The sequence below is a fragment of the Thalia democratica genome, chromosome 6, assembly GCF_965202585.1.
Source record: "Thalia democratica chromosome 6, ktThaDemo2.hap1.1, whole genome shotgun sequence".
In the NCBI taxonomy this organism is placed as follows: Eukaryota; Metazoa; Chordata; class Thaliacea; order Salpida; family Salpidae; genus Thalia; species Thalia democratica.
The window spans coordinates 26,904,089-27,048,267 of NC_139170.1; the positions used below are offsets into that span (position 1 = coordinate 26,904,089).

General features: G+C 24.5%; 5 protein-coding genes across 6 annotated transcripts; 3 read left to right on the plus strand and 2 right to left on the minus strand.

Annotated features, from left to right (window-relative positions):
- Positions 1–16,362: 16,362 nt before the first annotated feature.
- LOC145837909 (spastin-like) lies at positions 16,363–39,615 on the minus strand. 2 transcript variants are annotated; one of them, XM_082945398.1, is made up of 11 exons: positions 39,503–39,615; positions 34,447–34,623; positions 29,278–29,411; positions 29,109–29,209; positions 28,931–29,034; positions 25,329–25,465; positions 25,114–25,189; positions 21,823–22,000; positions 20,354–20,547; positions 19,644–19,684; positions 16,363–16,966 (listed from the first exon to the last, which is right to left on the minus strand). In XM_082945398.1, exons 2-11 carry the CDS (start codon positions 34,496–34,498, stop codon positions 16,841–16,843), a joined length of 1,143 nt encoding a protein of 380 aa, XP_082801524.1. In that variant the 5' UTR covers positions 34,499–34,623; positions 39,503–39,615; the 3' UTR covers positions 16,363–16,840. The 2 variants fall into 2 exon arrangements, with proteins under 2 accessions (XP_082801524.1, XP_082801523.1); XM_082945397.1 differs by having other exon boundaries at positions 39,499–39,615.
- Positions 39,616–45,746: 6,131 nt separating this feature from the next.
- Positions 45,747–54,667, plus strand: LOC145838608 (uncharacterized). Its single transcript, XM_082946227.1, has 4 exons — positions 45,747–45,765; positions 47,834–48,052; positions 50,470–50,619; positions 54,357–54,667. Exons 2-4 carry the CDS (start codon positions 47,863–47,865, stop codon positions 54,455–54,457), a joined length of 441 nt encoding a protein of 146 aa, XP_082802353.1. The 5' UTR covers positions 45,747–45,765; positions 47,834–47,862; the 3' UTR covers positions 54,458–54,667.
- Positions 54,668–74,031: 19,364 nt separating this feature from the next.
- On the plus strand, positions 74,032–95,216 carry LOC145837806 (amyloid-beta A4 protein-like). Its single transcript, XM_082945257.1, has 16 exons — positions 74,032–74,119; positions 74,986–75,141; positions 76,196–76,328; positions 78,821–78,966; positions 79,375–79,489; positions 81,760–81,942; positions 84,443–84,601; positions 88,469–88,689; positions 89,270–89,428; positions 91,323–91,502; positions 91,952–92,018; positions 92,911–92,991; positions 93,056–93,075; positions 93,623–93,679; positions 93,922–94,092; positions 94,745–95,216. The coding sequence occupies exons 1-16, from the start codon at positions 74,069–74,071 to the stop codon at positions 94,847–94,849; spliced, it is 2,004 nt and encodes a 667-aa protein (XP_082801383.1). The 5' UTR covers positions 74,032–74,068; the 3' UTR covers positions 94,850–95,216.
- Positions 95,217–99,073: 3,857 nt separating this feature from the next.
- On the minus strand, positions 99,074–106,829 carry LOC145838520 (uncharacterized). The gene is made up of 4 exons (XM_082946129.1): positions 106,702–106,829; positions 106,119–106,205; positions 105,504–105,734; positions 99,074–99,651 (listed from the first exon to the last, which is right to left on the minus strand). The coding sequence occupies exons 1-4, from the start codon at positions 106,727–106,729 to the stop codon at positions 99,419–99,421; spliced, it is 579 nt and encodes a 192-aa protein (XP_082802255.1). The 5' UTR covers positions 106,730–106,829; the 3' UTR covers positions 99,074–99,418.
- A 21,314-nt stretch (positions 106,830–128,143) lies between these two features.
- On the plus strand, positions 128,144–133,475 carry LOC145838338 (endonuclease/exonuclease/phosphatase family domain-containing protein 1-like). Its single transcript, XM_082945911.1, has 3 exons — positions 128,144–128,341; positions 131,300–132,258; positions 132,979–133,475. Exons 1-3 carry the CDS (start codon positions 128,164–128,166, stop codon positions 133,354–133,356), a joined length of 1,515 nt encoding a protein of 504 aa, XP_082802037.1. The 5' UTR covers positions 128,144–128,163; the 3' UTR covers positions 133,357–133,475.
- The last annotated feature ends 10,704 nt before the right edge of the window (positions 133,476–144,179 follow it).

Sequence of the window (144,179 nt, forward strand, 5' to 3'; positions counted from 1 at the left end):
TATATACATAGCCTTTAACTACATGCTTGTGTTTAATTCTCTCAGAAGTAGTAGAAATGTGTTGTTAAAATGTTTGGATTTATCTCTGAGTAGTTCAATTTTTTCTATATAATTGCTGGATGTTTGAGAATGTTGAATTTAATTCATGACACATACGTTTAGGCCTGAGATCTGTTACATGACACGAAAAATTAATTTTTATATTGTTAACATTTTTATACTTTTAAAAGTTTGAAGTATACTGAACAAGTAAAATGATATAAACCTTTTGTTTTGTACTTGCTAAGGTGAAAAAAACCATAGCTAAGTTAAATAGATAAAGTTATTGAAGTATTTTTTAGAAGGTTGAAATAATTCAGGAAGCCGAAAGGTTTTGATCTATGTTATATTTAATGTGAAATTTTTGAAAGTAAGCGTAAAAAGTAAAGTTAAAGATCTAAAAACTTTAGTACCAAACTAATTTTGGCTTTTAAATTATAACTAACTAAGGTAATAAAACATAATAAGTACTAAAAAATATTTAATTTTTATAAACAATAACAACGATTTAATTAGTGTTTATATATATATATTTTTTAACAACAAATTTTTTTTTATTAAAAAAAATATATCATAAAATGGTCACAACTATGTTAATTTAAGCGAACAACTTACAATGTAAAAACTTACAATTAAAGAATATATTAGTTTAGAAATTTTCATTTTATACAAACGAAAAACGATTAACTACAACTGCATAAAACATTTAAAGTGATGATGCAAAAAATCAGAAAACTTCAAGTCTGGATCTTATTCATAACATTTTTAGTGTTTTTTCCAAAGAAGTTGTCGGTGAAATATTTTTTTTAATGTTGGTGTAGTATAAAAGCTCTTTTTTAGAACTTTTGTTTAAAACTTAATTTAGAACTTACAATGACCGGTTAGCTACTAGATTATAAAAAGTCTCTTAATACTACAAACTCTCAGAGACTTAGTTAGACCGGCTTTTCTTGACAGGTAGACTTCCCATCAATTCAAAAACGTTCACATACTATCAGATTGTTTTAAGAAACAAAAGTATACAACGTATTTCCAATTACTAATTTATATACTTATGTTTTACTGTCGACATTATTTTTTAGATTTGTATAAAGTATAATATTTATATTACTTTTAGACTAAAATTATTTAATGATATGAAATTATAAGTTACTTTGTAGCTGTTTGTAAACAATACTATAGGTATTAAGGCAGACATTTCAAATTCCGACAATTCTAAGTCTGATTGATTTTTGAAAAAAATTAAATACCTTTTTAACGACCAAAGTCTTTATTAGTTCCACCTCCAGGAAAACTTTTTTGTTAATATAAATTTCAATTTCAAATTGATATTTTTATTTGAAATGTATAAGTTTAAAAAACTAATAATTTTAATTTTTTAGCTTATATCAACTATTCATTATATAATTATTTTCTGTTTTTTTTTTCACCATATTCTTTATTACAAAGATTCTCAGTATATTGTATTTGCAACTATTTTTTTTAACATCAACCCTTGAAATTTTTGAATTTGTGTTGTCATATATGTATTGTTTATTGAACAACAAAAAACGCTCAAAAAATTTGGTTCAAGGATCTGGTGCACAAAAAAACCTTTCGGTTATCGAGTCATACACCAGAACAATTTAACGTCATGTCCAGGACAAAACTATATATTAGTACTTAAATAAATAAATAAATAAATATAGGTTTTCACACTAGAAACTTAATCTTTTATTAACTATATACTTTGTTTAGCTGTTACATTGAAAATATCAACAATAGTATGTTAATTATAAAAGTTTATGAAACTTTAAAAACTTGAAAAAGTGACGTTTTTGCAAAATCAAAACTGATATTATTCTGGTTTTAAAATTATAAGCAAATATCTTGTTTTTGTTGGTTAGTCGTGAGCTATTAAAAATAAAAAACATAATTTAATTACCTAAAAAAAGTTATAAATACAAATATCTGAGAAAAAACATTTTAAAACTTTTCCAAAGCAATATCTAAATATGATTTATTGTTAATAACCATATAAAAGTTCAGATATTAGTTTTAACTTCACAATTTTTCTAAAGTAGCGAAATAATTTTTGATTTTTAAAAATATTATGAAGAATTGAACCAAGTTTTTTTGTAGTTTTAAAACTTAACTTTGAGTTGACTAAAATATTAAAAGAAAAACTAATTATTCATTAAAATATTATTTAGATAAATGTTTTAAACTCGAAAAATGTTTGTTATTACTGTTTTGAAAACTTGGTTTTTTTGATCTTTTTTAAGTCATGAAAGTTAAAAACATAAAAAAACTTGTATCTTTTAAATTATTATACATTACTTTCACAAAACAAACTTCAAAAAATGCCAACTATATGTAACTTTTCTTGTGAACATGATAGATTATTGTTGACTGTCAACTGATGCTTATCATTTTCTTTACGCATTTTCATAGTAAAACAACTTTAGCCTAAAATTACACTTTTAAGCTATTAGTAGTGTTACATAAATTTTACTTTAATATTTATTTTAAGGTAAAAGGTCACAGATAAAGATCAGCATATTGTTATTTATTAGACCTAGATAAAGTCTATTGTGCAAACAATTCTTCTATAGGTATACTTTAAAATTTAAAATTTTAATTTTCACTCAGTTTTATTCAAGTTGAAACTTATTTTTAAACTGAAAACTTTTTTTTCTTGAAAAATACTACTCTGTAACAAACAATAAGCTAGTTTAAAATTTAAAATTATTTAATAAAGTTTCAAATATGCTCTAAAAAAGTTCAAAATTACATGAAAAATCTCTGTATAAAATAAGGTTATTTTGTCTTTTGGACATCTAAAAATTGTTAGTAATAAAAATGTATATTTTGAAAAGTTTGAAGTGTTTTAATTTTTTATTAACTAGATTGTTTTATTTTTCATCTAGAATACACATTTTTAAAACCTCAAAAGCAAATATCATTTTTACTGATTGTCTAAATAAAATCTCCAAATTACCAAATTAAACCAAAAAGTGATAAAAATGCTAAAAGTTATATTTTGATTTACAGTATTAATTCTGCGATGACATTTGGCGACACTGTGTCTGATTAATTTATGTAAACAATAATTTGGTGCAGTCTCAAATGAAGTTTTAACACGTGGAAGATGGTCGTCTTTGGAAGGTACTAACTGATTTACAACCGGCTATGCTTTTCATATCTGTGATTGTGCTTTAAAACTCGAACAAGCAGCTACTACGCTTTTTTACAATGTTTTTCCGACATACGGCGGCTGCTTATGCTAACAAACGACTACGAATTTAGTTCAAGGTTTGTATTCATTTTCAAAGCACGTATGTAAATAGACTAAATTGCTTATTTTAGCAATAATTTTTACGATTTGATTGTTAAATTCATTAGATATTTTTACTAGAAAGTTATATCAGTCTGGTTTTTGATTAGTCTTAAAACGTTTTTGTTCTCTATAAATCTAACGAAAACGTTTTTTTCTGATTCTCTGTTTGATTAATCCTTTTATTTTAGTCTTTTCTTATACTGACTAAAAAAATAAATTACAGTTTCAAAAGTACCAAAATAAATCGTACTTATCAGTACATTTGATATTTCTATAATTCAAAGTTATGCTCAACTTATATTTGTTTAGTATGTAATTAAGGTCGCCCTAAGTAAACATCAGTCCCTAACAATATTTATAGTTAAACATTTATTGATTTCAACTTATACCTCTGCTAATTTTTTATTAAGATATCATTATAACTTCGATTTTCGTGATATTTACTTTCTATAATTCAAAGAGCTTGTAAATATTATTCAAGTATATAAAATATTAATTGGATTACAACTATTTCAAAAATAATGAACAAAAAACAGACAGATGATTTAAATGTAAAGGCATTTTCGTTTAAAGACTTTAAAAGTTACATGTAATCATAATGATCAATTTAAAACTAGAGCCGGATGGAATACAAATGTTAAACTTATAATCCTTCGCCTTAAAGGCCAATGCGGACTGAGACGGATGGCAAATGCTTTTGTGAAAAGCACAGGTGCATTGTGGAGATGGTGTTTGCACAGCAATTACAAATAAGATAATTTGTCTTTAGCTTCAAATAGCCTGATCACTGTAATTAAGTTGAAAGCTATTTTTATTCACTACATAACTATACATGTTATGTTATTAGTAAAATATTAGACTAAAAGGAAAGAAAAAGTTTAGTTTTCAATACAATTATTGTTTGAAAAATCTTTAAAAGGTTTTTAAGTTCGTATTTAAACATTTGGTAGATTGTAATTAGCTAGTGGTTTTTGTGTTTATATCTGTTTAAAAAAAAATTACTTGTATTTTATAAGCAAATTACTAAAAAACTTATTTCTAATCTGCTGCACTTTCAGATTGTTTAATGATTTTTATTTTGATATATCTACCTAAAAAATGCTATTAACCTACTTATATCTACTACAACTTATCTGAAATTTTTATTGTATTAAGTAACTTTCGTTAACTTTGAAAAGATTCACAAGTTTTTATGAGCTAGTTTTTTTCTGCTTAAAACAATAAACTTATTACAAGTATTATAATTATTAAAAATTTGCAACATAAGCTTAGAAAGGTAATTTTATGGAGGAAAAAAAATTATTGTTTTTTTGATTAAAAAAAAACTAGCTCGAAAGTTTTTATTTAAGATTTAATTTAATAAAAATTTATATCTACTGAGTGCTACTTTCTTTACAAAGTTGTTCTAAAATTAACTGAAGATTACAAATTAAAACTCTAGGAACAAAATTGCTTATATAAAAAAATACTTTTTTTAAACATCAATTATGTTTAGATGCACTTAATTATTTAAAATACCTAGATTTTTTATTACAGTAAATACTTTTTTAACTTAAATTCAAAAATGTTATATGCATGAATACTGAAAAACAGCTGTATTAGTATAGCTTTAAAATATCTTGGAATAACACAATTTTTACAACAGTGTTCAAACTTTAGAGTGTTTAATTAATAAAAAATCATTTTTTAATAAATACAAGATGCTAAAAAAATATGTTCCATGGACTTAGTTTAATTTAAACAGATAATGTAAGCAAACTAAAAATTTAAATGTTAAGCTTATACCATACTTAGACATTTAGTTAAGACACATCAGTTTATAATCCTTCTTATGTAAAATTTAAATAATATGTATATATAGGTAACTACTAAATTACTATATTTACGAAAATTATAAAACTGGATGATAAATATTTTTTCCAATAAAAAATGAAAATAAATTAACACTAAAAAAAATTAACTAATTTTGTTTCTGACTGTTGTTATTTATTGAAATTATAAATATTATTTTAAACTTAAAAATAATCTAACAGTGTATTCTAAATAAAACATAGATGATGTAGTATTTTAATTTGCTTTCTTAAGCTATCCTTAGAACAATTTTTAATCGGTATCGTTTAAAACTTGTCATATTTGACTGTTTTCTAAAAGTTATATTTAATTAGTACTAAAAACCACATAAACAAAAATATAAAATTCCTACTTATAAGTTTCAATTACTATTGACTAATTTTTAAGAGGTTATTTTAGACAATTAGTCAGTTTGATATACAACTTATCAAATCTTAATCAACTCTGTATTTTACCAATAAAAATATTTTTAAATAGGTTTTTTTGATTTTTCTATAAATGCAAATGATGTTTAAGTATCTTTTTCTATCAAGTTTGTGTTTACTAATTTTTTAGTTCAAAAAACAATAACTTTAAAACATTTTCTTAACTATTAGAACTAAAATAGATCTTAAAGTCTAGAAATTTTTTAGCTTGTTTTATAGCAAAAGATATAATACAGTGTACCTCGCTAATCAGTTCATGTGAAAAAGTTTTTTTTTTTGTAGTTATGCCGGATAAGGACAGAAATTTTTTTTTTATTCTACCTCTTGTATTTTATGCAATGTATGTAATAAAACGCATGCTAAATTTTTTGTTGATCTACTTAACTTTATTTTTTTACAACGAACCAAACAACTAAAACGAAAAAAAAATAAACGAAATAAAACTATGATTAAAATTTGAATAAATTTTGGATAAAAAAATCAATTCATATTTACAGATAGCACAATGTTTGCTTACGGGATTTTTAAGTGAATTTATTGATTTTAGCTGAATTAATTAAACCTACTTCTTGACTTGAAACTAGATTACAGTAACCTCTCGGATCTTTACGCACTCGTGACGTTACGCACTCTCGTTTAATTACGCATTTCAAAATTCTATAAAATTCAGAAAATAAAAATTTTATTTTTTTTAATATTGCACAAATTAGGTTTAATGTATATTTTTAATTTAAATATGTTTTTGAATGCTAACACACCTTTCTATATCTTTAGACTTTGTAAATTTATGTTCCTAGACTAATTGATAAACATTTGGTTATACCTCAGTATATCAGAAATTTTGTAAACAATAAGAGATTAAATCAAAATTCTGAAATAAGCATGACTGTTTTTAATAATGAAAGTATAATGAAATAATGAGTTTAAAACACAAGAAGTAAAACAGCAGTCTTGCATTATATATTAATAAACACCATTTTATAATTGTAAAGAAATTCTTAATTATAAATTGAATTTTCTAAGTAGAATTAGAATATAAAAGTCACATATAAATAAAGATAATTTCTACTTATTATTAAAATAGTAAAATTATTTCTACTCGTATCATTATTTTTATAGAAATTCAAATTCTTTTTTTTAATATATGTATAGTTATATCTGTTGTTTTCATATTTATAAATAAAGTAAACAAATTGTTAAAAGTGGGAAAGTGCCCAGTCTGCTTTTAACTAGAAGCAATATTATAAAACAGCCATTTTAGTGAGTATATTTGATACCTCTCGTTTCTTTACGATCTCTCATATATTTACGCACTTTTTCTGTGGACACAATGTGCGTAAATAAGCGAGAGGTTACTGTAGTTGGGACCGCATAAGCAAGGATGCAGTGTATATATATTTTTTATATTTCAAAGTATAATAAACATAGATTCAAAAGTTCTCGTGAGAAAATACTTTCCTGTTCATTAAAAAACAAACAGCACATCACAAATTTACCAAAAAGCTCTTTTCAGGTATCAGCAAAGTGCGGCCCACCAAGCAAATTACTTTGTTACGCTACGTATTTTAGCAAAAAAAAACAAGTAATGCAGAAAAATTAAGTTTAAGTTTATTTTTATTTTTCGATAATTGTACAAATAAGTACTTTTTGCTTGTGTTTAAATTGTGCTGCCTATTTTATGTTTATTTTATTACATCTGACCGTTCATAATACAAAGCAGCCAACCTTTACTCTAGATCAGTGGTCTCCATTCTAATCAAAATCTGTGCACCCTAAAATACAAAATTAAGTTCTGTGTACCTCAATGTGCGAATATCTAGTATAAGTTTCAAATTTTCCTTAACATCTAATGAAGGCTTTGCAAAACATTTTTTCACCCTCCAACAAAATTTCTCAAAAAACTGCATAGAATTTTATTCTGCTCTTCAATATCAACTCCGGAATATCTGGTGTAAGTTTCAAATTATGGCCTTGTGGCTCCCCCTTTAACAGCTTGTGGCCCCCTAAATTTCCTTTTTTTTTCATTATATCTGGTATAAGTTTCAGACCTACCATTAATAACACTTAAGACATTTTTTTATTTTTGCTCTTTATCATCAACTCCAGAATATGTATAAGTTTCAAAGTTTAGGATAATTATTCAAGTTACAATTCATGCACCCCAAAATAAATTTCGTGCACTGAAAAAGTTTCGTGCAACCCAAAATAAATTTTTTGTACGCTAGTGTACACTCGTGCACACTTTGAAGACCACTGCTCTAGATTACAAAACACTATGCATTTTAATTTTTGGTAGATTTATTACACTTGTTGTACATATTATGTCACACAAAAAAAGCAATATTTTATAACTAAACTTAATATAACAATTAATTTTGCGAGCCTTATTTAATTTCCGTTTCTTGCACTTTTTGTTTTATTATACATTTTTTTTGTTTATCATTTTAAAGCACTGCTTACAGATTAAATTATTATTTTTTCCAAGGAACGATTATCATAAAAGTTTTCTCCAGAGTTCAAAAAATCAGCCAGTTTATTAGCAGATACTATGCAATTTTTCTCGTTTTTATAGCTGTAAAAATCTTTTTTAATAAGCTTAATACACGTTAAAAGTTTTAAAAACCAACTAAAAAGAATTTAATTAATTTTACAAGTTAAAAAATCAGAACTATATGTTAATGCTTTCAATTCAGTCGGTAAAAAAACATAAAGGTGAACCTAAAGTTAAAAACAAAGCAAATAATAAATACAGCCAGTTCAAACTGTTTTTAAAAGTCCAAACTTGTATGTTTAAAATAAAAAGATCTACTATATTATTATCTTTTAAAATATTTGTATTTACATTTTCTTGAAGACTTTCAATAATACTAAGTTGCATTTCATAAAAAAAGAAACAATACCCTTGCTTTTTAAACAGCATAGTCATAAAACATTAAATTTTATCAAAATAGCTACTTAAAAGTTTAATCTATTATATATACAGGAACTTACTGAAATCTTTGAAAAGGTATCAGAATAGAGGTTTAACATTGGAAAGCTGCGCTTGTTAGAGAAAAAACTAGATCTTAAAATTATACCTATTTTTGATTAGTTTACTTAAAAGGATTAAAAACGGTTGATACTTCATATAAAAATTTGTCGCTTTTGCAGTCTGTAGATTCTTGTTTTATCTAAAAATAAAAAATGATTTTTTCACACTTAAAGCTAAAACTTAAATAAATATTTTTATATATCTTAAAACTATCACATGTTTGTTATAACTTTCTAAGTTACAAATAATTTGATAACTTTAATTTTTTTAATGCAAAACTAAACATTTAGAAACTTTTAGTTAGAAAGTGAATGATTAAAATAAATTATTATTAATTTATTTAGACACATATAGTATTTTAAAACTATTTTTTGTTTTAAACTCAAAACAGCTGTTGATAAAAATAATTAAAATAAAATCAATTTGCAATTTTTTTTTAACTTCGTGCACATTAGGATAAGAAAATAAATTGAAAAATAACCCTTATGGTACTATTATAGGAAGGTTTTCAAACGTAGTTATATACCATTTGCAACTTGGTGTATAGAGATTACTCATTTTTTTATTTTGTTTTACAAAGCTTTTCAAAACTATACGAGTTTCATTGTCAAGTGGTAAATGTTAAATGAATTTGAAAAAATTTTGATTAGTAGAACAGTTTAAAAAATATGTTTAAATCATGAATTTTGAATAAATAAAAACTTTAGAGTTTAGCAAGTAAAACTAAAGTAAAGATATGTTTATTAATATATTGTCAAAAACAGCGTTTGTTATATAGTGTTAAATAGATATATTACGTCTAAATTAAGTCTTTTTGTAGTTGTAATTAGATTAATCATACAAAAGAGTAAAGAAGTAGCAAATAATTTATATGAATAGTATTATGCACTTGTATGGTTTATAAATTAGATTTTAAAACATTCTGTTTTTTATGTATACAAGTAAAAAAGTAAAGTTACTTCCTTCTTAACTTATTACAAAAATATAATCAAGTAGTAAAATAAAAACTTGTTCGAAACTTTTCTTTCTCACTGATGTGATTTTTAAAATAAAAGAAAAACTATACATATTCTAACCTCTTTTCAAATTTTTTATTTAAAACTTCATTAAACATCCTAATATCCTACAGTAAATTATTTTAGAACTTCGATGCAGTTTAAAAAAGATAAACATAATCAAACTATATTTTGTATCTAAATTATAATGAAAAACTACCAACAACCAGTTTATTAAACAAAATTTATATCAATGAATATTAAACTTATAGATTTTTTCATAAAAATAACTTGTCAAACCACTTAAAATTAAACAAGTGGTTTTTAATTAAAATCGACGTGACTTTAGTCTAAGATTAAGTAACTCCATAATCTTTTGAAAATTATTACAGACTTATTAGGTTTATTTGTTTATAGTTCATTTTGTTTATAAAGACTTCGTAAATAAGCTGTTAGTCATAATTTTCTTACTTAGAACTTTAAAATTAAAAAAAAATACTTTAAGCTTGCCAGAAAATCTTTATATAAACGTATTTTAAATTAAAAACTTTTTTTAAATATATCTGATAAATAAGTAAACACCTTGTTTTAAATCAAATAGTGTAAACAATAATCAAAAAATAATGATTAATAACAAACTGTTAAACTGTTATTTTAGTGTTTTAAATAGTTTCTTATGTTAAAAATATTTTAGCTAACCAGTAAAAAAATTGAGTATTTAGATATATACCATAAACTATAATATTATAAAGTTATTGGAATTTCGAATAGTAAAATTAGATTTAATGTTGTAATTGTAAATACTATTACTTGTTAAGCTATGAAACTTAAAAAGAAAATTGAAGGTAGACAATGATAGTAAGAATCAAAGTAGCTATAACAGTTTGAAGAATAAGTTTATTGTAAAGTAAAAAATTTAGTATGATGTGTAGCATTCTTTCAATTTATTAAAACTTTTTAAAATAGTTCTAAATGCCTCAAATAAATATGTAAACTTCTAGCTTAGTTTGTGTTTAATTCTTAAAAAAAAAATATATTTTACAATATTTAACTTTGTTAAAAATAAAAGCTTTTCTAATAAATACAACGCAACAAACAAAACTCTTATCGGAACTTAACTCTGATCTAACTTAGCTGATATAAAAAAAAGTTCTAAATTAAAACACTTTATTTCTATTTTATTTGTTTTTTGTGTTTTTATGCTTGTAAGCTACAAATTTTAAAAAACAATTTTATTTCATAGGAAATGCTACTTTACTTTCTATGCATGCTGAAATACTTAACAACTAATTTTAATGCGACTTGATTAAACCGTTTTACACAACCAAACTAGATGCAATACTTTTGTTTGAAATTGTTTTGAAAATTAAAGGCTATAACAGGAACTGGCAGCCTGTAAAAGGAAAATAAAAAATTTATTAAAATCCATTGCAGGCTACAACAAAAAGAAAAAAATCCATTGCAGGTCATAGAATCTTTGAAAGCTTTATTTTCTAGAGTATATATTACAGAGAAAATATCTGATAGCATATACTTATTAACATAAGAACAACATAGGCAGCACAGTTAACATAGCAAACTGAACATACTTATATACTTTTACTATAAAATCTCAAAGTTGTTTCATCTACATTACTCATTTTTTTAGCTAAAATATTAAGTTGTGGGCTGCATTTTGTCGACCCTTTTTAACTATAGTTTAAGATAAAAAAGTATTGTGTTTGGTCACGTTTTATTTACCTCTGAGTAATTAAAAAATGTAATCAGTAAAAAAACAAGTAAGTAAATCAATAAAATAGATTTTTTTCATAATGTGTTATAAAATGCATTAAAAAAGTATTAGTTTAGTAGTACTGCATTCTTGTACTAATTAACAACCACATATTCATATACATTTGCGTTTATTTTATTTGAAGTATCTACTTGTTGTTTTTTGAGATGTAGCTCCTTAAAAAAAATTAATAACTTTAATTATCATGCAACCAGTTAAAAAAATAAAAATTACTAATTAAAACACAAATTTAGACCGAAATAAACCTCCACGACCTATGTTTTTTTTTTGAGAATTTAGAAGCATAGAACTACTAATGTTAAAAGTGTTTTATTATCTAAATAATTTAATTAGTAAAAATAAAGATATATAGTAATTTGTGTGCTTTCTTTCGTGAATCAGTTTTATATGAAAACTATTTTTTTTTCTCTAAAAATACTTAGTGTACATTCGGTTTTACAATCTAGTATCTAAAGTTAGTTACTAACCTAAAAAGTTTTTCTAATTTAAAATACAATAATAAAATAATACTCGATAACCGAAAGGTTTCTTTGTACACCAGGTCCTTAGACCAAACTTTTTGAGCGCTTTTTTTATCGTTCAATAAACAATAATAATAACTAGTATGATTGTGTACATTTAAGAAGCTTTAAATAATGAATGAGAGTTTTACATGTATAACAAGAAACTATAACTCAAAACAATAAGTATAAAGTACACATACTTTTCTACTCTTATCTTAAATATCAAAAGTCTACGTTAAACATTTTCGTTTGTTCTTTTAGTTTTGTCCGTTTGAAAGCTTGGTTTTTTTATACTAAAGTGACAGTTTGCTTTGTATGCATGGTAAAAACTTTCAAATTGTTTATTAAAATAAATAATTTTACTTACTTAATTAAAACTTATAGTGTCCGCATACATGTACTCTTTTAATTTTGAACGCAAATCAAACAATTTTTAATAAAAATTTAGCTCGATTATTAATACTAGCTTGATGCTTAACCTTATATTTATTTTTTATATAGGAAACTTTTTCATTTATGTATAAACAGTAGATTAGTATTCATTTTTCATCTGAGTAGGTATTTATATTTTTTGAGTATATTAATTAAGTTTCAATAGCATTGGTCCAGTCTAGTTTGTAGAAAGTTGTAAATTGTTTTTTTTTTCTGTTTGTAGTTTGTTTATTTAATAGTCTACATTTTATCTGTGTAAATAAAATTATTAATCTCTAAATATATTTTTGCAAAAAATCAAAGAAAGTTAAATATTTAAATCATAAGCTGAAATTACTGATAAAATTTGAAACTAGTAATAGGCTGACTTATTTTATGATTACTACTGTTTTTTATCTTAATTATTTTTATTTCTTTCAAAGAAATAAACTTATTTACTATTTTAAGTGTTTTTTGTGGTTGTGTACATTATTATTTTAGTTTAGTTAAACTCCTATATTTAGACATTTATTCAAGTTTGTAAAAACTGGTTGTTTTATTAAAAGGATATATTATTTTATACTTTTTGTTTAGTTTAAGCATTTTTTTCTTTTGTTTTTATTGGATACAGTTTTCTTTTACTTTTTTTTTGAATATTGCAGCTTTATTTTATTTATTATAACTTTTATTTTTTAATGTTATAGCTTTATTATTTTGTAACTTATCTTTTAAAGGTTAAAATAAGTTGATAGTAGAATCTAAATTCTTAAACATACTTTTTTTTTTAAACTTCTAATTAATTTAATCTTTTTTATTTAAATCATATAAAAGGTTGAATTATTTGCTAAAATTATTGATAAATTTTGTAATTTAAATTATTTCAGATTGAAACTTTACCTTTTAACGTAGAGTTCAATATATATTTTAGATGTGTATAATGTTAGATACTATTATATAAAAAATCTTTTTAGTATTTTGGTAATTTTTTTTGGAAAAATATTTAATGTTGTAAAGTTGAATAATCTCATTTATCATAGAGTTTTTCGTTTTATAGTTTAAATTTTGACTGTAAACTTTTTAGCTCATTATAATCAACTCGATGACCGAGAGGTCTTTTTGTGTATCCAGGTCCTTGAACCAAAAAAATTTTAAGCAATTTTTCGTTTTTGTTCAAAAAACCACTTTCTATATGATAAGATTTCTTTTGTAGAAATAAAAAAAATAAGCATATCAATTTTTTATATATTTCTAAATGTAATACTAGTTAGTGCCAGATATAACGTTTCAAGGTGTTAAATCCAAGAGATCCATACGAGCAAAACTAGTCAGAAAATCAAAAAAAAAGTTTTTCTACAAAAATACTTATTATACTAGCCTTTTGTCTATGAAATACCGTACATTATAAAAGCCCGCAAAAGCTGTTTAATATATGTTTTATATTCAAATAAATGATTAATAATGTTTTTATGTATTAAAACTATTTTCTTATCTTTTAAGTAACTTAAATTAAATTCTTTAACGTATATACTATTAGTTAGTAATAATTTTTTTTTTATCTCTAATAAATGTTAATTTAAGCAGTGAATTTGTGCGGACTAAGGTATTTATTAGTAAACAATAAAAGACAAATATGAATATCAGTTTGAATCGAAGTATACTAAATAAACTTTTAAATTAATTTTTTAAAATTATCTCGGACAAAAAGTTATAAGGTATCATTTGTGTGCGTCTCGATAACCTAAAGGTTCTTCGTGCACCAGATCCAAGGACATTTTGAACGTCTTTTTTTTTCGTTCAATAAACTAGAATGATAATTAAGAGACTAAACTTGTATGGCTATACTGAACAAGTATTATACAAATTCAGTAAAAACATGTAAAATCAATATTTTATTGTAAATATTCTTTACCATTTCTCCTTGTTTTTTTTTAAGCATTAATTCTATAACAGTAAATTTCATTTCATTTTTGACAAGCCAAAATATTGTTGGCTGCATAACTTTACTTTAGGGTTCGGCAGTCTCTTATAATTTTGCAGGACAATTTTTCTAGAAATAGTTACTCGAGGGCCGCACTGTATAAAAAAGTCTTTGCGGATCAAAGTAGTTAAATAAATTGTAGTAATCAACTTTAAAGTACTATTTCAAACTAAAAATGTGATAAAAATAGAAATAGTAAAACATTAGCAATAAGTAATTGTTATATTTGTTTATTGAACGACAAAGAGCTCAAAGCATCTGGTCCTCGGACGTAGTTCACGAAAAACTTTAGGTTATCGAGTCGCACACCACAGATACCTTTTAAAGTCTTGTCTAGGACCAGGATCTTTGTCCAGGAAAAATTATAAAAAACTTATTACAATTTTTTTTACAGCAAAAACTTTTGTTTTAATTACTTTAGGAAAGTATGATTTTAGCTGAAAAGTACATCGCAGACGACAGATTTTTGCTTTGCGGGCAGCATTTTGACAACACCTGATCTATATAGAACCGAACTAGAAAGTGTTTAGAAATAAATAAAAAAAACACAGTTAAAAAACATAATTAAAGACAACCTTAAAATTTTAAAAAGACCAAAAACTAGACATAAAGTTTTACCAACTTTATTACGTCAACACTTTATGAAATACGCTTGTATGTTGTTATATATAATTTTGTTTTACCAAACATAGACAAATATCACTTCATCTGTTTTGAGACTAATAAAGTGCAGATGACAGACTCAGGAAGACTAAAAAAAAAGTATGCAAAAAAATCTTTAAATCAAACTTTTGTGTAATATTTGTCTCATTTGCGCAAATTAAACAAAATTTTTAGAATAAAAGTTATTTGAAATATTAGGTTTGTAATTTTTAGACGGTTCAAGTCCGTAAGGTCCTGCCAAATTAAGAAAAAAATAGCTCTTTAAACATGAACTTTGAGTCAGTTCTTTTTAGGAACGACGATCCACGCGATCTTGCCAACCAGATTTTTGTAGGCCAAGTCGGAGGTACCATGGGGTGTTTCCTGAGTTACTTGAATATGCTTAGGTGATACCTATTTATAAATCTGGTAAAAAAATATTAATAACTTAAGACCTATTTCTCTTATATCCCCATTTTATAAAATTTTTGAGTCTTTATTGTGTGAGCGATTGAATAAATTATTTTTGTCAAAGTATCAATCTTTCCGATCATAAATGGTAACTTCCGAATTCCTTTTCCGAATGGTAACTGTATTTTTTTTTTTAACTTAATAATATTTCATTTCGGTATATTTTTTTTATTTAAGGAACATTATTGTTTAAAATAAAACTCAGTAAAAGAAAACAAAAATGATATTTTATTTTATCTTCAATAAATGTCTTGTCTATTCTGATTACGTTTTTCAGTGTTTTTTAAGTGTGCTTAGAAACTACATTACTGCGCACAGAAATAAGGATTAGTGACGATTTTTTTTCTAAAACGTGTGTTTATTCTAAAATATTTTGTTTTAAAACTTAAATAAATACTTTTTAAGAAGTTCAAACAAAGTATAGACGAAAGTTTTACAGAGCTTAAGCCTGGACTTACATATATGTTGAGACAAGCTTAAGATACCCTGTTTTTAGATTAATAACTAAATCTTTTTAATAACTTAATTAATACTATAAAAAAACTCTACAAAATTGCTAGAAATTATGAAAAATTAAAAACGATAAACTTTAAAAGTTTTAATATTAAAAGTAAATTTTATTAGAATAAAAAATAAACAACTTTTAATTTTAATGAAGATATTTCTTAGACATCTTAAACTAATTTAAAAATAGAAAATTTATATTTTTGAACTAGAAAATAAAAACTAACATTAGATGAAAACTAGAAAATTTAAAAACTTATTAGTTATTATTTCGTTAGAAAATAATTTAACATTTTATGTTTTAAGAATTTAACAACTAACAAAAATAAAAATACGAATATTTCAATGATAACACAAATAGTAAGCTCACTTTGATTTATTTTTAAGTATTGAGATATTAAAAGGGGTTTAGTTTAGATTTTTAAAAATAATGCATTAAATTGTTTTTACATTATGTAGAAAAAAAAATGCAGCTAAAATATTTCAATTATATGCCTCTTTATACGACTAAGACATATAACAATTTAAAAGACAGGAAAACCTGAGATTAGATACACTAAATAAAACATATTTTTATCGGAATCTATTATATAATCATTAATTTATAATTGATAAAAAATGTACTTAATATACATAGCAAACAATCAACAATTTAAGACCTTAAGAAAAAATTGTTTCTTGTTTAACATCTTACAATAAAAATTTGAAATTTTTTTTTGCTGTCATATATGTAAAAACCCATTTTGAACCTACTATTTCAATCGGTATACACGATAATTTCAATAAATTCAAAAAATTAACTATAACCTCTAAATAAATTGAAATTATTTATTTTAGTTATAAAATAAAATATTTAACCAGTACATTTTCTGTCTAATTCTATATTCTTGTAGTGTCTCCGTACTGACGATTCCAATCTTCATATAACAAAAGTGATTCTTTCGGTACACTTGGTCTAACTTGTTTTAACGAATTTTTAAAATCCAAATAACTTATTTTTCTTATCTGTGTCATTATTAATTTGTGTCATTGTTTTTCAGTTTCGTATTATTGGAGAAACTAAATCAACTTAAATCAATTTTATACTACACTATAGCAGGGCGTGTTTTGACTGGTTTCCTGTTTCCTGTGAACCCCCTGGAAAAAAGAAAAGAAAAAAGAAAAAATATTCTTTAAGTATCACTAAAAACGTTGTTTATTGACTTTGTTTTGGTTATTTTATAAACTTTGATTAATAAATGCTGAATTTATAACACTGAAAGATTAAAAGTTTCCGTAACAAATAATGCTAGTTTTTGCCCAGCCGAAATAGATTTTAAATAAAATTTTAATTGTGATGTGAAGTAAAAGTTTTAAAGTAGCATTTTTTTTTCCGGGAAACTTTTTTGAATAATTTTATCAAGATTTTACATTCTTTTTTACTGGTATTTTTAGATTGTTTAAAGTTCAAAAGTTTTTATTTACCTTAGAAAATTTTATTCCAGCTGTGCTTTTTATTAATTCTGTTCCAAACAAAAAATGTAAATTAATGATAATGCTCGTAAAATTATGTTCTCAATTGTTTTATTTAACTAAATTGCAATTTTTTTTTCGACAACCTCTAAAGATTTTTTTTCTGAGTTTTGTATTATACAAAAGATTTATTAAGTTTTTTTTTCAAAGTTTAAACCAATGGTTATAATATACTAAGACTACCTGCAAGTTTTTGTCTTTAATTACCTATATTAGTCATAATACAATGTTCGTTATTTTCGTTATTTAAATAAACTGTATGTTATATATTCGTTTTAAAAAACGGATTTGAATTTTGATATACAATTTGTAAATTCATAATTTTTTCTGGTTCTTTTAGTTTTAATTTATCTAGACTTAGTACAGTATAATAAAAAAAGATTTTTTTTTTCTATTTTTACTTATACGTTTTTTTATTATTTCTAAAAAGAAAAAAGCATTTTAAACACAGAGTTTTTCGGCTAAACATTGAGTACTTAAGCGGCAAATTAAGAACAAAAAAAATTGTGAACCACCTTTGAAAAATGTCTAGACACGCCCCTGCACTAAAGTCACTTTATACTACAATTTTTTAATTACAGACGTGTATTTTTAACTTTTAAAACAGTAATTTAATTTTACTTGATATAGCAAAACTAGTTACGTGTCAAACTAATTAAACTAAGCATAATTAAAAAAAAAAAAGAACAAACTGTAATTTAGCTTTTAAAATTATAAAAATTGATTAAAAAATTAAAATAATTTGTGTAAATAGTATGAACTTATACCATTCCACACGCTTTAATTCTATTAAGGGCATAAGAGTTTTAAACACTTTTTTTCAAATTTAGTCTTATTTTTTACATAATTAGATAAGCTACTTGTTACTTTTTACCGCTTATTAAAATTCGAAGTAACTTTTGATACATAAACAATCAAAGTTAGAGCCTTCAATAGGTTCTTTATTGGATGCGCAAACTAAAAGGGTAAAAAAAGACTATTTCACTAAAAAATCTATCTCATCCTTCAGTTTTTGAGCAATTGTTTTTAAAGTTTTTCAGAGTATTCTTTAACAAACTTTAAAAAATTTCTAGTAGTCAGATTTTGAAATTTTTGTAAAAAAAATTTTTTATAAAATTTAAACAAATAGAAAGATTTTTTTAGTTTTGATCAAAAAAAATTTTTGTGCTTTTTTTTTTAATCGCTTCCTACAAGTTGTTTTTAATATTGTAAAGTACACTTCCTAAAAATAATTTGAAATGAATTGCTTATAAAATGAAGGGGGAGATAGATTTTTAGTTAATTTTTCAAAATTCAAAGAGACCCGGCCTTGAAAATTTATGATTCCATACGGTTGTATCGGAACTATTTTTACAAAACTTGTTATGCCTAAAAAAATAATTGAAATTTTTCTGTTCTATAAAAAGTATCTTATAGTATATACTTTAAGCTTTGAAATAAGTACCAATGTTAATTTTTGTATAAAAAAATGTTGGACACCCCCACCCCCCCTATGCCCTTAAACACTATAAAATTATTAATCAAAACATTTTTGTTTAAACAACTGAACATCTTTATATGAATAATAATTTAGTATAACAAAAGAATGTGCTTTGGGCTTTAGATTTTGAAATTATTGGATACTCAGTTGATTCCTAAGCTAGATTTGTGAATTGTTGCTGCCACATTTTTGAAGTGATTTTTGACTGAATTTGCCGTGGTGAAACTTTGAAAACATGACGAATGGCAAAGAGTAGCTGAGATCAATGTTCTGCAAGATGAAGACAGGTTCTGAAGAATTTTGAGAGGAGATGCTTGTTACAGGGATTTGTTGCTTTGGAATGTATAATTGGAGATTGGTGACTTTGGAGTCGTTGAATATTTTGGTTGTGAAAGTTTTAATTTATTCAGTTTGTGCCTTGTATAAGTTTTATGTTTATGTTTATTTAATCACTGTATTTTGTTTTTTTTTTCTTTTTATGTTAGTGTCTTTCAGTTTAAGTGGCTTAGGTTTTAATGCCTAGGTCCTTCGTTGGACAATAAACTTAATAATAATAATAATAATAATAATAATAATAATAAAAGCAACAAAATTTCTAAACTAAAAAACTAATAAATTGATGCAAAATAAAAAGTTAATATTTTGATAAGTAAAAAAAAACTATAGACAAAGTTAAGACTTTAAACTTACTTTATTTTTGTTTATGGTTTTCAGCTGTTCTCCAGTGAATTCTAAAAAATTAAATGTTGCTAAATACAAAAAAAAATGAAGTGGTAATTAATAAACTTTTTCTAACTGCAATCTTGAAAAACCATTGCATTAATTAGTAACGTTTTTGTCTAGTCCATAAGTATTTAATTTAATCAAACACACTTGTTATTTTAACAATAATAATCAATTTTTTTACTGTTAACCGTTTTCTAAAGTTTTTTTTACATACACTCCAAATAATTTAAAACTAAAAACACTTACACGCAGGGTTGTAATAATTTAAGTGTTTTTATATATCTAGTGGTTGTAGTTGTTTTGTTTTCTTATATTTAGAAAAGTGTGCAATTAATACTAACCAACTAAAAACAAAAAAGTGCTAAAACGAGCTTTATACAACCGACTGGACAAAAAACTTTTGGATATTTTAAAGCTTATCAAAAAATTTAATATATTAATTGTGTTTTAAAAAAACCTAAAATAAAACAATTCAAAACAAAAAATGAACTGGCAAATGTGTTTTAATATAGTTAAAAAATAATGTTTAATTAATTTTGTCAAGCATGAAAATTTCTAGTAAAGCTATTTAACCTTTATCTGACTAGCTCGAAATTAACTATATCAAAATGTAAACCTAATATTATTTTTCTAAAAAATAAGAAAGTCATAAATACCATAAAAAAGTACGATACCTCGTATAGGACCAAATGCAGCATCTTTAGTAAGATTAGTAAGATCGCTAAATGAGTAGTCAGCACATTCTTTTGCTAAGTTATGGATTTCAGAAGACTTTAAATTAAACTGCTGTTTGGAGAGAAGCTTTTTTATCAATGCTACACGAGCTTCTACATCGGGTAGCCTGATGTAAAGCCTTTTTGGAAACCGTCTAGGTAAAGAAAAAGTTTATTCAATACTAGTTATTTTGTTTTAAGAGTAACAAGTAAGTTCTCAACTTTAATCCAAGGTCAAAATTAAAAAATATATTTATTCTTGAATTTATTCATAAAACAATGTTTAACTCAGATGATAAATGATTTTTTAAGTCAGATCCTTGACTTAATAGCTAATAATTGTTTGTCAATTTTAACTATAAAAATAAACATATATCTTATTAAGTAAGTTTAGTTAATCATTTAGCAACATATTTATTTTATATAACATTTTTAAAGTAGATTTAAACTTTTTTTTAAAGTTTTTTATTAGATTTTGCTATTAAAATAAAAAACTAAAAATTAATTTAAGTTGTCGTTTTCTTTAGATACAAAATTAGCATTTAAAATTTTATTTAGTAAGTGAAATCTTTTATTAGTTTTTATCAACAAGCTTTACTTTCCTTTGTAAAGTTTGCTAACAAATTTATTTCTGATTTTTATTCACAGTAGCCTTAGTTATTTTTATCGGTATTCATTATTTTTTTTGTTATGTGTTTAAATATGATTTATAAGCTTAAGCTAAGCCTTTAGTGTCTTCACAAATATTTGTTTTGACTTTTATATATTCTTTATCATTTATGATCTTATTGATACTAACTGTCAATTGAGTGAAACATTGTTTTAAAAGTATTCACGAATCTACAAATTTTTAATTCTTACACTTGATTATAAGTTAAGAGCTTTGATTATTACTTATAACAGGGTTGCCAAGGGGTTTTTGAACATTTACTCCAGGTTTTCTGAATTTATTTTAGGTTTTTGAGAGTAGAAGTTTTTTCGTTTATTTTTAAAATAAAATTAAAGGTAAAAAACTGTGTTAAATAGTATAAAAATATTTAATAGATACTAAATTCCAGATTTTTTTGTGATTTTTATTCAAAATTTCAAGTTTATTGGAAACCCTGTTTTAAAATATTAAAATATATAGAACATTCAACTATGAAAACCATGATTTTTTTTTTGATATAAACTAATTTTATGAAAATTTTAATTAGTTAAATAAGTAAACTTATAATTTATTTGTTGTTATTTGGTAGGATGAAGTGTGGTAGTATAAATATTTAATATACTTACGCACTAATATTTCTGTTCACTTTTCACACAAAATTTTTTTCATTTATCTAAATTATCAAATGATGCACTAATCATTAATTTTTATACAAAATTTAGACACTAACTGTTTAATTTAAACAAAGTATTTAATAAAATAAAAAAACAACAGCAATAACCGTATTGAAGCAGGATCTAGTTCGTGAGGACGGTTAGTGGCACCCATGACAAGAAGCCTGCTATCAGAGGAAGAAGAAGTTGAAACGCCGTCGAACTGAAGAAGAAATTCGTTGAGGAGCCTCCTCGATGCATCATTCTCGCCTTCACGACGCGAACGTAATAAAGAGTCTACTTCATCTGTTTTTTTATAACAAAAAACTCAAATTCTAACTATGTTAACTGTTTTCCTATATACATACAAATGACAAAATGTAACAATTTTAAATTCAAATATAAAGTGTTTTTTGTAAAGTAATTTAAAACAAAAAGCTAGTTAAAAAGTGACATCAAAAGTATTTGAAGTATTTTTTACGGAAATTAATTCAAAAAGTGTAATATAATGAACTCGTTAAATGTATTCAATTACTTAAGCTTGAAAATTGGTAGAAAAAGTAGACTTACTCTTAGTAACTTAAATTTAATAATAATTGATTAAATTTAATTTTCTGTTATGCAGTTACTGCCAATAATAAGCATGTTTTTTTTTGCTGACTTAAAATGTAAGATACAGTAGTACTGAAATTTCAACTAAGATAGTTCAAATTGCAAATATTAAAATTTACAGAAAAGAATTGTTACCTTACCTCTATTTAAATATCTAGTTTTACTATTTTTAAGCTTATTTTTTAAAAGGTATTTACCATTTTTCGACTGATTTTAAACTGGGATATTGTTAATTGGTGTGTTATTAGCTTTTTTTGAAAAACTTTTCAAATGTCCACTTAAGGCTAATTAAGTAGATTTTTAAAGTTTTTAGGAATTTAAATAAATTACTAGATTAGCAAAAAATACGAAGCTGTTCTGATTTATGATTACATGAAAACTCAAATTATGCCAATTCAAACTCCACCAACTAAAATGCTTTAAAAAAAATTAAAGCCACATATTAAAAAGTAACTTGAAGTTAAAATAAATAAAAATCCAACAATTTATAGGATTATGATAGAAAAAACAAGTTTAGAAAAGAACACTTATAAAAAGAGATCATTCAAAATTATTAGAATTATATTATATCTGAATCGTCAGAATCTGAACTGTCGTGCACTACTGAATTTTATATCTAACTATTTTTATTTTTTACTATCACTTTTAATCCAAAATAATTCCTATCCGAATAATCTTTCATCAAAACAATTCTACTCAGCATTATTACTTACCTGATTAATTACAACCCAAAAGCTTTCAAATTATATTAAGGCACAGGCAGTTTTTTTAATTAGTACAAATCAGATTACCACAACTTAATATCGTCTATAAATGATTGGTATTGCATTTAGAACATAAAAATTTTGATCTAGATAATACTTTATATCATCAGAGTGATGTTAAAGAGCTACAAAGCAATCTAAGATCTGATCAAATCTGTGATATTTTTATTAAAAAAAAGCATTATTTTAGGAGCATTGAATCTTTCAAAGTGGCTTGATTTATTTGACAAAGAAAATTCGGAACGAAATAACTTGTTGAAAACTAGTTAGGATAAGAACTAAAAAGACTGAAACTTATCAGGATAGGAAATATCTAACGGTAATTTACCTATAAAATACGTTAAAATGAGAATTGATCGAATGGGAAACTATTTAGATGGAAATTAATAGGATAGAAATTGTTTTGAATCACTTAAATTCCATTACAACATCTTAATACAACTTTTATTGAAATTTAAATATTAGTAAAGCAGAACTACTTTTTTAAAAACTGTTGTTGAAAAATTTCAACTAATATAAAATTACCTTTAATGCTTATTCAACAAATAAAAGTATATTTTTAAACAAAACTAAAACCCTAAATTATATCAGCAACACAATCAACACAGCATTTACAACTAAACTTTAAAAATATCTTTACGATACTAACTATAAAAGTTAAAACCACAATTTTAAATCTAATAAAGATATCACTATATAAGTTCTGATAGTCATAGTTCAAAAATTCATAATATTCTATAACCTAATAACTTTGTAGATTTTCTTTTCTAAATGTGTTTAATAGTATAGAGCAGTGGTCTTCAAGCTAATCAAAATCTCTGCACCCTCAATTGCAATTTCAAATTCTTTTTACCCCAATGTGCAATATCTAGTATAAGTTTAAAACTTCCTGTTATATCTAGTGCAGGGCTTCCCAAACTTTTTTTCACCCTCCAAAAATATTTCACAAAAAACTGCCTAAGAATTTTTTCTTTTTTTTTCTTTGCTCGTTATTATCAACTCAAAAACATCTGGTGTAAGTTTCAATTTATGGCTTTGTGGCCCACTAAATTACCTTTTTTTTTCTTCATAATATCTAGTATATATTTCAAACCTACCATTAAAAACACCTAAGACCTTTTTATTTTTTATTTTTTGCTCTTCATCATCAAATAATATATGTAAGTTTCAAAATTTAGGATAGTTATTGAAGTTACGATTCATGCACCCCAAAATAAATTTCGTGCACCAAAAAAGTTTCGTTCAACCAAAAATAAATTTCTTGTACACAAGTGTGCCCTAGTGCAGTGGTCGTAAAGCTAATCAAATTATGTGTACACTAAGCTGCAAAAAATAAAACTGGTGCACCCAGAGATCTAATTTTAATAAACACCGCTAGTGGTGGGACTACGTAAACACTTTTATTAGTGAATTATTTCTCTTTAAAAGTATGTATTTACATGCAAACCATTTAACAACTAAAGCTGAAATTTTTTATTTGATCCACTTTTTAATTGACCTCTTTATTTGTTTTACCTTATTTTCACAATGATATTTTTGTTATTAGCTTTGTCTTATATACTTATTAATTGAACACTTTTTCGCAACTACTACAAAATCACCTGTTCAGTATTCTTTAAATACTTTATTTAACATTAACTACATACTTAATCTAACTCTAAGTATTTTTTGTGTAATCGCAAAATTTCGTGCACCCCTAAATGAGTTTCTATTACCCTAAAAATTTTGTGCACCCTAAAAAACGTTTCGTGTACATTAGTGTGCACCAGTGTACACCTTGACGACCACTGCCCTAGTGCACACTTTGAAGATCACTGGTATAGAGTATAGACGCTAGTTTAAAACGAGGATAAAATATAAATTTATCAACCCTTAAAGAAGTTACAACTAATATTTTACTAAATTTATCTACAACAAATATTGAAAAATATAATCATAAACTTAAAACTAGTTTGACGATTTAAGCAGATTGTAAAAATGTAAATTGCTTTCACGATAGTCGAAAATAATTAGAAAATTTTAGACGCAATAAAAAATTTGTACCTATGAAAATTATACTAGGCTGTAAACTTCTTGCGACTTGAAAAAGAGCTTTGACCATTTTTTCACTTTCACCAACCTGTCAAATAAAAAAAAACTTTTATAAAACATTTGATGTTTAAAAAATTAATAATAATGTAAAATTCATATAAATGAAACTTTGTTTGAAATATTTGAATGAAGTTTTGGATCAGTAAAAATTAGAAAGACAAGCAAACCCATTTAGAAGTAAGCACTGCAGCGCTTATATTGAAAAATGTTGCTTTCGCCTCATTTGCCACGGCTTTTGCTAGTAAAGTCTTGCCATTGCCAGGAGGTCCAAAAAGTAAAAGACCTTTAGTTGGCTCTCTCAAACCTGAAATTGTTTATATTATTTATTTATAAAAACCAAAAAAAAAACATTTATTTAGTGTAAATGTGTTATACAAGATTTCCATAAAGGGTTCGTGCGCGAAATTTTTTTCATTTAGCCTGACTGAGATCAATTTAGCCTGACTGAGATCAATTTAGCCTGACATTTTTTCAAAGTAAGGAAAATCCCCTTTAGAAGTCGTTTTAGATATTGGGGGGGGGGGGGGGGTCTTGATTAGTACTATTGTAGTCTCGGACTTCAACCAGCTTTATATTAAAAATACTTTTAGCTTTAAAAATCTGTAAAAAGCAACTCATAGCTTAATTACAACTCAATAAAATAAGACTAAATTGTGAAAAAGGTGATTGACACCCTATGCCCTTAACATAACAAATTCAGTGATAAGTTTTAAAATAAGTGTTATATCTAATCTATTACTAGTGTAAAAATTTAATATACATTACTAAACACAATTGTTCAACTTAATTAAGCACTATGTAAAAACATTTTAACCAGAAGATTATAATAAAACGACGTGCATTGTCGTGTTTTATTAAAAATTAAAATGAAACGCTTACACGAGTACTAAAATAAGTAAAAATTGTTTATTATAGTATTTTGACTAATACTTAAAATTGATACATAATTATAAATCCTAAACTCTAAATAAATACAGTGATTGTTGATGTCATATCATATTTAAAAAGCTTACATTTTAATTTAAGGGCATAGAGGGGATAAACATCCCTTTTTTAGTTTTTGATCTTATTTTATATAGTTTTTACTAAGCTACAAGATGCTTTTTACAGATTTAAAAATTCAAAATAATTTTTGAGATATAGCCGGTCAAAGTCGAAGGCAACAATAGGATCCTTATGGGAGGCGCAAATTAAAGAATTATTTGATATAAATTTAGACTATTTCACTAAAAATCTATCTTCTCCTACGTTTTTTGAGAAAAGTACCTCAAATTTTAAGGAAATGTTCCTTAATATATTTAGAAAATACTGTCCAAAGAACAGTTATTTTTAGTTTTTTATTATAAAATTTTTATTTTTTAGTTTTTTTAAATTCTGTTCCAACAGAATTTTTTAAATATTGTTCCTTAATATATTTAGAAAATACTGTCCAAAGAACATTTATTTTTGGTTTTTTTATTATAAAATTTTCAATTTTTAGTTGTTTTAAATTCTGTTCAAACAGAATTTTTTAAATATTGCAAGGAACAGTTCCTAAAAATTTGAGGTAGTTATCTCAAAAAACGTAGGAGGAGATAGATTTATCGTGATTTCTAGTTATTTGCCGTTTTAGTTTGTGCCACCCATAAGGATCCTATTGTTGCCTCCGACTTTGACCGGCTATATCTCAAAAATTAAATTGAACTTTTTAAATCTGTAAAAAGTATCGTGTAGCTTGGTAAAAACTATATAAAATAAGATCAAAAACCAAAAAAGGGGGTGTTTATCCCCTCTATGCCCTTAAAAAAAACACTTAATATTTTGTTCTTGTAAAGAAAAATGAATTGTACCTAAAATTTGTACTCCACAAAGCTTAGTATACTTATATCTTAAAGCTAAGTTTTAGTGTTGTGAATATCTCTAATAAATTTAAACACACAGTAAAATATATGAATAAACTGCTAAGAGTTTAATCTAAAAAGTATTTGGTATAAAGCCATTAAATTAGAAATTAAAACAGTTTAACCAACTAAGCTCTGAAAAACATAGCTGATGTAAACAAATTCAAAAAAACAGCTAAGTTGTTGAACTAAACTATAATGTTTAAACTGTTTTTTTTTTCATAATTATGACGTATATAATCTACTCAAAACAAAATAATGAAGACTGTTAAAAATTTTCTAGAGATTCAACAAAAGGTTTTAAGAATTTATTTTTACAAATATTGACTTATTTTGTCTTTAATAACTACATCTTTATTTAGAAATAAATTCACATCCCAATTGATCTTAAAAAGATTTCTCAATTTTTTTTATCAAAATTGTTCAAGCATTTGAACTGAGAAAAACTGAGATTTTCACTTTTTTAAATAAAAAACTGATTTAGCCTGACATTTTTCTCCATTAAAAAAAAAAAAACTGATTTAGCCTGACTTAGCCTGATTTAGCTTGACGCACACGAACCTGATAAACTTCAATATACCCAAAAGTTATCTTTTAATTTTCGTAAATAGTTTTACTTTGGTAATGCTATCAAATGTAATAAACAAAAATTTATAAAGATTGTAATTTAAATATTTTTAAGTTGTTTTAAAAATATTACAAAAAATTTAAAAATAAAAAAGTTCTACTGTTAAAGGTTAAATAGAAAAAAAAATAAATAAACTATTAAAAGTAATAGCTTACAATCACTTATAATTCTCAGAATTATAAATATATAAATTTCAACTGTCAGAACTTTAAACTTTGTTCACCCTAGGGATGATAACAGATCGACATAAAGTCTTTTATGATAATAAAGCCAACCTTAAACTAACTAAATAAAAATACATGAAGATGTTATATACTCAAAAGTTATATAGTAATCATATGACTTTAAAAATATATACATAGATATAGTCAGAAATTTTTTTATTGTTCCACCATATCTTGGTTTTCAACACTTTTTTTTGCATTCACCTGATATCACACTATACAAAGCACATTTTTTAAAATTCAGTGAATACTTTTTAGGTCAAAATATTTCCCATCTTATTTAATACTTTTATTAAAAAACCAAAAGTATAAAAAATTAGAGGGTTGTGTCGAAACTATACAGGAGTTTTTATAAACTGAGATTGAATAATTGTTTTGATTTTGCCAGTTTTTTTTTGGGTTTATTTTACTACGCCTTGATAGTACTTCTAAAATTCTTAATAAATAACAAACCTCAAGCAAAAATAAAAGTAATTTTATGTCAAAATAATACTTCTTGAAATCTAAAATTAATACTAAATATTTATTATGTCTATAATTTTAGACAAATAATTAAAACATTTATTTGTTTCAAACATATACATTAATAAATGAAATAAAAGCATAAAGATCTACAAATTTTTTAATAAACATTTAAACAAAAATAACAAAAGATTACATTTTATAATTGAATTTATTTTAAAGCTATATGTAGGGATGTAAAGATACTTTTATAAATAGATTAAGATTGGCTTTTATAAAAAAGTTAAAAGAATGAATTACAAGCCACATTTTATTTAAAAAAATGTTTTATTAAAGTTATGAGTGTCAGTATGTCCTATAAAAAGTTTCTGTTGTAAACGAAAGCACTACAATTTGTTCTTTTTATAACAACAGTGTAACAAGGCTAACTAATAAGACATATTACTAATTTAACATACATTTTTAATTAAAAAGATTGACAAAAATTGATAAATGTAAACGTTGTACTTAAAATCTAAGTATTTAAACATATTTAATGTTTATTAAGCTTTTAGCAATACTTTAAATAATTCAACCTGTAAAAACGTCTGGTCTCAAGGCTGGCAGAATAACAGTTTCATTTAGAGCATTTTTAGCTGCTTCTAGTCCAACTATGTCATCAAATGATGTTTGGTTTGCACTGAGAGTTAATCAATTTAATTAATTATATTAATTGTATAATTCAAAACTTAGATACACCAGCAATAAACTTACCTTGGTTCTACAACAGTTTCTAAAATTTTATTCAACAAATCCTTAGAAATATTTTTCAATAAAGCCTTGTTTTGTGAACTTTGAAATTCTGTTGAAGTATTCTGTAAAATTAAATAACAACTTTTATACGACTTGCACATATTGAGCTATTTCATTTCAACAAACATACTCTTGTTCTACTAATTGGTAGTAAAGAAGGTGTTTTTTTATTTGCAGTACTTGTTCCTGAGTTCCAAGGTTTTTTAATGCTGGGAGAAACATGGTGTTTCAGCTTTGGTTTGTTGACTGTTTTCTTAGGTTTTTCTATAAAATATGAAAAAGTAAATAAACCTATTGAATCCATAATAACATACATGACAATAAAATTTAAATTATTTTTTTTTTTTTTTTTGCGATTTTTGTGTTGTAGCAGATTATATACTTATAGATTTAAAGATTTTTTGAAACCAAGTTTATGAGAAAGATTATATAAAAACTAATATAGTAGTGTAACGTATATAATAGTATTATACATACATAACATAAACTATTATTACAATATAGACAGTTTCATTAAAGAGTTTAAACACAAAACACTTATTTTTAAAAAGTTCGGAAGTTTATTAATTATTTTCATTTAGCACATTGACAGAACAAGGTTGCTGAGAACTGATAAGAGTATGGTAAAAAATTAGTTAAACATAATGATTTTTCACAATCTAGCAAAAATAGTAACGTCATAAAGAGTTAAAAGCAAAAATCTGTCTAAAGGTTTAAATTAGAATTAAGTTATACTTTACTGATTTAAAGTTATTTTTAAGATAAAATTGTTAAAATGAAAACATTTAAGACTTTAGAAATTTTACTTGAAACTAAATTAAAAAGAAGATTAAAAGGTACTTATAAAAAACAACAATAATAATACTAAAAACATGCTATTTATATAGTTTTAAGTTGTAAAAATCTTGTTGTTTACAAATTTTTGGCTCGCGAGTTCTAATGAACAATGTTTCTAGAAATGAGAGATGATAAGTGTTTCTCACTCTGCATATAATTTCGAATCTACTATCCAGGTAGTTCTAAGTACAACTAGGATTATTGAGGAGGTGTTAATTTTTGGCTTATCATTGTCATTAAAAGTAAACCAATTTATCTTTTTCGTGACATGCTGCTCTCGCCTGACGTGTATTGTTGAGATGCTTGTTAAGCGGGCTGTCGGTGTTGTACACAACATGTAGAGAAATGCTATTAAAGGTGGATTTTATAGCTTGCTTAGTCATCTGAACTGAGTTTTAACCCATATAAGGAAGGTGGAGGTAACAGCGCGAGGATGTGGGCCGAATGAGGGTAAGCAGTTCATTTTGAAATGAGTTGCCTTAATTGCCTTCTTGATGATTGTTTTGGGGTAACCTAAATATATAAAAAATTGTAAATATTGTCCAATTCTAAATCAAAGCAGTCGGCTGTGAAAATTTTAATAGCCCATTGGCTATGCATGTTTAATCTTCAATTTTTGTTTAAATTGATTGGCTAAGCAAGCTTCATTAGCTATAAAATCCACCTTTAATAACATTACTTTACATGTTGTGTACAACACCGACAGCCCACTTAACAGAGTTGTGAAAGATGCCACACTTACCCATTATTTAACTAATGTAGTATACATATTTAAATGTCATTGCTGAAATGATTACGTAGGTCAAACATCTCAACGTTTTCACGTCAGGCGAGAGCAGCATGTCACAAAATTTTTTTTTTACTTTTAATGACAACGTTAAGCCAAAAGTTTAACAATCATCCATTAACACCTCCTCAATAATCTTAGTTGTACTGAGAACTACCTGGATAGTAGATTCGAAAATATATTCTAAGCAAGAAACTCTTATCATCTCTCATTTCTATAATCATTGTTCATTAGAATTCGCAAGCCAAAAATTTGTAAACAACGAGATTTCTACAACTTAAAACTTGTAAATAGCGTATTTTAGTGTTATTATTGTTGTTTTTTGTATTTTACTTTTTAATTTAATTACAAGTAAAATTTTTACAGTCTTAAATGTTTTCATTCTAACAATTTTATCTTAAAAATAACTTTAAACCAGTTAAGTATAACTTAATTTGAATTTAAATCTTAAACAGATTTTTGTATTTACATATTTTTACTTTAAACTCTTTATGACGTACTATCTTTAGCTAGATATTTAAAAATAATTATATATAAATAAATTTTGACCATACTCTTATCAGTTTTTCGCTAAATGAAATTAATCAAAAAACTTCTGAACTTTTTTAAAATGAGTGACTTGTGTTTAAACTTTTTTATAAAAACCACTACCAAAAAAAATAATTATAAACAATTTCAGTTTGTGCATATTTAGTGTGAATAAAGAATAAAAACTAATGATACACACGATCACAAATTATGATATGGGTATTTTAAAGTTGTGAAAACAATTATTACTATATTATAATTAGGCTAGAAGACCACCGATGCAAGCTTTAAAATTATTTAAGTAACTCAATCACAGTCAATTTTTGAAAGTAGTTTTAGGTTGTTTGTTTGTAACGCTCTTAAATTTTTGCATTAACACGTCTCATACTTGCTATAATATTATATCATAATGTTTTTGTTACTTTTTGGTTAGTTGGTTAAGCTGTACAAGAAACTTTTTTTTGCTTTTAATTAACTATTTAAGAGTTGGAAAAGAAAATTCGAGTATAGTCGATTGTATTTGCATTTTTTTAAACAACTTAAACATAAATAAAAAGTTAAAATATAACACTACGTTTTATCTGAAACAATTAATTTACTGGTCTTAGAAAGTAGACAAGATCCTTAGTCAGTTTCTTAACAAACAAGACTTACACTTTTTAAATAAAAGCTTGCAGGCATTAAATCAACATTTATTTAAACAATACATCATCAACTTGTTTCGTTATAAAAAACACTATAGCTAAAACGTTAAAATTTACTTAAAATAAGGATTAGAAAAATGCTGACAATTATCATAAATTTATGAAATAATAGAGCTTAAAACTAAAGCATGAAACAGTTGTAGCTTTAAAACTTTGAAACTGTAAATTTCATTTGTTGTTTTATATAAAAACTTCTTAATTTTTTTTTTTTTTTTTCGTTTTTTATTGATTTAAATCGATTATGGCTCATATAAATAACTTAAAAGCATATAAAACTTTTGAAAAAAATAGTTGTCCGCACGGGGGGCCTGGCAGCCCCGACAGAACAGATACTGCCTTTGAGTCACTTGAGATCATCTCTCTTACTTACAAGATAACAATATTAGAATATCAGAATATCAAATATTAGAATATGAATATAGGGAATATGAATATCACTAATGGAAATTAAAAACAATAACAAATACTAATAATATTATGAATATGGAAATAATTTTATCATTCTAAATAATTATATATAAATACAGAAAACTTAAACTATCACTAATATACTAACTAAATCACTAATACATTATATACAACTATTTTTTACTAAATTTTATTATTAAACAAATTAGAAATGTAAACTTGCAATTAAAGTAAATTAAGAGAGAATAACAGAATTTACAAGATAGCAGTTCAACATTAGATTACCAAGTTCTCTGAAGCCTTATCATGTTACTCTGAAGACATATCATGTTACTCTGAAGACATATCTTGTCTTCAAAAACAACAAAACTTCTCTGTTTTTACGTCATATGTTTTTAAGCGTTTATAGATTCATTAAAACTATTTCGTACTTTTTTGGAAAAATAGCCTAACATTACTTAGTAAAATAAATTGTTATCATTGTATATGAGTGAATCGAAATCTATGCGTTTTAATCGATAAAAGTCTTACTGAAACTTTTTCAAGATTAGGACTTAGAAAATTTTAAAATTTGATAATATACTACAAAAAAGTAAAAAACGTTATGAAATTAAAGATTTTAATAACAACAGAGAAATTTTATCCTGGGCAAAAACAATTTAAATTAAAACACGGCTGAACTCTTCGTAGTATGGAAAAATATGATATTTCAAAACTAAATCAAATTCAAAATCTAGCTTATAAAACAAATAAAGAAATAGAAATTTTTAGTAATTGCAAACATTTTTCTAGCTGCTATTTTAAAAAATTTTGAACTTTATACAACTTTAGCATGTCTATTTTTGAACTGATCAATTTTATGACGCAACAATGCTTAAAGTTTTAGCTTAATTTTATGTGAATTCGGATTATATTTAATTTTAATATCTATTTACAAAACTGACTAATGAACTTGTCTGAAAGTAAACAACTTGACTAGGGAGACAAATGTATCAGAAAAACATAATGTCTTATTAATAATACGTACTGGCACCTACAATACCTTATAGTTTGCTTCTCTATTTTCACATTTACTCAGTTTAGAAGTACAGTGCTTATTAACTTATCAAGACACGTTGGGCAAGATTTTACTGTAAACATGCCCGGTTAACCAAAGTTCCGGATAAGTACAAAAAATCAATTTTTTCATATAATAAATAACCGCTGCATATAATGCAATGAAAAATAAAAGTATTATGGTAAAAACAAATACAGTGCTTATTCACTTATCCGGACTTCACTTATACGGACGCTCACTTATCCGGACAGTTTCGGTCAGAAAAAAATTGAAAAATTTTGAATATTTAATATTAACATTTTTGTATGATACAAATATTCAAGCTTTCATTACAAACTATATATTCTATAATTTTGTTCATTATTATGACATAGAAATACTACTAAAGATTACATTCTATCTTTAATAAAAACTACCTTAGTTATCAAAAACCTTTGTATGTAAATTAAGTCAGTTTAGAAATTTTTAAAACAATGTTATTGAAAACTTAACTTTTAGTTTTTTATTTAAACTTTCAAAGTTTTTTCTATAGGTTATTAAATTCTGAGTTTTTTAGAAAATGAATGCTTTATTTTTAAATTTTCTTCTGATGGAAACTGTCTAGATAAGTGAGTGTCCGGATAAGTGAAGTCCGGATAAGTGAATAAGCACTGTATAAATATATATATTTATATAGTTCTCATTAGCTAAGATGTTTAACAATTTTACAAGCACATTTACTTTTTTAATAGATATTAATTATAAGTTTTTAAATCCATTGTAGTAGAAGATTAATTTTAGTAAAATATGAAAAAAGTTACAAAATTTCATTAGGTTTCAAATTGGTCAACTCAGAAAAATTCTATTTATCAAAAAAATTAAAATATCTTGATTTTTCAATGAATTTTAGGTATTAAAAAGATTTAAAGAACTTATGTCATAATTATTATCAATAAAAAAATTATCTAGAAATATTTTCATATCTGAATAAAATAAAACCTGATTTTAGATCATCTAATCTAGACTGTGTGTTTTGAAGAAGCTTTTTCATTCTTTCCTGATATTCTAGAGCTTTTACTCTTTCTTCTGGAATAGCTCCAGAAAGATTAACTTGAATACCATTAATCAATTCTACTACTCCTTTTTCATAATATTTCTTTGCTGTTTCTTTATTAGCTGCAAATGAAATTAAATTGATACTAGACAAACTACAATCATATTTGTACATATTTGAAACATTTACATCAAAAAAATCAATATATGAGAACAAATAGTATATAGTAGGAAGCTCAACAAAAACTGAATTATCAGTAGACCAATTAAAGTTTTTTATATTTTTATAAAACTAGTTTAACTAAAAACAGTTACACTTTTATAGTTTTATAACAATACAACTATTTTTAACTTTTTAGTATGTTTTTGAAAGAATTGCTATTTATTGTTTTTTCAATTTCATAATTGAATAAGATTTTCTTATTTATATAAAACATTATGAAAAGCTTTAAAAATAAATGGTAATTCAAAAATGAATCAAGAGGAAACTTTTAAGCATAAGTTTGTTAACAATTTATAGAAAAAATTTTCAAGTTGTTTAAATAACTTCTTATCAAAAAAGTAAGAGAAAGACTATCAAATTATTTAAGACTTTAGTTGCAGCAAACTATAATAAATAATATTATTGCAGAAATAACTTAATATTGACTACTTTGGTAAAGACTAAAATAAAGTTTAATAAGACAACTAACCTAACTTCAACAATACTAATAAAAAAGGCTTTGAAGGAAAAAATAAAACTGTGACTGACTTAGCCTGAGTTGCAAGAAAATACAAAAAACAAGAACCAAAATTTGAACAAATTCACTCTTAATTAAATTTAAATACTTAAAAAATCATCAGAATAACAGAACAACTTAATATTTAATATAACATATTCCGATAAGCTTAGCTTATCAGGATCTACAGGATTTAACGCCTTTTAACGTTACATCTTATAATTTTCCCTGGTACTTTTGTATTGGAGGACCTCTGAGAAATGCTGAATCCTAAGAAAAAAAGCAATATTTGAAATACTTCAGTTCGATGGTTCCCTTAAAAACATTCCTTTGGCGAACAAGCACACGTATCAGGTTAGATTGTTTCATTACACAAACGCCCTCATCCAAAAGATGAGATGGTGTGCATTTTATTACAAACAAAAGTTATGTGAAAAAACAAACTATGTTACCGATAATTCTGATGCTCATTTGAAGACAAATAAATTAAGTACAATAAGTAAATCTTTGCCTGTCCCGACTAAAAAGTCGGCACCAATCTGTGTAAAATTAATACCATTTGAATCTGAATTAATTGATTTAATCAATAAAATTGAACTTAAACCCGGTAAAACTAATAACTTTCAATATAATATACGTAACAAGATTAATTCTATAAAAAAGTCTTATAAGCTTGTTATTTTTGCAGAGAAAACTAATAATTTATATAAAATCAGTCCAAAGAATTATGATAAGTTACTTTTAGACAATATCACAAAAAACTATAAAAATGTACCAATAATCCGGCTGATACGATTGACTCCCGTGCACAAGAACTTTTAAATGAAAATAATATTACTGGTAAACGTATATCTAAGTTAGAAAGATTGCAAGCGTATATAACAGTAAAAGATCTTAAAGATAATTTTCCTGCAACAGTCAAGTGCAGACTAATAAGTAAAAGTAAAACGCATATTGGTAAAATATCTAAACAAATTTTAAGTAGTATAACTAAAGACGTAAGAACAGCCACTAGTCTGATCCAATGGAAAAATACTGGTGAACTATTACAATGGTTTAATAATATTAAAAGTAAAATTAGTAAGTGTTTTATTAGCTTTTATATCGTCAAAATTTATCCGTCTAGTACAAAAGCGCACTTAATTAATGCACTAGATTATGCATCCCAATTTTCAAATTTTAATAAATCAGAACAGACATTATATTCCATTCATGTGACTCTTTACTTTTTTCGGGTGTTGATGTATGGAAGAAAAATGATACCGATATTTTTTTGATATACCAATGGGTAGTTTTCATGGAGCAGAGGTATGCGATCTTGTAGGGTTATACATTGTGGATAAACTCAAAAGTATTTCTGACAATTGTGGATTGTATAGAGATGATGGACTTGGTGTCATTGATCTTTCAAAACCTCTTGTTTACAAAAAGATTAAGAAGTCAACGTTTAGATTGATGTCTGATATCGGTTTTAAAATAACTTTAGAAATAGGAGAGAGACTAACCAATTTTTTAGATGTTACTTTAAAATTATCTAATAATACTTACTGTCCGTACCGTAAACCAAATTCTTTATTAAACTTTATTAATATTAATTCTGACCAGCCTTATCATGTAAAAAAAAATGCCTCTCTGTAATGACACAAAAACGTTTAAGTACCCTCTCTTCGAATGAAAAGATATTTAACAAAATATAAGCACCGTACAAAACTGAATTAAAGAATTGAAGTTTTAAATGTAAATTAAATTATGAAAAATTAGATGTAGATAAAAAACGCAAAAAACCGCGTAACCGACATATAATGTGGTGTAATCCTCCATATTGCTTCTCAGTTAATACAAACTTAGGTAAAGAATTTTTAAAGCTAGTCGATAAATACTTCCCCGATAGCCACTTTTATAACAAAATTTTTAATAGAAAGACAGTTAAAATTTCTTATAGTTGCATGAGTAATCTTAAAACTTTAATACAGTTGCACAACAAAACAGTAATTTCAAACTTTAAAAATAGACATATCAAAGCTAATACAAATAATAATTCTAAAAATAAAGTTAGTAAAAACCTAGATATGTATAATATTTCTAATTATACTAATAATATTAAAAACAACAGTAACAATAAAAATAATAAATTTAATAGTAGTGATAATAACAGTAGTAATGATGATAACCCTAATAGTAATAATATTAATAATGGTAACAATAATGTAAAACATATTAAAAATTTAAACATTAAAGATATAAGCTGTAATGATAACTTTAATATTAACCATAATGAAAATATTCATATCAATAGTACTAATAATAGTATAGATTATAATAATCAACGTATAACTAGAAGTATTTCTAAAATGATAAAAGATAACTTAGAACAAGTAAGTTATAATAGTGCTAAATGTATAGGCAAAATGCATAACAATAAAACTATAAATAAATATTTAAAACCAACTAACCCTAATAGTAATAAGTTAAGTAATATGCCTAAAACATGTAATTGCCGTAAAATAAAAAAAGATAACTGCCCATTAAAAGGTAATTGTTTAATTAAAAATGTAATTTATAAAGTTAAAGTTGAAAGTAAGGACCCAGATAAAATTTATATCGGAAGTACAACAGGTAGTTTCAAGGATAGATATGCTAACCATAAACATACTTTTAAAAATATAAATAAAAAGCAAAGCACACGTTTATAGGATTATGTCTGGAGCTTTTTTCACAGGTACGGTAAAAGGACAAACATGGAGTGGAGTATTGTTTCAAAGATCAAACATGCATCCAAAGGAGTAAGTAGAACTTGCCCAACTTGCAATTCAGAAAGAGCAGTAATTGCAGCAGAAGATAAAGACCTACTTCTGAATAAGCGGCAAGATTTATCGAATATTTGTCCCCACAACTGACAATTCTACTTTAAATAACTCTGTCTACTTATGTACTAATTTATTTCACAACACTCACAATCACAAACTTTTGCAAATTTAATACTTCATGTTTTTAAGCTGCATAAATTATTGACCAATTTGTTAAATTTATTATGACGTAACATTTCTGCACAACTCAATTTAATTTTAATTTTAAAAACTTGCCTATTCTTAGAGCTTTTTGAGGTTAGTGCTTACTTTTACTAAATTTGTATTTTTTATAGACAATTTTATAATTTTATGTTTTCATCCCAAACTTTGTTTTTAAACCATAAAGTTTGTTTATAGTTACTACCTACATAAACACTATACATAAATATACATGCTTTTTCTTTTTTTTCTAATGTGTGTTAATATTTTATAGACTTCGTAGATCTGTTCTTAAATTTATTTGAGAGCAGTGAAACACCGTTAGTCGGAATAAAGTTTTTACACAATAACCTCTGTGGTATTTAAAATAACATAAATTCTAAAGAAAAAAACTAGCTTGAGATTACTAAATGAAACCAAAACTAGCTTAAGTTTTTCAATAAAAAACAAACAATACTGAGTCAGACTGAACATTTAAAACTATCTGAAAAAGTTTGAAGCTAACCTGAGTGGAGCTGAGTTATCATAAGTTTTTTCTAAAACATTAAACTAGCCTCAGCCGCTTGAATAGCTAAAGTATGTGGAAACCCATAAAAAAACTTTGATGGTTTAGGACAAGAATTTCTTCAAAAAAAAAAAAAGTTTGTATAAACTGTTTTTTTTTTTTTTCTGGTATTTAATAGCATTTTATAGATTAAATTTTCATAAAAGAGTTAATTTAGCAGCTAAACTAAAAACTTAAGCTTGCAACAAGATTCCTATTCTTTGATGGAAATTAAGCCCTCCTGAAAAACCAAAAACTAGTCTGAGTTATATTAAGCTAACCTGAGTTGGTCTGAGTTTATTAGAAAACTGAAAAAAAAATCTAACTTGAAACATAAACTTAAACAATTTACTGTTAGCCAAAACAAATACCTAAAATAATAACAAAATAAATTCTTAAAAAATAAATCTTTAATATGCCAAAAAGGCCTAAGACTTAGAAAAAACTCTAACTAGTCTGAGTTTTGCTAAAAAATTAAATAAACAATCCCTAGTTGGAAAAAGTAGGACCTATAATAAATTATAACTTTACATTAAATAACATTAACACTAAACATTTTGAATGATATTTTAAGGTATATTACGAACAATAATTAATAAAATTCTCTATTTTAAATTTTTGCAAAGTTAAAGTCTTTAACTTACTATGAACTTTCATCTTATAAATCTAGATAGCAACTTATGTTTTACTCAAATTTTTAAAACAAATTTATACTTTATTAAGTTACCTACGTCTGGAGATTCATCTTTATCAAGAGCAATTTTCATACAGTCATATGCCTTTCGGTGGTAGTTTTTCACTTTTTGTAATGAAGACAAGTTAGACATGTTTTAAAATATAAGCTAAAATTTTATAAACAAATACTAAAGTAAACCCAGTAAATGTTTATAATGAAACAGATAACAAATACAGGTAATATTTAAGTCATACTACATTTTTGAAAAAGACTTTTATTAAAAAAAAAAAAATCTAATAAACATGTATTCTTCAAATAATTAATTTGATATAACTACCTGTCTATAGAGGAGTTCTTTAGGAATTGTTTAACTTTATTAGTAGAAAAAATGCTTATGTCTTGTATACATTTTAAAGTTTAATAAACAAAAAATACATTATTACTAATAGTATAGATAAAACAGCTGATCTTTTATAAAGGACACAAATTTAGCTAAATTGATAAACTTAATAAATATATGGTTGTCTAAAGCAGTTCAATATTTTATAATCAAAATTTCATTTCATTTATTACTTATTACCAATAGCTATACTACTACAAATTTTTACTCTCACGGTAGGTGATTTTATAAACTAATTTGGATTTATTTAAAGTATTACTTTAACAAAATAAGACATTGTTCTTATAGTATTTAAACGATAAATAGTAAGTCTCTCAAACAGTTAAACTAGACTTCTTTAAAATAATCTTTTGATAAACGTTAATTACACTGTATAAAAAACATACAATACACTTTTATAATACTTAAATAAAAAAATTAGTTTATCTCAGGTTTGTTAGCTTTTATTAAAGGCTAAAGTTTAAAAAAATCGCATCACATCAAACAAAAATTTATTTAATAATTTAAATAATTACGACAATTACCAAAAAAAATTTAATTACAATTAAGTAGATTTTTAAAGTAATTTAAATACGACTCAATTAAGAAAACTTTGTTTTTTAATTTTTTTAATTTTAAAGCAACTATTAACATTATACTACTTTCTTTCCTGTATTGCAAGTTTTTTTGTAACTTTACAATTTATCATACAACAGAGTCTGTTGAACAAAGTCTGTTGGACAGAACAGACTACTGTAGTGTTTTCTAAATTCTTAAAAAAAATTTTCGTAATATTTATCTTTAAAATAAAAGATTATTTAAAAATGCTTTTTAAGTTTAAAAAAACACGTTTTTTAGTTTGTTTATCTCGGTTTAAAACAAAAATAAAACAGAAAAAAAACTTGTCAATATGATTTAATTTTCAAAACTATTCAGAGTAAGCATTTAGTATTTTTAAAAGGCTTATATAAAATAGTAGAGCATTTTATTTATAACTTTGTTAATCTAAACAAACGATATTTTACTACGAGCTTTTTTTTTATTTTAATATTTTAATAAGCTTTCTTTTTTTGTATAAAAATACGTTTGAATTAAATTTATCATATTTTCACTTATACTAAAATTATATTTAATTACAAAGATAATGTTCAAAATAACTATTGCTAAATGTTATTTTATAACATTCAGTTAAAGATTTGGTAAACAATTTAGACTGTACTTTAAATTTTTATTAATTTTGCAGGTAGATAATTTTAAGGATATGTAAAACATATTTTTATTGTAAGAGAAAAAAAAATATATCGATTTTATCTAGTGAACTTGTTTTGAAATCAAATCTTGTTTTTGTTAAAGTTTTATCTGAAAATCAGAAATACCTGATTTTTTATGTTTCTTAGCAATTAATCATTAATTATATATGTTTAAATTTAATTTGTTTTTTGTAGTTGTCTAATTTATTTTCTGATTTTATTACTAATCTGTATTAGAGAACAAGTTTTCTTAGTTCTTCGTCTACTATTTTGTTATTGTTTTTAAATAGAAACAAAGATCTTTAGTTTTTCAATTGTCAAGTAATTTTTGTTTTAAACTTCTTAAAGTTGTCATATTTTCTTTTAATTAAGTGATTTACTAAAAAGACTGCATTACTGGTACATAAAATAATAATTACTAAGAAAATTATTCATATGTTTAATTTAAAATTATTAGTATACATATGCGAATAATTATCTACTTTCACCGGTCTTTAAATGTCGTATAATTTATAATTTAGACTGCTTACAATTGTAAACATTTTCTTTATCAATTAACTTTTTAAAATCACAACATTATTGCTCTATAAAATAATAATTAGTTAAAATTATGTTTATCCATATGTTATGTATTTCTTAAAAACTTATAAGTGAATAATTACCTTTTTTGAACTCAGTTATATATTTCAGCTTAAAATTATACTTTTTTTGATATTATATGTTTTTATTTTCAGAAAACAAAAAGAAAACTACACTTCAAAACTTAAATATTAAGTTGTTTGTAATATAAGTTTTATGCATGCTCTTAAAAATTTGTTATGTAGCTACTACTTTCTTAAAACTAAAAGTTTTAGATATATGTAATGCAAGGATTATTTCAGCGCAAAAGGTCTCGACTCGACAAAACTAGTTACGGAGATAAAATTAAAATAACATTTATTTATTTACACAAGCATATCAATAATTGTAAGTATAGATGCTATTTACAATTTGTTACTTTTACTTTTGTTTTTTGTTCTTTATTTTTAATTTAATTATTTAGTAATAATGCTATACTGACGTAATGATTTTTAATTTTTAATTTGAATTTGACTATACTGTTTTGCACAATTATATATATTTTTTAGTTATCCATCGTCTTACTTTTATTTTGTTTTGCAGGCTGAAGATCCCTTAGGGGTGAAACGTCCTTGCCTTTGTGTAAATAAATAAATTTAATATAAACTAAAAGATTTCATAAAAAGCAATCAAGCAAAATTTCAAATTTTCATAATTATTACAAGCATATAATCATTTAAATTTTTGATAGTTAAGTCACAATTAAAATTAGCTACATTAAAATGTATCTTAACTTAAAGCTTTTTTACTACTAATAACTAAATTTTTATTTAAGCAATGTTTATTCTGAATATTCACTAGAAGAAAAAAAAGAAGCCTACATATAGGTTCTTATTGTCATTTTTATTATTATATTGATTTCGAAACTTAACTAAAATTTAAACTTTACCTTAAATTCAACTTTAAGATTAAAATAGATTAAAATCTAATTTGTTTTGTTTTTAAGGAAAAACTTTGTTTATATTTTATTGTTAAAATACTATTTTCCATAAGTCATGACTGTTACACATCTTTTTAGATTTATATTAAAGCACTGACGAGGTCTTTGACCGAAACTTAGTTTGCATAATAAAGTCTTGTAAGAATGTATATATCTGTTATGTGTGTAATATTAAACTTGGTTGTACATTCTAGCTGAGCGTTTCGGGAGGATTTTTAACTAAAAGAAAGAAGAGGTCAAAGCTGATAACAGTACGTGTGATGAGATGATAGCTTTGCTGCTTGCTGTACTTGTCGATTTCATGTTTAGGCCTAGGATAGTAGCTGCTGTATTTACAACCTAGATGTAGCCTAGCAATTGATTGTTTGTGAAATTAGGCCTGGACAAGATATTAAAAAGTATCCGTGGTTTGCGACTTGATAATCGTAAGATTCTTCGTGCACCATTTTTAGAAAGAAATATTTTGAGCGTTATTTTTATCGTTTAATAAATAAGAGTGTATGTAAATTGTAGTCCACTGCAACAAATTGCAAAATAAATTACTGTAAAACGACTAAAACTAAAACTATTCTGAATTTTGAATACTGAACTAACCTTCAAGTTTTATCTCATAAATCTGAATGAATATATTTACTAAAATGGGGAAAAAAAAACTTTGTAGCATGTGCATCAAAATAATATCAAACATAGATAAATTGCATCAACTAATGACACAGTCTCTGTCTTTGACATAATTCTTTAAAAATTTTCACTTAATTATATAAAAAAAACTTTTCTTTCATTTATAATTTTAGGGTTTAATTTAGGGTCAAATAGTGTATGGGCAGCTTTGATAGTTTTCAAAAGTTCTATCTAAGTTAAACATAGATATATTGAAACCCATGGTCAACATGTGAAAAAAGTAGGGTAGAGTGACTGATGTTTTTTACCATAAGAAAACACAAGATTTTCTTTTAGAGTTTGTTGTTTTGTAGCTATTGTTTTTAAATTACACTGCTTAATGGTATATTGCTGCTTAAATTTTCAACGGCTAATTGTGGAATCACTTGGTGGCAGTAATATCATAATTGGATTGTTGCTATTGCTGTTTTGTTCAGAACATTGGCAGCACTTGCTTGGGATTTGAGCTTCAGGATTTTCCCACACTTTGTGGTTTTTAGTGTTGAGATTTTAACCTTGTGAGTGTTTGACAAATGACGTGTCACCAGGGTTTTTTCAATAAAGGGTTAGGATTAGTTTTTTTTTACTTTTATTTTGGTTAGTTAAAAGTTCTACTTTTTTTGTTTACAGATTTAGTTTTATTTTTTAATTAAATGGTAAAATTTTTTCCTAGTAAATTTAAAGATAGGGCAGGTGAAATAACACGTAATGAGCTCAAACTCACTTGCATGACCTTCAGAAAACATTTATCGTTGTAGAGTGGAGAGTGAGTTAATTCTGATGTTTTCTACCTTATAAAAAACAAAAAAAAAAACAGATTGTTATTAATTTATTAAATAAATTTATTTAAAAAATTTCAATTGAAACATGTATACAAAACTCTTAACACACATAAAAATTGTAAGATGAAAGGTTCAAGTCCTAGTGGAATAATTTTTTTTTTGTAAAAACTTTATTGCCTATAAGAAACCAAAGGAAATTAAGCCTTTTAAGTTAAGAGAAATAAAAATAGATTAGAAGGTACCTATTAGGTTGCTAAAAAACCTGGAATCCTTGTAAAACCTGAAATTTGAGAAATTTAAAAAAAGATCTGGAATTTTGAAAAAATTCACTAAAAACCTGGAATTTTAAACAACATTTACATCTTAAGTAGTAACATTTTGACTTGACACTGAATATCTATCTACAGATAAAATTTTTTGTCATCATCCAAAACAATTTTTATTAAGAAACACATCTAAAGAACTAGTAATGTTAGTTTCATTTAACATTTATCACTTGAAAATGAAACTAGTATAATTTTAGTATAATTTTGAAAAGCTTTGTGAAATAAAATATTAAATAAAATGAAAAATAACCTTTTTCACAATTTGGTCTTATTTTATTTACTTTTAACTAAGCTACTAGATGCTTTTTACAGCTTTTAAAAGTTCAAAACAATTTTTGAGATACAACCAGTTGAAGTTGGAATCTTGTTTTTTGAGATAACTACCTTAAATTTTCAGGAAATATTCCTTGCAATATTAAAAAAATTCTATTGGAACAAAATCTAAAAATAAAAATTTTGTTCCCACACAATTTTCTAAATATTGCAAGGAACATTTCTGAAAGTTTTAGGGAGTTATCTCAAAAAACGTAAGAGGAAATAGATTTTTAGTGATTTCTACTTATTTGCAGTTTTAGTTTGTGCCCCCCATAAGGAACCTATTTTAGTCTCAGACTACGTCTGGTTGTATCTCAAAAATTGTTTTGATCTTTTTAAATCTGTTAAAAGCATCTAGTAGCTTAGTTAAAACTCTTTAAAATAAAATCAAATTGTAAAAAAAGTGATTTACCCTTCTAGGCCCTTTAAATTTTTGAAGCAGAAAAAGAGTAGTTAAGCTATTATGCATTGCATAATATACAGCAGTTATATTATCTTATGAAAAAAATGATCTTTAATACTTATCCAGAATCATTCTTATTCAGATGTTTTTAGAGAAAATCTTACCCAACATGTTTGGATAAGTGGATAAGCAATGTACTAAATATTTCTAGACAATATTTAAAATAAAATTGTGCTTATAAAGTTTTACAAAAGACATCTTATTGTTAGTAACATTACATTTTTTTTCCATTCTCACTTATATCAAGTTTTTTGTTGCATTTTTTGTAATTGCTCTTGTAGAAGAGCAACAAGAAAGATTTGAAGGTAAATGATCAAAAAAATTTTAACTTAAGGGAAGAGATGATTTAGTCCCAATAATAGACTTTGGTCTCTATTTTCAATACTGGCAGTAATGGTTTCAATAAAAGAGTGCTTACCATTTTTAACTTATATTTATAACTTTGTCAATTAATAAAGAATAAGTACTCATTTTCTGTTTTTTTTTTGTTATTATAAAATTAGCTCAAAACAGTGTTTACATTACAATCAAATGGTGTGCAGCTTTTGATGACCAAAAGGTCTTTATCTACACTTGACCATAAATGTTAGTGTTCAAATTTTGCTTTCTTTCTATAGTTTTTCTATAAAACAAAATGTTTCGTAAAAAATCTAATCAATAATCTTTTTAGGATTGCAAAAATATCTGTTATTTTCAGAGAAAACTTCATCGCTTGCATTTTTACAACAACACAACTGTTTTGTTTGCTATTTAATAATTATACCAGATGAGTATTTGAGCAATTAAAAAAAAACTCAGACACTAATTTCAGTAATTTCTGTATAATTTATTAGCTTTTTTTAGTTTTGCTTCTTTTATTGAAACTTAATTGAGTTTTTTAACTTGTGATAACTCAACATAGTTTGAAATAAATAAAAAAACTCAGGTTGACCCAAGCAAGTTTTATTGTTAACTATAAAAACTCAGGATAGTTAAAAAGTTTTCAAAAATCTAATTCAGGTTATTTTTATAGATCTTAAATGAAATTTAGTTGATCAAGTTTCCATATATGACATTTTTGCAGGGTAGCCACACACCCAGGTTGTTCAGGTTAAACCTTTCACATAGCAACATAAGCATTCTGGCAACTCTGCTTCAAAGCGTTACATTACAATTTTTAATATTTTGAGAATTAGCTATAAAAAATACTTTTTTTATACTTTTTTGTTTGAAAAATTACATAATGGTAAATATATCTCAAAATATTTAATAATTTTCTATTTTTACAAAATGTATTGTTGGTTTCTACTTTAGGCTTTAAAAAAGGTTTAAAGTTAGTTTTAGAAAATAATGTTGGACCTCCTATGGATTTAACTATATTCAATTAATTTGTAATAATTAAAGCTAGTTTGTCATAGATTTGTTTATATCATAGTATCTCCTGGGCATGACGTTAAACTGTTCTGGTGTATGACTTGATAACCAAAAGGTTTTTTTTACACCAGGTCCGTGGACCAAACTTTTGAGTGTATTTTTTTGTTGTTAAATAAAAAAAAAATATATATATATATAATAGATTTTAAAATTGAACAACTAATTTTGTTATATCCAGCTTAAAAAGTTTTAAAAATTGCTTTGTAAAGTTATTTGTAAGCAATTATAGTCAAAGAAGGTATAGCAATTTTTTACATTTTGATCTTATTTTAAAAATCTTTAATTTAGCTAAAGTTGCATTTTACTGTTTTGTAAAGTTCAAATTAGTTTTTGAGATATGAGGGTACAAAGTAGTAAAGCTCAATAGTTTCATTATAGAAGGACAAAGTAAAAAGGCAATAGAAATCTCTTTCATTGAAAATATTTCTTCTCCCACAGTTTTTAAGCAATCAATCTAAAACTTTTACATTTTTTTCTTAATTAAATTGAAAACAATTTTATTGTAAGAATTAATTTATTTTTAGTAATGTTTATGCAATTTTTTTGATCATAAAATTTTTCAATTTCTACTTTTAAAAAATTCTAACAACAAGATTTTTTCTTCTAATTCAATGACATCCATACATCAATTTCCTTAAAATTTGAGGTAAATTGATCGAAAAATGAAGGAGAGATAAATTGGGAAAAATTGGCAATGAATTTTTTTTCTCCATCCATACATCTTTTTTTTTTTGAAAATATCTTATAGTATATAACTAAAGCTTTTATATAAGGTTTAATGTTAATTTTTGTAAAAAAGGATGCCTCCCTATGCCTTTAATGTTGTTATATATAAATGAAACAACATATATTCTTATTTACACACACACTGAGCAAATTAAAACTATTTTGTTAATGATTTTGACCTAGTTTATTTAGCAATAAAGCATTCTTTACCTATACTTTTGCAAATGATTCATAAAATTGTACAGAAATGTATAACTACCAGTCTTGTAAAGTTAAAATGTTACTAATTGTTACTTAAAGAAAGTTTATTAAATCTTAATATACTTGAAAGCTATAACAATAAACTCAGGCTGGTTTAGTTTGTATTATAGGAAGTACTTAAGCTTTTTAAACTTATAATATATGTTTTAAGTAAATTCATTAAAACCTAAATTTTAGGTATTTTAATTTAAAGATTAACTCTGTAAGTGTTAATTTAGAAATAAATTAAAATAAATAGTTTGTGCATTTTTAGGTTAGCAACAGTTTTTGTAAGAGACTAATATGTCTGACTGTGATAAACCTAAAGTCCCATGGTTTTCTACAAGTGTTGGGACGGTGATTAGTACAGATGAATATATGAAAACTGCTATGCCTCCAAGTTTAGTTTCTAAATGGCCTGCTTTCATAAGTAGTTTTTCGGCTGGATTGTGGGGAATACAAAACATGTACATGAACAGACCAGCATTTGCAGGTAAAATATATAAAATAAGAGCTTAAGGTATTTAAAAAAACTATTATTAAAGTTACTTATGTGAACTTTACTAAAAATTTATGACAAAAAAGTTTAATTTTAAAATAAAAAGAGCGTTATAAATTTGATTGTAATGTGCTTAATTTTATTTTTATTCATATATATATTTTGTTTTCAACTCCTAATTCAGATTTCTTTTTCTAAAAAATGCAAATAAGCAAAATATACTTAAAGTTTTGAATCACAGAAATAAATGTTTAGAAAATAGTCTACTATTCTTAGAGCTTTTTTGAGACTCCGTAGATCTGTTCTTAAATTTATTTGAGAGCAGTGAAACGCTGTTAATCAGAAAACACGAAAACTTTGTGGTATATAATATATTCCAATAAGCTTAGCTTATCAGGATCTCTAGGATTTAACACCTTTTAGTGTTACATTTTATAAATATTTCTTAAATCTTATGTCTTACATCTTATAAATACGTCTACTGTAAACTTTTTTTAAACCTTTGTTTTATGCTGGAGGTAAGCAACATAAGGATTACACACAATAGTTAAAATTTAACTTAATGATTATCTTCTTTGGAGTAGAACAATTTAATTTGTTTATTTTTGTTTTTGATTTGTACATTAGTTTGATAAAGTTAGTTCAAACATACTAAGTATTTCCTTCATACTTGTTATTAGATACATAAAAAAATCTTATGTCGAATATATGACTATTCAAAATACAATATAAAATTAAGTGTTTGTTAATAAAGATCCTAGTGAAACAATTTCACTGAAATATATAATAATAACAAATTATTGAGTTCTTTTTTTATTATATCTTTTATAAATAAGATCATACATCAAATATATGTAAATCTTAGCATATTATTAGTTTATGTAAAGCTTTACATTTTACCACTTTTAATTTTTTATAATACATGTGAAATAATTAAGAATAAAAATGGATTAAGATAAAAAAAATTAAGTTTCAATTTCTGTGTTTTATTAGTAAGATTTTCTTATTCATAGCAAATGTTTAAAAAAATATATTTTTCACAAGCATTTTAATTGTGTAAGAGTATTTTTCACAAAATTGTTTATAGATGATATACAAAATTTAAAGTACTAATACAATTAACTTTTGTAATATGGTCAACTAAAAGATGTTTCTTTAAAATCTTTTAGATGGAAAATTTTTAAGAAAATATACAAAATTAAGTAACATATATTCTAACACAACATTATAAGTTTAATACTTACAAGAGTATGTAAAGTTTATGTGGTCCAGCTGGTTTACTATCAAGTTGGTCTTATTTTAAAATATTTATCTTAGCTATCATCATACACCTTTTATCTCTTAACTAAACTATTTTAGTTAAAATAAAATATTAAAGGTGCAAACCAAAATCACAAAAAAAAAGATTATTTAACAAAAATATATCTCCCCTGCATTTTTTAACCTATTTTTTTCATTTTTCCAAGTTATTTGTTAATAGTTTCAAGTGTTATAGTACCTAAGTAATTTGTCTGGATTTTTTAATTAAAAAATATTCTTTGTTGTTTCTTAATTAAAAAAAAAGTTAAGTTGTCCTTTCTTTAAAAATTTTTACGGATTACTTTTTTGAAATTTGAGGTCTCTAACTGTAAAAATAAACTTAAATTTTTAAAAAACTACAAAATAAAAAGTTGCATTCAATTTGTTTGCATTGGAAATCTTATATAAAAGCTATATCTTATAAGTAAATAAAAATTTCATATTCTATAACAGGGGTTGGCAAACTGCGGCCCGTGAGCCTTCTTTTCAGCTACAAATATAAATTTTTATAACAATAAAAATTAAAGATTTTGTAATAAAAACTTACATTTAGACTTTAATTCAATTAATACTTATTACTAGTGCTCAACTATTGCTTATCTTATCATATTTTCGATCTAAAATAATATTATTCTACTGATTACTAGAAATTATATAAATAAATGCGGCCCATGAAGATTTTTTTAAATAGTGAAGCACGCAAGCATTTTTTATAGGAAAATTGGCCCGCAAACTTCAAAAGACTGCTGACATCTGCTCTATAAGAACTTACTTATAATTTTTATTTCAAACTTCACATATTAGCCAATGTTTGTTTTAGTAGAAAAAAAACTTATACCTTACGTATGCGCTTAATTCACAAGTTTTATATTTTAACAGTAAAAAGTATTTTTACACGTAATATTGTATTTTTAAAGAAATTGTATTCTTATTTACAAGGGTATCAGAGTTTGGAGTACTTTACTCTAAAATTTATTATTTAAAATATTCTAAAATGTTGATTAAGCAGAAAAAAATTGATTAAAATTTAATAATAGTTTAAGTCTGCTATAGCTGTTGTTTAAAAAATACAAATTTAACATATAACGTTTTATTTTTAAAATCAATTCCAGGTGCTCATAAATGCTTCTTCTACGTAACACTTACTTATTGGACTCTTTACAAACTTGAGCAGTACAATAGCAGATATTTCCTTGGAAAGTATAAAAATGCATTAGATTACATGGCAAGCACTGAAATTAGTAGCAAGCAGCTATCAGCTGGTTAGTCTATGTTTAATAACTCAAAATATGATATGACATTAAAGTTAGGCTAGAACAGTCTCTATAAGTTTTTTTCTGTCCAATTGATAGTCCAGAATTAATGAATATAAATAGTTTTTGATAGGTTGTTAGATAATTGAAATTATTTAGGCTTTTACTAGAAACTATGTTTTTTAAGTTTTAAAACCTATAACAAGGTTGTATAACAGATATTATAAAAGTTCGCTAAAGTGTGTTTTTGTAAAATTTTTCAAATCTTGTTGAATTAATAGATAAATTGTAGACGAAGACATTATAACTTAAAGGCCTAAATGTTATTGAAAATTGAAAAAAAAGTAACATCTAGAATATATATGTATTCATTAATAATACAAAAAAAAGACTAGTTTTCGAATTGTTTACTATAGTTTCTACACTTTAAGCGTGTCATCAGAACAAAAATATAGTTAACAGCAAAAATTTTCAAGAATAATAAAAATACATACCATGACGTGTCAAATAAATTTGAATAATTTTAGGTAGCTAATTTAAAAAATAACTTCTGTACAAGTTAACTTTTGTTTTGTTTGTTCTTGTTTTTAGTTTAGTTTTGTTGCTACTTATGTTAATTTTTTTTTGTTCTTAAGATACATATTTTGGTTGTGAATACAGAGTTGCTGTCTTTATTTTCTTTTGTTAAGCGATGATTCTTTTTTAATCTTTTAAATTTCGTACTTTTCCAAACTATATAAATTACATGTTTTGTTGTTTTTTGGTTTTGTTTTAGTTCTGTAGAGTGTTTTCCATTTTAATTTTTTTTCTTTGTTTGCCTCTTTTAGTTCCCATGTGTAGTTTGATAACACAGTTCTGTGTCTTTTTTATTTATTATTAAAGCTTGCCTTATGATTACTGTATCTGTTTTTCAGCGATGGGCTTGCTGAACCCACGTAAAATTTTGTTATGTTATTTGTTTTTGTTGTAGCTCTGTAAATCATGTTGTTTGCTAGGCATGTTATTGTCTATAGAGCATATTTCTTTCCTGTTAGAGGTTTAGGTTATTTAATATTTTATTAATGTGTTAAAAAATTTAGGTCTAAAAAGTCTGATTGAATTAGGCCTGTGTATATCGTTATTTTGAAACCCTATTTATTAAAGATCTTGTGTAGCACTTTTGCTGTATTTTCTGCGGCTCTTGGCGGTTTGATAGTGTGACCGCGAGGCCATCGTCTCTATAGATTCCAAGTTCTTTGTTGTTAGATATGTTAAATTTTAAAATTTAGCTTAGCATAAAGAATCCTACCATGTCGCACACTTCGGCTCTATTATAGGATCCCATGGTAACGTTAAAAAGGTCAGTTGTGTTATTTTTTCCGTATGTTTTATTTTGCTGTTAACGTTTTTTGTTCTGATTACACGCTTAAAGCGTAGAAACTATAGTAAACAAATCAAGAATTAGTTGTTAATTTGTATCATTGATATTATCCTCTGCTTTCGCATCGAAAACTTTGACTTTTGTCAATTTAAAAAACAGTTCCAAAGAATATGTATATATATAATATCAAATGTTAAATGAATTTGAATTATTGATACGATTTCAAACAAAATTTTTATTTTTGTTTCAAATGCCTAGAGCTTTGACACACACATGTCTATTATATTATATATATAATTATAAAGTCTAATTATATATAGTTTATTGGAAATGTACGATTTTAAAAATACTGGTACATATGTTTCATAAATCTTTAATTTTTCATGAAGCTCTAATTATCAGCCAGTTAAATTCAAAATAAAAAGCACTGTACTAAACAAGTAATTTGTTTAACTGGCTGATGGTTAGAGCTTTATGAAAAATTAAAGCTTTATGAAACATATGTACCAGTATTTTAAAAATCGTAAATTTCCAATAAATTATTTAAAAGCCCTTTAAGTGGGCTCTGTAGAAGGTGTTAAAGTTTGAACAATAACCTTATTATATATATAAATAGATGGCTGTTTGCACAATAGCTGTAAACTTGTAAACCACACAATTGATATACTTGTTAAATATTTTTTAGTTTCATCATAGAATTAGAATAGGATATAAAGTAAAAAATTATAACCTGGATTTATTATTATTGCAAATTTATTGTCCATATGATGGACCTAGGCATCAAAACCTAGGTCACTTAAACAGAAAGACACTTAATGAAAAAATAAAAAATAAAATAACTCCAAAAGTTCAATTTGTTTAAAACAAAGATAAAAACATATTTTAACATAAAGTTTCTAGATTAACAGAAAAAGCAAAATATTTAACCACAAACTTATTCTTATTTACGCTTTGATGTATAACGATCAACATGAAATATTTAAATGCATTGACTTTCAACAAAAATGAAAATAATAAAGTCCTTTAATTGCAAGCTTGAATTTTTTCATTAGTTTTTCTATATTTTTTATTTTGATCTGATTAAAAGCACACTAAATTAATAGCACTTGACACTATTCAGGCTCAAAGCATAACTTGTTTTTGTAATTGTGTATTCTGTTTTCATCACTCTTTAAATTAAAGAGCTAGGATACCTATTCTACAAAAATAACTTCTTTTTTTACATTAATTACAACTAAAAGATTTCTAAAGAGCTGATTTTTGAACTCTGTGATTCAGTATTTTGATTTAGCTAACTTTTCTTTTTTATTACAAAAGCTATAAAACTGAAAGATCAAATATTGCACAGTAAGTGTAGGCTTTTTTAAAACTGAATGATAAATTTATTGTTTAAATATTAATCATAACATCTTATGAAAAAAGACCCTTCACTATGGTTAATTTCAGGGTTTTTCAAAGCGGTTGTATCATTAAATTATAGGCGATCTTAGCAAGTCAGAGGCAATGACTAGTAAAGGGGTGAAAATTAGGGGGAGTTTGATGTTTTGGTTAGTCATAGAATTTTTAATTTTCAGCTGGTTTTTTTTTACTAATTTTAGCTTACTTTTCTAATTTTTAGCCTGAGGTAAAATTTAAAACGTTTCCAAAAAAATCAATATACAAAAAAAAATAATACTTTCAACTATAGAAGAACTTCAGTAAGTTGGAAGTTCAGTAAACCTAAAAAAACTATGGCAATCTTGTGTTTAAAATGTTGCATATGTACTATTGAAATTGTATACTCAAGATCAGGGTTTCCCAAAATCACTTTAAAAATTCCCCATTGGCAGAAATTCAAAAAAAAATCACCTTAAATTTATAAGATATTGCCCCTTTAATAACTAATTGACTATCTACTTTTTCACCGAATTACTAATTAACGCCTCCTGATAGCCAAAAACGACTCTAAAGGGGCATAATTGCCCATAGGAAATTCTGCTCTAAATTATAGTGCAAGTTTTTATTCGATTTAGCTTTAACTTTTTCTCCAGCTTAATAGTATTAATACTTCGTGTTTTATAGGATACTTTAAAAAATAATACAATTAATTTTTGAAACTAAGAAGTATTTTAAGTTCTGAAAAGTGTTTCTAAGCATACTAGTGTGCTAATATGCGCACTAAAAAATACTGGTTTTAAATTTTCGCAGAAAAAACGATCTTATGAATTCGAAATTTTTATAACAAAAACAAAAAAGTTCTGCAAAAACATTTAAGTACATAGTTTTGTTTTTTTAAGTTTAATGTAGACTTCATTGTATTTAAGTAAACCCATACTTTCAGGTTCAATATGTTTTTATATACTAAAACCTTTTATTAATTTAATCTATAAATTAAAAATTATTTTAGCACCTCGAAAATTCTCTGATGCTGACTATTTAAAACACTGGACACCATTTTCAAGACAAGGTGGTAACGCTACAAGACCAGTCACAGAAATTAAACTGTAATGTAACTTATTTTCTTAAATTTAAATTTAAAGCTATTATTATGTTAAACAATAGAAAAAGTGCTTTGAACAACAAATCATTGATTTTGTACTTTATAAACTACATTACATTTTAAGAATTTTGAAAGAATAATAAACTATGAAATCAAATAAAATATTGAACTACACTACATTTTCACTTATTGATTTTCAAAATAAACGTGCGCTTTTATTTCTAATACTTTAAATAATATTTTTTTAATGGTGATGTATAATTTTAATTTTTTCCAAGTAGGTAATTAGTCAAATTATCATTATTTCAAAAAAACCTGAAATTTATTTCTAAACCATGTAGTTGAGTAAAGTTATCAAAGAAATTAAGCTTTTTGAGGTAACACTTTAATAAAAAAAAAGATTTATATTTTGTACTTAATACAGTTATCAACAATCTTGATTATTATAGTTTATTGAACAATAAAACACCCTCAAAATATTTAGTCTTACGACCTAGTGCACGAAGAACCTTTCGGTTATCGAGTGCACAACACGGATACCTTTTAACGTCTTTTCCAGGACAGGTCATGGATTAGAAGTCATTAATAGCTCTAAATTTGTGGCCTACTATAATTTTTAACTTATACGTGCATAACTTAAAAACTTATCATTTAAACTTGAATCTATTTTTGTACTTGGTACATATATAACTTTTACAAATGTAAACTAGTATGTTTTCAGCTTGAATATTATCATTTTTTATTTTATAGTTCTATAATAACTTTGTAACTTTTATTGTAAAAACAAAAAAGTAAAACAAACTTAATTATAACTAGCCAAATTCAGAGTTATAATTGACAATCATACCAAATAAAAATTTTCCATTTAGAATTTAACTTACCTAGACTTCGAGTTTAAAAATAAATAAGTTGTTAGAATGTAACAGCTTCCGAAATTAGGCCAATAAACATAAAAATATATAAACTTTTATATTTAAAAGTACTGTTTGTAATTTTTGATTTTTCTGTGGTCCATTTTGTTATCATTTATTTCATTTGAACTTCTAAAACTTTTGCTTTGTGACGAGCAAAAAAAGTTTTATAAAAAAGCTATATTTTATAATCATTTTACTAGGCACTTAAATGCTGTAAATCCGTAGCAATGTATGTATTTTTACTAAACCATTGTGTTTGTTGTAATTTATAATATAAAAATATTTTGTTTCCTTAGCTTTAGTATTCATTTAAACTTTGTAAAGTAATGCAGAGAGATAAATATAAAAATATTTGATAACTCTTTGAAATTTCCAACTTAAGTGGTTATTACCAATTAAGTTATGAAAAAAAAAAACTTTTTATTCAAATTAAATGAATATTTATTAAGTACTACATATATGAATTCAAAACGAAAAAAGATCATTTTATAATTTAAAAAAAGGAAGTATAATAAAAAAGAAGATTCATTCGAAGGGATGCTTTTGCACATGTTTGTCTTAAACCTAACCTTGTGCAAAAAAGAACGCTCGTGCAAAACATTCCCGTCCTTGTAATACAGCGTATTATTTCAAAGAAGTTTTTATTTCAAAGAAATTAATTTCATTAAAAGTATTTTTTATTAAAAAACACAATTAAAGTAACTTTATAGTATCGTTTCAATGTTGTAATACTATTGAATACAGTTTTTTTTTTTTACTTTTAACTGAACTTTAAACCGTAAATAAACCTAAAAACGTGTACAATCAAAAACCTGAAAGAAATTTGTAAAAAGCCAGTAGCCACCCTGGTATATATATATTTATGAAAATGGTAACTTAATGAGACCAACCATATAATTTCTTTTATCAGTCAACTATTTAGTTTAAATAATTATAAGTCAGTAAGTTCTTCAAAAAGATCAATTTCGAACTCTAAATAGTACTTTAGAACTCAACTGAAATTAAAATATAACTTCTTTTTTTATAATACCTTACCCCATATCATATTTATATTAAATAAACACTTTTCCAGGCCACCAATGAAAACTAAAAAGGCGGGTAAGTGAACACTACACTAATATAGATTACTCATTAAGAACCAAAAACTTTGAAGTTTTTGTTTATTTTAGCTAAAACTCAAGCAAAACGATTCTTTGCGCTCTGTAGATAAAGAGTTGTTAAAATTTCTAAACAATTTTGATGTAAATGTTTTGTTTTAATTTTTACTGTTTAGTAGTTTTTTTATCATCTCACGTGTCCACTCCACACTGGACCGGAATTGCGAAGAACTATACAACCTAAAAAATTAATGTAGACTTATACTAATCTTATATGTTTAGTAACATATTTAAGCATTGAAAAGTTTTTCCTGACTTAAAACCAAAAATTTTAAGATTTTATTGCTATCAAAGCTATAAAAATGGTAAATAATGAAAAAGGATTTTTTTAGTTAATGATACAAAGGATTACTAAGTTTACTAACGTATCAACACAACGTTTTTCCGGTTAAATATATGTGTGTCATTTGAAAACGGTTTCTAACAGGATCTAATTAATTGATTACAAAAAGTATAGGTCAATATAATATTTTAAAACTATCTAAGATATTTAAGTACTTATTTAAAACTGTAAAACTCGTGATTTAAGCAATCAATTTTTAATATCTACTAAAAATTCAAAAGTAGTAAACAAGTTTTCAATAATGGAATTGATTTAAAACAACCCGTAAAACATATAACGTACTATCCTCATAACCTAATTTATTTAAATTGAATGTACTAAAACCTAAACTATACATATTAATAATGTTAGATCCTAGGACTTAAAATATTTTAAGCATCTTTATTTTGATGTTCAAAAAACTGTAAACTAGTCATATCCAGCCATTCAGGATAATACATCAATTATTAAATTTCTACTGCATTAACGACACAAAACAGTAAAATAATACGTTTTTAATAATTTTAAAAATCTAGTTTTTTATAGTTAATCTTATTAACTATAACTTTGAAATACCTTTGCTAAAGTATGAAAACCAAAACTTAATTTTAACTGAATTTTTAAGTTTTTTCATTGAACAAGTGTTTTCAAGTTTTAAAGAAATGAAAACTAGACTTGTGCATAATTTGTTATGCGCCAACTGCTCTAACTTCTGTTTGAAAACGGTACTTTGAAAATTAGCTTTAAATGCGCTAGGTTCTGGTTTATCTATACACAGGATTGCCAAAAAACCTATAATTTGGCAATTAGTCAAAAAAAACCTGTAATAATAAAAACTTTGAATAAAAATCATCAAAAAACCTTGAATTTTTAAACAACTGTTACATCTATAAAAAAAAAATGATTAGATAATAAAAATCTATCATATCCAACAAAAAATCTTATTTTTAGATTTATTATTACTTATATTTAAGTTAGCATTACTTTATAAAGTTAGCTAAGTTTCTTTTAAATACTTATATACCATTTTAAATTTAGCTTTCTACTAAAAATAGACTAAAAAACTTGTACCTTCGTAGAACTGGAAAATATTTTCAAAAAAATTTTGGCAATCCTGTATCTACTAATTTCAAAAACTTTTTTTACCTCTATATCGAGCTGCTGGTGTATTGTGTGGTATACGACTTTACTATGTGGTGTACGACTCGATAACTGGAAGTTTTTTTTTTGTACACTATGTCCTTAGACCAGGGGTCGGCAAACTGCGGCCCGCGAGCATGTTATTTTTTTGAATGGAATGCGGCCCGCGAAAGAAAATTTTGTGGCCCGCGAGCATGTTATTTTTTTGAATGGAATGCGGCCCGCGAAAGAAAATTTTGTGGCCCGCGAGCATGTAAATGTGGCCCGCTGAGCAAAATTATATTTCTAGTTAAAATTTTTTCGGTAATTCGACTTAATTCGATTAGTTTGATTTTAAGTCTCTCGATAACATTTTAAAATAATTTCAAGTAATTACTGCTTTAGTTTAATAATGTGAAAAAGACAGATTAGCGTTCTAACAGGATATGTTTCTCAGTTTCATAATTACTTCTTTTTTACAACAGTAAGTAATTATCTGAAAAAAGATTGTCAAGAGTGCTTGGATTTAATAAGTTGGTTATATAATACTTGTTTATTAAATAAACTAAATGCAAATATTTTCCATTTTTTACAAAAGTAATGCACAGTAATTAACTAAAGTGTCATTTCTTTATAGCTTAGATATTCTTTTTCAATATTTTTTATACCTCAGTTTCTTTTATAATCTTTTTATTTGTAAATGTCATATTTTAGTGTGAATACACTTAAAATAACATAGTAATAAGAAATAAGGTTCATTTGATTTTTGTTTTGACACATTTTAATTTTTTATAAGTTTTCTATGCACACTAACTTAAAAAAATGCTCATGTTTTAAACCACTTTTTATTTAATACTTTAGTTAGTTTAAGTTTAGTTTATGCATACTTTTCTAACATTGTTATTTATACATGTCATATCTAAATTTGTACAGACACATTTAAAACAATATATATGACATAAGTTAATATAGTTTTTGTTAGGTATACATTCCATATTTCAAACATTGTTTTTTTCAAGCTAAGTTAATTCTTATGCCTTGCATATCAATACACACAATTGCTGTTTTTTCGAGCTACCTATTTAATATAAACTAGATATAGGGATGGTAAACTTATAATTTTTGTACATTGTTAATCAAAATAGTTCAAATTCAAGCAAATAAACAACTAAACATTGCCACACACTTATACTATCATTATTTGAAGACTTCAAATCTCAGGCCATTTTTTAAGTTTTTGGCTAGAATTGCTTTTTGTATACAAAAATACCAGGAATGTTTTTGTTGACTCTGGCTGGCTTTTTTGCTTGAAAGAGTGGCAAATTAAACTTATGATGTATGTTTTGCTTGATCCACAGTGTTAGTTTGAGTTTTAATATATGTTAAATTTTAAGTCTTGCTGCTGATATTATTCAAAATATTATTTATATTATTGTGTACATCAAAGAATGAACAATCAGTGTTGCCAAAAAATTTGAATCCCGGAAAAGCTTTAAATTTGTGAATTTACAGTTAAAAATTCTAGAAAAAAAAACTTGAATTTGAGAATTTTTGAAAAAACCTGGAATTTCAAACAGTTTTTAAATTTAAAGTAATTAAATTTCGATTTGACTCAAAAAAATTACCAAATAAATGTTTTTTTATTAAAAAATATATTATAGTAGCTTAACAGTATTTCTTAATATTGATAAATGTTTTAAGACATTTTTTAAAACTTAAATTAAACTTTATATTAAAAATAAAAGAAGGAATTGTACTTCCAAAAACTCCGTATTGGTACATTGCACCTTTACTTGAACAATTTCACCGATTGTTGTGCTTCGCGTTGGAACTAAACCAAGAATTTATACTAAAATGTCTAAGTTAGTAAAAACATTACTAATAAAAATTCTCAGATGAGCAATAGTTTTTCTATCAGTGCTCTCATGTTAACAGTTTGATTAAAGTCCTAATTTGATTTATGCGACTTTATAACCTTAATGCATTTCCTAAACACGACTTTATGTTGTCATTGAAGGTATAAAGAAAAGTTTTTCATTACCGCCAACATAAATTCTTCATAAAAGTTTTCAATTATAAACGATAACTCATTTTAGGTAATAAATTTTGCTACTTTATTACTTGCCTTAACAATTTTTTCTGATTATTCTGTAGTTACTGAAGATAATAATGTGCTTTGTCGGAAATGACTTTGGTGATTTTTTTTTTTATTGTTTCTCGCAATAACTCCTAACTAACGCTTTTTTTATTCTTGTAGCTCGTCTTATATTTTACAATTAATATTTTTAAATACAATATTCTTACTGCAAATAAAGAATTGCTATCATGGTTAATTAAAAATTAATTTCTACTTCGCTAATGACTCAATAAAATTTTATACTTTAGTTAAACTTGTTTAAGAAACTCAATTGTCCATTCCAGCTGACTTATATATTTTTGGCATGTAATTTGTTTACTGTTAATAACCTTTGTTATTTCTTTATGTAGTGAACATTATATTAACTGGATTGCTACACAAACAGGCTATTTTAAAAGCTTGAAAACTCAGGTGTGTGTGAAGCTTTTATTTTAAACACTTTAAAGAAATCTTCCAATTCTCAGAATAGTTTTTATGACTGTTGTGTAGTTTACTAATTGCATTTTTTTTCTTGTTTTCTTACACTTTGTGTACTTTTTGATAATGATGATATTTTAACTAGGTATTTAAGCTTGATTAACAACTATTTATTAGCTTTTTCAAATTTTAATAAACTTAAGCTGGTTTGATACATATCAGACATTTTTGCTTTTTAGTGGCAACCATGTAAAAGTCTAATTACTAATAAAATACTTTATCAAAGTATTTGAGAATTAATTATGTTAAATCATTTGTTTTAGCTTTCTGGAATACAAACAGGTATTAATTTTATTATGTTAACTAATTACTAAATTTCTTAATGAGTGTAAATTATTTCGCTCGCAAAAACTTTTTTCGAAGTAAATATTCTTAGAAATATGAAAAAGTGTTGATGATATAACAAATGTATAAAAGTAACCCAAAAGTTGTCTTTCAAGTAAGGTTTTTATAGAGAGTTGGGTTGTAAGTATAATTAAAAAAGTATTAAGTTTAACTTATTAAGTGCTTATGAAAGTACATATTTTATTAACAATAACAGTACATATTTATTAAAGTATATTAGTCAATGTAAATCGTAATCTAATGAATATTAATTTGAATAGGCATTCTATGTATAGCTAAAAGTCATTTTAAATAATAAGGTGAATTAAAGTAAAACTTTTCTCTAGTGTGACTAAAACTAAAACCATAAGATTATTCAAATGTCACTTAAACTAAAACTGCGGCCCGCGAAGACTTTGGAAACTTGAAATTTGGCCCGCGACCACCAACTGCCTGCCGACCCCTGCCTTAGACCAAGCTTTATTAACGGCTTTTTTATCGTTCAATAAACAAAAATACCATTATAGAAAGCTACACTATTTAAAAAACGATGAAAAAATATAAATATTACATATATATAGATATATATAAGATGTAACGTTAAAAGGCGTTAAATCCTGGAGATCCTGATAAGCTAAGCTTATCGGAATATATACCACAGATGTTATTGTGTTAAAACTTTATTCCGACTAAAAATACTAGATTACTTAATGTTACTAATTTTTAAACCTACTTATTTATCTTCAGCATCTGGTGTTTATTAACCAATAACATATTGATTATTCTATTTGGGTTTTTCAGTAAAAATTGTGAAAATCTTATAGTATATAAAATAATGTTAAATAGATCTGTTGACTTTTAACAAAATAAAAGTAAAGTATTATTTGTTTAAATTTTTCGGGTTTTTGTGGATATGGATATTCTAATATCAAGATACGAATATCTAATACTAATATCAAGAATGTATATTTTGTTGTATTATAATTTAATCAAATCATTTTTTTAGAGGAGTAAACATGTTAAAGAATTTTCGAAATGTTTCGGTTACAAAAGCAAACCTGAAATTATTATAAGTTTCTTAATAAACTTTTTTTTAATTTAAGTTATTTATATTTTTGTTCGTAAAAGTTTCTTAAAATTATATTTATTTAATATCAGTAGTATTTCTTTTAGTATAAATAAAACGAAGGAACTATTACTAGTTTAAAAGTTATGGTACATAAAACTTCGTTTTGCTTTGAATTTAAAGTTATTGTTGAATAAATGACTGTTTTTTAGTTAAAGAATTAAAATTGTTTTCAAAATAATATTTTTTTAACATAGTAAGTGTTAGTACTGTATAAAATTATTAAATTTTTTTTTGATATTACTAAACGTATTTTTTTTTACGCTTTAGAATTCAATGATTTCTTATACTGTACAACTAATCAGTTTAAACGTACTGTTTTCTTTTTTAGTTTAAAAATCAATTTAGAATCGAATTAATAGTTTTTGATAAAAAATTATTTCAAAAAAGTTTTATACTAAAATAGTAGTAGTATGACATCTAATTATTTTGAGCAAGCTTGTATTATACTTAAATTTTAAGCAACTTAAATCTTAAGGATCCAACCGGATCCTATATTGAAAATAAGTTTTGGCTCCAGCAATCAATGTTTTTTTTAATCAAAGTACTACAGGTTTTTTTTGTATTCATTTTTTTTATTTTAAGAAAAAAACTTTAAACATACCATGGCCTTCAAAGAATTTTTTTTATATAGTTTGACTAGCAAGCAGCTTTTTTCAGTAATTTAAGCTTGCACTTATTAAAAAGCTGTCGGCGTAAGATTTATAATGTATAAACAAAAAAACTACAGACAGCAAGCTGAACCCGTCAAGCATTAATTTTCGGCATACTTTGTTTGGAATATCAGAAAATGTAAAATTTTATAGATTAAAAACTATTTGATAACTACAAATATGCTGATGGTTAAATTACTAAGTGTCAACTATTTTTATTAGTTAGTCCTATAAGTTTTTTGCAATTTAGTTAAAACTAATTTGTAACTTCTTTGTTAACTTACTATTATGAGTTATTATGACATATCATAGGAATACAAAGTGAAACAGACTGCAAGGTACTTATCTATACAAAAAATGTTCGTATGTAGAAAAAAGCTACCGAGTTTTGCCCTAAATAAAAAGTAGAAATAAAGTGCGTTTAAGGCAATACTTACTGGCGTGAGTGAAAGTAAGCTTAGTTACAATAAACCGAACGATGATATAGATTCATCTAATATACATGTAACAATTAAAATCAGTTTCATTTAATTTTATAACATTTTTAAATTTCAAAAAGTATGTAAGTTTATAAAATTAATATATTTATAAAAACAGTATGTTTAGTTGCAGTACTATAACTCTTTTTTTAGCAGATAACTAACTTTTTTTTTAAACTTATGATATACAACTTTAAGTAATATCTGTGAAATAATTTAGGTAGTAAAGATATATTTATACTACTAAATTCTAATTATATTAACTAAATTTAACTAGCAGTAATATTTTAGGTGAAAATAATGTGGTGATTGGAGAAAAGAAATTAAAAATTCCAATAACATTACGTTTATTATCATTTAAGTTTTACTACTATTTTAAGCGTACACTTCACATTTAATATATTAGTTTATTGAACGCTGAAAATATTTGGTCCTAGGACCTGGTGCACGAAGAACCTTTCGGTGATCTACTTGCACACTTCTTGGATACCTTATAACGTCTTGTCAAAGACAGTTATTAAAGGATTAAAGAGTTTTTGGTATTTTTCTGAATTAAGACTTTTTAATGACAGTCTTCAGTTAAACAGTAACTTAATATTTTGACTAAACTGTTGAGTAACAAACCAAAACTTATATTTTTAAGGTTTACAACTTTCAATTAAAGAAACGTACTGAATTTTTAAAAGAAAACTAGATATTAGTAATCATAGTAACAAAAAGTAAACAAACTTTTCTTTTAGTAATAATTTTAGTAGATAGTATAGTAGGTATAGTATTAAAAATGCTTTTCTTTTACTTACCACTTAAGTTTTAAAAGCTTTAAATAATTTTAGCGGCATGGTAATACTTTAAAAAATCTGAACATCGAATTTTTTTTTTAAACAATGTTTAGAGTCAAACGTAATTGTTTTTCAAAGTTACCGATTAAGTTTTAAAGTTGACGATACTCAAATTTCGCGTTAATAAATTATCTTTAAAAGACATATTAATAAAAGACAGCTCTTTCCTGACAACAAATGTTTAAGCACCTTTACATTAAATTTTTTATTTAAAAGTTATTTTCAACAATAAAGCATAAAGAATTGTTTCAGTTATTATCTTAGTATTCAAATAAATATTTTTTGGAAATAAAGGAAGACAATCAATGTGATTATATTTTAAAGCATTACAGAATTTATTTGCTTTAAATGTTCTAATAAACTTTATAAATATGAATGATTTATAATGTTTATCTCTATATATATAACTGTCAACTGTTGTTTATCGAAAGTAAAAAAATCGCTAGGTTTTCACTTTTTCGCGTAGGATATTTCATTAATTTTTGTATACATTTTTTTTAATATACTTTTTTATATTAAAAGTTTATATAAAAATTTCAAATGCATATAAGGATACGAAGTATAAAAAAGGTTTTAGAAATATTTTAAGGATTAAGAAAAGTCTGCTATAGAAAAACGAAAAATTAGACAATAATGTTTTCAGGTGTACTTAGTTCCAAGTAAATTTAATTTTTACTTTTTGTTAACTTTTCTATCCAACTCAAACTTTATATGGCTGTTTAACATAAGTTTTGACAACATAAGATATTTAATAGTATTTTATATGTTTCAATAATGTATTGATATTACACAACCATGGGTTTCTTAATATATTTGAATATTAAGTATTATTATTTTTTTTGTTACTATTATTGGAGTTTATTGTGCGAAGATGGACTCAGGCATTAAAACCTGAGCCGCTTAAACACGAAAAAAAAAACAAACAAATTACATTCAATAAAAATAAAAAAAACTAAACATAACATAGTAAAAAATTACAAACAAATAGTCCTGTATGATCAATTATAATTTAGTATGCACAAAAAACAAAACCAAATAAATTATCATATAAAAACTTATGCATTGACTATAAAAGATTACACAAATTTAAAAATTATATATAACAACTTATAATCAGTAGGGGGAAGGAGTAGGGAAGTAAAGTTATTCTTAGTGATACTAATACTTTAGAATAAGTAAATAAAAATTATTTCAAACCATCATCATTATAATGAATTTTTAATCGATAACCAATGTATTTTACTTGTGTTTATGTTATTTAAATATATTTTTTTAGTTTTAATTGAAAATATTCTACATTCCCACACGAAACCACATCCTACGGTAACTTACTCCACATATTTATTGTTCTGTAGAAAAAAGAATTTTGCCACTGACTGTTATTAGAATTATATTTACATTTCATTTTTTTATCACTTCCTCTCAAGTTATAATAGGTTTGAGAAAAAACAAAAAACTGATTGAAAAATTCTTTATATTTACCATTAATAATTTCAAAAAGTGTTATCAAATCAAACTGCCATGTTTTATATTCTAGAGACTATAATCTGAGCTTCACCAATCTATTTTTTTATCATATATTTAAAATTTTGCATCTATTAAAAACAAAACGGGTAAAATTTCTCTGCACAGACTCAATCTTAATAATGTCTTTTTTCAAATAGGGGGACCATATTAGGGTATTGTATTCGAGTTTAGGGCGAATGTAGATTTTAAATAATTTAGTATGAATACTAGCAGAAATTGTCTTAAAACTTTTAAGTATTTGATAAGATGAATTCTGAGCAATTTATATAAATAATTTACATCTTCGTTCCATTTTGGATTTAAATATATATATTCCTGGGTCTTTTTAAAATTTTACTGCTGATGTTTTAGTTTTATTAATTAAAAGGTTAATAGGGAAGGGTTCATTTTTATTGATGGTTAGAACTTATCATTTTTGGATTTAAATCAAGTTTTCTTGTTTTTAGCCATTCGTGAATATTATCTAATGTAAATTGTAAAGAAGTTTCTGACTTGCTAAATACTTTTGCGTCATCTGCGAATAGATTTATTTCGCTTTGAAAGTAAGTATTAAAATTAATATCGTTGATGTAAATTAAGAAAAGAAGAGGACCAATGACTCCACCTTGTGGTGCTCCACTGTGAATTTTTAGAGGATCTGATAATGTGTTGTAAATAAGTACACTTTGTGACCTATTATTTTAAAATTCGTTTAACCAATTCACTAAGTTATCATCAAAACCATATTGAGTCAAAATTTTTAATAATCTATTGTGTGACACAGAGTTAAAGACTTTTTTGATGTCAGTATAGACCACTTTGACTGATTCATTGTTTAAGTAAGTTATTAACCAATTATGTAAACATGTCAATAGTTGAATTCCTGATGATCGGTGGGGAACAAAGCCAAATTGTTTTGGTGTTAATAAATTAAAGTCGAAAAGGTTATTAAATATTTTTGGAAAAATAATGAGTTCGAAAATTCAGAAAAACGTACTGGTTAGGGATATTGGACTATAGTTTAATGGGCCGTGTTTGTTACCTTTTTATAAACTGGAATTACATAAGATGTTTTTCATTGTTTTTGTATTTCTGATAATGCTAGGGAGCAATTAAAAACTAATAATAAAGGAAAAACTAATGATGAAATAGCATGCTTAATAAAATAAGGTGGAGTTTTATTTGGCGTTGTGATGATTTTATTTTTAAGCTGCTTAGTCGATGTGTTAATGTCTTTAAAACTTAAATTTTTTTTTATTTTACTGCATTTTTATGTTTTTTTTTTTTTAATTTTCAATGGTTGCGCGTTGATTTAACTATTGTCAATTTGATTTTTAATAGTACTGAATTTTTATGAAATATGGTCTTATAAATAATATTTTTAAAGATATAGTCTAACTATTACAACTAATTAAACAATTTAAAAATTTTCAAAGTTAAAATAATTTATGAGATACGGCCCTTAAAGTTTTTTATATGAATTTTAACGCTCACAACTTGAATTTTCCGAATTCGAATATTGACATGTAAACAACACTATCGTATAAGTACGTTAAAATGGTTTACTATCATTTATAACTCGCTATCATTTCTAACCTGATCACTTCTAACCCGATCATTTCTAACCCGATCACTTCTAACCCGATCATTTCTAACCCAATCACTTCTAACCCAATCACTTCTAACCCGATCATTTCTAACCCAATCACTTCTAACCCGATAACTTCTAAACCGATCACTTCTAACCCAATCATTTCTAACACGATCATTTCTAACTCGATCACTTCTATCACGATCACTTCTAACCCGATATATTCTAACCCGATCATTTCTAACTCGATCACTTCTAACTCGATCACTTCTAACCCGATCATTTCTAATCCGATCACTTCTAACCCGATCATTTCTAACCCGATCATTTCTAACCCAATTATATCTAACCCGATCATTTCTAACCCGATCACTTCTAACCCGATCATTTCTAAACCGATATATTCTAACCCGATCATTTCTAACTCGATAGTTTCTAACCCGACAATTATTAATCCGATCTGTATCAATATGTTTATGTATTATTGTTTTAAAGTAAGGATTTGTTTCAAAAAATAAACAATCTCAACAAAGTTGTTTTTTTTATCGAAATTTAGTTTATTTTGTTTAAAGTAAAACTTAATGTTTAGATAGCTTTAATAAAATTTAATTTTTGATATTTATTGCTATTGGAAGTTTTTTTTTTCTACGCTAGACCCACACATAAAAATCTGGGCCGCTTAAACTAAATAGCACTTAACGAAGAGACAAAAATTTATATATCTTAAAGTCAAAAACTACAGTTTTATCTAATTTCTATAGATTAACTGCAAAAAATCTCAACACTTAGAATAAGACTAATTAACTTATTTATGATTCGAAGGAGAAACTTTTTAACAAATTTGGTTTTAATTTTATAATAACCAACTTAAATATCAATTTTTTTAACGATCAGTAAGTTCCAATAAAACAAAACACAGCTGCACAATCTTTCCTTTTATAATTAAATTCCAGTTTCTTTTCAACAAACAACCTTCTCTGCAAAATTCAGCAATACATATTGAGATTCTGTGAATTTTTTCTATGATTTTAGTTCAGCAATCAGCAAAATAGTCTAAAACACGCACTTCTTCATTATTAAAAGGTTCAGGAATTCAGGATTACTTTTATAAAGTTCATTTAGAATATACTACAATGTCAAAATTCAAACAAACTACAAAAATTTATGAATAAAACTTCTTCTTGTTAATACATCTACCAGATATACACATTCTAACTTTGAGTGTTAGGTTCTGCACATTTGTGCAACCGTTTGGTAATTCATTGTTTTTTTATCATTTTTTTTTGTATCTTTGCCAAAGTATAATCTATAAAATTAAAATAAACATTATTAGAATTAAAGTACAGACAATAGAAAAAAATCAAAAATTCAAATGCATTGACTAACCACTAAGTTTAAAACCTTAAGTCCAAAGCACATTAAAAATACAGGTCAGATAAACATTTATCGGAAACAATAAAAAATGGTTTATTATTAACATAGGAAAGACAACTATAATAAAATCAAACTATAGAATGAACAAAATCCTACATATTAAATCAATGGTTGATAAGTTTGAAATTTGTTAACTTACTGATAGTTTCTAATATAAAGTGTCTTATTTTAATCAAGTGAGCTTTAATCAAATTTGTTCAACCTTATGCAAAGATTAGTTTTGTTTAAAAGCTAGCTCAACATTTAAACTGAAAGATACTTATGACTGCATGCATTTTTCGATTTAATTGCGTAGTAATTAATTATTTATATTAGTAGTTATTATAATAAGGTTTAAAAGTTGATTATAAATTAATTGTAGTATTTAATTCAAAAAGCATTAGGAAAAGTATAAGTCTTCTGTATTCTATAAATTAAATATTAAGTTTTGATAGTCGTCAATGTAAAAAATATAATGAGCATTGCAGCGGTAAAAGACTGTTCTTTACTTTTTCTTGAAGAGATTCTATATGGTTAGTATAGTTATTAAATATTGAGACCAGATTGGCAAGTTGCATTCAAATTTAGGGAAAATTTATATGAAATACCATTTTTAAAGAGTATTAGTATGAGTATATATGAGACTTGAAGTAATACAGTTAATAAAATTTAGTAGTCGTAATTAGTATGGTAATTTTATTTAAAACTATCATTATTAAATTTTAAGTTCTTAAAACGAAAATGTATACTGTTTAATACATAGTAAAAAGTAGAGGTAAACGTTTATTTTTTTTTCATAAGTAGAGCCTGTCATTTACTAGAACTTAAATTAGATTTACTTTCTTTTAGCCAATGTTAAATTATATCTAAAGATTAAGTAAGAAAAATTATATGATAAACTTAAATATAAAATTTAAGTGTCGAAAACTTATTATTTTGATTTTTTCATATTTCTTTTAAAATATCTTGTACATAGAGCAAAACAAATTTACATTTTTAATAAAAGTTAAAAGTTTCAAAAGTTTAAAATTGCAAAAATAATTTTACACGATTAATAGTAAAAACTTCTTTAATATTTTTCTTGATATCTTTTAAAAGTTATTATTTCACAGATTTACAAAAACACAAAAACTTTAGATTATTTAGCGATCATTATATATGAATTATAAGTAGAAGTTATTAGATTAGTTTATACAACTCAAAAAATGAGGTAAAAAAAGTAAATTAATATTATTTTAAGTTAAAACTAAAATAAAAATTATACAAAAAATATTTTTGAATCATAAATAAGTCATTATGTTTTTAAAAAATTAAAAACTGAAATTTTTGTAACTATTTTGATAACTTTTTTAAGATTTGTTTGTTTTTGCATAAAATCCTCAAAAAAAATAAACTTAAATAAACAAGTAAAATAGGTTAGAAACGATCGGGCTAAAAACGATCGGGCTAGAAACGATCAGGTTAGAAGTAATCAGGTTAGAAGTGATCGGGTTAGAAGTGATCGGGTTAGAAATGACCGGGTTAGAAATGATCGAGTTAGATATAATCGGGTTAGAAGCGATCGGGTTAGATATAATCGGGTTAGAAGTGATCGTGTTAGAAGTGATCGGGTTAGAAATGATCGGGTTAGAAATGATCGGGTTAGAAGTGATCGTGTTAGAAATGATCAGGTTAGAAATGATCGTGTTAGAAGTGATCGGGTTAGAATATATCGGTTTAGAAATGATCGGGTTAGAAGTGATCGGATTAGAAGTGATCGGATTAGAAGTGATCGGGTTAGAAGTGACCGGGTTAGAAATGATCGAGTTAGAAGTGATCGGGTTAGAAATGATCGGGTTAGTAATGATCGGGTTAGAAATGATCGGGTTAGAAATAATAGGGTTAGAAGTGATTGGGTTGGAAATGATAGCGGGTTAGAAATGATCGGATCTCCGTTAAAATCTATAATTGTGGTTAAAATATTAAATTTTTGAAATTTTAATTTAGATAAAAAATTTTAAGGTACATTCTAAAAGTATTTTTATGGACAAAAAAAAATCAAGAAAAACTTTTAAGCAAACTTGTAACTAATACAACAGTTTGCTTTTTGTAGAACATTTTTTGTGTAAATACTTACAAATACAAATAGAGTGCTATAGTTTATTTTGTTTAACAACAGCTGTTTCGAAAGACAGATAGTCAATCTCTTCAGGCTTCAACAAAACAAGAATAAGCACGTTTTAGGCAACTATTAATAAATACAAAATAACTATTCATGCGTAAAAAGAAATACTTAATAAAAATTATAATAAAAAGTTATAGTTATGAAAAAAGTATCATACTCCCACATAGCGAGTTAGAGTAGTTTTAATTCTGTTGATGTAATTTTTATAAACCTAAAAAATTTTTCAAACAAAATTTTTTTATAAAACAAATCTCCAGAAACTACAACTTTTTTATGAATGAGTAAAAAGTAGAGAAAATAAACGAGAGCGAAGTCGTTATACTATTTGCTCATTTATATATTAGCCACACGTTTATTTATTTATATACTTAAAAACTTTAAAAAAAAGTTGAATTACAAGACGTTTTTAATAACTTTTAAGTTTAACAAAAAGTTTCGGATCATACTTAACGTTTTAAAATTAAAAAACGTTTTTATTTTTTAAAGTTTAATTGATTCCATAAAGCTTAAAAAAAAAAAGTACAAGACGTTGGTTGTCTGCTAATAAGTTTCATACATAGTTTTGAGTCGTACAAGACGTTTTGAAAGTTCAAACAGATTTTAGTATATTAGACCCTATGAAACTTTGATGTATCATGCATTGTCCTTAGTGTATTCTTTTTGTATCTTCGTGACTATTTGTTTCTCTCTAAGCCTCTGCCACCTCTTTTGAAAATGCTAGATTACGTTGATAACAAAAGAAAGTTTACATTACCTCAAAGGCGACATTCAAAAGTATACATAACTATATAACGGTTTTAATGAATATTAAGCAAACAACTACTTTAAGGACAAATATAATTTATTTAATAGTTACTTTTTAATTTAGATTAATATGGTATCTCTGTAGAATTTTATTTAGCTAAGTACTTATTTAAAACTAATGTACTTTTAATGTAAAGCAGTATATTTATACTTTATGTTTATAAAAAACAAGTTCAAACTATTTAATATATAAATTTGAAAAAAAAAAACACAAACTGTTGATTAAAAAAACTGTATGACGTTAATAAGCGTACTAAAAAAATTTTCAATTTTTTTTTTCTTTTTTACGATATAATTAAAAAAAATTAAGTGAAAAATGTTGTAGTTTTGGTCATTTAGAATAAAATAATTGTTAAAAAGTTTTTTTTTTGTTTTTCTTGATTGCTTAAAAGTTTGTAAATTAAGTTTAAAGCCTAGCGATTAATAAAAACAAACCTTGGGCGAGAAATGAGTTTTTGTAAATTAAGGTCGTATAGTTTTTGTTTAAACCTTAAGTTAAAAAAAAATAAAAGAATAAATAAATTTAAATTAATTTGTCAAGATTTTCTTTTTACACTTATAAAATTAGGTAAGTCGAGTAACACGTTAATTTAGAATTTAATATATTAAAGTATGACATAAAACATTTATTTACTTATTGATGCTTGATTAATCTATTTAATTATAACTATAATTTTTACTTTATCAGAAATACCAACTTTGTAGATCTTCTGTCAAGTGTTTGCAGTATATTACATTTTTAAATCCATTTAATTAAACACTTATTATGAACTTTTTTTTTCTTTTGGTTATATGCATTTAAAAAGAAAAAAATAAAATGAATTGATTTGTTAAATATGCGTTTGCTGCGAGGTTATAATATACAACTTACAACTTCTTAAATTTAATTAACATGAGAAATTAAAATAGATTATTTACAGGCATCTGAAGAGAAACTACTTCAGTGACTTAAAAAAAGTAGCTTTATCTAATATGTCTTTATATAAAACATATCTTAATCAAGAGATTTTTAAATGAAAATAATTTATATGGTAAAAAATGATATAGTCAATTTTTGTTAAAGAAAAGTATAAAAGTTTGGTATACTTTTCATTTAAAGTTGTTTTTTTTATATGAAAAATCTAGTCATTGATTATAAGCCTTTTTAGGAAGTTTTTTCAACAATTTTTTTTTTTTTGAGATAAGACGCTGTGAAAACCTGTTTTACCTTAAAAAAGGTAAACAACAACATTATAAAAGTGTATTTAAACAAAGTCAAAACAAAAAGACAGATATTAAAAAGTTTTTATGAATGAATTTGAAAATTATTTATCTGTTAAAACTTTGCAAACTAATCATCGTTAAAAAGCTGACATTCTTTTATTTTTCAAAGTTTTTATCTATCGAAAATCAATATTAAACAATTACTTTTAATAATTAGTATTTGATTTTAAATTAATAAAACAAAAGAACATATAAAAATCTTTAGATCTTTAAAATACATTAGATCACTAAATTGGTTTCACAAAATGTTTTTTCTCTATGCTTGGTTTAATATTTATTATAAGTTCATAGTTCATACAGTCTTTTTTAAAAAAGTGTTTTCCCAGATGTGAATACCCTTTGAAATCATGTGACTAACATAACAATTTGTAATTGTAAATTCCCATTGACTAAATAATGATAAATTTCAATTGAATACTGATAAATACAAAATTTAAGTATACAAAAATGTAAGACAAAAATATTGAAATTTGTGATTTAAAGTATTTTAGAACTTCCTTTCTCAATGTTTTGTTATAGCATTATTTAAATAGTTATATAGTTGTGTATTTAGATTTTACTTTTGGAAAACACACCATAATTTTAAATTTGGTATTTTATTTATTTATTTATTTTTATTTTTTAAATTTTGTTAAAAAATTCTTATTAATTGAAAATATATAAGTCTAAAGGTTCTACTTAGTGAGGTTGTATTGATACATTTTTAATTCTTAGATAAAAAATCATACTTAAGTGATTGTTTAATACAACTACTGTTAAATTTAACTTCCCAAAAGTATTTATTTGGGTGGCCTTTCTTTTTTTTTTGTATATTTGTCAACCACTAGGTTTAGATCTTGAAATGAATGTTCGAATAAAGAGTTTTTAAAGCTGTTTTTAGGACCCCTTCGCCATCAGGCCACACTATTTGATAACAAAAAGGTTTTTTTCATGCACCAGGTCCTAGAACTAAATATTTTGAGCGCTTTATTTTGTTGTTCAGTAAACTATACTACTGGTGTAAAAAAAAACTATTTAAATTTTTTGTGAAAAAGTACAAAAACAATTTTAGATAAATTATTACAATTTTACTAATGAGAGATTTTTAATGAGAAATATTTTTCCTTTTTTTCTAATAAGCTTTACCTTATCAAAAAGATTATAGAAATTTGAAATAGTTAAGTATAATGTAAGTTTTATTATTAAAAGTGTTTAAGTAGTTTATTTGTGTTGAAGTGATCTTTTTAGATATATCAACTCGATCTCAATTCTTTGAATTCGTTTATTTATTTGTTTTTCTTATTTTTACAGACGTTAACACTAAAAAAACTATTGTTTGTAAACCTTCCACAATGTGGAAATTTAATGTCCTAGTTTCATTGCTTCTTTTTTACATCACTACGGTAAGTTTTATGTCATAAACAAGTGTGTCATTATAAAAGGCTGAATTATTATTAAAATTAAGTATTTTTTTTATAGTATAATTATAATGAAAAAAAAAGTTAAGCCACTAACTTTTTAAACAAGAATATTAAGTAATTTTGAAAGTTTTTTATAAGTTTGAGAGACTATATCTTGTATCAAGTATAGTACTAACACTTTATTTTTAAGTTCATAAATTGACATATTTACATTTTTTTTTTTATTTGCCTTAATAATTAGGCTAATTTTTTCTTTGCAACCTTATGTGAAAATTAAAAATGTTTTATAAATTTTTCACCTTTTTTTTCAACAGCTTAAGTTAAAGGTAGACAACATGTTTTAAGTTTGATAACAACTTTTAAAAAGCAAAAAAAAAGTTTAATTTTTACAAATTATTTTGAACGTGCTTTTAATTTTGATTTTACTTAACCTTAACTAAATTAGTTCCACAGTAGTACTTATTAAAATAATAATTTTTCACATATTTAATTTTAATTTAAACTTTTTTATAATAAATTTTTATTGAGTTACCAAAATATTACTAAAAGAATTACAGGTTAAATTTATGGATGTTCTTGATAGATTTTAAATTGTTTAAATAATAATTTATTGTTCTGCAAGTAATTAAGTAAGTTTAATAATTTTTCATTGTAAAATAGTATAAAAATCTAAGTTAAATAATTTAATCTTTAAGCTGCTTAGATATAAAATTGATAACTTATGTTAATTAAATATGACCACAATAAGTGAATGTATTTTTAAACAAAATGAATAGGTCCTAAAAGTGTTTTTTTTTATACTGTAGTATGAACAAAGTACCTTTTTAAAAATTTTACATAATTCCTAGGTCAACTGTGATTATGTCTTTCCTCCAGCAATTGCATTATATCCGAAGAAAACACTTATGGCTTCAGATTCCAACATGACTGAGTGGAAACCCTTAAACTTTAAAGTTGATGTTGCTAGTTTAAAACATCATAATATTCTAGAGTATTGCAAAAAAGTTAGTTTATTTAACTAATTTTGTAAATAGTATAAGTAATATTGATATAAAACAAATACATTAAAAAATATTGATTTTATTCTTTATATGTTACTTAATACATTTATATGTTCTTTTTGTGATGTCTTTAAACTAAATTTTTTTTAGATGAAAAAATTTAAAGTTAAGTCACGTTGAAATTATCCTTAAAATTTGAGAAAATTTTTTCGATTATATTGTTAAATTTAATTGTGTTACCTCTTTTACAAACTAGAAATTCAAGATTTAAATTTTTTAAATAAAAAAATTTACATAATTTAGTCAGTATTTTTTACAACAAAAAAAATCTTAGTGAAAATAAAACTTTTTTATTCAAAGTATCAACATTATACTTATAATAGTTTTAAATTAAAAAAACACAACTTGTATTTACGTCTAAACTTCCAAAATTTTAAATTTATATTTTCCAAATATATTTTTTTTAACAAAATTATCTATTGAACATATTGTAAGAGTTAAATAAGTCCTTTTGAAAGAAAGTATTACTATTATAATTTTCATTAAACAAATAAATCTGTAATAAGTTACAGCGTAATCTCCTATTTTGTTATATATTAAATAAATATTTTAACCTTATCAATTACTATTTTAAGTGTGAAGTTCGATATGTATAGAAATTAATATAACTAGATGTACTCTTTTATTTAATTTTAATTCAAGACATTATTTTGATTGAACTAATTATTAATTTTACTAAAAGTAAGCCATAAAGAGTCAGACATTTCAATTTATGAAGCAGAATTAAAAATTAAACAAAAGTATTAAAAACTTTTCCTTGTTTTTTAAAATTTAATTTTTTTTTACTGACAAGATTTTTTATTCTGGTAATGTATGATTCTACAAGATTATACTTTTTTTTATAAAACAAGCAAGTTTAGGCTTTATGATTTAGTTTTTATACTGATAAATTAACAACTTTTTATAAAGTTTAAGTATTTATTAAAGTTTTATTTGGAATAAAAGTAACTAAATTAAAATATAAATAATGAATAATAATATATCATTATTTTTGTAGTCCTTTCCGGATTTAGAAATCAAAAATTATTTCCAATCGAAAGATCAAGTAATTATAAAAAATTGGTGTGTCCAAGGAAAAAATGTTAATTGTAAAGGACATCAGCACAAAGTATTTCCTTACTTCTGCGTAGGTAAATAAATAGTTCTACAACAAACATATGTTTCAATAGAGTTTAGTCTAGTTTTATTTTTTTAGTTAATTTTTTATTTGTACAGTCAGTTTATATTTACTTAGTTTTAAAACTGGAAGTACTATATTAACGATTTTATGTTTTTAGAATTTATGCTTTTTAATAGTATTTTCAGATAAACTGAACACTAATGTTTCACAAAAATTTAGTAAAAATATTAATACAATCCAATTACTACCATAACTTTCTTTAGGAGATTGATATAATTACTTAAAATCTATAGAACTTGAACTGTACATAATGTGTTGTGTATACTTGTGATGAACTATTTTAATTAGTACAGTTGAGAAAAACTTTAAATAGAGTTCTAATGGATCCGAATGATAAATGTGGGCGGATTTGGCTATAGTTTGCCAAGACCTATATCCAACTAGATACTAGCTTGTATAATAGATTTAATTCTCGTCCAGAATTTTTTTTTCATTCTTTTAGTTGAACTGTGAGTAAGTTATGTTACTGGGCGCTTTTTATAAGATTCTGTCTAACATTGTAATGTATGATACTATATATTTAAACTTAACTTAAAACAATATTTAGCCACATGAACTCAGTGTGTGAGCCTTAGTGAATTTATTGATGAAAATGGTTGACATTTACCTTCTTTTCGTTTATGAACCTTATTTTCGTTTATGTTTAGAAATCAGTTAAAATAAAATATAACTTAATGTAAACAACTTATCTTTCTTTTTTTATTTATGTCTCATGTTGAGAAAATTAGAAATAGAATAAACTATCATTTTTATTTCAAGTTAAAGAACAGATGAAAAAAATGAATTGACTAAGCTATGTATTTCAATCACGATTTCCTTAAGTGGCCAATATAGTTCCTTTACGGCTTTTGAGGTGATTTTGGCTATCAGGGGGCGTTAGTTAGTAAAGTTGAGTAAAAATTAATGGGTAACTAGTTAAAGGGAGATATCTTATAAATTATGGTGATTATTTTGTAAGTTTTTGCCAAGGTGGTGTTTATGAAAACCGGTTTAGGAAACCCCAGTCTAATTAGAAAAGTTGATACGTTAAAAAATCAGTAAAGTAAACAACTTTTTTTAAGCAAATACTTTATTAGACTAACAACAATTCACTGCCCTTAAAATATGAACACCTCAACGAACTCAGTAAATATCAATATAATAAAAGGCTAGCTATCAGCAAAAATCAGCTATGTGTGCTGTACTCAAAAGTACTACAAAACACTAAAATACAAACACAGTAAGGCAGCAAACAATTAATGAATAATAAAAATAACAGAATTAATTTTAGTTAAGTTTCTTAAGTTTAACTTTTTTCTCTCTTTCTTCCAATATTTTGAGAGAGAACATCACTAATTTTGGTAGTCATTAGCTGACTCTTACTCATCGGTTCTGACATTCAATCTCTTTAGGTTATTCTTTTAAACTTTATTAAAATGTAGTGTTGTGTTTGTAAAAAACAAACTTGCAGTACAACAGAACTTTGAGGTTTGTTCATTGCGAAGCCTTAGAATACAACAAAGACAACACTGCTGGTTTAGGTAAACAGTAGTCAGACCTGTATGTTTGAACACTATCTTGGTGGTGATTTTTGTTGCCATCAAATTCCATGGAAACAACATAGAGGCTTTGTGGGTTTAATTTTTTGCTGCACTCTCTACAGTCTACAGGTTCCACTTTTATTTACCATAAAGCAGAGTATGTTAGATTTTGTGCAAAGACTTTTTTTAGTTATTATACCATACAAAATTGTGTTAGAAGAAAATTGCAAAAATTATCAAGGTTGCCACTTACCTGGAAACCTGTAATTTGATAAATTTTGAAAAAACCTGGAAAAACCTGGAATTTTGAACAAAAATAACTAAAAGAACCTGAAAAAACTTGGAATTTTAACAATTTTCACACGTTCAGTAGTAAAATTTCGATTTGACTCAAAAAATCTATCATATAAAAAAAAATAAATTTTTTATTAAAAAAACATATTTAAAGTAGCCTTACAGTATCCTTTCAATGCTTTTACACTATTTAACACAGTTTCTTACCTTAAAATTAACTTTAAACTAAAAATAGACCCAAAAATGTGTACTTTTAAATACCTTGAAGAAATTTGAAAAACCTGGAAAATTTTTTGAGCAAACAAGTGACTAGCATGATTAATGTATATTGTATGAGTTATATTTACTACAAAAATGTACTTATAATTTCAAACAAAATATTAAAACTATCCAAAAGATTTAGTCTAAGTTAGTTATAAACTAAATTTAAAGAGTTTTTAAACAATAACAAACTAAATAAAAGTCCAAACTTACTTAAGGTTTACACAATTACCAATGTAAGTATTAAGAATTAAGTTATTAATTTGCAAGTCATAATATTATACATTGCTAAAAAAAGTTACAAAAATTAACAAACGTATAATTTTCAGTTTAGAAAGAGATAATTTGATTCAATGTTAATTTCCAGATAAAAACTTTGAAGGACTGAAAATAACAGCACAAAAAGGTTGCTCAATGCATATTAAGGGAAAAAAGTCTAAAGATAACCATAAAGAAAAGTGTTATGATCAGAAAGATTGGTATTCTGTTGGTCTTGCAGCTTGTAAAGAAACAGTAAGTTGAAAATTATTATTTGTTTTTTGTCTGCTATAAATAAATTTTCCGTATATTTATAATATATATATATATATATATATGAAATAAGATATCTGATAAAAATACAATAACCAAGTTAATCCTAACTAACTAGAAACTGTTCAATAATTGCAAAACATCTACTCTACATTACTTAAAGTAAATGTATAGTTTTACTTTACACCTTTTGATAACTTAAATTAGATAAAATACACTTTTTAAAACTCAACAGATAAACATGTTTTATAGTATACTAGCAACTTATTATTAACATATTGTTACAGATTTACATAATTTTCAACACTTTTATTTACTTTTGATTCTCTTTTCTATTTTTAAATTTTTTTAGTGTTTCTGCATTCAAATTATTTTTATTATTTTTTATAGAATTCAAAGCTTGAAGACCATACTGTGATGAAGCCTTGTAAAAAACCTGGCTACTTTGAAACATTTAAGTTTGTTTGCTGTCCGAACGCTATTGAAAAAGTTGTCACAAAGCCCGGTTAGTTTCATTATTTAATTTTTTTATTATATAAATATAGAATAAATACTACTTGTTGTATTTGTTAAACGTAAAATTAATTTGTTATCTAACGTTATCTATAACTTTGTTAGTTTTAATTATAAGCGATTTTTCATTTCTATCGTAAACAGTTTAATGTTCTGTATAAAATGCATTTGGGAATAAAATAGAGCTAACATAGTTAAGATGTTTAAGCCTTAAATTTACAGAAGTTTAAAAAATTACCATTATTCAAGATATCTATTTGAGACTGGCTTAAACCGTTCACATACATTTTCACAGTTATAAAATTTTTATTTTAGTTTTTAGACTTCTATTTGATTATGAATTTTTATAACTGTGATAACTGTTCAAAAATATAGGTTTAATCGTTTGCTAATAAAAGATCCTAGTGAAGTAACTTCACTGGAATATAAATAAAAACAAATTGTACAGTAATCTTCCTATATTGTACCAACATATGTTTCTGTGTGTTGATTCGTTAACACACAGAAACATATGTTGGTACGATAAAGGATGATTACTGTACAATTTGTTTTTATAACTGTGATATGGATAAAACCAAGTATATTTTATTAAGATGCAAAAAATCTCGCATATCATCACATTGAATTTGTTTAATGTTATAAATTTTATTGTTTTGGTTTAAAATCAAGAGCTTAAGGCCATAGGGGGGAGTAGAAGCCACTTTTTGACCAAAAATAACATATAGACTTATATTATAGTAAATTTCATAATCTTTCAGATGCTTTTTTTAGATTTTAAAAATATTAACTAAATATATAAAGGGTTGTCTTTATAAAGGGTAACTTTAAAGCCGTTTTTCTCGAGTTTTTAAAAACGGGCTTTAAAATCTATCTTCTCCTTCATTTTTCAAGCAATCTTCTTCAAATTTTCAGGAAATGTTCCTTACATTATGAGAAAAAAACGTTATTTTTGAATTTTAATAATTAAAAAAAATTAAAATTTTAAGACAAAAATTTAAAAAAAAAAGTGATTTTTTATCAAAAATTTTATTTTTTTTTTCAAAAAAAAAAGTATTTTTACTTGAAATTTTTTAAAGTCACAAATAACGTTTTTTTGTTATTGTATAAAGAATAGACTGTGAAAGTTTGAAGAAGATTGCTTAAAAAATGAAGGAGGAGATAGATTTTGAATGCATTAGTCTTTTTTCGCCGTCTTAGTTTTTCCTTCAACATAAGGAACCTGTTATGCGGCCCGACTTTGGCCGGTCATATCTCAAAAACTAATTCGAATTTTTAAAAACGGTAAAAAGCAACTTAAAGCTTAGTAAAAACTCTATAAAATAAGATCAACTTGTAAAAAACATGGCCTACCCCCCTATGGCCTTAACAGTAAACTTTTATATAAATTATGTATTGTTAAAAAAGTATCTATGTGACTCAAGGTTTTATCAAATTACCGACTATTTCATTGTAAACATTTTAAAGATATAAAATTCATTTATCAATACACAACAGTATAACAAGTGTATTGTCAAGTTTGTGTATAACATTTTATAAATTGTATAATGAAATTTATAAGTTTACTGTAAAAATATATATTATAAGTCACTTTTATTTAGTACTTTAAGTCTTAAAAAGTAAATAGATTAAAAAAAAAATGTTAAATAAACATAAATTATAAGTTTATGCTGTTAAAAAAGTAGCAGTTGTTGTAATAAAAAAAAAATATAGTATAAGGTATAAGGTATTAAACAAAATAATTATTATTAGATAATAATAAAAACTTGACAACAATGCAACAATACGCTGGCTTTGAAATGTTAATTTTTCATTATATTATGTGTATATATATTTTTGAAAACTATTGCAATATTATAAAAAAATCAATATATTTTATGCTGATGGATTAAAACTGCTGACACATATATAAAAAATTTTGTTTAAAATAATCTATATTTATAAATTTTATGTATGTGTAAGTTGTTTTAATTACTAAAGGTTTAGGCATGTTGATTTACAAAAGTTTTTAAACTTTAATCGGTTACAAAAGTACAAACAAAACTTAAATCAATTTTGGTGTTTATTTTTGATCAATCACATACTCAATTGAAAGTTAACCCTAATTATTACTAAAAAAATCTGTTTAAAGATTTACAAATATTGTATTGAGATGATTTACTGTTTTCAAAAACTTTTATTTCAGAAAATGTTTAAAAAAATCAATATTTAAATGCATAATAACTTTCAATTAAATTTGATATGAAAATATATTTCGTAAAATAGAACAAGTAGACGATGAAAATGCAGAAAAGTGCACTTTGCCACCAGTAGTTGGTTTGTGCCGTGCTTCCATATACCGCTGGCACTTCGATGACAAGGAAAAAAGATGCAAAGTTTTTCTCTATGGTGGATGCGGCGGCAACAAAAACAACTTTGCCACTGAAGAAGAATGTAAAAGCCAATGCAGTTAGTTTATTCAGAGTTTTAATGAAAAAATAAAATTAAAAATATTCTAAGCACTCTAGGTATTAAGAATGCTGTAATATTTATTTAAACTTTTTTTTATAGAAGCAATGTAGTAAAATTGTCAAAATTACAACAAAACACATGAACAAACTAACTTCAAAAGTTTAACTATTTGTATATAACATTGTTAAACTAAGAATAAAGTTATTGAAATTAAGTTTTAGGTATACGCTTGGAAGATGTAAAAAAAGACTTTTATATATTGATGTCATATCAATATATATTTTCAATTAGTTTAATGTTTGTTTTATGTTGAAACTATAAAAAAAAAACGATTTTGATGTATTGTCTAAACCAGGGTTTCTCAAATTGGGCTATGACAGATACTCAGTGGGCATGAGCAGCAAAGGGGTCAAAGGGGGGCCATGCGCAGTTAAGGAGCCACAGGGGGCTATGAGGTCATAATTAGAAACTTACGCTAGATATTCTAGAGTTGTTGATCAAGAACAATAAAAAAAGGTTTCAAATGCTTTTAATGGTAGTTTTTGAGTAGTCTTGTTGAAGGGGGCCATAGCTTTTTTAATTTCTTTAAAGGGGCAAAAGTTTGGGAAACCCTGGTCTAAACTATAAAATTAGTGTCTTATAACTATTTTTAAAGTTATGGAATTTGATTACTGAATAAAATTGTTTGTATTTGTACTTTAAAACTTTACTGAACTTAATTAGTTTCTTATAATTTTGGTTTTATTGATTGTAAAACATAAGTATGAACTTTTATATTAAAGAACAGTTTATAATTTGTTTCGAAAATTGAAAAATAATAACTCAACAAAAACTAGTTCTGCTTTTAATTTTGTATGCTACTTAAAAAGCTAATGTTTGCTTACAAAATAGTTTTCAGTTTCTATCTAAATAATCTTTTAAGTAAACAATTTTTTTTTAATCAACATGGAACAGTTGTTATAAATATATCTCTATTAATTAAAAAAAGCTTTATCTAATGAGAAAAATCTATCTGTTCAAGTTTGCTTTCTTACTGTTTTTAGTTGAAGACCATGTGATTTTTTCTTGCAAGTAATAAGATAAAAAACTAACACACAAATTAGATGTGATTAAAATGTTTATGTTAGCCAAGTTTAAAGTATATAAAACAGTTTACATAAACTTCAAAGTTTAAGTTTTAAGTTATGTTGATTAGTTTTCCTAATAAAATTTCAAATTAATAAATCGAACACGTTTAAAAGTATTCAATTTATTTTTGTTTGAATTTATTGTTATAAGTTAAAGTAATAATGTTTTCAAATGTTATAAATTAATATTAAAATTTTATTAAACTTTACCTTTAGGTTTCTTTTAATTGTGTGTTGTTTTAGTATGAATGCTTTGTATATTATCAAAAAGTCTGAGTTATAACAAGATTTAAAACTTTGAAGTAAAAATAGTGTATATGGGCCAAATGGTTAAGTATAGCATAACATTTTGATAGTATTTTTCAAAAATTAAAATAAAAAGGCTCTAGAAATAAACTAAGAAACAACAAAGAATAAAGCAAACAATGATTAATTATTCATTAGGGCAGTATGTCATTCAATTATTAAACATTGGTTTTAAATATTTTTTAGTGTAATTGACCGTTTAATTGAAGGATATAATAACCATGTAGTTTAAAAATGTCAAAAAACTGTAATATAAAGTTTTTTTTTAAGTAGAAGGAAAACACGTCTTTTAAGTAAAAAACAACTATCATTCTCTATAGTAGCATAATCTCTATAAAAAATTTACAAAATCAAAGTTTTAAAAATAAGTTTTGAGATGTTTACATCTTTAGGAAACTTTGCAGTATAATTTTAATGAAATTTTTAAAATTCTTTACAGGTTTTCTTTTAAATGAAATTGAAGCGATTTATACTGCCTCAGTTTTCAAAACTTAGGAGCTGTATAAATAAACTGTAGTAAGAAAAACTATATTTTTCTTTTTATGTTTAACTTACTTTTTTTTATGATCAAAATTGAATTAATAAAATTAGAAAATATGTTGCTAAGTGTTAATATAAGATATGTTTTACTAAAGATTTTTAGAATCATGACTTGGATGTTTTTCATAAATTTCAATTCAAAAGCTTTCACGCCGTAAATGCTATTTAAAAATTTATGTGTCGTGATATCCTTGTTTTAGTTATTTTAATGAAATAATTTGTTGTTTTAAAGTACGTTTCATTGTTATAAAAATCTCCCCAGTCTTTTTAGTACTGGTTAACGCTAAAAGTTTGTGTATAAAAATATTCCTAATTATAAATTAAATTATTGTTATTGCTTTTATTGTGAAACGTTGGACTCAGGCATCAAAACATGAGCTGCTTAAACATATTTATACTATTAATTTTATTTCAGACTAAACTTGAAAACAGCTGCAAGGTAACAACAATGATTAAACAGCCCTTAGTTTTTCAAAAATTTATTAAAACTTAAATAAATGAAATACTTAATTGTTTAACAACAGGATGCCACTTTGACAAGGAGACAGGTACGTGTAGAGGTTTGTTTATGAAGTGGCACTACAACAAAGCCACTGGAAATTGTCAGGAGTTCGTTTATGGTGGATGCAGTGGAAATCTGAACAGATTTGATAGCGAACAGTTTTGCATGAGCAATTGCTCAGGTAATAAGTTTTTAAAGTGTTTTGTAAACTTACTGAGCGTGTATTAGTACAAAATTAGTTAGTATTATTTTTCTAAAATATTTACACGAAATATAACAGTATGAGTTGGTGTTGAGTAGAAAATAATTGTTTAGAAACAATCAAATACTCTGTTAAAAATTAATGTAGTATTTAGTTAAACTGGTGTTTACCATTTAAAATATTAAAATTCAGAAATTGCATGTTTTTTAAACATTTGTTTTGTCTTTGGCAAAGTATTCGAAATTATGGGACACGTTCAAAATCCACCTGCGATCAAAATCCACCCAGTCAAATTCGAGAACAGCTTACCGAACGAGGGTAAGGGTTAGGGGTAACAGTGATAGTGAAAAATAAATCAAAAAAAATAAAAAAATAAAAATAAATATTTATAATGAATTAGTAAATGAAGAAATGTAGAAAAAGTCGTGTGAATTTTGATAGCATACCGAAATTATCCCTACCTATAATATAAAAAACTAACCTGTAATACTTAATCCGTTTTTTTTTCCTCTCAACGAATAAAACTCTTAAGAACTTAAAAAAGTATTTTATATTAACAAGCATGCGAAGCAAGACTAAAATAAAAAAAAACATTATTTTTTAATCGGTCAATACATACTCATTGAAACTTAAAAACATGTGTTAGTAATAGTTATAAGATTTTGATTTATTTTAAAAATCTCAAAAATAAACATATTTGACTAAATTAAAGTAAACAATCTGTAAGAGATTGGCGTTTGAAAATACATCGTGGTCATTTAACTAAGTAAAGTAATTATATTGTTGATCCAAAGTCTGCTAAAATGTTTTATGTATTATTTAAGTTTTTAAAATTTTTACGGTTAAAGATATGTTTAAACCTAAATTTGTGTATAATTTTTGCATATTTTAGTTTTTAAAATCAGGAGTTTCCAATCTTTTGATTTAATGGCCATTGGCATTAACGGAAAAATTATTGCAAATTAACAAATATAGACTTTGGCAAAATGGCATTACAAGCATAAATGTTTAACTATGCTCCAAAAGTAATATAAATAACATTTATATAAATGATAATTTTTATCAAGCTATAGTTCAAAAAAATCAGTAAATATATCTAACTAACATAATAATTGAATATACATATAGTTAAATACTGTAAAATTTCTTCAAATGAATGGCTTTACAAGTTTAATAAGTTGATAGTTGGCTGTATAAAAAATAATTGGGCCACAGACTGCAGGTGAAATTGACCTGTTTTAAAATATGAAATGTCTCGCAAAGCACTAAACTCTAACATTATTATCTTAATTATGTTTTTTATTGTGCAATATTGGACTCAGGCATTAAAACCTAAGCCACTTATACAGGGCAATTAATTAAGAAAAATTAAAATAAAATAGATATTAAACAATTTAAGATTAAAAATAAACATAAACAAAAAATTAAACAAAGTTAAACTTATAAAAAACTAATTAATAAGTTTAAACTTATTTATTCAATACATAAGGCGATAACTTGGTACATACAAAAAAGAAATAGTATATTAGATGTATATTATTATATTTGTACACTTTTTAATAAAAATTATTAGTTAAATATCATTGGAATAAATTAGAAAATTTCTAGATAGTTTGTTCTGACTTGGTACTTTTATTTACAATGTTGTTGTTTTTATGAAATTCTTACATATTTACCATGTATAGAAGGCTTTGACGTCACAAAAGATTAGATAAGTATATAGATAATCTAAATGTGTTTATTCAATTTAATTTTTTGTAATGAGTAAATCTTTGTATATAGTATAACTCTAAGTATGTAATTACATAATTTGTATAAAACCCTCGGTGTTCTATTATTCAATTTTTTTGTTAGGATTTACTTTGGTTCTCACATACTTTTATAAAAAGCAGTTACCTAAAAATATGATAAATTTAATCATAAAAAATAAATTATGGTACTTTTTCTCGGACAGGATTTAATTCAATTGATCTCTTGTTTACAATAAAATGACTAAAAGTCTTGTTTTTACAAGAAACAATTTTTTTTTGAGAAATCATATTTTTTTTAAATTGATAAGTAACACTTATATTTTATACCTTCAATAAAGGAGATAAGATTTGAGTGACTTTTTGAAAAAGGTTAATATTTTTGTAAAAATTTACATTTATTTTACATACATTGAATTTTTTTTAAGTATAAGTACTTAAACCTAACATTTATTAAAGAACTTAACATAAATAAACAATTAAGATAAACCAGTTTAAATTATTACAATAAAAGCTATGTTTAAAAAAAATATTATGACGACAACTTTTTGTTTTAAAGTACCATACACTTTTTAAATTTAATTTTACAGTTATAGATTATAAGTATTTTCTTTTTTCATGAATTATTAATTAAAAAATTTTTCATGCTTACTGTCTGTTTAGTTTTTCTTACTATTGTTCAATCCATTAAAAATTTTTGTTAAAAGAGGTCTAAAACTTAACTTAAGTAATTGACTATTTGAATATGTTGATTGTGTATTTTGAGGTTAACATGTTATGTGTATGCCAAAAAATAAATTTATTTTATGTTTACATATTCTAAAGTTATAGTGTTTTTATAAAAAATTATTTATTAATCTATTATAAATTTTTTATACTCTTGTTGGTAAAATTTGATAAGGTTGATAATTTTGTTAAACAAAGTAGTGACGTTTAGCAAAAAAGTTTTTTACATTTATGTTTGTATATAGTTTTTTTTTTGGTTAAATGCAGCTTTTTCTACAAAAAGTTACAGTGTTGCCAAAAAACATGGAATCCTGGAAAAACTTTTGGAATTTGACAATTTAGGGAAAAAAGGAAAAAAAACTTGAATTTCGAACAAAAATCTCTAAAAAATCTAGAAAACCCTAATACTTTTGACTATTTTTACATGTAGTTATTTGTCTTCAATAAAAAAGATTGCTCAATTTACTTAAATGTAAAGAGCTTATTTAAATAAATAAGAGAATGTGCAATGTAGAGTTATCTTACATCATAAAAGACGTTAAAAAATCTATCATAAAAGTTATTTTTTGTGTCATTAAAAAACAAATTTAAAATTGCTTTACAGTATCTTTTCAATGTTCGTATACTTTTTAAGACGGTTTTTTTTAACTTATGTTCAGTTTTATACTAAGAATGGACAAAAAAAAAACAGTTTTTTAAACTTGGAAGAAATTTACAGAAAACCATTTGCAACCCTTTAATAAAAAATTCAAAATTTTTCTTTATTTATATTTATTTATTTATATATTTTTCTTTATAATATATATTTTATTATAATTTTTTTTAAGATATAACGTAAATTCCCTTAAGTTAAAATGATTCAAACTAGCAAAGCAGATCGGAAAATTAGAACTACAGTTATTCGGTAGCAAACTTTTTTTTCTTTAAAAACATTTCTCTATGTAGTCTCAAAATATCCACTAAAAATATTTTACTTTATCTTTGAGACTATTACCTTATTTTGTGTACACAGTTTTCAACGTCTATGCAACGGAACCTGCAGTTTTTTTTTTTGTACGTTTGTAAAATAAAGTGTTTCCCCACGAAAAAAATTAGTTATGTTTAAATATAGTATACAAGACTTGTTAGTTTTTATTGGCTAAAACTTTTAAATGGACAGTTATTAAGAATCTAAGATATACTTTATTGTTTGTTACATACTAAGCATGTAATTTTTATTTTATTGATTACGCATATTTTATGCATTATTTAAGTTTAAAATACATCAGTCTTTTAAAAGTTTAACATCTTTTAATATTGTTATCTAACTTGTTATTAAGTACATTCTAAGGTAGTTTTGATGCGTTTCAAATAACTAAAAAAATATATTAAGCTGTTCAAGCAACTAATAAACAAGAAGATACAACAAATGTCGAAACCGAAGACTTTGAAGTAACAATTTCTGAAACTGAAAAGGATTATAATGTTGTTATTGACGATACCTTTGACCAGCCTTACATGTCTAAAATTTACCTAAAAGAATTAGAAGATGTCAACGTAAACTACAAAAAAGCTAGGCTTGTAGAAACTGAAAACTTTGAAAAGCTTTTTAAAGTTTGTAATTTTATGTATTCTATCGATATAAAAAAATTTAAGCAGATGCTTAACGCAACACATTTATATTTTTAATACTAACAACAACTTACACAGTACTTTCTTTATTCAACTGATGCACGTTTCTCTTTGTTTACCAATAACATAGTTCCGCGTTATTATCAAAGTTTTACAAGTTAAGTTGTTTTAGAATAAAAGAAAATATTTTTTTATTTTTTATTCAATTTTGTTCACAAAAATATTTAGATTATTCTTCTTTTTAGTATAATAAAAAAAAAACTATTTTTATGTTTTATATACTAATACTTCAATAAATTATTCTCAGTAAAAATATTCGTTCCTATATGTAATTATTTTTAAGTATTTTTCGAGCTTAAAGCTTTAAAAGAGAAGAACCAAATGTATTTACAAGTTAGCTAGTAAATTTTTGCAACAAAAGATAAAAAATAAATACATATCAGTATTTTTTTAACAAATGTGTTATTAGTTTAAGACAGTGAAACGTTCGTTAAATTCAAGAAAGTTTTTAGTTTGTTTAATCAATTGTTATATCAATATTTATAGTTTATGTTTTTAACAGCATAGCATAGCAGATAATGTTTCTCATATGAGGCTTGTTACAAACCTTCATGGTATAGAAAGAAGTTATTTGTCAAAATATGAAAACCTGCTGAACAGATTTCGCACAGAAACCTTCGACAGTTTTCTTGATAAGAGCTCATCTGCATCTGACCTGACTGTAAGTTTAACAGTCTTTTATTAGTTGTTGTAAATGTCATTAAGTAAATGAAAAAATTAAACTTTTTAAACTAGCAGTTGTCATTTTTCAAACTTTGTAACAGCTATTATACATTTAGTAAAACTAAGTTTTGTTTATTTTTATAGAAGTATGATTTGCACCTGTAACACAACTAAATCACTAAAAAAAATTATAAATACATACCTAAAACTTTCTATATTGAAAAATTTTTAAGTATTTTTGTGACAGTAAATAAAATCTTGTATTATAATTTTAAACGTGGTAAGCTGCAATTAGTCATCTACCAGATCCTGATTTTTCAATTCGATAGATCACTAATTCAAACTTCTAAAAATAAAATATTAAACATTGCTATTGAAGTATTTTATATATTTTTTTTACAACATGCATGTTATAGGTCCTAATTAAATTAATCTAGATTAGTAATTTCTGGTATATGACAGAGTTTCCAAAAAATATGGAATCATGGGAGAACCTGGAATTTGAAAATTTAGGCAAAAAAAAAGCCTGGACAAACCTAGAATTTAAGAATCTTTGAAAAAAAAAAGGAATTTTGAACAAAATCACTAAAAAACCTGAAAAAAAATGGAATTTTGAACTATACACATGTAAAGCAACATGATTTGATTAGATACGAAAAATCTATAAAATTGATAATTTTTTTTTGTATCATTAAAACAAACTTTAACTAAAAAACTCATTTAAAGTAGCATTACAGTATCTATTCAATATTTTAGTACTGTTGAAGGCAGTATTATAACTAAAGTTTAGTTTATATTGAAATAGATCAAACAACTTCTATTTTAAAAACTTGAAAGAAATTCAGAAAACCTTGTAGAAATTTACAAAAAACCTTTAGCAACCCTGTATATATTTTAAAGTTCATTATGTTAAGTAATACGTTTAAAAAAATCTAACATTAGCTTGAGTGTGTATTTTTTGTTTTAAACTTATGTAATTAAGGTTTATCTGTTTTTGTTTAAGTTATTTTTTGTTAAACTAATTTTGACAATTCTTAAATAACTTTACACAGGTTTTTGTCATATTATCAAGGTTTGTAAAAAAAAACTTTAAGTTTATTTAAAACGTGTTAATTAAATTTTAATACAGTCACTATTCAATTATAACCACTTTAGTTTGTTTTTGACTTAATTTAAAATTAAGGTGAATTTAACTTCTATTCAAATTATTGTCTTAGTGTTTTATATTTGCCTCTATTTAAATAAGTAACTTGTGAAAGTTTAAACTCATAGAGAGTATTTGCTAATAAGTAATGTAATATAACTTTTTGTAAGTTACATACATAAATTTCAAGACTGTATTGAAACTAGTTAAATGTACTTCTTTTTTCATATTTATAGTGGCATATTTCAAAAATATGTTTTCAAATAGATAATATCCAAATACATTCAACTTTACAAGCATTTATAATTTTTATGGTTATTACAAAACTAGTATATAAAACTATTGTATCATATTGTCGAGATAATTCTCATTTTATAAATATAATCAAATTATGTTAAAGTTGATCCTTTATAATCAAGTATGACTTCATTTTGACTTAAGAATTAGTGCATTTACAACCATAGAAATGCCCTTTAATTAGTAATGTTATCCTAGTTTAGTCATTGTATACATTATACTCTCTTCTTAACTTTAAAAAATCATTATAGATTTTACATATTTTTTTACACTTAAGTACTGTCATTTTAACAATTCCGATAAGTTACTTCTAATCAAGTATAATGTTATTCAACAAAAAGGAATAATTAGTTCTAAATTTGTTTGCTTACCTACATTCTGAGTTTTTTTCAAGAAAATATTATTTTTTAATTTTTAAATACATGAAGATAAAAGTTACAAAAAAAAATAGAATGAAGAAATACTTGAGTCATTAATGGCATACGTAGAAACAGAAAAGTATGAACAACAGTATTATTTGGAGCATCATAAAATTTTACTTGATGATTTTAATAAACATGCTAATATTGCAACGGCAAAAGACACCAACATTGTTATTTCATCTTTGCAAGAAAATATCTCTGGATTACAGGTTTTTTGTTCTTTGTAGTTTAGCTCTTTAATTTTTAATATTTCAGTTAACGATAAGTAATGTTTACTAGGCATTTATAGTTACACATTACAAAAATGACACCTAAAAAAAGCATCTAACAGTAATTCAAACCCAAAATAAAAACTAATAGAGTTTATAAATTTTTAAAAACATAATTAAATTAGTATCTAATACAATCAAGGTTTTTTTCTATAATTTTTTTAATTTGTTTTTGTATCTCTATTGATTGTGTAGTATATATAATAACTTTCAATATGCTAATTATTTGCAGTCTAAGTTTTAAAGTTTATTAAGCTAAGTTTCTAATTTTTTTAAAATTGAGAATAGTGATAACAAAAAAAAAAATTTTTTAGGTATATAGTTTTCAAATACTTAAAAAAAATTTGATTATATATTTACAAAAACTAAATTAAATATTTTTTTTGAAGAATCGCTTAAGAAAGAATTTAAAAAGTGTTGATGGACGAATAAAAGAAGAATTTTCTGGAGAAATAGGTTTGACAAAACTTATTATTAAGATATTACAATTATTCAGAGGTAATTTTTTTTTATAACACCATTACACTTTTTAAAATAATATTCATATATCGGAAATTAAGATTAACATTTTTAAAGTTAAACAGTTGTAATACTGCTGTACAATACAAAGATACATGTAGTTTTTGCTAATATAAAGTATTTCTTTTCAACTTTAAGTTAATTTTATTTCGAATTAGAAAAAAACTGTTCTAAAGTTTATTTTTTAAATTACTTTACTATGTGGTTGGTATTTCAACTAAATTAAGTATCAATAGTGATTAGAAACTGTATATTAAACTTTAAGATATAGTTATTTGCAGTTTTTAACAAACACACAAAATATTGTTTTTTAATATCAATCAAATCAAAGTGCCTAATTTTTTTTTCCCTAACTTTACAGTTTCTGCTAAGTTTTGAAAAATTAATTATTTTTTAGTACTTCTAACTTTTAATAATAAGCTAAATATTCACAACTTCAATTAAACGCATTTCTGTTTATATTCCTTCTAAAGTTATAACAGTTATGTGTGTTTTTTTTTTGAAAACTAAACTTTATTATAAACTTGTGTTAAACTGAAAACTATAAAATATTTAATTATCTTCTTATTAGTAGTTTACAATTTGCAGTATACAAGTAATAGCAAACATTATAAAAAAAATACCAGCTGTTGTTGTTTGTATAAGTATTTTATTAATACATCTCTAAACTATTGTTACTTGTTTTAATAAGTGTCTACCTTGAACTGTTGTGGTTATTTTTTCCTGAAGGAAATTATTTTATATTAAATATATCCTTGATACACATTTGTTTAATAAAACTTTACTTTACTAACAAATGTTGAATACTTAGTTGCTTTAATTATTACAGAAAACATTCTCAATGATTTCAAGCCAATTAAACTCGAGGTTGTAACGTACCAAGTGAATGATAACATTGAAAGTTCAGCTGGTAAGATTACTTAATACTTTCATGTTTTATTTTGAACAATTATATAAGTGTAATTTTTTTTCAGATTCTTTTGATGACACTGAGGTATGTAGTTTGTATAGTTTTGTTGTACTTAGATGTTTTTATTGTTAATGAACATATAATATATCCTTTGCTTTCTATGTTAATATGTTTAACTAAGTTGATTAAAAAGTCTTAAGTTAAGCTTTTTATTAAAAGTAATGTTATAATAAAAAAATCTAAAACTTAAACCTATGTTCACATCTAGAAAATTGCTTCAGATTAACTTAAAAGATTAGTTTTCACAGTTTTTCTCATATAAAGATTCTCTTTTGTGTGCATTCATAATTGTGTTTTGTTTGTTTTCGTGAAAAGAAAGGTCAGAAACAAATGCATCATTTTATACCAACTTTATTTTAAGGTTTTAAATTCGTTAGAACTTAAACTAAGAATATGGGCTTTTAGGTCTTTCTTTTATTGAGATTTTGAATTTTTTTTAAGTTTTTGACCTAATTTATGTCTTCTAAATTTTAAAATTGTTTAGAAAATTATTAATTACCTTAATTTTTTTTTCAGCTTCTATAATGTGTATAGTTAAACTTAAAAAGAATATATGTAACTCTTGTTTTAGAATGAAGAAGAACTTGATGACCAGTCTCAGGAGTTCGATGTTCCAAATACTTCAGGGGTATTTTAAACTTTAATTGTTTTGTTTTCAAATGTTCGATAAAAATAGTGAATTTTCTTCAAAAATCTTTACAAAATAACTTAATTAAATACTGATAAATTGGTTATTAATAAAAGAGTAAGTTGGCTGTAAATGTTTTATGTATATATAAACTTAGTTACAAAAATATCACTAATTGTTAAAAGTTTGCTTGTATTTTTAAAACTCAACTTGGTCTTTTAAATTGCTATCTAATATGTTAGAGTCGCACATACGAAGACGACACCAGTAGCGAATTAACTGCGCTCAAGTCCACATCATGGTGGTTGTTCTGGGGCGGCTTGTTTGTCACTGTACTGATTGCAGTTCTTGCCACTAAAATGGTGTTTCAAGGCAAGAAGGATAAAAAAGTTAAGGATAAAAAAGTCACCAAGGTACGTTTGAGCTTTTCTTAATAACTAGCGTTGTTAAAGATGTGAAAATGAGTGTTTTAACATTTAATTTGATTTTTATCAGTAATTCAGGTCAGTATTTACTACGCCATAAAGTTTATTTTTTCGGTTTAAAAACATATTCTTGATCAAACGACGTTTAAAACCTCGAAATTATAATAGCTTAAACCAGCCTTCAACCTTTCCAGAAACTGTGCACACTTACTTACTAGGAAATGAATCACATTAGATTATAACAAATAAAATATTAACAAGAAATATTTTTCAATGTTTAGAGTTTTTTAAGGTATAAATATAACGTATTAAGGTCTGTTAACTTATGTTTTCTTTAACTTTTTTAGTAGAATGAAAACAAAGATCATAAAAAAAAAATATATTTTAGTAATTTTCCTGTAAAAATAAAACAAGTTCTATGCACAATAGTCTGCTCAGCGTGAGGACCACTGACTTAAACTAATAATTATTAATAAATGAAACAATTTTGTTCTCTTCAACTAATGAATTAGAACCTTTTTTTTGTGTTTGTATATGAAAAAAAAGTAGCTCAAAAAATTTATTTGCTAATTTTTTGAAAAATTTAAATAGTATTTCTAATTAAAAACACTTGCAATGAAAATAATTCAATTCGTTACAGATAACTCAGGTATTCACTCCTGAAGAAAAGCAATTGTTGCAAATGCAGCAAGACGGCTTTGAAAACCCAACTTACAAGTTTTTTGAAAAACACCAGAAAGCCTAATTGTTCTTCAACAATAATTTTAAGAATCGAGATTATGTTGTATATAATTTTTAGTACATTTAATTCGATATTTGTATAAGGCAATATGTTTTTAAAATATTTTCCATTAGTTAAAGTTTTGTCATAACATAATACATCTTTTTGTAGTTTGAAGCATGTTTAGTTTTTTAAAAGCAATTGAACTAGAGTAGCATTTTTTGTTTCGTAAAAACTTCTTAAAATTTTAATTTCACTTATTCTCTGAATCAGTTAAACTAAAGTGCAAAAAAATTATTCTTGTTGTGGTACAGTTTTAAATGAAGCATTTGATGTGTACTGTTATATAATACATGCTTTTTGTTGTAAATAAAGTTTTAGTTTCACTTCATCAATTACTAATTTTGCACTGTTTAAATAAAAATTTTAAACAAATTAGTTGTGTTTTAATTATTGATTTTTTATTTTTGTATTTTTAGTAAGTTATGATATCTGTATAACTAATTTAAACCAACAATAAGTATAATTTTTATCATTTTCTAGATATTATATAATAGATGAATAACATAAAACGATTTATAAACTTTACCTTCGACGCTAAAAGTAGAAGTCTTAGACAACAAAACTATTTTTTTAAACTCTACTTTTGAATCAAACAATATATTATTTAATAATATTTATTTAGTATTATAAACTAAATAAGATTTTTTTAAGTGCTTGGTTAGTTTTTTACTGCTTTTTATATGTGTGTGTTTTAGATTTTCGTAACTATAAATTTAAAGAGGTTTTTTTACGATAAGTATAAAGCTATATTTTTATTGCACAAGTATTTCTACTGCTTCAATGTAAAATTTAACCCGATGTTTTCAAATTTAACTTTTGTCAAAAGTTTTGTTTTTTAAACAAATCAACCCCTATACTTAGTGATAATATCTTTAATAAGTAAACTAGATATCTTGTAACCAAACTAGCAAACTTATTTTAACTTCTTACATTTGTTTGCACTTTAAATTTTGTGCGCCTAGAAATACTTTATTTAGTTTTATTTATTATGTAGGTAACTTAGTCTTAAATTTAGTTTACATTTACACCTATATTAAGAGAATATTATTTTAAACATATAGTACTAGTTTAAGCTTTATTAATACTTGTTAAAGTTTAAAAACCATAATATAGTTGGTAAGTTAAGCTTACATTAAAGTCACTAGACTTTAGAAACTATTTAAAGTATTAAACATTTAGTCTATGGCGATCACATTTAGTTCCATCTTTTAACAATGAACATTCAAAATGTAATAATTGGGTTAACAAATGAAGTAATTATAAGTATAAATTTGCGTGTATTTTCCTTTGCAAAGAAATTTTTAGGTCTACGTTTTACTAAAAACTTATTTAATTGACTGTTTATGCGTTTTAATAATTTATTGTGTCAACTTTTTACGTTTTTGTTTGAAAATAAATTAGACTCAAGTTCTACAAATTTTGATCAATAAATATAAGCCATAAGAAATCTACGGTTTTCTTTGAGTATTAAAAAAATAGTAGACCACATAAAAATAAATTTTGGTCGAATAAGACTCATGTATGTGCCTAACTCTATCAGAGTAAATCAGTAACTTACTTAAATTCTTTTATTGTATTCTACTTAAAAATATACTTTATAAACTAGTTGTTGCAATTGAACCATCTGACCGAATTAATTTTTTTAACTTAAGTACCATGATAAAGTATACTTTACAATTTTGGTAATTTTCAATCCCGACTTTAAACAAATACAATTTTATTATAAGTACTTGGTAAGTTTTCAGTAGTACTTAAATTTCATTCGGAAAATCCTCGAATTTATGTAAGTTATTTATATGAGAACAGCAAAAAAGAAACTAAATTGGTAGAAAAGTAATTGAATAGTAAATTAATTTTACAACTGATTAGATGGAAAAAAACTTGTACCGGAGTTGATAAGAAAAGGAAAATTGGTGGCTACCAGATTTTTTTGCTGAGAAATCGATTAGTTATAAGTTGATTTGGTAAACAGTTAAGTTTCATAGTAAATTTTAAACAAAACAAAGGACTGTGTGTGTTATTTTTTATTCTTATAGGTAACTTATGTAGAGATGTTTAAAACTTTAGTTTAAAATAAGGTTTTATAATGATATGTAACAAAGTAGATCAAAACAAATAAATTCTACCTTTTTCTCTTGATAAATTTCTTTTGTTTTTATTTACTGTAAATAGTTTTATAAATTTCGTGTTGTTATTTTTAAACTAGATATAGGCTTTTTTTTTTGTTTAGTTTATTAATTTTTTTATGTCTTTTCAAATATAAGCTTTTGGTTATCTTAGTGTTACTAAGTTAGTACGACGCGAAAAAAAGTAAATAAAAATACTGGATGTAGTCGTATACTGAAAAACTTGAGTTAAGCTGTGTCTTTTTCTAAACTATAAAGGACTTAAGTTTTTATTAAAAAAATATCTATAATGTAGTAAGTAACTTTGTTAAAAAACAACGAAAAAAAAAAATACAGGTCCAACGACCTGGTTGCATTTAAAAACATCTCGGTAATCGAGTTGCATACCACACTTGAATCAAAAATATTTTGAGCTAAAACAAAAAAAAATCTTAATAGTCAAAATTTTAACTTCAAAGAACATAGTTATACATCTACAAAAATCTAATCTAAAGACATCTATTATTTTATTAGTATACATTTATTAACGTACAAAGTATTCTGAATGATTTTCATGTAAATATTTCTTATAGATATTTTGCTAGACATTTTTTTCGTCTTAAGTTATAAAAAAAGTTGAGTATAAACGGAAAAGTGAAGGATACTTTATGCAGAATTACTTTTACTCTACAAGAAATTTTAGAGTATTGTTGATCATAGTCTTATAGTCTTATAAAAGGCAAATACAGTATCTTTATCGTTTAGTAAACTTCATTTACTAATAAATATAAGATATTTGCAAAGCTTCCTTAAGTAAACTTCTAAACGAATAAACTTATATTAGTATCTTTTAGCTTTTAGACCAGCGACTATCAAAAGTATTAAAACCATTCACACTATGAAAATAGACAAATAACCTGTTAACCCACAAAGACTATCTCCTTAAAACAAAATTTAAATATAAAATGTGTTTTTAATTTCCTTTTACATGTTTTAGTCGGTATGTTATACTGTACAATAATTTAAAATTAAGAGAATTACAGTGTTTTATTTATGGAATGATATAAAAAATATTTTTGGTTGAAATGTATTTTGATTTCATTAAAGTATAACAAGTTCTATGCTGAGTTTTTGCATTCACAAAAAAAAAAACACATCCGATAACTTAAATATTTCATAGTTTTAAAAATTTGCATGACAACTTAGTTTTAGTTATTTGTACAATCATAACTTATATATATTAATTTTTTTAGTTCTTGAGGTACCCTAAAATTTATAAAACCAACAGTATTTAAAACAATTTTTATTATTTAATTTATGGTGCACATAGTTATTACTTAGATAAAATAATAAAACTTATATAATTTTATTAAACACGTTAAAAAATATTGTTCCAAAATGTGGCAAAAGACCTGATGTACAAAAAAAAACTCACTTTCATCGAATTTCATACAAGTTATTTTGTTTAACAACTGTGAACTAAAAGGTTGATTTTAAAATTATGATTGTTATTTACGTTCCAGCGCAAGATAAGGATCTAGATATGTATAGCTTTCTACATGAACTTCGTTACTCATAAACTTGATGCAGAAATTAGATAAAATATCTATTTTTAGTATCTAACAGATTCAAAATTTAAGTTTTATAGTTTTAGAAATTTTTTTAGTTAACCTTTTTAGGGTTAATAATGTGTTACTACCACTGACATTAAAATTTTTTAGTAATGATACTTATATTTTTCGTTGGTAGGTAAAGAACACTATAAATTTCCTCAAAACTTTTTTGTTTTTAAATATTTACAGCTACGAGCTTGTAGGTACAGTAATAGTTTAAAAATCTCATGCAATAGTTTGTGTAAATAAATAAAAATATTGCCTGAAGTATGTTAGATTACGAATTTATTGTTCAAGAGATTTTTTTGTCCTAAAATTAGTATTTAGATTTTCTATTCTTACAGACGAAAGAAGGAAAAATTTTTTGTACAATTAATTGAACGTTCTTTTGGCATAAATTTAAAGACTTTTTAATTGTTTCAAAGATGATTTGCAATAAAGTTTGTTTAAAGCTAAAAAAAGTTGTACAACGCTTAAATTTCAAAAACATTTTGTACGGGTATAATCTCTACTTGAGTTTTTTTGATTTACCAAAAAAAAAAGGAATACAACATAATTCAATACAAAACACTAAAATTAAAAACAAACAAAAGGAGTAGTCAAAATAATCAGAAAACCTAAAAATCTTGCACTTTCGGATAAATTTCTCAATGAGTCTAACCTTATTTTTAATAATTTTAAATTGGAATTTTACTTACTCAAACTCTAAAACTAAGTAAAGTGAAACATTTGTTTAAACATTTATTTTTGCTGTTTATAAGAAAAATAAGGTTAAAACTAAATGTAACGTGTAAACTTAATTTTACAAAATTTTAACGTTGCTTTCCCCTCGATCTAGACCTGCTTGCTGACACTCTTTCATGACTGAACGTGTTTCTGCGGCGAGTTGAGTTTGGTGTGTTGGGATGAGGAGTCACTGATAGATGCGAATCGGTATCAGTGCTCTTTTTCACATCTTTTCCTCGCTTGTCTTTTGTGCCATGTCCCTTTTTCGAAAACCTATCGCTTTTGTACGAACTGCTGTCATCTTGGTTTGACAATCTTGCTGTGAATATTTAAATTTTTAACAATCGTAATAAATAAATTTTTTAGTTTATCTATCTGTTTATTTTTACAAGATAAGTAGCAAAAGTAGCGCGTTTGCACTTACAACATTAAAAGTAGATAATAGCACAATACCTTTTTAAAGTTCAATAGCACTTATTAATAGAAAAATTGCAACTATATCAAAATAATTGAAAGTACGCACAGTATATGAAAATCGAAAATAAGAATTTATCTAATAATTTTTTGGCACTTCATAATTTATACATAGTTTTGTAGAAAAAAAATAGTTGTACGTTATGAATATTTATTTGCCTGGCAAGTTATTATATACCTTAAGGATATAGCTGTTTTTATATCCAAGTAAAGTTTAAAGTAGTTTATAAGCTTGTTTTAATTTTAAGTATATGTTCAGATTTATTAATTCATGACTTTTTTTTCAATAATCGTTTACTCCTTTGATCAATGAGATCCTCAGTTACAACTAAATACTTATCTAAATAGCATAGAAATTTTATACAGTAAAATAATATATCTAAAACAGAAGCTTTCATTTGATTGTTTAATTAAACTTTTGGAATTTTTTTTTATTAAAAAGTTTTTAAGGCCGCTTAAATTTTAAAACTTGAAATTTGGGCCGCGATAACCAACTGCCTGCCGACCCCTGTTCTGATCTTTTATTAGGAGCTAGTTGATAAATTATTTTTGGTTAAAATTTTTAAAACATAATTGCATCAACTGCTAATAAACTACTTCGTTTTTTACTAAAATTAATTACATCAAAAAAGTTAAAAACATTATCATTATTTTGATAGAGTATACTTTGTTCAACTTTGACGGTCTAGTGCAGGGTTTTTTAAACTATGCCATATTACCTAATTAGGGGTTTTTATTTTCTATTAATATTGTAACTTATGCAGGATTTTCTGCAATTGATGATGAAGAGCAAAAAAAGTTTTATGTGTATTTAAGGGGTGCACGACTATTCAAGTTTGGACGATTCAAATTTATACAATTAAATTCCTTGAAAAAAAATTTAAAAAGTCTCAACTCAAAAAACAATAAAAAAGTAAAAAAAAAAAAAAAAACGTATGTAGATCTTATAAATTTCTATAGATCATTTTTTGATTTTGCAAAATTTCAAAATTTTTTGTTAAATGGCTTAAATTAGCTTAAAAATATAATAAACTTTAGTAATTATTAAACATATCAAAAACTAATTAAAAATTAAAGAAAATTAAAAATAGCTTGTAGATGTTAATAAGACCTACATACGTTTTTTTTATAACTTTTTTTTATATACATTACTTTAAGAGATATGGTCACTTAATACTTTTTCAAATTTAAATTGTTCGAATTTAAATCGTCATGCAATCGTATTTACTTTTTCTTTTAGGAAATTTTGTCGGAGGGGGCCATTACTTTTTTTATTTCTTCAAAGGAGACCTTATAGAAAAAAATTAGAAAACTCTGATTTAGTGCTCTTCAATTCTGACAAACAGTTGTCGCTACTTTTTCCCAATATACTTGGGATCCAGATCTCCTGGACACTTAAACCAACAAACGAGGCAACTTCTGTGAATTTTGTTGATTCGATCTTTTAATGAAAAATAGTTTCCAATTTTTGTTGTTCTGAAAGCTAAATTAATATCAATACCAATTGTCTCAAAAGTTGTTGTTATAATTCTACTGATTTTTTCTGTAATATTTTTAATGTAAGGTACTGTTAAATACTGTTTTTCTGAGTTCTTGTTTTATAACTAACTTCTAATTTTTGTAATTTTTCAATTTAATTAACTACAAATTTTATTGGATAACTTTTTTTCAAAAGATGATCTATTATTCTTTTTATCTTTTGTTCTGTAGTTCTTTAGATACTAGTCTTTCGTTTCTGATAAGTAAATATTTTATCATTTTTTTTCCATGATTGCGGAGTGCAAGATTTGAAATTAAGTATAACGTTGTACTCGATGGATTCTTAAAATAATTAACTAATACTATTGGTTTCACAAATAACTACACATGTTTTTTTAATCTATATTGTTTTGCAATAATAATAATTTAACCTGTTTACTTTACTAATTTGTTTAGAAGCATAATACTGAATCTTAAAAAAATTATCAAGCATAAATTGTAGGTGTTAACTTTTTGAATTAATTTTTTTTTTATTGTTTTAAGTTTAGTCATACACTAAGTTTTATATAAAACTGAAAAAAAACATTTTACTAAAAGTTACGGTTTTTAACTACCAGTTTTTGAAAACAATTGTTTTGTCAAGTTAAAGTTTGTGTTAAAAGTTTTTAAAGTTCTAATGTCAATATGTTTTTTTTTTAAATTTTCAGAGTTTTTTTTTTTTTAATTTATAAAACGCTAATCTAATTAAATTTATATTTAAAAAGTTTTTAACATAATAGCATTTATCTTATACTAAATTATAAATGTTATGAACTTTAGTGTTTAACTTTTATATTAGTGTAACCTTTAAATTTGAAAAGTCATTTCTATCAAAAAAAATTTTTGTCCTTCTTAGTTTTACTAACTATTAAGTTTTACAATTCATATGTGCACAAACAAACTGTTTTTATTTTTAGTAGCATTTTTTCGATTAACAACTTTAAATGCTTTGTTCTTTACTTTAATTTAGTTTTAGTCCAGTCCTGGACAAAACGTTAAAAGGTATCCGTGGTGTGCGACTCGATAACCAAAATGTTCTTTGTGCACCAGGTCCTAGGACTAAGTGTTTTGAGCGCCTTTTTTTTCGTTCAATAAACTATTATAATGATTGACATAAAAAAAAAACAGTTTTTTATCACACCGTTTTCAAAAAAAAAGCTTTCTTAATATATGTTACATTCTAGGCAACTAATTCAGTTAGGAATATTTTGGTTTATAATGATTTAAATTGTTGGCGAATAGTTGTTTCAATGTTCTGCAAGATGAAGGATTTTGTCTAAAGTTGAAAATAAATTCTGTTTTGAAAGTTCTTGTTTGGTAAAAGTGGTCTTCAAGATGGTTCCTAGAGTTTTGAGCCAGGTTCTGAAGAATTTTGACAGGAGATGCTTGTTTCAGGGATTTGTTGCTTTGGAATGTATATTTGGAGATTGGTGACTTTGGAATTGTTGAATATTTTGGTTGTGAAAGTTTTAGTATATTTCAGCCTTGTATAAGTTTTATGTTTATGTTTATTTAATCACTGTAATTTGTTTTATCATTTTGTGTTAGTGTCTTTTAGTTTATAAGTGGCTTGGGTTTTAATGCCTGGGTCCTTCGTTTGAAAATAAACTTTAATAATAATAATAAATAAGAGTTAGAGTTTTGATCTGGTTTCTTTAGTGTTTGTTTTAATTTTAAGTGAAATTTTTTTAATAGTTTTAAAATAAGTTTTTGCTTACCTCTACAACCAAAACTTTTCCTTATAAAAAACCTTTAACTTTTAATAAGAACAAACAAATCACAACGTAATGTTTAAGTTTTTTATACGCGTACTTCTTTGAAAGCATCTCAAAGAATGAATAAAAAATATATTTACACAACTTATTTTTACTAGTGTGAGGTTCGTATTAGTCTTATCTTATGTTAAATGTAGATTATAGAAATAAATAAAAAATAGTTCGTAAGTATTTCATTATCTAAATAAGCTTAACATAAATAAATAATATTTTACTAAAAAGAAAAAAAACAGTATTTACAAAAAAAATAATTATCTACGTTTTTATTGCATTAATAAAAAAATAAACCAAGTTTATTAAATAAGGTTATACAACACGTATGGTATCTTTAGTCTTTAATGACTATAAGTATTGAATTTTATCTGACTGATAATAAGCAATTTGTTTTTAAATTAATATTGGGTCTAAACTAATGTCTACATGTTTTTACTACATTTTTTAAATTTTTATAATAACGATGATTTAAAGACGTGTTGTACACTAGTTTATCACTAAGTAAAATGATGAATGATAATCAATTTCATCACTAAAAAAGCATAATTTTATGGTTTAAACCAGGGATCGGCAAACTGCGGTCTGCAAGCCAAATGCGGTCCTAAAAATCAAAACTTTCGGCCCGCGAGGTACTATTTAGCTAAAATATACTTATTTAAAACGGTAAAAAAGAAATTTTTTATGATGAAAACTTTCAATTAGGCTCTTACTTTAAGAAATAATTTATACTAGTGATTTATTAATGCTTATTTTAACTTATTATCTTTTAGAATAACATTTTTGTATTGTTTACTACAAATACTTTACAACAACTGTGGCCAACAGTAGAATTTTACTATACAGTGCGGACCGTGAGCAAGTTTTTCTAGGAAAATTAGTCTGCAACTTATGTTAAGCTGACGACCCCTGTTCTATAATTAAGTTCATAAACTAAAATATAAATCTAATAGTTGAAACTTTCAAAACAATTGTTTCTCAATCAGATTTTTACACCATTTGAAAAAAAACTTCTTTAGACAATGTTTTTAATTCGAATACAACAAACTTACAAAAGCTAATTTTATTTTAATGTTTTATTCTATTAAGTGTAGATTAAAAAAAATAATTTTTGAACTCATTTTATTGATATACTAATTTACATCCTATTTTGAACCTTAAGTTTACAAACTTGTAAACTTTAAGCTACATTGCATTAAAACTTTGTTTCATTAAGAGTAAATTAAAGATCCATATTTTTAATTTTAAGTTAGTAGATCAAAATAAGATAGCTAAGATATAATCTAAAAAACAACTTTTTTATTAAATTTGTAAACATTTTTTTGTGATAGCTTAAGTTACAAGTGTTAAAATATATACTGTATTTTTTGTTCGTATTAACATAAAAATTGCCCACATTTCTTGATCTTAAGTTGTAATTTTTTGTGATCTAAACATTAACACAGCGAGATTTATAGGTGTAACTTTAACCGCAACCTAAATATAAGTTAGACAAAACTTTTTACGCCACCTTTTAAACTTAACTTTTAGTGTAGACTCAAATAGGTCAAGTTGCTTTATAAAAAATTATTTAAAAAAATAATTCTATAGATAAAAGCTCAATGTTTAAACGAAAATTTAAATTAAAAACAACAAAGATTTTCATTTTTAAAAGACATTTATTTTTATAGTTATTTAAACATATACTTTTAGTATATAATTAATTCTAGGCATAAAATGTCATGAATAAAATTTTTATACTTTAAACTTTCAAGTTTTTATTAATGTTTTTTTTATCTATTTTAGTATATATTTTTACAAATCATTATACTGACTAAAACTCAAGTAAAAATCTAGCCTGTGTAATTAAACCAAACTATTTTTTAGGTTAACAGTGAAACAAACAAACTTCTAGGTTAAATATGTTTTTGTGTTTTTGAATTACTGTTTAAGTTTAAATAAAACATGTAGTAGAGTAATTAAAATCATTTGCTACAGTATTTTTATCTAAGGTGTACTATTGTATAGTATTTAACAACTTTAAACGTTAAAACTGTTTGCACTTGGCGCAAAGTTTAAAAAAAATTTAACAGCTAAAGACAAAACAAATAAATAGCTAAAAAAAAATTAATAAAAACGATTACAATGCTTTTTAAGCTTTCCGAATACTGTTTCAAGATCGTCTTTTATTACAGTACTTTTTCTTAATATATTATTATTTTTTGAACTTTTAAAGTTCATTAAATAAAAGTCTTTGTTATCAGAAAATAGTTGTTAACGTTATCCTAATGGTAGCTAGTAAAATAAATCCATTTTATAGTTGAAGTTAGCACCTAAAGTAAATTGAAACAATTCATTTCATTACAGAATATTTTTGAAACCAAGATCGTTAATTATAAAAATATGTAAGATATAAGTGTTGAAATTCACAAACCAGTGAACTTGGGCGTGACAATTTTGTCATCTTTAAGCAGTGGTATGTACGTTACTTGTTCTGGTTTACTATTCATTCTTCCCAAACGGTTGTTCGTATACAGAACTTGCTTAACTTGCAACAGTACAAGACTTTCACGTTCTACGTTTAACACGTCAGACGCGTACTGGTCCTCGTTGGTTTTCAAAATATTTTTGAGATTTCCAAACTCGTCACTCAGTTCCACGTCAACTAAATTCGTATTAGATTTTTGTAACATGATTTTTTATACTAGTTTTTACATCATTGTCTATAAGTAATCCTAATGAAAAAAAAGACTTTAAATAAATAAAGAGTAAAACTAGGGGTTGTGGGTGCTTTAGAAAATATGTATAGTTAACCATAACAGTTATTGAATGTTAAGTAACAATAACAAACTTTCAAATGTTCCTACATAATACAATTTTTAAAACTATGTTTTAATAAACTATGTCTAGATTGTCTCCTATTACTTTTGCAAGATTTATTAACTTGTACTTTTTAGTGTAAATACTTACGTAACTAGTATTAGCTAATTCATTTAACTATTTCTCTTTACAAAACTGAAAACTAAAAAATTAAAAATTAAAAACATACTTTCATTTGGATAGTTACATCGCTGCTTTATGTTCTTTATTAAGTATTTTGTAAGACAATTAGGATTGAAAATTTTCTTTTGATTTTCTATGAAAATTAAATTAATAAGTTATTTTAGTATAAATTGTTGTTTAAATATTCTTTATACACTTTTTATTATTTTAGGTAGTATTTTGAAATAATTTTATTTCTTTTATTTAGATATGAGTATTTTTTTTAAAAACTTAATATTAATTAGTTGTGACGCATGTTTAATTCTATTTAAGATACGCATATCTGAAAAAGAATTTACAAATGTACAAAAACGTTTGAACTGACTATATTTTAAGCCTAAATGATAAAAAAACGATAGTCAAATTTTTATTAAAAAAAAAACATTAAATTGGTAAACTTTACTAAATTATTATAACAAGTTAAAATTGTAAATATTTAGTTTGTTAAAATATTTTGCTTAACAATATTTCGTTCTTATCAAAAATTCCATTAGTATTAGTTTATTTAGATTTTTGATTTAAGTCTCACAGATTATAGAAAAATTATAAATATTTTTTGTTTTTACAAAAAGAAGTTAAAGATTATATACCTCCGTAGTTTACAATAACAAATGCCATCTACCTATCAAAGTACTGTTGCCAAGCAAGAGCTTTGAATACTGTATTAACAAATCTCTCGCTAAAATGTAGTAAATTTTAATTCTCTATCAGAACGTAAAGTACATAAGGTGGTAAAAAATGGGTTAGGTTTATTTACTTTTTATTAATCGAGAACAAAAAAAAAGAATACATACAACTATGAGTGCTTTTAAAATATTTGAAGTACTTTAAACACATCTGCCAAAAAACAAACATTGTTTGTTTTCAATTTTGTATAATATATATTCTATTAAGTTAATATTTTTTCAATAACTCTATAAATTTGTTTACATTAAAACATTAGTTTTCTAAAAGTATATTAATATTACAACTTCAAAGAACCGAAATTTATTAATAGTTGTCGTAAAAAAAATAAACGATATTATAACAATATTATTACATTAGTTAATGTTTATCTGTTTAATCTTAATTTTATATACACTTAGATAAAGTTAAAAATTAGTATTATAAAAAGAAAATAAAAAAAGTTTTTGTAGTCTAACAACAAATAAGGCTACTCTACAACAACCTAAGTATAACTTTGAAGTGAAATATTAAACACTAAGTTATACGCTACTATTTCTAACACACGTTAGAAGAAAAGTTGTTTTAAGGACACAAAACAAAAGAAAAAAAGTTTATTCCCGCATTATTTGCTATTGAATAGCTAAACTATTGTAAAATGAGCCGTGCCTTTTTTAGTAAATACTCCTAATAAGAAACTTTATTTTCTTATCATTAGTCGAAGTACAAATAAAGAGTTGAAACTTACGCTTTAATGATTTTTTTAGGAAATCTCCCTAAAACTTAAGGGTTTTTGTTTACTTTTTAAACGTCTTCAAGCTTTGAAACTTGTCAAAAAAACTTAAAATAATACAGTAGAACTGCTTTATTTAATGAAATGCTTTAATAAGTGTATTAAAATCTTATTTTACGGTTAATTTTAGTATATTGTGATATAGAAAAGTTTCTATAACTATTTCAACATTTAGCTAATACCAACAATTGAAATAATTATAAGGTAACTTACGTTAGTTTTAGTCTATTCTATTTTTCAAAATTAATTAAGTTTAAGTTTTAGCTTTTTATATTCCTTAAATAAATAGAAAATAAATACAAAACAAGTTACTAACATATATTTTAAATTATAATGTATAAAATGCAAAGTTTTTTTTTTTTGTAAAATACCTGGTTAAATAATTTTGTTTAACTTTTGCTAATCTTTCTAAGTACATTAAGAACTAAGTACAAAAAGATTTAATTTATTTTTTAAAGTTTTTCATTGTTTTCTCTATGTTTAAATCTAATACTTTGTATTATATTTAACACTTAGTAGTTCTTATAATTTACACCAGGGTTTCCCAAAGTGGGTCATGATAGTTACTCAGGGGGAAACGAGCAGCAAAGGGGGGCCATGAGCAGTAAAGGAGCCACAAAAGGGCCATGAGGTCATAATTTGAAACTTACACTAGATATTCTTGAGTTGCAGATGAAGAGCAAAAAAAAAAGGTCTTAGGTGTTTTTTATGGTAGTTTTAGACTATTAGAGTAATCTTGTTGAAGGGGGCCATGGCTTTTTTAATTTCTTTAAAGGGGGCCGTTTGCAAAAAAGTTTGGGAAACCCTGATCTACACGTTAATTTGTAGACGTTATTTGCTCCTGGTAGGTTACATCTCTTTTCGCAAAACTAAATTAGGAAATACTAGATTTTTTCGTATGTTAAATAAAACTTAATTACTGTAAAGCACTGTGCACCAAGTTATTTTACGTGAGAATTTTCATTATTTGAATTGACGTAGTCATAATGACCGTATTTAAAAATTTCAAATATTGTAATTTGAGTTGTCAGAGATTTATTTTTTAGATATTATTATTGTAACTTGAAACTTAAAAACATAAAATTTCCAGTTTTTATTGTCGCATTTAAATGTTCGTAATTTAACTTGTCAAATTTTAAATGCTTTCAAGTCGACTCTACTTATCAACATTAACACAAAAATAGAAACATGATCGACGTAATTAAGTTGACATAAGCATAAAATTAACTCCTTCTTTTACTGACTACTAAATTTAGAATACAGTGTAAAATTTGACTAAAACTATTTTACTGTTTTATTTTTATTATGTAAAAGTTTTTACTAACATCAAATAAGTTGCAGGTTGTAGTTTGCTGATCTCTGTATAGGTTCTTACAACATACGCAGCTTAAGAGCTTAGTTTCCTTCAGAATAACTTGAATGCGTTCTCTCTCATAAAACTGTTTGAGTTTCCATAGATGCTTATTGTACCAAACACAGCTGTGCTATCCATAGGACGACGTTTAAAAAATTTCACGATACTTAATTAACTGCATTTTATAGAGATTTCAAACCAACAAAAAAAAAGCTCCCAAAGACTTCTTGTACGGATATTTCTTTGCTAATTAGTGCAACTTTTTAATTATATTGTACAGATGTATACTACTGAAACAAAGAAATTAAAATGCACCTAAAAAATTGGCAAAAATTTCACTGATCGCTTCACGTGAAAAAAATAAAAAATAATAATGGTGTAAATTTATATTTACTAGATAATTAAAAACGCTTAATGATAACAAAACTTTAAAACTAGGAATTAAATATTTCTATTAAACAAAAAATTTAATATCTAAACTGTTTAAACTAATATACTTCACTTATCAAACAAAGTAAAATTAAATCTTATCCTTAATTTACTTTAAAAATTACATAATAATTAAATTTTTTTTTAATGTTAAAAGGGCTACAACTAAAAAAATACATATTTAAAAAAAATTGTAAATGCGTAAGTAAGGCTAACTAAATCCTAAACACACTTTACTTTTTGGTTTTAGACAAAAAGATATGTTAAAAATATATTTTAAAATTACTAAAGTTTACTTTATTTAAATCTAATTTTAGCAATTTCTCTAAAAATATTAAAACGATTTAAGGAAACAAAAAGTTTATAGATATTTATAAGGCGAACGGGTCAAATATGCACAAAGACATTTTTGCACGAGAGTAAAAATAATAAAACTTATATCAATAGAAAAAATAAAAATAAAAAAAGAGATGAATTCATAAAATTTAAAAAAAGGTTACAGACTGAGGGTAAGGGTTTAGAGATAACAGTGATAGTAAAAATAAAAATAGAAAATACATAAATAACAAAAACAAAATTTAAAAAAAATTGAAAAATTGCTGACTGAGGGTAAAGGTTAGGGGTAATAGTGGTACTAAGTAAGAAACTATTAATCTAAAAAAATATTAATTAAAAATAATAATAATATTTTTCAACCCGTTCAAAAGTGTCTTCGGGCAAAAGTGACCCTTTGTGCAAAAGTCTATTCGTGCAAAAGCGTCTTCGTGCATATTTGACCCTTCGTGCATATTTGACCCTTCGTGCATTTTAGTCTCAAACCCATTAATTAGACCTACATACGCATTTTTTATTTTTTTTAAACATATATTACTTTTAGAGCTTTGGCCCTTAAAAAAAGTTTCAGAACTTCAATTTAATTGTTGGAATTTAAATTGTCGTGCACCCTACTTTAAATAATATTTAAAGCTTTAACAGCTTCTGATCAAGATTAAAATTTAAAAGTTTAGAAAATAATTTAATAATTAAATCTAAATATGCATATTTTATAAAAGTTTAACTTAAAAAATAGATAAAAATCAAGCTGTGTACTAAAATATAGTCTAAATCAAATGAAAATAACGTATAAGAATTATCCTATTTTAGTATAAAAAAAATTTATAACTAAATGGTAAACTCAACTACAATTGTTTTTAAAAGAAAAATTCAAAACTGTTAGTTTTATATACCAAAATAAACAAAACCTACTATATTAACAGTTTGTAAAACCTGATTATCAATTTAGTTTACAGAATAACGTTTTGTTCATGAAACAGTGATTCATCGTAACTATGTCTGCTTGATGAGTCCTAATGAGGACGAAACCAGGTCTAAGAATGTCACATGGATTTTTGCTAATGATCATGCCATGCCGTTCAGTTTAGTGTAAAGGAAATACACATAATATTAAAAATGTTCAGCTTTATATTATAGTGTTTATATATATGCGTGTTAAAGTAATAACTTTTTGTTGAAACTGTAAAATTTAGTTTAACATACATCCTTTATAATCGATTACAAAACCAAACTCAAAACTCGCTTTTCAGATCAAAAACTGTTTTTAGCAAGAAATACTAATTATTATAATTTACAGGTAATATTGTTATTATATTTTTTATAGTTAGTTTTTATAGGTGTCTACTATATAAAGAAATATAAAAAATGTGTTTCAGTATTGAAATGCTAAGTCTAAGTTTTTCCTTAGTAGTGTATATGTATCGTGAAAGTGTTTTTTTGTACTTATGCATTATAAAAAATACAGATTATATTTTTGACCACAAAAAAATCGTATGTAGCTTTTTTTACTCTAACTTATGTTTTTTCAATTTTACAAAACATTTAAATTTTTACTTTAAAAACGTATGAAAATAGTGTTATTTTTTATTCGATTATCGTTGCAAAATATTAGTTTTATACTGTTAAGGTTTAATTAAAACTCAGTTTAGTTGTCAATAAAATTTAAAAAATTAAACTTTGTTTCACAACAAACAACAAAAATGAAATTCTTAAGAAATTATTTAAAACAAATTAAATATAATTGAAACAAGTGTAATATAAGAAGCAAAACAAAAATAATGTTTTTTTTCTACAATAATGATAAATAAAATCTTTAAAGGCAAAAAAACATCTTTTACTTCACTTTTCAGTAGTTTTAGTAAAAACGGGGTTGATAAGATTCAAGGCAGAACTGACACTGTCAATTAATTTTATTTAGATGAAATTACTTTAGCATGATAATTAATGCAATTAAATTAGTGTCTATCAAGTATTCAGTGTTTATGTTTATTTGTTGTTAAAAAAAACATATCAGACTTACACTAAATCGAATAAAAACTGAACAAGTAAATCATTATTTTATTTTAATTAAAAAAGTCTTAGTCAGACAACATTTGTTGCAAATTTAAATATTTTGAATTTTTTTAATTGTTTTGTTTATTTGTAATAGGACTGCCCCAAGCTCTTTTTCATAATAGCCCCCTTTGGCACAAAAAAAAAAGCCCCGTTGAAAACAAAAATAACTTTAGCTATGTCGGTGATATAGTCCTTTTCGGGAAACCCTAATTTAAACTGGACAAACCAATATCGTTATAGTGTACTATATTTAGCTTTAACCACACTTTATATATGCTAGATCTTTCAACGGTAGTTATGTTAATTTACAAAGTACAATATTTTGAAGGAAACTGACTTTTGTATTTGAAATAGCTATGACAAGACTTAGCCGGAAGTTATATTAGCTGATGATTAGCTCTTTTTATTTATATGTTTCATATATTCTGATTTTAATGCATTTTATGTACACCTGATCGATTTGCTATCTTTTTTTGAACTTTTTTAACTAAAAAATAGTTATATCATATTATGTATAAAATGTTTATATTTTATTCTTTGTTAACTTGATGATTAGCTGTGTACTTATTTTGAAAAAAAAATTTTTGATTTAAATAGTAGGTGTTTTTAAAATATTAGGTAAAGATAAAAGTAAAGGTTTCAAATTTACTATAATTTTTATATTAATTCGTTATTGGCAAATGTTAAGCATACTATTTTGATTTTTTTTACTATAAATTTATAAAAATTAAAGCTTTTAGTTTGTATTATGTTATTTAAATTGACAATAGCTGATTACTTGGTAGTAATAGCCGTATAATTAGATTGTTGACGGATTTTTCGTCACAGCATCGGCGTATACTTGCTTGGGGAATTAAGTTTCATAGTTTTCTCGGGACATGTTCAAAATCCACCCGATCAAAATCCACCTAGTCAAATTCAAGAAGCGCTTAACGATTGAGGGTAAGGGTTAGAGGCAGAGAAGCCAAATGTAGCTGAAACGCGGAAAATTTGTTAAAAAATGAGCTATTTTCCACAATAGCTGTTAGCTTAGCATAAACCTCTTTTAACCTAAATTTAGACTTTTATAGCAGAACGGCCTCAAGGGGCGTCACATAAACGTAAAGGGGAGTCCCCTTGTAAAAAAAAAACATTTTGAAAAATAATTTATCAAAGTTTATAAACTGTAGTAACAATGCTTGTAACTACAAGTTGTATTGTAAGGTTTAAAATAATAAATTTAAACTGTGACAAGTTAAAACATTATAAAAGTTTCTAAAGGAACACTGCTCTTCAAATAAATTAAGTTTGGAAATATTTAAAAAATGCTCATAACTTTAATAAAAAAAATCATCAGTATTAAAAAGCCAATTTTTAGTATGTTTTAAAATTTCAATTAGTTATATATATTTTTCATTTTTTCAGGTAGAAAATTAAATAATGTATTTAAATGTTAATTTATACTTATTTAAACTTTTTTATATTGTTTAACGAAAATAAGACAAAATATATTCAGCAAAATATTAAGCTTAGTAAGTTATTTATGAAACATTGCCAAATCTTTAATTACACTGAAAATACAAATTTTTTAATTTAAAAGGTGTTCAATTTAATGTTAAGAAGCAAAATAGAGGGTGAAGTAAATCTGATGGTTTTCTACCATAAAAAATTAAAATATCTTAGAAATAAAATAATAAATTGTGATTAAAGTCTTAAAATACTTAAAGATTTTTATCAAAAAGTTTTCTTTTTAGTTTAATTTTTGTATTCTATTTTATGTATTTGAATGTTATAATGAATTTCTAAATGACTTGATTAAATTTCAAGTTACTATTTATTCAAACATAAGTTTATCATTTTTTCAAAAACAAAAATATTGTTTAAATTTTTTTTTAATTTTTAGAAATGTCTCTTTGACTTAATTTTTTCACATTTTTGCTGGTCACTATTTACCTAAAAAAAAAACAATAGATTGAGTCTTAATGAAATGGGTAAATAAGATTTCTTGAAACATCCTATCTGCAAAATTTAATTTAATTATGCCACACATTTTTAAAGTCTAGGACTGTTTGTATAGTAGCCATATACAAAGTAGCCTACAAATGTGCAAAACTGTGTTAACCATTAAAATAATAAAGTTGGTTAACATGTGTTATTAAGTTAGTCCAGTTTTATAAGCTAACTCTTATTAAAAATATCTTTAAAGACTCTCCTTTTGTAACAACTAAATATTTTAACTGTATACTTATTAATTATTCAAGAATTAGCTAAATGACTTTAGACTAGTAAAAAACATTTTACGTATTATTTTAGAACTTAACAGTTATATAATGATTTCTTTTTAATATTTAACACTTTATTTACTCTATTTAGCTCTTCTTTGATTTCTTAAATAAGTTCTTCTGTTATTTGATAAATATTTTTGTTTCAATTTTGGTTTTGATAAATCATGTTTTTCAAGAATTTTAGAAGTTATGATTTTATAGCTTAAGTTTAGAAGTGTACAAATTTTTCTAAAAACAGCTGTGTTTAAATTAAAATCTAAACAATGTCTTTTATTCACTAAAAAAAATTAACAAAGTATTATGTAAAACAATCCTAAAAAATTTAAAAATAAGTTTTGTGTATTAAGTATATTAAAATGGTAGTTAAATAATTGATCTTAATCATCTAGTTGTTACAAAAAGGAATCATTAAAAACAGTTTTAATAAAATATTCATTAAAAAAACTTGATGGATTTGCTTCATTAAAAAAGTTTTCAGCTCACATTTCCCATATCCTACAATATATGAGCAAAAAATAAAATTTTGTCTTTTAAAGCATTCAAATAGTCAATGAAAATGTACATTAATTTTTGTGGTGGACGTTAGATAAAATGATTGTGCTAAAAATTAATGTTTCAGTTTTAAAATTTGTTTGTATAATGTAGAAATTTAACCTCATTAGATTAGTTTTTTTATAGTATCATCTATAAAGTCTATAGTAAGATTTTTTATACAACCAAAAACAGTTTCAATTAATTTTTAAGATATATTCAGTTAAAAAAAGTTTCAGATACATACTTTGTGTGGCCCTCTTAGGCTAGTATGAACTTTTTTTGAAATATCATGCTAGTGTTGATTTTTAAGTATCTCATACTAGTTTTTGTGCCTTAATTATTTCTTATTTCTTACAAATATTGATTTTTAAAGTTCTTCTGTAATTATTTAGGTATCTTTTTGTATTTAAACTTAATTAGTATTAATTTTATTCAAAAATTTGCTAACAAAAACGTTTTGTTTCTATTTCATTATAAACTCTAACTAGTCTCAGGTAACACAGGCTGACTAGCTGACTATTTTGCCTCAAAGAGTGGCAATTCTGATTATTATTAACTTAGCTAAATTATGATTATTTCAACTTAGTAGTTAGAATAGTTAAAATCAAAGTATACATTTGTAAGTTGTTTAAAAAGTAGGAAAAACATCTATCTAATTAACTAATGAATTTTTATTAAGTATTAAGTAAAAAAACAATTTAATATTTATTTTAATACCTTATTACTAACAAAACAATGTTTTACTCCTATATTTGCATATAGGAGATGCTCAGTTGTTGTTAATAAATCTGAAAAAAATTTGAACAAATAAATGGAAGTAAAATGAAATTAAAAACAAAATATTGAAATAGGCATTTAATTCAAGAACTTTAAATTGATTAATTTAAAAAAAGTAACAATATTAGTAAAAAATATGTACAATTATGATTCCCAAGATTTATTTAAACCAAAATACTAAGAAAATATTATTTGTTATTTTATGATAGTTAACTTTATAACAGCATATTTAATATAAAGCACTAAAACATTTATTTGTCACAGCTGGTTAAAAATGATAACAGTCGAAGTTAAAGCATTTACTAGGAAGAATAAACAAAAATACACTTCTAAATGGAAATCTGTTCCTGAGTTTAAAGGTAAAGTAGTTGATTATTGCTTTACATAAATAAGACTTATCTATTAAATACAGAATATGATTTTACTAATAGACTGGATTATGCCTGATGTATCTAGTTCATACCACGTAAGATGTAGACATTGTAAGAAGAGATTACAAGCAAAATGCTCAAGTCTTAAATACCATGCTAATACTAGCCAACATTTGAAAAAAGTTACTTTTAACTAATCATCCTACCAAAAATTTTGAATAACAATCAAAAACTTACTTTTAACTAATCATCCCACCAAAAAGTTTGAATAACAATTAAAAACATGTTAAGGGCATAGGGATGTAGATCACCATTTTTACAATTTAGTCTTATAATATTGAATTTTAAGTAAGCTACAAGTTGCTTTTTACAAATTAAAAAAAATCAAATTACTTTTTGAGATATAGCAGGTCAAATTGGACGACAACAATAGGTTCCTTTGGGGGAGGGGCAAACAAAAACAGCAAAAAAAGACTACTTCACTAAAAATCTATCTTCTTCTACGTTTTTCGAGATAAATGCCACAAACTTTCAGAATATGCTCCTTGCAATTTTTAAAAAATTGTGTTGGAAGAGATTTTAAACAAATAAAAGTAAATAATTTGTGACAAAAAAACAAAAAAAAAACTGTTAGTTTTTTGTTTATTTTTTATAATTTTATTTTTTTAATTTTAAAAACATCATTTCTGACAAAGTTTTAAAGTACTTTAGACAACATATCCTGAAAGTTTGAGGTATTTATCTCAAAAAACGTAAGAGAATATAGATTTTTAGTGAAGTAGTCTTTTTTTGCTGTTTTAGTTTGCCCCTTCCAAAAGGAACCTATTGTTGCCTCCCACTTTGACCTGATATATCTCAAAAAATGTTTTCTATTATTATAATCAGTAAAAACCATCTTGTAGCTTAAAAACTCAATAAGATAAGATCAAAATGTGAAAAAAGTGTTTAACTCCCCCATGCCTTTGGTACTTTTATTAAAATTTGTTAGCATTTCTTGGTTTTAAAGATAACTAAGTTAATTTTCATACTGCTCTATTTGCATGTAGTTTTTATAGATATTCATGATTAAAACTTCAGTAACAGGTTATTTCATTAATTTTTTCATAAATGGGCTTAATTAAGCATGCTTGTTTTCTAAAATATTATCATTTTGTATAAACTTTACCTGAACACAGTCGTCCAATAAGTATAATAAAATAGTCTCGCTGAAAAAAATTTGTACAAAGAGTTAAACAGTTTGATTTCTTTGTTTTAAAATTAGTTTTGTTGTTTTTCTGCTCTGAGTATTTAAGAAATTATGTAAGTTTAAATCCAACTAGTTTTTGCCTATACAGTTTGAAAACTACTCCAAATTCTTCATAGTTTTGACAAAATTTTCTTGCAGAATGTTAGAGAAAAGTTTCTGTAAGACTAATTTAGAGAAACTTTTTTAGCATTTTTCTTAAACTTTGTTGAAATGGTATTGGTAAATACAATAAGTTATTTAAAAACTTAAATTTTTTTAGTTAATTTTCTTATTTGATATTTAGAAAGAAAAAGTGCAAATAGGCATCAGGATGTTGCTTGTATAAACCTAAAATTAGTTAATTTCCTATTGATTATTTTATTTTGTAAAATTGTATATAGAATTCTTATCATATATGCTAAAACATAAAAAAAATGAAGATATTTCAGCACCAAGCAGTCAAAATATTCTCTTTTAGAAATACTTTGTAGTTTATTACCATAAATACATCAATGAAATTTTCAAAAGAGTATCAATTTTCTAATAAGAAAATATACCTTTTTTTTAAAATTTTCAAAGAATTCAGGCATTTTTTAACACTAAACGGAAGAAAACAAAAAGTCTAAAAAAAAATTTCTTTATAAAAGCTTCTAAAGTATTTTTTAGTAGTTGCTGTTGGCCTTAATTTTGACATAAATTTGAGGTTTTTTAAACTTATTTTCTATTTCAAAAAAGTTAAAATTTGCTACATTTAAGCTTACAAAACTTTTATTAAACTTCAAGCAGAATAAAATCAAAGCCAATTTAAAAAAAGGAAGCCTAGCTATAAATAACTAACTAAATCTCTGGGTTTAATTTTAAAGTTACTAAAATGTTCAATAGCCATTTGCCAGCCCATGGGCTGAATTTCTTTATAATTCTAAAAATAGTATTAAAATTGTAATGATTTTACAACATAAAAAAAAACATAAATATGAAGAGTTGATGTTTTCTAATAAGATTGGCATTACCAGAAAAATTTAAGTTAAAGAAATATATATATTAAAGTAAAATTATATGTAAAAATTTATTAAAATCAGTTAACTAAGTTTAAATAAATTAACCTGTAAGTAAACAGTGAAACAGAAAAGATTAATTTTTTTAAATCCCTAAAAAGTTGTCAATTATTTTCACTTTTAAAATCATTTTGACCACAAATGTTTTTTCACAAAATTTATTTGTTCTAGTTCAACTTTCTATTTTAAAAACCTTTTTGAATTAACAGGAGTTCATATCACTTAAAGCGCTGATTTCAGTTAAGCCAACCGCAAAAAGTTAGTTAAGATTTCGAGATAATGTTCCAATTTGATAGTGCCTGTCAAAGTTGCAAAACAAATAGAATTTTATTGTCCCAGGAGCACTCATCTCTTCTAGTTAGTTTTTGTTTTAATATTTCAGTTATTCTAAGTAATTCAGCAATGTTTGTAAGTTATCTATTTATTTATTTTTAGACCATCTTTCCTAAATAAATAGATACTTTGGTTTTTAAGTTAGTTAAAAAAAAGTTTTTTACCTTTCAAAACGTTTTTTTTATTTTACAACTTAATAAAAGTACGATTCCAATTTTTCCACTTCATGATTGTTTAACAAATTTTGAAATATAGTTGTTTAAAGTTGAGAGCACATTTAATTTTTAAAATATTTAACAAATTTTAAGTTTACATTTATAGACAATAAGATGATTTAGATAATTTTTTGAACTATAGGAAAAAAAATTAAATTGGTTTTATTATGTTTTGTAATTATAAATAAATGAATATTTGTTATATACCAAGTATTTCATTTCCTAATTGTTTGCAATTTTAATTATATTACACTAAAAATAGCATACTTCACTGCTAGGGTTACTTGAAGTAATTTGTTCTAAATGTTTTTTCAGATAAACTTAAAAAAAAAAAATTTAACCTTTTTAATTTTTAATTAGTTCAGTACATATTTATTATTTTATAACTAACAGTTTTGTGTAACAAATTTTGCACTTAAGTAAATTTAGTTGTTTTTAAAATGTTGTTCTTGTGTTTTTTGAAGTTATAGAACTAATAGTTTTATCACTAACTGTTTTGTAAAACAACTTAAGTAGTTATATAAACTACTTCTTTTTTAATTAAAGTTTATTCAAAAAAATCCTTTTTTGTTTTGTTAGATCTTTTAGATTTATTTAGTTTTGAACAAAAAAATAAATTTCTGGTTATTATTTATAGTCATGTTTATTAAAAGATCAAACATTATAAAAGTTATATACTGTAGCAGTTAACTTTTTAAAGTGATGTATGTTCAAAGATTAATAGTTTCAATAAAAAGTTCCTCCTTGTATGTTTTTTTTTTTAATTTTGGTGTTATTTTTTAAACAGAAAAATTAATTAAGTGGCTTAAAAATAAAAAACAGTTACTGTTTAAAGCAATTTGTTTTAATTGCTTTGGAGTTTCTTTATGTTTTAAGCCAACTTTAAAATCTACAATGTTATTACTGATGTTTTTTCTACTTATTTTTATTAGTCAAGAGTTTATTTAGTTTTAGTCTATTTTAACTATTGTTTACATTAAATGTAAAATTTTACTAACTTAGTATACAAACTTTTATTTAAATTTTAGAAATAGTAAAAAGTTTTTTATTCAGTGTTTCAACTTATGAATTGTTGGTTTTGTTAAAACTTATTTGTCTTGTTGATTTCTGATTTACTAGTTTTTTAGAAATGCTTAAACAAATCAGTTGTATAAACCAAACTTATGTAACATTTTAAAATATTTTGAAATTCATATTGTATTTTTATTAAACCTCTATTTTCGTTCAGATGTTTAAAAATAATTGTATGCTTAAAACTAAGTTAAATTTTTACCTCGTACCTTGGAAGTTTTGTTTTTAATAGAACATTTTGATATTTAGTAGTTTTGATCTTAAAATGCACTTTAAGCTGTATCTTTCTATCAATTTTCTTGATACTTAATTTAAAGTTTTTCATAATTTTTTTACCACAAAAGCTTTTATAGAAATGAAATTTGAAACTACAAATGTAAGCTCTACTTTTTATGTGAAAACTACCTTTTAGAAAAAAATAGTGTAGAAATTTTTTAAAATCTATTTGATTAGTCTTTTTAATTTCATAGTAGATTATTTGATGTTTTTTGACCTTTTTCTTATTAATTTTTCAAATTAATACCTAAAATAATGACATAAAACATTTAGTTATGAAGCTTAAATAGTATTACCTATTATTTTTATGGTTTAGTTTTAAGGAGTACCAATAGAAGCAATTTAATTCTAATAGCTTTAATCCATTTGTTTTTCATTATTATGATGAACAAAAAAGATTAAAAGACCAGCTTAAAATTTAAAATAAATTCTTCTAGGTGTTTTATATTGTAAAATAAGTTTTACTGTTTATAAGATGTGTTTTTTAGTTATGTAAATAGTTTTGCAGGCTTTTAGACAGTGAATTATTACAATTTATGCAATTAATATTTCTGCAATTACTTTGAGTTGTTTTTATTATTTGTATTTTTTATATGTTGACTATGATAAAGCTTTAGTTTTTAATATATTCTTTTTAGTTAATTTATCGCAAATCTTTTCAACAAGTTACTTAATATATTTTAAGTATTGGAAAAAATACTTAAATTAGCTACAAAAATTAAACTTTGAGCTAATGAATTTTTTACATTTAAAAGTTTTCTGTATCCTAAAGGTAAATGTACTGAATTTGTATACGTCCAATTATTAGAAAAGATATCTTTTTTTTTTAAGTTTATCCAAAAATTATATTCAATGTAGGAATATGTACAAACTAAATAAACTAAAGAGTTTTTTGTTTATAAAATTTATTAAAAAACTGATAAATAACCTATTCATTAAATACACTTACTAAACTTCACTTTGTATTCAAAATAAAAGTCTAAAACTATATAAATATTACAGTTCAATACTAAACTAATGTATTTTATAAATTACTCTATTAATAAAAAAAAAAGCTGTTATCCAATATTATCATTAAAATTCAAACCAACTTTTATTACAAAAAGGTTACATACTTTGAAGTTACTGTAAATTATAAAAAAATCATAGTCTAAACATTAGGTAGAATTTCATTTACAGATTTTTAAAAGAATCGTTTTTTAATAAAAATAGAAAAAAAATCTTATAATTTACTTTTTTTTCAAAAAAAAAGTGTTTATTACTGCTATTTTGAGACTGAATTTACAGAAATATAAAATTAAAGTTCTCAATTAAGAAATGATATCTTCGATTAGAACATTTAGTACATTTAAAAGTTTTAAGTTTCGTTTTTCTTTAATTTTCTAATGTTTTTATATATTTATTCAAATAAATTATAAAAAATACTAATTTAATAATAAAATTTTGAAGCAAATATTAAACTTAAATTCACTTAACTTAAAATTGAAAAGTTAAATACTAAGCAATTTTTTTTATTTTAAATCCAAACTTAAACAGCAGTGCGAACTCAATATTTGCAAATTTAACCGACTGTGCGAACTCAAAAAACGCAATCCTAACTGATAGACTTCTGCATTTGAAAATTTTAAGTATGAACAAAAAACTGCAAGCAACTTTTAAATCAGGTAAAAAATGATACCGGAACTTGTAGTTTTAGTTGGCAAGAATTATTCTTTTAGTATTTTAGTATAAAGAAGTTAATTTCAGTAAACTGAAAGTTAATAAGAATAGCACTATAGTATAGTGTTTTATTTGTAGACTAATTCATTTACTAAAATTCAAAGAAAACCAAACTTAGCTCTTGGGCGATACTTAACGGTTTAAAATTTATATATGTCAATTTTCCTATAGAAGTTGAATAAGGGCAAAAATAGCAGAAAAATTCTGGCAACTATGGTTAGAGGTAAGAGTGATAGTGAAAAATAAATAAATAAAAATAAATAAAAAAATTCTAAAAATATATAGAATAAATTACTAAATAAAAAAATCGAGTGGATTTTGAACGTCAGTGGATTTTGATAGTAAACCAGTTTTCTCATATTTGTAAATTTTAGTGTTGAGATTTTAACCTAGTGAGAGGTTGCCAAATGACTTATCACATGGGATATTTTAAAGTTAAAAGACTTTTTTTAGTTTAGGACAATTTATTTTGACTTTTAATGATGCAGATAAAACTACAAAATTTATTTCTTGATCTTCAAAAAAAACTTATTAGAGAAGAGTGATTGTGAAACTGATGTTTATTCGCCTTCAAAAAGTAAAGAAAATGTGTAAGTGATTTCAAAAAATACTTTATTTTAAATAATCTTTGCAGTTGAAATTTAACTTCATATATTAAAAAATTTCAAGTAATATTTTCCTAGCCTTAAGTTTCATGTTGTTTGATTGACATACGATAATGGCTAAGACACAACTCCACCGTGTTTTGTTTAGTTAGGCCCTTATTTAATAAAATATCTAATAACTAAGGGGAGTCCCTAACTTAGAGAATAACAAATATTTTCTTTCTTTTTAAAACTTTCTAGCTGATAACAGAAAAACTACAGTTCAATTAATTTTTTCTTATTTGCATAACCAGTACTTGATTTTGTTTTATGGCAACGAATCTTTTATAAATTTAAGTCCATGATTTAGTACCCTTATGCCACCAAGAAACACTTTTGTACTTACATTAAAAAAAACTTCAAAAAGCAAAGTTATACACTATCTATAGAATTTACTAATTTATCAACTTTAGTTATTTTAATAATTGAAACTCGTCTCTTGACTTATGCATTATCTCTTAACTCTAAAAGTTTAAACCCTACTTGTTGAGGTCAGTAGAGTTCTACTGTATCAAAAGTTTTAATTTTTTTATACATAGTCCTTTTTGTACTATTTACAGGGTTGCCACACACTCAGGGAACTCAGGGAATCTCAGGGAATTTTCAAACTGTAGAAAATCTCAGGGAAACTCAGGGAATTTCGGCATTTTTCTTTTAACTCAGGGAAACTCAGGGAAGTTTTGATTTTTTCTCTAAATTTCAGGGAAGTTTTTGAAAATCTCACGGAAATTTTTTTCTAGATCTTGAATGAGGTTTAGTTAATCCAGTTTCAATATTTTGTTCAAAAGTAGTAATTTTTATTATTTAAGTGGTTATTTAGAATTTTTTTAGCCTTGCGGCTAGTTCTTTAATATTCTTAGTATTAACATTGTAGTTTTTTTTAGTTTTAAATTTATATTTACTTAAGTAAAATTAAACAGTTTAGAGAAATGAAAGTTGTTGTTAACTATTCATTGAAAAGTTCTAATAAACTTTTTATTTTTAGTTACTTATGTAGTTTAAAAAACACTATGTTGTACTATTAGTTCTTATTTTTTAAATAATAAAGTTATTTGTTATTTGTTTACAACTACTTGTTTTCAGTAAAAAAAAAAATTAAAATGAATACAGATTAGTGTTGTATTACTTTTGTTAGAAAATAGAGGTTAAATTTTTGTTTGTAAATAATAATTTAAATCCGGCATGTCTAATTGGAATGGGTAAAGACCGTTGTGTCAGAAACTTTACAAGGTTGGTCCAACAACTTGTCAGCATGAAGATACTAAAAGCAAAAGAGGGTGATGACAGCATTAATCAATACATTTATTTGTTAAGTTCTTCTAACACTCAAATACTTTTTGAAAATTTTCTTGAAAAAAGTCACAGTTTAGACACCTTTTATTTTGACACACTCGATATCCCAAGCAAATATAAAGATTTAACAAGAGTCCTTGAGGCTGTTTTTGTGCTTCACAATGGCCAGGCAAGTGTTGAACGGGGCTTAAGCTTAAATAAGGAAGTAATATCAACTAATATGAGAGAGATGACTATAAGGTCCCAAAGAATGATCAAAGATCATCTATATGCAAACAGTCTAGAACCAAGCACAGTTGAACTAAGTTCTGAATTGTTAAAATTTGTAAAATCTTCTAGGGCCCAATATTTGGCATATCTTGAGCAACAGCGCTTTGCTAAAAATGTTCCAAATAAAGGTGATGCTTTGAGCAAGTTAGGGGAACAAAAAAGTAAACTTACAAAGCAAATCAAATGTTTGAATGAAGACTATGACAAATATACTGCAGATGCCAACAAACAGTCTGATTTAGAAGCAATGAAAGAATTATTAGCAAGAGGAATAGCTGCTAAGGACAACGCAAATAAACTTGAAAATAAAATTAAAACTATTGATTTAGAAATTGCATACTTAAAAAACAGTATTAAGATTTTTTTATTAGGTAATGTGAAATTGTTTTAAAATCAAAATTATGTTTTCAGTTATTTAAAATAGATTGTGTATGAACATCTAAAAGACATAAAAAAAAATTAATTTTAGATTATTTTGTATCAGTTGTTAGGTATTAAGTTGTACTTTGATATGAGATATTTCTTTAACTATTTCTTTAAACTTTCTTTTTGCAGGTTTTTTTACAATAATGTTAAGCTTTTAAGTTTTATTTACTGCATTCAGAACAGTTTCTAGGAAAGACATACAAGTCATAATGAAGTTATTATGTATGCATTTAAGTGACTTCTTCATGTGAAATTATTATTATAGTATAATTAAATTTTGTCAATTAAAATGTCAAACAAATTAAACTTAATTCTTTTATGTAGAAAGTTAACTAACAAGTTTACACAAAGTTGTGCAAAAATTTAGTTTTTAATTTTTAATTGGTTTAAACCTTTTAAGATTGAGTTTTTGAAAACAGTTTTTTTCATAAATTTAATGCAAAAGCATACACATACAACCTTCCTTTTATTATTAAAGAAGAAAAATGAGAATGAGGTATTAATAATTTGTGTTAGAAGAGAAAATTTTTTTTTTAAGATTTGTAAAATACTCAGGGAAACTCGGGGAAATTTAAGGTTACTCAGGGAAATTTTTGGTCACTCAGGGAAGATTTTTTGGCTCAAAGAGTGGCAACCCTGTATTTATCTATAGTTGTATATGAAATATTTACTACAATATAGACATAATTTTTCAATATAAAAAAATAGTTGTTCTGCCTTAAGGAGAATTTAAATTTCTACCGAGGATATAAAATCAATAATTAGATATGTTTTACTTTACCTAGCCTTTCAAGAATTCGCAACAAGGTGTGTTCACAGATGCTACAAAAAAGTTTCATTTTAAACACACCTACTAATTTGAGCTAAATTCACACAAACTTCTATTTTATATTAAACAATGCTAATTACTTGGTAAGTATTACTTTTATACCCTTCTTTCAATCTCATATTACTATAACTTTAAATAAGATTCTGTTTTAAGATTGAATAATTTTTTTTGATAATTAATTTTAAACTTCAAAAAATTAAACCAGTATGATTTAAAGATTTATAAAAACTAAAATACCTACAAATGTGTTGTTTTAAACTTTAAAGAATTGTGTTAATTATGCTAAAATTTTGCTTAAAAATGTTTTTTGTCTCAGAGAACAAAATCTAATATCACATTCTAAAATGAATTTAGGAAATCAAGTATCTTAATTATTATTTTTATTTTATCAAAACGCAATTTTAAAGAGTTTATAAATCAAAAACTAGTCCTTATAATTATAAACAAACCATATACATGGTTTATTATCTTTTTTATTGTTTTACTTCATTAATTGAAGAGTATATAACTAAAACTTAATGAATTTAGCATATAAAGTATGATATGGCACCAAAATTATCAATTTAAAACTAAAAAAAATATAAAATATTTCATTCTAATTCTAATATGATTGGTATTTTGATTGTTACAAAACTTTACAACTTAAAATACCTGTACTTGGACTTGAAATAAATAAGGACCTAAATATCTAAAAAAAAATTTATAGAACTGTCTTAGACCTTTTTTTATACAGTGACCTGCCAACTAGGTACGCACTTCCTAAGTATGCTCTGCCGTATGGTACTACGAACTTTTTAGCTAAAAAATGCAGTGTTCAAAATGCAATTTTGTTTCATTTTGAAATAAATAAAAAACGTTGAAGTAGTAATACAAAACTGTTATATGTTAATTTAAGTGGTACTGTATTAAACTTTAATAAATTGAAACTAAAGGAACCAGGAAATAAGTTATGCACTTATAAATTTTATATCAAATCAAATATTTAAAACAAACATATAACAGTTTATTTATTAAAAGAAAATAACAAACAGTGCAATTTAATTTTACACACCGCATGATTAAGACATAGGAATATAAAATACTTAAAAGTTCATATGAAATTTAAATAAAGAAAATAATGAAAAGTGCAATTAAAATTTAGCCTAAAAGACCTAAGATTGTTATACATATAAAGAAAGTAACCATGTTAAACACGCATAAAGAAAATAATAAAAAAGTTATCTTATAAAATTAATAAACTGTTAAACACTCTTTGTCAATTCCATTACTGCCAATATTGACTAATGAAGCCACAGTCTACTATGAGCACCACACCCTTTTATTCTTTACTGTTGTGTTTTCTACCAAGACAACCAGTTAAAATACTAAACAATAAGTAATCAGGAGTAAAGTTTATGACTGTAGACTTTATTTTTGAACAAAGCAATTTAATAAAAGCATAATCAATTTTTCATTAATTCTTTATTTTTCAAAACTAGTAATTGATTATTATTAGTCATTGAACAAAACGCTCAAAAAAGGTTTATTGAAAAAAAACGCTTAAAGTATTTGATCTCAGGACCTGATGCACAAAAAACCTTTCAGTTATCCAGTAGTACACCACTTAAATACCTTGTCTTAAACGTCCAGGACTTTAATTATATGTACTATGTAAATTTTAAAAGTAAAAGGAATTACAAGATAGATAAAAAAAACTTGGTGGATTAAATTTCATACATAATTATAGATTTACAAATATATTAAACATGTTTGTATTAAACTTGATACAGGTAGTTAAAAATCAAAATTTCCTAGGTACGCCACTTTTGTGCTGTGTTCAAAGTGCATACCTAGTTGGCAGAATATTGTATATAATATTCTTTAAATACTCATTTACTTGATGCTTAAATCTAATTTATAGATAAATGGAAATAATATTTCTATTAGAATTAGGAAATTAGGAATTTAATTAGGAAATAAAAAAAATATTATATGCTAATTTAATATGCTTTATTACATATTGGAACAGATATTACAATGCAACCATTGAACAAATTTATATTTTTATTTCTATCAACAAAAAATCTTTTAAAACAGTCATCAGTTTTTATATATAGGATTTTCCATTTTTATGGTTTTTAGTGGTAGCCAAAAAAGTTTTAGACATAAGCAGGGTTGCCAAAAAACCTAGAATCCTGGAAAAACCTTGAATTTGACAATTTAGGCTAAAAAAAAAAGGGATTTGAGAAAATTTTAAAAAAACCTGGAATTTTAAACAATAATCACTGAAATCCTGGAATTTTAAACAACTTTTACATGTTTAATAGTAAAATTTCTATTTGACACAAAACATCCATCCTATATATAAAGTTTTTTTTTATCATCTAAAATGTTTATATCAAAAATCACATTTAAAGAAGCTTTACGATATATTTTCAATGTTGTTATACAAGCTATACAATTTAATTTTTTTACCTTAAACTTAATTTTGAACTAAAAAAAGACTTTAAAATGTGTAGAAACTTTGAAAATCTGGAGAATATTTGCCAAAAAAATTTGGCAACCTTGCATAAACTATTTCTTATGCTACTTTTCAATTTGAGAAATATCTAAATAGTTTATTTTAAAAATACTTTAAGAAGTAAAAAATAGTTAGTAAATACAAGTTGTTTAATATATATTACATAAATCAAATCCTTAATTTCTAGTAGAAAGTTATAATTATGTATGTTTTATTGTAAGTTTGTATGTTAAAGTTAAATAAAATATATTATTTTAGATAAAAAAACACACAACTTTAAAAATACGCATTAATTGCTGATGAAAATTATGATGATTATTATCTAAGTATAAAAACTTATAGTTAAATTTGGTAATTTTTTTTTCTAAAAGTTTTCAAAAAGTTTTAATTTTTTTTCCTTTTGTTTTTGAATCTCAGAAATACACCATTAAAAAAATATTTTTTTTTTTTTTAAACTAGCACAATTTTGATTATTAAATACGAAATTTTTAACTTGTAATTTAAATTTTGTTTAATTGTTTTTGTTACCTTTTATAATTAACATATACTTTGTAAATATATATTTTATATCAATTCATTTTGATGTTTAAATTTAGTTTTAGAGTTTGTAAATAATGTAAGAAATGGGTGGAATGTTAATTACTTCTTGTAGACCTCAAATACCAAAAGATGAAAATTCTCCAGTCAAAACAAAAAGAAAGTATTTTTTTAAAACCAAAGTTTTTAGTGGAGGATATAATTTAACTACAAAAAAATACACTCCTATTGAAGCGTATGACTACAATGATTCTCCAAAAATTCGTTAGTTTACTTCTTACTCATTCATAATAAAAAAATTCTTACATTTTGAAAATATCTAAAATATTTAAGAAGTTTGTAATTTTTTTCCAGCAATTTAGATATATATATAATTTATAAAATTATGTTTTCAAACTAATAACTTCTTTTTATATTACAGCTGTTTGCTTTAAAAAAGTTTTTACCATTATTATATTATTTTGCTAATAAATAAAAATTTTTTGAAAAAGTATTTTTAGCTTAGTAGTTAAATTTTATTATATTTATTTTTTCAACATTTGTAAAAACTAATTCCTTTAATAATATTTTTAGCAATAACTTAAATAACAATCATAAATACTTTTCTGCTTTAAATGGTTTGAGTATATTTGTTATTTTATTGTACAGTTAGATCTTAACATATATTTATGTAATTTTTAGATTATTTTTTGTGTTTACTGAATAATTTTGTATTAATTTTAGGCTATTTTCAGCAATTCTGAGATTTTTTTGTAATAAACACTAGACACACTATAACAACAATAGTCCATGAGACATTATGTGATCTGTTTTTTCCAAATATGACTCATCAGGTAGAAATAGTCAGGATGAACCGTTGTATCAATAAAACCAAATTTTGTTAAGTACTTTTGCACTTAAGTGTTTGTTTGTGGGTACATCTAATAAATTGACACAATTAAACTATTTACAACTCAATATCTAACTCTTAGACTTTCAGTTCTGAGCAGTTTAGCTGCATCAATTTTTGATCTACAATTGTTTATTTTAAAACTTAATTAAGGGCATAGGGGGGTCCACCTTGATTTTTACAAGTTGATCTTATTTTATAGAGTTTTATCTGAGCTATCAGACATTTTTTACCGCTTGAAAAAATTCAAAGTAGTGTTTGAGATATGAGCAGTCAAAGTCGGTGACCGCTTCCTAATGGAAGGCGCAAACTAAAAAGGCCATTTCACTAAAAATCTATCTCTTCCTTCATGTTTTAAGCAATCTTATTCAAATTTTTACAGAAAGTGTATCATTGAATTTTAAAAAGATTGAATGCAGGAATTTTTTGAACCTTGAAAAATAAAATTTTTATTAAAAATTTTTTTTTTGTTTTTTTAATCTAAAATCTTTACTTTTAAATATTTTTATAATTCCAACATTCAAAGTCTTTTAAACTATAAAAGGAATGTTTCCTGAACGTTTGAGGTCTCTAGCTCAAAAAATGAAAGAGAAGATAGATTTTTAGCGATTTTTTAAATTTCCAAGAAAATTTACCTCAATAAGTATGCTCTCTAAACCTTTGTATGGGGAATTTTAAAAAAAAAACTACAATACTTCAAAAGTTGAATAAGATTTTTTAGTTCTATAAAAACTGGTTTGTAGTATCTTGTACTTTTATATATGATCCAATATTATTTTTAGTAAAAAAAAAAAAAATGTCAACCCCCCTATGCCCTTAACAAGCGTAAACTATAAACTCTTATTTAAACTGACTATGTCAAACAAACATAAACTATGAACTTGCATTAAAACTTACATTGTTTTAAACATTGAGTTGATACATTGTTTGATCAACCCACATACAAGCACTCCAGTTCAAATGTAGTAACTCACATTTGTTTTGATGGATACAACATATATCAACTGTCACATGGACTGTTGTTGATGGCTGCGCTGTGCAGTCAAGTGCTTACTAAGTATTAAATAAATTTTAAACAATAGTTGAAGTTTAAGGAGTTTATACTTAATTTTGAATAATTTCAAACTGAAAGAGAAACTATTGCCATTTTAACTTTTGATGATTAATTTTTTTTTAATTATATCACAAACATTTTAGATACTCATCTCAAAAGTTAATTTTTAAAGTTTTTTCAATTTAGTTAGGGTATCTAAAAATTATATAAAGTAGTTGTAAACAAGCTTAAAAGTATTTTGTTTGATATCTCACAAATATTAAACCAAACTATAACTTATACAAGGAACATAGTACAATACTTGCTATGCCTTAAAAGTTATTCAGATTCTAACATAAACTAAAAATATTTTTGTATTTAAAGCTTTTCATAAATAAAGTAAAATCAGTTTCTTTGATGAAAACCCTTAGCACTTATACACTATTGTTTACATAAAACCAAATTTTGATTTTCTTCACTAATTTAACAAGAACTATGTGTTTTTTATATTATTAGACCTATTATAGCTACTTAAGAAAATGCATTAACTTAGAACAGGGTTGCTCCACACTCAGGAAAACTCAGAATAATTTAAGCTAGTTTGAATTTTTTTAAATTCAGGATGACTCAGGCCAGTTTAGTTTTTTTATATAAAACTCAGGATACATAGTTTTAAGATTTTGAAAATTTTAGGCCAGTTTTGTTCTCGACTCTAAATAAGATTTAGTTTCAATGTTTTGTTATTTTATTGCTAATTTTGTAGAAGAACATGACATTGAAAAGGCAAAAAGTTTTACTTCTTTAAAGTATTTAAAACAAACTCAGGATGACTTAAGGCAGTTTTAAGTCACTCAGGACAGTTTTTTATCACTCAAGACATTTTTTTTACTCAAATAAAGGCAACCCTTTTATAAACAAAAAAAATTATTGACCAAATCAATTATTCAAATTTTAGTTTTATTTATCAATAACTTTTATAAAAGTTAAATAACAATCTAGCTAAAAAAATAAAAATTTTGTAAAAATTTTTAACACTCAAATCTTACTATGAAAAAAAAAATTGCAGTTTATGAGTAGTTTAATTTAAACTTTAGAAAGTTTTTTTAGTCCAATTAGTTTTAGTACTATAGTGTTCATAATTTTTAAATATGTTGCTTAAACTATTTTTTGGATAGTTTTTACATTTTAAATGCTCCCTGGTTTTGCAGAATGCTGACAGTTTTATTAAGTAATATTTCTTTTTTTAGTCATATTAAAGTTTTATACTTTTTATCAATAAAGTTGTACCATTTCTATTTAGATAAACAACTACAAACAACTAACTCAGCTACGATTGACGTTAATAATGCAATAGAAGAAGATTTGATGACTGTTCCAGGTATAAACCGTGAATTAGCAAAGCATATTGTGACTTATCGCCAAAGTATTGGAAAATTTAAAAAAGTTGAAGATTTAGCTCCCTGTGTAGGAGCAGCTAATTTTAAAAGGTTTTATAGTGAATTCCATGTTACAAGTATAAACAAAAATAACATTGGAAATTCTTCTAAAAGCTTAGCTTCAAGTCTTTCAGAATATTCAATGATCGATGCTGTAGTTAATATAAATAAGGCTACTATATTCCAACTTTCAAAAGTCTCATACATTAAGGAAAGTGATGCAAGGAAAATTGTTCAATACAGGCAGAAAAAAGGTAAGTTTAAGAATATAAATGAGCTAGTAGAACCTTCTAAAATATTGAACGTGCAAGATTTCATGAAAGTTAAAAACCAGCTTACTATTTCTCTAAAATCAAGACCAAGCTCTTACCAGTCAAGTTCTAAAATTAACAAAGCACTGATAGATTTGTCCAATCCATTCAGTGTTACTCCAAACAGACAGTTTGATGATAACACCTACAAGATATGTTCATGGAATTTGGAAACGTTAAGTATTGAAAAAGGAGAAAATATTGATTTCAAAGAAGTTTTTTGCAATACTATTCTAGAAAACAGAGTCTCCATTCTAGCAGTTCAAGGTATCTGTAGTCACAAAATGTTGGAAAACTTAGTACACGAATTAAATTTTCCTTCGCTCGCAAGTGGTAAAAGACATCAAAATAATGATACAAATTGGAAATGTTATTCAACGTTGCAGAAAACTGGATATCAGTCACAAACTAATAAAATTGACATTAATCTAGGAGTTGGTTTTGTTTGGAATAAAGATATCAATGCCTCTTTTACTCAACAAAGTTACGACACAGTTTTGGGTATGTTTAAGGTGAGTCTTTATATTCTTTATAATGTGTTTATATAATACTTTTTTTTTTAGTTAAAATTATAAATGCAAATGTTACGAAAGTTATATTCATTTTTAAATTATGTAGCTTATTTTCTTCAACATAATGATAAGTTTTCACTAGTAATTTAAATAATTTTGAGATTGGTTATTTTTATTAGTTAATAAACTTTGATATGACAAAAATTGTGATGAAAAAAAAATAAAGGTTAAGTTTTTACTATAACTAGTTAAAAAATATAAAATTGTAACTGCATAGTATTTCCACAATTTTCTTTAAAGTTACAGGTTGTAATAGAGTTAATTAAATTAGTTTATTGTTGAAACTTCATTCCATTAATAAATTTGTTTTAATAGCACACTTATAAAAATTTAATCGCTTCCTTATTTATTTCTAATAAATAACTTTTTTGATACAAGTACATTTAAAACATTAATGTAGTAGTTTTATAAAACTCTTAAAGTTATAGGATGTGATCATTATTATAAATTTAGTAGTTTTTGTTAAATTTGAAAAACTTTTAAAACTTGATTTGCATCTCTTTCAATTGTAATTTTATCAGGTAAAAAATTATTTTGTTTATCTACAAAACCTTCAGTATTTAACTAAAAAAAAGTTCATAGGTTTAAAAAAATTCAAGAATTTTTAAACGAGTTCTTTAACTTCTGAAATTAGATAAATTGACGATGTTTTTTTTACAGGTAAAAGAAGTAACTTTGAACTTAATCAATGTCTATTGTAAAGGTAATAGTAAAACTCGAAAGATATTAAACGATATAAGATTAAACGAAAGTGATTCCAACGCATTCATCATGTCTTCAGAATGTCATAAGGAGTTACTTCAGCCCAAAAACTACCAACCATTGTTTAACGAAGCAACCGATATTACAACGTCTAGCTTTAATGGTACGAGTTGCAAAGACAACATTTATATAAACAATAGTTTTACAAAGTATTATAAGTATGAAAAACAAGTAATACGTGATGGCTTAACTAATCCCTCGTTACTTAATGGATCGAAGTTAAATGAGGTTGTAACTAGTCACTGTCCAATTATAATTTATTTAAGTATTAGATAAATCTGAGTGGATTTTCTAAGTTAATTTTGTGTATTATTTATCTTAGTTTTTTTTTTTCAGATTCTTCTTATAAACTTTTTTGCTTCCTTGTGTCCAATTATGTTGTGTTTTTTTCTTTTTCGATTTTTAATATTAAGGTTATGTATTGCTATTTATTTGAATCCATAATATTCTATTTCATTGTTACATGTAAGTTTGTAGAATCTTTATAAACTTTTAATGCAGGTTTTTAAAGACACAGGTGATGCCAAATTTTTTTTTTGTTTTAAAGTTGTATCAGTTAAACCTCTTAGTTATTTAATGTAAATAAGTAGAATTTCTGTTTGTAATTTGTTGTAAATTTTTAAATTATTTTTTACCATGCTAAATCCTTCTGTTTGGAGTTACTAAACAAATAAGTTTTAAAATTTAAGAAAGTTGTTTAAACTTTAAGCATAAAACTTTAAAGTTTTTTAAATGATTCTTAAGTTATTTTTATTAGTTATCAAAATGTATTTTTTTCAAATTCTTAGTTGCAAACAATTTTTTTTTTCGATATACCTTTTTCAAAACTAATGATTAACTAGTGAGTTAAAGTTTCTTTTTTTTTCAAGTACAGGTGTTATTTTTAATTGTAGGGTGCTTAAAATAAAAACTAGACACTATTTTTTAAGCACTGTTTTGTAAAACTAAAGACTGAACAAAAGTTTTCTCTTAAAAGCTGTGTAAGTTATCTTTTTTTTTACTGTTAATTTTTTTTTCAAAACTATGTCTAAGTATACTATTCAGTTGTAATAAATAGAACAATTGTAGAAAGTTTACAGAACAGCAAAGAACATTAAGGTACAAAGCATTTTTTTTGCACTAAATCAACATGTAAATCTTATTAAATTGTTTATAACTAAGATTTTACTTAAACTTTAAAATTTTTAGACATATTAGACTCAAAACATACCTTTTAAAAATATAGTAATATTTTTGTAAATTAAAGTCTATAAATAAAATCTGTAAATATTTTAAAAAAACATTTTTGTTAACATTTTTTACTAAAGTTTTCAAATATTTTTTTAATAACACATGTTTAACACTTTATAAATATAAAGAAATGTATGTTTTGAGTAATTTTTTTAGATATAATCTCCATCAAAATTCTCAATAAAGTATGAAAATCAGTGGAAAAAAAAGAAATATTTTCTATAAATATTAAACAACAAAAACTATACTGTATTTTGTAGAGAAATATTGTCTAAAATTAAATTTGTTTTGGTTTTTTCTGAGTATTAAACTAAATGTTTTTTTTTTGATCTAATTCAATTAAATTATGAAAACAATTGATTTTTTTTAAGTTTAAAGAATGCTAATTATATCCATAAAGTATTATACCTGCAAATTTAACCATAGTTAATTTTTTTATGCTTTTATTTTTCTTAAAAATGTTTAATCTTAGTTAAAATGATAGTTAAAGTCTCAAACTAACTTATTTTTCTTCATTTGTTAGAAAAATTGTTTTGTTTTATTTGCAATTGTAATAGTTTTATTTAATTATTTAGTTTCGAATGTATTGTTAAGAAACTTTTTAGTTTTAGTGTAGATTAAGAAAAAAATCATATTCCTGTTCCATTAACACAGTTTTTTAATCCTACTACTTGCTTCAAGACATTTTATTATTAAAAAAAAAGTTTTCATATAGAAAAATCTCCATTTTTTTTTAAATCTAAAAAATATTTTTTTTATACCGAATTGCGCTTTTCTATGCAGCTGTGATTATTTTTCTATAGCAATCGGGTTTTTTATTGTGAAAAAACTATTATACGTACTATTTCAGAATTTGAACACTATAAGAAAAACTCAATAAAAGTTCAATTTCAAATAAGTGTTCTGTTAATCGTTTTGTATTTAAATTCATATTAAACTAATTATAAATAATAAAAAACAGTTTAACCTTAGAAAAAATACTTTTTAACGCAATAATAACAATTATGCTTTAGTGTGTAATTATGCTACGAATAAAGTTGTGTTTCAGTTATTGTAAAAGAAGTATAAGCAATGTTAATCTTTAAAAATATTTATGTTACAATATAACAGTTAAATTATAACAATAATATGCGAGTTCTCCAACTTCTTAAAACAATCTTCCTAAATAAAAATTCTGCAATTTATCTATCTTTATCTTTTACTTCGTATCAAAGTAAAAATATATTAAAAAAACCTAAACGTTTTGCTAGGCTTAAAACTTCTGTTTCTAGCTAGTTTTTTATTTTTAGTCCTCAGACAAAAGAAAATAACTTATATAGTTAGTATAAAAATAGTTCTGAAATTAGAAATTACGTCTTAGTATTAAAAGAAAATATTGGTATTTTTATGAACTTTTTCAAACGGGTTGCAAGCCATCAAAACATTTAAAATATGGTTACAAATTTATAAGTTTTTACCCATTTAAACTTCTTGACTGACAGGATAAAATAATTAATTAAGTTATCAAAGACTTATGTTGAGTTTATAACTTGTTTGATTAAAAAAAATTATAAAAGGTTAACTTTTATAATATTTTAATGCAAAAGGAAGTGTTAATGCGAATACTGAAATTAAACTTACTATAAAAAGGCTGGTGTTTAAAAAAAAAATAAATAAAAACATTTTTAGTTGACTCAACAACGCTATTTGGTTTCAACCAAAACCAGGCAAATATCAAAAGGAAACTTTCTGTTTTACTTAGTACCAAGTAAAAAAGCTGGTCTGTGATTTTAAAATAAGAAGCTTTAAATGCTAAGAAGTACATTATTTAAAAATTTCAACGCTTTCTTTTATTGATAAAAAAAAATTCAAAACTATACAAGTCAGAATAAAAATAATAAAACAAGCAAAGTTTTAAAAGCTAGCTTGAGTACTTACAAATGTTTGCTAAATAAACAAAATGCTAATTTGTTGCAATTAAAACGATTTACTAAAGTATTTAATGTTCTTTAATTAAAAAAATTGTACAAGAAAATTAAGAATAAATTTAGTCTACTAGATTTTTAAAGGCAAAATAATTTATAAGTGTGAAATTTAATTATGTTTTGAATGACACAAGGCTTGTTAAAAACTAACTACTAAATATCCATTTTTTTAAACTTACTTGAAAAAAGTATCGGTTTATTTTTATGTGGAATAAATTAGGTTTTTTTGTTTAATATCAACAAAAATTTAAGATTTACTTAGCTTTGTAAAATCTCCTAACAAACGTTTTGATTCAATTATAAACTTTTTTGTTTTATTTTTAAATTAATGTTTTATTAGGATCATAAAAAGATAATTTTTTATCAAATTACAAAATTATTTTGTAAGTCTAAAGATATTTTTTAATACATTTTGCTACTAAATAAAAAACTATTATTATCAAAATAAGTGGTTTAGACACTTTATAATTTTGAAAGTATATTTATTGATAAATAGATAGAGTCTAGTCATATTAAAAAAGTAAGCGAGAAATTTTGCAGAAATAATAAACTAAAATGGAAAATACTATTAAAATATTAAATACAGTTATGAATTGCTTTTTTTACTAATTAGGTATTTTTAAAGTTTATTGTTAAACTAAAGTTCAAAGTATGGTTGTTTAAAAAAATAAAACTAATAAATAAAAGATTTAAAATTAGTTTATTATGTAAGTTTTTCTAAATCAAACGCTATTAACAGCATAAAAGATCAAAGCATAAGGCAGATTAATAAAGCTTAGTTTAATTAGGACAAAAGTCAAAATCAACAGAAGTTGATATATCTAATACTTCAACAAATTACAACTACCAAGTCATTAAAGTATTTCAAAGTCAGTGTTTTATTTATTTGCATTATTCCTAGGTATAAAATTGTTAACACTAAGCTTAGAAACAGTTCGAGTTTGGTGTTGGTATTAAAAGTAATCCGGTAAAAAAAAATAAAAGGTTTAGTAGTTTAAGAACTACTTTAACTTTTATTCTTAGATTAAACATTTGTTAAGGGTTTTCTATGTTTATCTTTTAGTCATGAACACACAACACAACATTTTTTTTTGAATAGGATTATACATTAACTTTTGATTATAGTTTGTTTCTTAACATTCAACTACAGTTAATCAAGCTAAAAATAATGCTATTGGTTTTACTGATGTGTATATGTACATTGTACACAACTATTTATTTTTATTTCTATGCACAATACACATAGCCGATTTTGGCTGATAAAAATAATTATTATTGTTACTGTTATAATAGTATTGTTTTCATTTTTATGACTATCATTTATGATTGTTATTTATCAGCTAATAAAACAATTTTAGTGCCTGGCTTAAAAGCATAGCTATATTTTTGTTTTTATTTGCTTACCCATGCTACCACTTCTAGCATAATAAAACGATATGAGTGTTGTAAAAGTACAAAACACTGCTTCATTAAAACATTTGAAGAAAGGATACTTTTTGTCAACTGCAAGGTTAGACTATACAAACCCGATCCCGTTTCAGAAGTGTTCAGGGAACCAGATAAGGTTTTTAGGAAGAATATTTTTCTGATCATAAGCTGGGAGAAAGACGACAGGTCTATTGACTAATTCTGCAAAAACTCTGTTTTGAATGCAATTCAGAATAATCTTTAACAAAACTGAAATCTTCATCAAACAAATCCCACTCATTCCATCTGAAAATATCCATAACGAGTTCTGCTGACTCGGAATCTGGGTATTACTTATGTGTGATTTCACGAAATTAACCAATGAGACGCCTTTATTTTCTGGTCCGTAAAACGTAAGAAAATATGAAATGATCAATCCAATATAAAGTATTTGAAGAACTTAATGGTTAACAAACAAATTTTATCCATAACGATAGTAATATAAATCAAATGTCTTAAGTAAGATACAATTAAAAGTTAAAAGCATTTGGAAAAGTTTTTATTTTCTTTATTTTTATTTCCTATTTTCCTATTTTTATTTTCCTATTTTATAGTTTCCTTGAGTTATTAAAATTGTATGAATTTTCAATTAACTTTTCGCGAAGATTTTTATTTTGAAACCATAACAACTAAGATTATGTGTTTTTCTAAAAACTTAAAAAGATCATTTTTTGTATAATTAAATATTCACTTACTTATATTTTACTTACATTACGGAAGTACAAATTACAAATTATGATGAAGTCCTATGAAGAAGTTTTCAATAAAGATTACAGCTGGTACGAGTAAGTGAACTGTGTTAATGCTTATTAAAAAAGGATGTTTAAATACATAAAACTTTGAATTTTGTGCATGATCGTAACTTTAATCATAAAAAAGATAGTAAGTGACCTAAGACTTAACGTGTGAAAAAAACTTAAAGTTTTCACAAAATAAATATGTGTCAAGTTATAGTCACAAGCATAAACAGCTACATTTTATTGGTAAAAATGTTTCCTAAATAATATTTTTGTGTAATCTTTTCTTTAGAGTATACTGAAAGGTTATTATAAAAATTCTTAATAAAAAAATGTTGGAAGTTGATTATAAAATAAACTAATAGTTTTTGATACTTTTTGTTTAGAAGTTGTTCTAAAAATTTTAAACTTCGACTGTTTTTAAGGAAATAGATTAATTATTCTGATCATGTCTATTGCAAAGTATAAAAAAATATATTTTGTTTTTATTTTACAACAAAAACAATGTACAGTGACGTTATTGCGTGGGAAAATAGTCAAATGACTGAAGAAAGTTCTGACTCAGAAAACTACTCTGAGAATGAAAAAGTATCAGAGCTCGAAATTCTTAGAGAAAAACTAAATAATCATAACATCGAGTGGCCAGAAATTGTTGATGAAAAAGAATGTAGCAGTGTTAGCTCTTCTTGCTACTTAGCTTCAATACCCGAGTGTTGTGAAGAAGTCAACGAAAACGATCAAAACAGTTTAGATGTAGGAAATAGAAAATTCAAGAACACGAAAGAAATAGAAATTGAGGAGGCTGACAAGAAGCTAAAGAAAGCAAGCAAATTGTTGGACTCAGGAAAAATTTCGTTAACACGATTCTTGCAAATGTTGGATCCAAAAGGGGAGTGGTTTCCCAAAGACTCAATTATTAGTTTTGAGTTCGAGGAAGAAAATGATAAAAATAACACAACCGAGTTAATGAAGACATACGAAGAAGTATTCAATAAAGATTACAGCTGGTACGAGTAAGTAAATTGTATTTATGGTTACTTATCAAAACTTAAATTAACAAAAAAAATGAAGTTTTATTTATGAATTATAGCTTTATTGATAAAAAAACATAATAACCAAAGATTTTTTTTAACTTAAAGTTTTAACAAAATACTTGGTTTAAAGTTATAGTGATAAGAATATCTGATTTTATGTTACAACAAAAACAATTTACAGTGAAGTTATTGTATGGGAAAAAAGTCAAATGACTGAAGAAGGTTCTAACTCAGACTACCACTCTGAGAATGAAAAAGTATCAGAGCTTAAAAGTTTAAGAGAAGCTCTAAATAATCATAACATCGAATGGCCAGAAATTGTTGCTCTAAGTAAATCCTCTTACACTTGTAGCAATGTTGAAAGTGGCTGTAGCAGTGCAAGATCGTCTTGCTATTTAGCTTCAATACCCGAGTGTTGTGAAGAAGTCAACGAAAACGATCAAAACAGTTTAGATGTAGGAAATAGAAAAGTCAAGAACACGAAAGAAATAGAAATTGAGGAGGCTGACAAGAAGCTAAAGAAAGCAAGCAAATTGTTGGACTCAGGAAAAATTTCGTTAACACGATTCTTGCAAATGTTGGATCCAAAAGGGGAGTGGTTTCCCAAAGACTCAATTATTAGTTTTGAGTTCGAGGAGAAAAAATTAGAAACCAATACAATCGAGTCAGTAAAGACATATGAAGAAGTATTCAACAGAGATTACAGCTGGTACGAGTAAGTCAATTGTATTTATGGTTATTTACAAAAGTTTAACCTAACAAAAATATGGAGTTTTATATATGTTTAATAGCTTTAATGATAAAAAATATAGTAACCCAATATAATTGTGTAAAAAAAATATTTCTGTATCATAAAAAAAAAGGTGTAAAGATATAGTGACAACCATAAGCAATTATATTTGATGTGTGAATAGTTTTACTAAACGTTAATTCTGTGTTAATTTTACATTAAAATATACTAAAGTTTCATTTATTTATTTTTACGAATATTATCTTAGAAGTTGATTACAGAATTATCTAACAGTTTTAAATACCTTTTGTTTATCAAACAAATTTCAATTTTTAACACCCCAAATATGTTTTAAGAAATAGTTTAATTCTTTAAACTATATGTATTGTAAAGTGTTAAAAAAATGTTTCATTTTTTATATTAAAACTAAAACAATTTACAGTGATTTTATTGCTTTGGATAAGAATCAAATGACTGAAGAAAGTTCTGACACAGACTACCACTCTGATAATGAAAAAGTATCAGAGCTCGAGGTTCTTAGAGAAACTCCAAATAATCATAACATCGAATGGCCAGAAATTGTTGCTCTAAGTAAATCCTCTTACACTTGTAGCAATGTTGAAAGTGAATGTAGCAGTCCAAAATCGTCTTGCTATTTAGCTTCAATACCCGAGTGTTGCGAAGAAAGCAATGAAAACGATCAAAACAGTTTGAATGTAGGAGAGAGGAAAGTCAAGATCATGAAAGAAAGAGAAATTAAAGAGACTGACAAGAGGCTAAAGAAAGCTAGCAAATTGTTGGACACAGGAAAAACTTCGTTAACACGATTCTTGCAAATGTTGGATTTAACAGGGGAGTGGTTTCCCAAAGACTCAATTTTTAGTTTTGAGTTCGAGGAAGAAAATATTGAAACTAACACAATCGAGTCAATCTTGAAAGACTTTTAAGGTCCTTATTGGAATAGCATTTTTTAATTTAAGTTCAATGATAACATTGAAGTTTAAAACTTATCTAACTTCAATAAAAAAACAAAATGAGATGTTAAGTTTTATTTTTATAACATTTAATTCCTTTGATCAGTAGAGTAGCTTTTTTATTATAAATGAAAGTTAATAAACTTCTAAAGTCTTAAAGTTTAACATAATGAAAATAAAAACAAGAATAATAAAACTTCTCTAATTAAAACATTCTAAACTTGTTTAAATGATTTTCTTTTTAAAATTCTTAATAATTTTGAGAATATCTAAAATCAATAAGTAGGTTGAATAAAAATCATTACTTAAATAATTTAAAATTGTTTAACATTCAAGTTTGTAGAGAATGTTTCAATTAAACTTTGTTACATTCAATTAATTTTTCATTTTAAAGACACGGGTTTAATTTACTAGCTTTTAGTGCAAAATCTTACAGAATTCACATAACTAATTATAAAAACAAACACAGTAGCTTAAGTAAAGAGTAATTAAAAGAGAATAAATTAAGATACATATAAGACATTAAAACAACAATTAAAAATATAAGCAACGTCACAACTCGTTTAAATACTTAGATAAATAGTAGATTAATTAAAACACAAAAAAATGGTAGTAATAACCTATTTAGGATTGTATTTCTTGTTTCTAATGTCATATAACATATGTTTTAAACAGCGTTATGAAAAAAATATTTCTTGCATAAACACTAATATTTTTTACTTTATATACAATTAAGCAACAAAGTTTTTAAAATGCTAAATGGCAGAAAGATGTAAAATAATTTGGTGTCAGCACATGTTGTCAAGTCAAATAAATGATTAATTATTTATTTGTGTACGATAAATAATGTGTACTTTAACTAGAACCTTAGGCCAAACTTTTTGAGCGCTTTTTTTATCATCCAAAAATAGCAGCAATAGATGGTTATCGAATATATGCAGACCTAGCTAAATACTTTCTTAATATGCCAAGTTGGCAATTTAGTAGATGAATTTAAGAAAGTTTGACTAATATATGCAAGGATTATTCCTTGGGCACAACAGGTCTCGACAATTTTGATTTTGGAGACAAAGTTAATTTTTAAATTTATTTATTTACAAAGGCAACAATGTTTCAATAGAATGTTCTATTTAAATAAGGCCTGAAGATCCCTTAGGGGAGAAACGTTGTTGCCTTTGTAAATAAATTTAAAAATTAACTTTGTATATTTTGTATTTTTAATAACAAAAAATTACAGTGACGTTTTTGCGTGGGAAAGGAGTCAAATGACTGAAGAAAGTTCTGACTCAGACTATCACTCTGAGAATGATAAAGTATCAGAGCTTGAAATTCTTAGAGAAACTCTTAATAATCATAGCATTGAATGGCCTGAAATTGTTACTGAAAGTGAATGTAGCAGTGTTAGATCGTATTGCAATTTAGTTTTAATACCCGAGTGTTGTGAAGAAATCAACGAAAACGATCAAGGCAACTTAGATGTAGGAGTGAGAAAAGTCAAGAACACGAAAGAAATAGAAATTGAGGAGGCTGAAAAGAGGCTAGAAAAAGCAAGCAAGTTGCTTGATGATGGAAAAATTAATCTAACACGATTCTTACAGATGTTAGACCCTACAGGGGAATGGTTTCCCAAAGACTCAGTTATTAGTTTTGAGTTCGAGAACGTCATGTCATGATCAATGATGAAAGTCAATCTCGATTGTTTTGGACTTTTAAGGACCTGACTGGTACAACCCTTTTCAGATTAAGTTTAGTGATAACATTGAAACTCAAAAATTAACTAATTTAATAAAAAACTGTAAACAGAAATCTTAACCACTATTTGTATAGTACTTAAATCAGACGATAACTGTATCAGAACTTTTTAAAGGAAAACTTTGAAGAGTTTTAAAACTCTTTTTTTTCAATTTATAGTAATATTTAACAACCATCATAATTTTATTATTTAAACTTTTTACTTATCAATTTCTTTAAATATATTTAGCCTTATCTTAAATCAATAAGCAAAACTGAACAACAATATTGTTAAGTTAAAAAAGTGGTTAATTATGTAAGTATTTATGTAAAAAATACTTCAATCAGTTATACACTGTACCAAGTTAGTATTATTTTTAAAAACAACGAATTAATTTACTAGCGTTAAGTGCAATGCAAAACCTTACAGGATTCACATTTCTAATCATCAAAAAATATATTTCTGTTTAAAATACAGAGCATATATGATCACATAAGTTTAAACATTTTTTAAGCCAAGACACAAAAATTACAGCTTTTTAAATGACAAGACCTAAGCAAAAAGAATTTACTACTAAAAAACTATTTCTACTTGAGTTTATATAGTTTCAATGTTATATAAAAGTTGTTTTATTGTTGTTTATTGAACGACAAAAGGAAGCTCAAAATATTTGGTCGTAGGACCTGTGCACAAAAAAACCTTTCGGTTATCAAGTCGCACACCACTTAAAAATCTTTTAACGTCTTGTCTAAGATTTTTAAACCTTTTTATAAAAAAGTTTAGTCCTCTTACTTCTCTAAGGTATTTTTTAGTTGCTTCACTAACTTTAACAGTTGTTATACATTTTTAAAGGATTAAGTTGAATAAAACAAATATATAGAAATTTTTTTACAAGATGTATAGTTTGTTAACATTACCAAAACATTATTTTGAGAAGTACTGATTGAAAAGTTGACCAATGAGCTTGAGTAAGTTTAAGATATTTTAAAACTTATTGTTATGGTAGTGTTCTAAAAAAACTACACTAAATAGTTTTTTATAAAATACTATTTCTTAGAAAATCCTAAAGTCTCTCAAGCACATCGGAATTTTTAGAAAAACTTCTCTAAACTGGATTTCGCGGAAGCGAACCTGTCTATTTGTGATATTCATAAAGCGTTTTAGTTAGTAATCTATTGGATACAGTCGTTCTTGTTAAGAACCAGATCCTGATTATTAAAAAGAAATCCGG

Excerpts from the sequence above, each read along its gene's own strand:
- LOC145838608 (XM_082946227.1), top strand. The coding sequence starts at position 47,863 with ATGTCTGACTGTGATAAACCTAAAGTCCCATGGTTTTCTACAAGTGTT. Across the intron at positions 48,053-50,469 it reads GAACAGACCAGCATTTGCAG|GTGCTCATAAATGCTTCTTC; the intron begins GTAAAATATATA and ends AATCAATTCCAG. Across the intron at positions 50,620-54,356 it reads TAGCAAGCAGCTATCAGCTG|CACCTCGAAAATTCTCTGAT; the intron begins GTTAGTCTATGT and ends AAATTATTTTAG.
- LOC145838520 (XM_082946129.1), bottom strand. The coding sequence starts at position 106,729 with ATGGCATTTGTTATTGTAAACTACGGAG. Across the intron at positions 106,206-106,701 it reads TGTTATTGTAAACTACGGAG|AAAATCAAAAGAAAATTTTC; the intron begins GTATATAATCTT and ends TAATTTTCATAG. Across the intron at positions 105,735-106,118 it reads ATGTAACTATCCAAATGAAA|TTGACGTGGAACTGAGTGAC; the intron begins GTATGTTTTTAA and ends ATACGAATTTAG.
- LOC145837909 (XM_082945397.1), bottom strand. The coding sequence starts at position 39,598 with ATGTCTAACTTGTCTTCATTACAAAAAGTGAAAAACTACCACCGAAAG. Across the intron at positions 29,210-29,277 it reads TACCAATTAGTAGAACAAGA|AATACTTCAACAGAATTTCA; the intron begins GTATGTTTGTTG and ends TTAATTTTACAG. Across the intron at positions 29,035-29,108 it reads GAAACTGTTGTAGAACCAAG|TGCAAACCAAACATCATTTG; the intron begins GTAAGTTTATTG and ends ATTAACTCTCAG.
- LOC145838338 (XM_082945911.1), top strand. The coding sequence starts at position 128,164 with ATGGGTGGAATGTTAATTACTTCTTGTAGACCTCAAATACCAAAAGAT. Across the intron at positions 128,342-131,299 it reads CAATGATTCTCCAAAAATTC|ATAAACAACTACAAACAACT; the intron begins GTTAGTTTACTT and ends ATTTCTATTTAG. Across the intron at positions 132,259-132,978 it reads CAGTTTTGGGTATGTTTAAG|GTAAAAGAAGTAACTTTGAA; the intron begins GTGAGTCTTTAT and ends TTTTTTTTACAG.
- LOC145837806 (XM_082945257.1), top strand. The coding sequence starts at position 74,069 with ATGTGGAAATTTAATGTCCTAGTTTCATTGCTTCTTTTTTACATCACT. Across the intron at positions 78,967-79,374 it reads TTGCAGCTTGTAAAGAAACA|AATTCAAAGCTTGAAGACCA; the intron begins GTAAGTTGAAAA and ends TATTTTTTATAG. Across the intron at positions 84,602-88,468 it reads TTGCATGAGCAATTGCTCAG|CTGTTCAAGCAACTAATAAA; the intron begins GTAATAAGTTTT and ends AAATATATTAAG.